The 117,832-nt window shown below is 59.7% G+C and overlaps 4 protein-coding genes across 11 annotated transcripts; 2 read left to right on the forward strand and 2 right to left on the reverse strand.

The window, feature by feature from the left end:
• The first annotated feature begins 2,762 nt into the window (after positions 1-2,762).
• SPATS2 (spermatogenesis associated serine rich 2) lies at positions 2,763-33,140 on the forward strand. Of its 3 annotated transcripts, none has more exons than XM_044995480.1 (12): positions 2,763-2,941; positions 15,822-15,901; positions 16,192-16,300; positions 17,322-17,371; positions 18,286-18,547; positions 18,857-19,069; positions 20,293-20,428; positions 27,636-27,694; positions 28,990-29,099; positions 30,278-30,380; positions 31,204-31,406; positions 31,949-33,140. In XM_044995480.1, the coding sequence occupies exons 1-12, from the start codon at positions 2,917-2,919 to the stop codon at positions 32,288-32,290; spliced, it is 1,692 nt and encodes a 563-aa protein (XP_044851415.1). In that variant the 5' UTR covers positions 2,763-2,916; the 3' UTR covers positions 32,291-33,140. The 3 variants fall into 3 exon arrangements, with proteins under 3 accessions (XP_044851415.1, XP_044851416.1, XP_044851417.1); XM_044995481.1 differs by having other exon boundaries at positions 18,860-19,069; XM_044995482.1 differs by lacking the exon at positions 2,763-2,941 and adding an exon at positions 10,165-10,304.
• Positions 33,141-48,400: 15,260 nt separating this feature from the next.
• KCNH3 (potassium voltage-gated channel subfamily H member 3) lies at positions 48,401-66,679 on the forward strand. Its single transcript, XM_044995444.1, has 14 exons — positions 48,401-49,455; positions 49,781-49,912; positions 50,710-50,840; positions 51,297-51,546; positions 56,231-56,388; positions 56,547-56,754; positions 57,676-57,957; positions 59,004-59,203; positions 59,810-60,059; positions 60,971-61,182; positions 64,109-64,398; positions 64,749-64,855; positions 65,447-65,523; positions 65,751-66,679. Exons 1-14 carry the CDS (start codon positions 48,726-48,728, stop codon positions 66,306-66,308), a joined length of 3,585 nt encoding a protein of 1,194 aa, XP_044851379.1. The 5' UTR covers positions 48,401-48,725; the 3' UTR covers positions 66,309-66,679.
• A 173-nt stretch (positions 66,680-66,852) lies between these two features.
• On the reverse strand, positions 66,853-76,518 carry MCRS1 (microspherule protein 1). 2 transcript variants are annotated; one of them, XM_044995503.1, is made up of 14 exons: positions 76,389-76,518; positions 75,107-75,236; positions 74,581-74,719; positions 73,624-73,782; positions 73,151-73,260; positions 71,760-71,868; positions 70,288-70,426; positions 70,096-70,171; positions 69,755-69,783; positions 69,028-69,120; positions 68,321-68,403; positions 67,986-68,073; positions 67,296-67,423; positions 66,853-67,091 (listed from the first exon to the last, which is right to left on the reverse strand). In XM_044995503.1, exons 2-14 carry the CDS (start codon positions 75,214-75,216, stop codon positions 67,005-67,007), a joined length of 1,350 nt encoding a protein of 449 aa, XP_044851438.1. In that variant the 5' UTR covers positions 75,217-75,236; positions 76,389-76,518; the 3' UTR covers positions 66,853-67,004. The 2 variants fall into 2 exon arrangements, with proteins under 2 accessions (XP_044851438.1, XP_044851439.1); XM_044995504.1 differs by having other exon boundaries at positions 76,362-76,502.
• On the reverse strand, positions 73,314-106,441 carry ITGA7 (integrin subunit alpha 7). Of its 5 annotated transcripts, XR_006574590.1 has the most exons (27): positions 106,133-106,436; positions 96,448-96,575; positions 96,020-96,099; positions 95,383-95,638; positions 92,705-92,836; positions 92,366-92,485; positions 89,819-90,026; positions 89,527-89,720; positions 89,119-89,207; positions 88,851-88,978; positions 88,500-88,595; positions 87,677-87,738; positions 86,917-87,086; positions 86,694-86,843; positions 85,972-86,084; positions 85,437-85,641; positions 85,286-85,366; positions 84,557-84,636; positions 84,329-84,406; positions 83,793-83,895; positions 83,293-83,469; positions 82,897-83,004; positions 82,582-82,695; positions 82,336-82,434; positions 82,129-82,254; positions 79,598-80,190; positions 73,314-73,327 (listed from the first exon to the last, which is right to left on the reverse strand). XR_006574590.1 is itself a non-coding variant. In XM_044995445.1 (26 exons), exons 1-26 carry the CDS (start codon positions 106,300-106,302, stop codon positions 80,011-80,013), a joined length of 3,447 nt encoding a protein of 1,148 aa, XP_044851380.1. In that variant the 5' UTR covers positions 106,303-106,436; the 3' UTR covers positions 79,556-80,010. The 5 variants fall into 5 exon arrangements, 1 of the variants encoding a protein (XP_044851380.1); XR_006574591.1 differs by lacking the exon at positions 82,582-82,695 and having other exon boundaries at positions 106,133-106,441; XR_006574593.1 differs by lacking the exon at positions 92,705-92,836 and having other exon boundaries at positions 106,133-106,435.
• Between the last annotated feature and the right edge of the window lie 11,391 nt (positions 106,442-117,832).

Here is a 117,832-nt window from a genome sequence, read left to right on the forward strand (position 1 = left end):
AGGCATCTCTCTAGCTATTTACTGTCCAGGAATTTGCATTTATAGAAAATCCACAGTCAAAAATACTGTTTAAAAAAAAATAATCAAGATTAAGACAATCCCATAAAGCAAGGAGATTCACTTAAAGGGACCGTCAGGTGCAGTGGCGGATTAAATACTGAGCCAATAGGGCGTGGGCCCCTGGAAAAATGGGTGCCCATGCGCCCATACGCACTCCGCCTGCCCAGCGGAGCGCTGCGGAGCCGGATCAGAGTGTGGGAGCTCCTATTTGCTTTGGCTCAGGGCCCCACAAACCCCTAATTCGCCTCTGGTCAAGCGTTATAGATAAAATGTTGCTTCTGTATTTAAAATTGCCTGGGTATTTTCACAGACTACTCTGAATTTCAGAAGCTGTTTTTTCTGAAAGTAAATGTTGCATTAGACCTTACATTATCGCTATGTTCCTGAAAGATCCTACACAAATTCTGGGTACTAGTTCTGTGATCACAAGTGTGTATATATACCACATTTCTTCGCCTGAACAGGAATTATCTTGAAATCCACAGCAATTCAGTTCTAGCATTTCCAACAGCAGGTTCCTTGTATCATTTACAGTGTACTGCCTGCTCACAGCCAGAAAGCAGGCAGGAGGGTGGGGAAATGAAACTTACACGTACTGGTATGATCCAGAGCACAGCTGTTTGAGCCTTGAGAGTGTTTCTGCAAGCAATGATTTTTCTGAAGCTCCTGGCAGTAGGAAAAAGTTCAGCTGGTTCTCTTGTTCTATCCAAATATTGAAGATTTAGTCCTTCACTAAATTTCCTGGCTTTTGTGAGGATCTCATTTTATTTCCTGAATTTCATTTGACACACTCCAAATTTAATGGATGGGGTGTGCCTCAAGGCACCAGAACCTAACCAATTGCATTATTTAATTCCAAGAGCTGAAGGCAGCAAGACAGGAGTTTGTATTCCTTCCTTTCTTCCTTCCAAGAGCTTTGCTGACAGGTAAAAGGGCTCTCTTATGCATGCAGCTTTCAAAATACACTGAGCCTTGATTGTATTCTAGCAGCTTCCTCTGTATCTTAGAGCGTATGTCTCATGATTGTAAAGAGTGTGTTTGAATTCTGTGACTAGAAGTAAAAAGTGTTTTGAGCACTTATATAGTTTAGCTTGGAAAGTTTTAGTTATAGCAAATACTTCATTTATAAATCAAATACATTTGTGTAAGCACCTGTGTAGTAGGAATCTGCTAATGTTCAGTTGGCCAGTGTTACTAGTTTCTTGTATTATGTAGTGTTGCTGCGTTCCCTAGATGTGGTGACAGGTTTCAGTGGTAGCCATGTTAGTCTGTATCAGCAAAAAAACCTAGGAGTCCTTGTGGCACCTTAGAGACTAACACATTTATTTGGGCATAAGCTTTCTTGGGCTTTGATGAAGTGGGTTCTAGCCCACAAAAGCTTATGCCAAATACATTTTTTAGTCTCTAAGGTGCCACAAGGACTCCTAATTTTTTTTCCGTAGATGTGTAAACCATATCCCAGGAATGTCTTTAGCACACATGCCTAAGCAGGGGTTTACTATCTGCTCTTCACTGAGTTTTTACATTTCCTTCTGAATGTGGCTGTAAGGTTTTAACGGGCCAGCTGGCTCCGCAGAGCTGTGCCAATTTACAGTAGCAGAGAACTCCTTATTAGTCTCTTTTGGGGGGGGGGGGCAGGGGGAGAGGGAGTACCTTGTTGTTCTTTGTTTCGCCTGTCACGCCTGACTGTGGTGACTGCTATCAAGGCTCCTGCACTAATTAATGGGAGCAAGAACAGTAACATAACTGACCCCTTCAGTTCTTCAAATTAAAAACAATGCAATGCGGAGTGAGAACTATTCCTGCTTAGTCAATTGCTGTCATGTTCTTTGCTGAAAGAAAGTAACAGAAACTATGGGTGTGGTTAGAGAAAAATCAGAGCAAAGTAATGCTGTGCCCTGCTCAAACTGAACATGCTAACACTACTTAATATGAAGAGAGATTCCTGAATGAAAGTTCTGCTAAATTTTATTGTCTAATATAGGAATTCGGGCTCTTAGTCCCTTGCATAATGAACCCTGCATACAGAAATGTAATCTCCGTGCTACTATCAGTTTAGACAGCTGTTTTTATAATGGGTCATAAATTGGCCGTAATGCTTTTGTGCTTCAATAAAATTGTCTTGTAAAAGCTACACTGACTCTGAATTCCAGAAGTGCAAGATTGCTGAAAGGCAGGGCAAAGTCTTTAGAGACCTTGCTGCTTTGTGTTTAGATTTTCTTTTTTTTACCGGTAGTTTTACAGTGCCCTTTAAGCAACATAAATCTTATTTTTAAAAAGCATTACCCAGAAGAGCCCAGTAGCCTATGAGAGTTGCTCTACAGACATGGCTAATACAGCGGGAGTTTTCTAACTTAATTCCTTTCTTGTTTTTTTGTTTTTTTTTTTTACTTCTAGAATCTGTGAAAAGGACAATGTGAGCTACTACCTTCAGGCATCCTGAGAAGTTGGTGTTGGGAGGAAGGAGCCTAGACTGCTTGGGGTTCAGCTGACCGCCATATTTGGGGTCGGGAAGGAATTTTCCTCCAGGGCAGATTGGCAGTGTCCCTGGAGGTTTTTCGCCTTCCTCCGAAGCATGGGGCAGGGGTCGCTTGCTAAAAGAGTGGGTAGATCGGCTAATGTGGCCTGCATCTTGCAGGAGGTCAGACTAGATGATCATAATGGTCCCTTCTGATCTTGAATTCTATGATTCTATGAGACTGCTTTGCTGTTCAGTCAGCAGAATTTCTGATGACTCTAGCTCCCATTTGCCGTCCATACCAGATATTTGCCATTTCCTTTTTGATACAAGACCAAGGGAGAGGACTATTTTTTCCCCTCAAATAATTAATTGCCCATAAAAACAAATACGCAGGGATGTCTAAGAAACAAAATCAGAAAGGTAAGATTACTTGTGAATGAAGCGTTCTTGTCTGGATCATGCATCAGTTAATATGGTTATTGGTTCTGAAGCGATCAGTTTGTAAAAACTTTGACAACTTTGGAGGATAATTGCTCTCCCTGTCCCTTCCAAATCTGATAACAGAACTTGTCAGCTTGTCCCCATTACTTTAGTGGATTCCATATAATTCATGTTTTTGTCTTGCTTCTATTAACACTTCAGTTGTTCATGCAGATAGCATCTGATTTCAGGCAATTCCACTGCAGTGTGAATATTGCACCGTATTTGCAATCAGCCTGTATGGAAATAAGATCAGAGAATTGGGTTGATAGTTGTGATCTACCGGAACCAAAATAATCTCCTGTGGGGATACTGTTTTGCTGTTGCATGTGTGAGTTTGAATAGGTTTCAGAGTAGCAGCCATGTTAGTCTGTATCCGCAAAAAGAACAAGAGTACTTGTGGCACCTCAGAGACTAACAAATGTATTTCAGCATAAGCTTTCGTGGGCTACAGCTCACTTGGCTGTAGCCCACGAAAGCTTATGCTGAAATAAATTTGTTAGTCTCTGAGGTGCCACAAGTACTCTTGTTCTTTTTGAGTTTGAATAGATGTCCATAGCACACATTGGACTTGATGAAGCTATGGGCATTCTCTGGTCATTAGCATTTTGTATGATCATTCTTTCACTCCAGAAGTGATGACCAAGTTTGCTTCCTTTCAGAAGTGGCATGACAGTGTCTTTGTCACATGCTCTGTGTGCCATTAAAATTGTGAAGAATGACTATATATGCATAATAACATCTCAGAGTTAAAGGGATACTGTCAAGTTGGAATCTAGTGCTTTTAAAAAAATATTAAAATTCATCTCAGGTACCACACCTGCCTCCAAGCCATCCTGACAGTTTTTGTCTTTAAAATTGCTGCCCTGTTTTTTGAAATGTTTCTCTTCTTGCTCTGTGAAAGACAACAGGGAAACGGTGGGACTGACTAGCTACAGCATGCTGTCAAATGCACAAAGTAAACAAGCTGAAATCCTAGAGGAACATAACTTTGTCTCTAATCTGTTTGTCGTAACAATTTTAGGCCCTGATCCTGCAGTGGGATGCACACAGGCAAACCTCTGTGTCTGCATAAAGGAAATGGAGTTCCGTGCAATTGCAGGGTCCATCTGCACACGAAGCATTGCAAGAACAGGGTCTTAGGGTTACAAGTAAAGATGTTTGGACAGAGGTCTGATACATATATATATATTTAAGTTGAATGACCCTTCCAGTATTTCTGCTATTTTTTCCAGCTTCTTGTATAAGTGTTTAGACCAAATTCTAGACAAAAGTTTTTGTCCATGTTAGAGCTAATGAAAGGTTCTGGGTTGACGACAGGATAAACTGATGTCCTCTCTCCAAAGAAATGGCAATGACCATGCAAGTTTCCTCATACTGCCTTTGTAAGACACACTTCCCCCTTGGCCTAGGGATCACTTCTGGGAGTGGGAAAGCAGTTTGGTTTCCATGCCAAAGTTCAGGGACTAGGCTAGATGTCCTAAGTGTGTGGGGTTTTTCATGAGCCTACTATTTATAATTCTACATGGATTCGGTCATCCACTGGAACTTTTAAACAAGGGCACCAGTTGTGATTGTGGCTGTGGGCACCTACCCACTAGGAATCAGTTTGAAACCACTTAGCTGTTTTATAGACATTGAACAGATGCCAGATGGTGTGTGAGGCCGCCTTGTGGTCACCACTTCCCTGATCTGGATTCAAACCAGAGACCATTTAAATATGATGTCTTTGACATGGGATCCAAAAGTACAGTAAACATGGACAATTCACCACTGTTGAGTAGCCAACTGTACTTGAAAGACTTGCTCCCTGGCTGTGGCCCTCAAAGGTTATGGTTTGGTCTTTGAGATTCTGGCTTACATACCAAGGTTTATCCTACAGCAGTTTCCCCCATCCTGGCTGGCTCTCCCTGTTGCCAGCTCTTAGAGTGCAATGACAGATGTGGTCCACCCTACGAAAAAATCTGACAACTTCTGATTTAGGTCTAAATGTTATTTCTAGAGTACATGATTTTTTCCAGGGTGTTTTAAATGCTAATACTGCATTAATTATGGTCGCATTAGTAGGCTCCGCTGTAATGTCTGGAAATAGATAACACAACTGCGTGGTTTATACTAGTGAGTGACATCTCATTTGCAATGATTACCCCACTTGCCATTCTGCGACGGTATAGTTTTGTATTTCTGTAACAGGATTTGTTTGTATCCCAGAGAACAAAGGTCAGTGGAGAAATAGATGACTAACAGGCGCATGGTAAAGTCAGCATTAATTTATGAAGATATTAAAATCAGTTGGTGATGAGCTGGTGTATTTTGTTTTTATATTTTAATGGATTTTTATACCATTTCCATAATTTATGGAAGAGTGAACTCCTGCTGTTCTTCATTGGAGTGTCTTATTGCAAAGTAATAGTGCCAAATAATTTTTACTCAGGGAAATGAAGCTTTTATTCTGTCTCTGAAATTTATATAAACCTACCTGGTTTTCCTATTAATTTGGCAGTTCAGGCAAAACAGTAATCTTAAACAAACAAAAAAAATTGCAAAATTGAATACCTAATTTATCCCGGACAAAGAAAATAATTACTAGTTTTATCATGGTGGTTGAAACTGATATTTGTTTTTTAAATAAAGCCCTGATCCTACAAACACTTATGCAGGTACTTAATTTTGATCTCATTGGGACTACTGTTACCTGTTAAACCTTTTTTTATGAAAATCTTTTTTTATGTACGTTATGGGTTTTGTTTGCTCTTCGTATCTCAAATGAATATTTATGAACAATATCATACTGTGACCCCCACCACCATCCTGCTTCCTTACCAAGTCCAGATAAAAGACTTTCTAGTGTGTTGGGCAACCTTCTTTGGGCACAACAGACACATAATACTTAATCTAGCATCTAACTATACCTAGATTTGCCATGAACTGAATGAAATAGCTTTACATTCTACACATGCACATTTTGACCTGCCAGTTGTATCTGCCTCTGCAAATGACACTAAAATAGGTTTTTGTTGCCTACATTTAATATGGCTTTTGCATAACGTAGCATCTATAATAGCCACAAAAGGTACACAAGTGCATTTCTTTCACAGACCACGGAAATATGCAAATAGCCATCTGGTTTAGTTTCACACCCAGCTGTCCACACTTGATATTCTCACATCCTGTGTTCCAAAGTATAACAGTTACCTCTAGCAAACTGCTATTGCCTTGGGCACTGCTGGAGCTATTTGGCGTGGAGAGATATTCCTATATACATATAGGGTCATTTAGAATAATAGGTATGTTGTTAGGTCCATTTCTTCTTTTGAATTAGCCGTTGTCTTTTTGCTTACATACTTTGACTCCTCATTGTAATGATTTAAGTAGCTTTATTCCAGATAATAACTGTTCCTGGTGGAAATAAACTTCCTCCTTTATTCCTTTTCTCTCTAGACCTTGCTTTCCTTGTTCTTGTATCTATCTTATGCCTGTCCTCTTTATTGTAGAAGATACACTGCCGAGGTAATTGTTAATTATTATTCAGACTTTTGGTGGATGGATTGGTAGCAGTTTTATAGTTAAGGCTGTAATAAGATTTCGATTGTAAGCCTTGTGGATACTCTTCAGACTTTCTTTAAAATAAATCCTTGTGATTTGAATCTTAGTTCATTTTCTGAACAGTTGAAGGAAATTGGTCAAGGAATTTTGGGTTTACTGCTAATATTTCCCAATCCTTTTGCAAACTACTGTTTTGGAGAGAGGATTGTTATAACTCAAATTACTTGAACAATAGAACTTCAAAATATTGTTATGTAAATGTTTAAGAACTTTGGGTAACGCTTTAAAAAATGCTTAATGCTCATCTTTAAAAGTGATTTTTGGCACTGAAGAGCCAAAGTGACTTAGGCAGTGAAGAGACAAAGTGCCAGTAACTTTCAGTGCGATTTAGGCTCAAGTGCCTTAGTCGCTTTTGAAAATCAGATGTAGGCTCCTTAAGGCACTTACGCCCTTTTGACAAATTTACCTCTTTGAAACATCCTGTCAATTTTCTAAGTATTTATTTTGAACTGACTTGTCTGCTGCCGTAGAATCATTTTATCAATGAACATTTTAATGTGACTGGATTTCACAATGAAAGCTTTTTACCTGAAGAAAGGAGTTCTTGTTCTCCAAGGATTTTCATGTGAGCTTCTACATTGAAATGGTCTTCTGCCGGAAGGATCTGGTCCTTAAGTCAGGATTTATCTATAGAAGGACTCTGAGAGAGGTTAGCGTTCTTGGGGAAGATTACTGCATAGGATAATCTTGGATAACTTTAAAATGCTGTATCAAAATGATAGACAGTCAGGGGCTGAAATACTGTGTCATGAATGATTTGATTACTAAATTTCACCGCTAGCAACAACGCTGCACAATTAAACTGATGAACAAACTTGAAGAGAAAAATTAATCTGGAGATAGCAGAGGGGAATTAACCTAGCTAGATAGGGAGTATTGGAACGGGGCAGGGAAAGCAGTTATCTGTGAGAAACTTTAATTGTGGGGACCTGCAGGTCCCTTACTGAATATGGGAAGCCTGCTTCAGTTGCCTACATGAGGAGCCCCGGCTGGGTTTGTAGCAGGTGGTCATGTGGAGAGCCTACAGAAGAGTATTGGGGACACACGAAGTGCCTACAGAGGAGTAAAGGAATGAGGAACATACATGTGGCCAGCAAGCAGGGCTACAGGGTCAGAGTCAATAGAGATGTTTGAACTTGGACTGAATTTTCAATCAGATCTTTAATTGTTTTATTTTATAGCCTTAACTTAGTCAACAGCGATTTTAACTACTTTGTTTAAAAATAAAAAAACCTGGCTAGTGAGGGAGTATTTTTATTCTCGGGTATTTTGATGCATCTTTTCCCTCAAAAAAGCCACCTCTGCTTTATAACAAAACCTCAGCGAAAACTATTGAAAGATTTGTAAGAGGAGCTGTAACTATTTTTAATAACGCAGCAGTTTTGAAACCAAATCATGGGTCCATCTGTTTCTCCTCATTGAAGCACCAGAGAGTAGAATTTTCCTCTGAACTATTCGGAAGGATATTTTTAAAATCTTTTGAAAGTTAGCATGCAAAGTATTGGCATATATTCACTTTGTATCTTTTGCATAATGCTGTATTAATTATAACTTTTTACTGAAAGATATCTACTGCAAAGCAACCACTGCACCCCAATGCAGTCCTAGCATCTCCGTTTGCAATGTAGTTTCTTGTGTCCAGATGTAGGACTGTATCTGGGTTATACCGTATGTTTCATTTCAACTTGTGACTAACTTATTCCCTATGGAACTGCTTAGAGATTCAAAGGAAAGGCACTCTTGGTGCTAACTGTCTGAGTAAATATGTTGGGTAGTTTGGTGGTTCTGCTGATTCATTGCTGCCTGAAATAATAGCATCATTATTTGTATTGCCAAGCTCTTTCCTTCACCTTCATTTTCCAGCCGGCCCCCACTAATGCACATCACCTCGGTGGTTCCCGTCGGGTTGGGAGTAGAGCGAAACAGAGGCTCTTGCTTGGTATGAGAGCCAAAGGCAGACGTGTCAATAAAGCTGCAGCACTCTGGAAAGAGTTCAAAGTTTATGCAGGAACGTGACAATCAAATTATGGGGGACTCCTATTAATTTTCTCTTGGTGACCTTCATTAGCAATATTTTTCAATTTATAAATCAAGACCACTTTTTAAACTGCCCATTCTGTGAATTTGAACTTGTGATCAGAATAATTCAGCAGAGTTCTTTCTGCCCCTGACATAGGCAGTAGATTCTGCAGCTCAGAACTTTACTGGTAGCTTTGTTGATAATGCACAAGGGATAAAAGTTTCCAACGTGCTCCTCTGTCATTGACAGGAGTAAAACTTGGCTTGTAAGTAAAGTCAACAGATTTGACATGAAGAGATGCTGCACAGAGGGGAACGGTGGAGTAAGAAGTTGCTGGATATTTTTATACTATAACACTCTGTGTACTGGAGTATTAACAGCATTGTCTTTAGAAAAGTAGCTGGAAATGTGCTGTTGTAATTTAATTTGCTGTCGTTTTCCAACTGCAGATGGGAACTACATGGGGTGAAGTGAAAATTCTGCTGGTTAAATTACGGTTTATTTCTTAGGTTTCAGCCTGCTGAAGACAGCAAGGTTTTCCCTCTTCTCTTGCTGCATTACTTGCTAATTCAAAACGATGTGCAGGGCTTGGGTTAAAATTGCCAGCTGTGACTTACTGTCACTTGTGAGTTGTAGAGAGCCAGTGACTGCTAAATTGAATCAGTAGGTAATAACTGGATGAGTAATTAGAGATGTTTTGGAATGGTTTCTACCTGTCTCCTGGAAAGGAAGCACTGTGCTCTTAAGGGCACTGTATTCATACCATCAACTTTCCCTACGTCTTATGGGAGTTTTACCTTGGGACTAAACTGTCAGGTTTGAAACATCTGGCTTTAGAATCGAAATGCCATCTTCACATATTTGGGTAGGTCTCGGCTGTCTGCAATGGCTAACATTGTAGGCACTCTAGCAGCACGAATTAGTGTACAGAGATTCTCTATCCTGTTTCCTTGTAGCTAGATTATTGGGGAGAACATGAAACCTTTTAAAATATTAATTTTTTTAGTGCTGTTCTGTTCCAACCCTCCGCCTCCACATGAATGTGTGTCCATACACTGGAAATGCAGCCTGCTGCCAAATTAAAAGCTCAGTGTATTCCTCAAGAAGAGGATTCAATTCTCATCTCACAGGTATCAAACTCAAGGATCCTATAGCTGGCAGGTTTAATCTGCTCACCTGTGAAAGGAAGTCTTTGAATCACAACACACAGAGTTTCACGGTGGTAGACAGTATAAGACTGTCAATGAGAGTTTTTAATTAAAATTTGATGAGCTGACAACCTTCAAATATAATGTTTCTTATTTCTGACTTTATAGAGGCCGTATCCTACTTGGAGATGTATTTAAAATGTTGTTTGAGGAAAGTAAGTGATATTTTTGTCTAGACAGCCTCCTTGTGTGCAACTGCCACTTTTTTCCCCTGGCTGACAATACAATGAGATCACAACAGGGCCCTTGTGCTGTTAAAAATAACTTCCATAGAAACAGATTGAGGTCTCAAGCCTGGATTTCTTTATCTGAGCAGGCTGTACACAAGTGATTTGGGGCGGGAGGAGGAGTTTAAGATACAGGTTTATTAACCAACCTGTCTTTTAAAATCCTATCTTAGTGTTTTCATTTGTGTGTGAATAGATGTGTGCATGAAAAAGACGTTCTTCACCAGGAACCACGAAGAAAGGTACAAGTTGCCGTTTCAGAGCGAAAACCATGCAGGAGACTGTAACTTGTCTTCTCCACGGCCTGAAATGCTGTGGTTAAGCTACACTTTGTAACCCTGATGTATACTCAGTCTTGGTAAAGTGTGAATGTTTATAATGTTGCTCTGTACTTTTATTCTGGTGCTGTATGATTGGTGATGGAGGGGAAACGCAGTGCCCTCTCTCCTGGTTAGAGCAGCAATGGACAGTTAGGGGATCTGGGTTCTAGTCCCAACTTTGCCTTTGACTTGCTGTGTAACTTTGTGGAAGGCACTTCACATCTGTGGCTCCAATCTCTTACAGGAGCAATACTTCTACAAAGGTTGGAAGAACAGCAAGATACTCTGCTAAAATCACAAACAGCTATAAATGTGGAATACAACATATATCTACTTTTTTTTAAAATAGACTTGTTGCATTGTGCATTCTTAAAGCATGATGCCTTGAGTCCTGGTGCCAGTGAAGCTATGACAACTTTTGGTATTTAAGGCTTAGAGAATAGTTTTATGTAGCATTTTTTTTTTGCAAGGAATTTTGAGAAGTTAATTTCTGCATAGATCGTCCGTGTCTTTCAGTGACTCCCGGCCGTGGTAGAAGATCAATGGTAAAGTAATACTATTTTTTTTTTATCAGCCTAATCCCATTGAGACAAATTCACCTTGTCCTAGGAAGTTAATGCTCAACAATAATTCAGGTTTGGCCGTCTCTGCAATATCCACCATTGACTTTTAATGATCGCTGTGATCCAGGAACAGCTGAAGAGAACTTGTAATTAGAGCAAATTCAAGCTGCTCTTAGCCTGCAGTAAAATTCCATTTTTTAAATAGCTTTTTATTTCATATTAGCAAAGGTCTTATGTGTTATCCCAGAGAGAGTAAGAGCAGTTACCACTGACCTGAAAAGCCATTGTGACTATAAATGTTTCACAGTTTAGCTGAAGTTTTATTGGGTGGGATTTCAGGCATCTATGCTACATAATTCCCCATAGTCAGCCAGTTGCTAGAGTCTTTACTAGGACAGGCAGAAGAATCTGCCATTTGTTTGGAACATGATTTTAGTCGTTAGGCAGGGAACAGAAACCAAGGGGAGCTTTGTCCTCTTGCCTGCCTAACTGAAAAATTTATGCTACTTCTAACTGGGCTTTCAATGAACTCTCGTAAGAATGGAACATAGGCAGTCTTGATGCCGGTGTTGAAGTGTGCCACACAAGGCAGTAGGTAATGGCACATGATCATCTACCACAGGGCAAGGTGGTAACTAGACAAGCCATGTGAAGGAAGATTTTGACTAGTACATTCACCACTCTACCTTGTAGACAAGCCAGGTCTCCATTTTCAGAAGGCGTTTGATGTAATCTAATGTAGCATCTATTAGCTATCAAGTAAAATGATCTGGCTACTACGTAGTCACAGTCCAGCAGTGCAAGTACTTCAGTTCCCAGAATTCCAGAAGTACTTTTCTGTGAGGAAAATCTTTTCATTGACTGTATCATGGTCTTGTAACTTCTGTCTTGACCAGACAGGCTGTTTTAAGGAAAGTGTCATTTTTGTCCCATGTGTTTTTGTGAGGATAGAAAGGCTAGAATTGTGTGACAAGCTAAAGAAATATCTGAATTTGTTCATAGCCTCTTCCAAGGATTCTGGAAATTAAGAGAATTCTTTTTTCAGTCTTATGTTGTTGATGCTGGATCATTCTACACGCTAAAATTATGCTAGAAACTAGCATTTTTCTCACAATGGACATCCTTTAAAGTGAATTATAGTCAGTAAAGGGATTGTAAAAATGTTAGATTTCGTTTTTATTCTCTTTCAGTGAATCCAGGGCTAATGATCTTAGCCTACAAGTTAAAAGATTATTTTTCTAGCTGCTGGTGCCACAAACTCTGTGGAATCTAAAAATCTACCTGTGTTCTGATTTGTCACTGAAGACATTACACTTGTGAATTTGACTTCTAGTGATGTTGCACAAGACAGACTAGAACCCAGCTCAATCTCCTAGAGCTGTATTGTCTCTGCAGGGCTAGTGGGAAATAAGAACAGGTGAGCAGCTATGGCTTCAATACGCACTAGGAGCAGATATGTTGAGTAAGGCGTTTAAAACTGGCCAATACAGGTCTGTTTGCCAATAAGGAATTGGAAATTGTATGCGTCTCCATCACTAACTTTTCTGACCCTATAAGAAGGCATTATTTATTGTTGATTATAACCCTTTGAATGCCTAGCACTAAATATTTAGTGTGCTGCAGAGGATACTTCCCGTCAGGAATAACAGGAGTTGGAGCATCAAACAACTAAAACACAGCATAAGATGTAAACTATACATCCCCCATGTCTTTTACTAGTCTAGAAACTCCTGCCTAGGCTGCTTGTTTAGTTCACTGTAGTTCATATTTCACTGTTGCCCAGGCAAGACACACTGCCTGGTCTTTGCGGGATAAGATACTTTAAGCACAGCAGTGCAGTCAGGGTGAGGCAGTGCAGGAGGGGGAGGAAACGGGGTTACTTACCAAGTCACTCTCTATGCTTTGTCCTTGCAGAACTGTAGAAGTCATGTGGTTGGCCACAAACCTTTTTGAAACAGTATTTGAATGTTACAGGGCGCGCCCAGATCCCTCAAGTCCTGCATTTTGCTGGTCAGGGTATATGTACCCTTCCCCTTGCTGTGCAGAGGCAACGTCACGAAGACAGACAAATCTGTGTTACATAAACAGTGGTTTCATTACCTTGTGAGTCTTTAATGGACTATAGCTCCAAGCACAGTGCTATGGTCAACTTTGTTAATGTGGCGTTAGATGAAGATATTAGAGCTCCACATATGTAGAGAGTGTGAAGATTCTGTTTATCTCCACCAGTGCTAACTGAAAGAGTCTGACTTGCTATCAGGTCGTTGCTTTAATTGTTGGCACTTTGATTTCTTTTCTATGTCATCTTTCGAAAGCTTGCACACTGAGACACTACTGTTGTAGATAATATGCCTTCTGTTTTTCCACTGGAGAGACCTGTTTAATTTGAAAGGGTCTATCAGTTGCATAAATATCATAGTGTTTATCTAACATTTCAGGTCACGTAAGCAATGATATTGAATAGATATTTGAGAGCATTAGAAGGAGTGTTGAGTAGTATGAGAAATCCTTACAGAATGTCACCAAACGTGGCAATGTCTTTTGTGCTGTGACTGATCATAGTCTCAGGAATGTGGTTTGAAATGAATGAGGATTACTGCACAGCTTTTATAGCTCCTGGTGTGTGTACAGAGAGAACGTTGGACAAGAAACAACTGTGTTTGAATTCAAAATGGAAAGATACATATCTACTGCTGCAGCAGCTCATCCGCTAACCTTCTTGTTGAATGCGGTTGGCTTTTCGTCTATATCAGCTCTGATGTATGTGCTATGAAAAATGGCAGGTTTTGCAGATTCATGTGACCCTTACTGGCTAGTGGGAACCAAATCTAGTGGCGATGACTGTGCTTTAATGGCAATAAAGTCAAGCTGGAGTCAACAGCTGCAGACTTGTTTTTAGGTCTGCACTTTGAAGTGTCGGCGCTAGGGTAGAAGACATGAGAGTCCTGATGACAAGTTTGTTTCCAGCACAGGGTGGAGAAGTGGAAATGTTTTCAGGATAGTTGATTGATGGAGGGCAGAAAATAAGCGTTTAATTGGAAGTTATAGTAGCACTTAACAGAAGCTATTGGATGTTTATCGAAGTGTCTGCAGTTAGTATTTCCAGGTAGGTGAAATTGCTAAATGTAGAGCAAAGGCCAAGGTGCTTGGGTTACTGGTTGTTCCTTATTATTGAGCCCAATAAAAGCACATTGTCCTAAGATTAGTACAGAGATACAAAAGATGCATTGGGCTGCTTGGATTAACTTAACTTAGTGTGTCAGACCAACCCTGTTGGTGGTTAAAGTTGCTGGCTTGCTGCTGTGATCTACAGTGCTTTTTTCTTTATTTCAGTTGGCCCGGAGCTGAAGAATGAATCAGAATTTCAGTGACTTGTTAAGGCTGTAATACAAACTGTAATTCACTATACATTTAGTTAAAGATGTTGCCAACTGAAATAGTTTGCTTTTTTAACATGTTAGATCATTTTTATTTTATCTGGGGCAAGGCAGGGAGCAATCTTTGGCTTGACACTTTGGACATTGAAAAAGGTTTATTTAGCAAAATTCATTTTATAAAAATGTTACCAAAGAACAACAGGTACCAACTTATCTGATGTTGGAAGTCCATGTTCTTTGTTGCATGAAGAAAATGTTCATGATAGCCAGTCCACAGGCAATTCTTCATTTGGCTGAGTGTTCCAGATGTTAGAGCTGTTCTTATTGGCGGCAGGATGGAGGTCCCTTCAGCACTGCTCCGTTCGCAAGCTACATGAGGAGGTTAAAATGGGCCTATCTGGGTTTGTGAGGACACAACTAACCAGCCAAGTCTCTCTTCCCACTGACCTTATCGCTTTGGTTCCCCTGCCAGGCTTTTCATTCCAGACAGGATCATTTGGAGGCCCTTAGACTTGTCCCACTGACTCTTGGGTTGCAAGGTAGGGTCTAGTGTGCCAGATCGATCTGCTATTGCCTCACGGTCTGAGGTCAGGCTATAATGTCTGAGTCCGTGCTGCTATTCATCCTCATTGATTGCATGATAGAATTAGCCAGTTAATATTGTGTTTTTGCAGGTGATAAAGTAAGAGTGATCATACTGGGTCAGACTAATGGTCCATCCAGCCCAGTATCTTGACCGTGGCCAGTACCAGAGCTTTAAGGGAGTGTACAGAACAGGGCAGTTGGAGCGATCCACCCCCTTTTCCTCTCCAGGCTTCATTTTGGCTAACAGCCACTGATGGACCAGCCCTTACTCAGTTCTCTTTTAAACCCAGTTATATTTTTGGCCTTTACAACATCCCTGTGCAACACGTTCCACTGGTTAATAGTGCGTTGTATGAAAAAAGGTTGGTATGAAACCTGCTGCCTCTTAATTTAATCAGGTGACTCCAGGCTTTTGTATTGTGGAAAAGGGTAAATAACCCTTCCCTATTCACTTTTTCCACACCATTCATGATTTTACAGACCTCTGTGGTATCCCACCTTAGTCGTCTCTTTTCTTATGTGACCAGCCCTAATCTTTTTAGTCTCTCCTCACACAGAGGCCATTCCATACCCTTGATCATCTCTGCCCTCTTCTGAACCTCTTCCAGCTCCGCTATATCCTTTTTGAGAAGGGGTGACCAGAAGTGGACGCGGTATTCCAGGTGTGGGCATATCATGGATTTATATAGTGGCCTTGCGATATCTTCTGTCTTATTTTCTATCCCTTTGCTAGTAGTCCCTAACATTATGTTCGCCTTTTTCTTCACTGCTGCACATTCAGCAGAAGCTTCAGAAAACTGTCTCCTGCTTTCCGCTGCAAGGCAAGCATCTGAGCCAACCTGTTGCCTTAGGTTATTCTGAATGTGTCTTCCTGATGTCCACCATTCACAGCACAGCCTTTCGTGTCTTTACAGAGCCAACAGGGTTCATTTTTGATGTGCAGTCCAACACCGTGATGGCCCAAGGAGGAACCTTTGAAAACATGAAGGAGAAGGTAAGTGTTACTATGGGGAATTCTGTAGCTTTTCTTTGGCAGTGGAAGTGCTAGTGAAAGTGCATCTCGTAGCTATTACTTGAGACATGGGGAAAACGTGCACTGACTAAAGTTTTTTGTTTTGATAGTTTTGCTCTCCAAGATGCATTGTCCTGGCCTATTAAAACCGTATCCGTGATCCCATGTTCCATACTGTATGATACCCTTTGATGCAAGCTTAGCAGTTACAGTGATGGTACAAAGAAGGTAAGCAAGTGGCAAAGATGTGACTCCTCGTTCCTCTCTTCCAGATCAGTGCAGTGCGTGCAGTGGTCCCCAACAGGAGCAACAATGAAATCATCCTGGTGCTACAGCACTTTGATAACTGTGTGGATAGAACAGTGCAGGCCTTTATGGAAGGTAACGATCTCTAGTTTCGTCATCTGGGTAACTGGGCTTTAGCGACAATGTTTATTGCGGGTTTCGTTTAGAAATAGCATGTCTTTTCAGCAGGCACTGTACAGCTTTCAGCAAAGGGCCGTGTGCTTCTTTTTATACAGTATGTATACTTTGACTGGGGACTCTCTCAGATCTTCTCTGCAAAGCATCCAAGTACGGACTCTTCCCAGATTGGCTTTCCTGGAAGACAATCCAAAGATGTTCCTCTCGGCCTTACCATAATTTTATTCAGAATCCGCCCCATTAGGTTTTAAGAGGAAAAAAAGACAGTTACTTTGTACCAAAAGATACCGAATCCAGGAGATACCAAGTATTTAACCATTGTATTTCCTGCTCATGTGCACAAGAAACAGAATATCTGCATCAACCTTGGGGTAGTTCTCTCCTCCCTTTTGAAACGTGGATCACAGCTCATGTATCGGGAGCCGGTGGCATATTGCACCTGGTCAAGTTCCTACCTTGTAGGACAGGAGGTGTTCACCAATGAAACTGTCTTTTTGCACTTCTTGTCTGTTTCTTGTACTAACCCTCACTCACAGCATGGTGCTTTACCTCTGGCTAAGAGTACATATGGGTTGTGCAGCTACTCCTAATGCCTGGAACAACTTCATAGAATTGTCCTTGGAGGGGAGAGAGCCGTATAAACCCTCTGACCTGGACTGAATCCCTGTTTAGTCCAAGTTCCAACACAGCTAAAGTCTTTAGCATGGCAGTGCCGGTAGGGGGGTTGTTACCTGGAAGCAGCCAGCACAGAACGTTATATCGGAGGAGTCATTCTGATCAGTGGAATGTTCCCAAAGCAAAAATGAAACTGATCCTTTCATTTAATCAGCTAAGAGAATTGAAACTTAACTTCTTTACGTCATTTGCTGCAGGACACATTCCAGCTGGCTCTAGATATGGAGATTCCCTGGTTTTTGTATGGCACAGGTGTAAGAAAGTGTGAAGCATTCTCCATTGCTTATCTTAAGTTTCATTTCAGGCAATGCCAGCGAAGTATTGAAAGAATGGACAATAACAGGCAAGAAAAAGGTAACCTTTAAAATGTGCTTTAACTTACTTTGCTAGGATCTATATCACCCTGGCATTTTCCTCTTTATCGGCTCCAGGGCATGCTAGAGACCCAGCATCCTTTATAATTCCATGCTAAATCATGAAGAACCACAGGGAAAATATAGCTCTATAGATATATTGCTGTGGGCAGAACTGCCTCACATGAGGTAGTCACCAGTCTGGCTAGTCTAACTCCCAGCTGAGGTGAAATGCTTTATCTGATGGCTTCAAAAGCAGGTTTGAACCCCTCCCCTCCCAAAACACCATAATGCACTTAGCTCAGTTCTACGGTGTAATATTATGACACTGCCTTGCAGAATCACCATGAAAATTTACTGCCTTGGCCACAAATTGACCTCCCCTGCTACGTGCTGGTCTTCCTCCCTCCCATCCCACCCCCACCCCCACGCTGTGGGAGAAGCTGTCATTCACTTTGCATGTGTTCAGCCTATTCTGTGTGTCCCGTCATGAACCCTTGGAGCTGAGCAGCCTCCATTTCCTGCAGCCTCTGCTTTGGTGCCCTTCTTTGCAACGCATGTTTTGCTCATTGACAGTTTTGCCTGCTAGTCTGCTCAGAGCCCTACACAAACAGTTAACTTGGGGGGGTTCACTTATTTTTTCAGGTAGTGTGGAATGTCACTGCTGTGTAACTGATACGAAAGGCAGGGTTCATCTGGTAACGGGGGCACGGCCGCTGCAGGGGATGGTGCACTCACACCTCATTATCTCTTCTCATTGTTGAATAAATCCCTCCTGCGTTTATAGGACAAACATCCGGGCTTGGCTGAAAAAGCATTTAATTCAGCGATCCCTGGGCAGTAAGCACAAAATGAATTTTCCCTTCAGGAATTAAGCTTAACCTATTTTTTGTGGGATGGGAATTTAATCCTTAGAACAAAAAGAAGAAAACGAAACCCAAACCTCCAGTTGAAGCAAGCCTGGGCCTCCCAGATCCTGGTAAACTGACAGCCACCGAAGGGGAACAGTCTGCAGCTTCCTCTGAGAAGGGCGGGATTAATGGTTACCATGTCAATGGCTCGGCCAATGATACGGAGTCCGTGGACTCGCTCAGTGAAGGCTTGGATACGCTTTCAATAGATGCCAGAGAGTTAGAGGATTGTGAATCTGCCACACCTGACATGCCCGATGGAACAGGTTAGACTTTCTAAAGTATTGTAGGAATTGAACAGCTCAGTAATTTTTCAAACAGCTATTTTCTCCCTTCTGTTACTGCTGCCTTTCTCTGTGCCAGTTCTGAATACGGAGGTTTTTTTAAATGGCATTAACTCTTTGGCTGTGTAAATACTCTGTTTGCTTTCCACTCTGTGGCAGTTGTCACGGAAAGAAGGGCTGCTCATCCTGCTGATTTAAGTTTTGGTGGGAAGGGGGCTGTTGAGCCTGGAATACTTTCTATGCTCCCTGTTTTGTTTGTTTGTTTCCCTGAACTCACTTGCTTTTCTACAGCAGTGTCTGAGCTAGACAGTGGAATAGTGGATTTTGAGCCAAAGTCACCCGTAATGCACTCTTCCCAGAACCCTCTGTCTGTCAGGCCGCAGCCAGAGCAGAGGAATGCCAGCAAGTCTCTGTCTAGGTCCACGGCAAGCAATCAGACGTCTACTTCCTTGTCTCCAGCGATGCTGGAAGATGTTCCGGTTTCTTCTTCAAACAAGAAGTTAGGTAAGGCCTCAAGGACTTACGTGTGCTTGAGTTATAAAGCTGGTTAGCTCCAGCAGGGTTCTGTGACCACCTCTCTGGTTGTACTGTCCAAATTTAGCTGGTTGCTGGTGGATGGAGAGTCACACTGGCCTTTGTTTGTAATGCAAACTAGCATCCTTTTTATGATCTGGTAACTGGTAGTACACGCTCCTCTCTGTGCACAGCTGGAGTTTTGACAGCAGTTTAGCTTTAATGCCTGTAGCTCCAAACCCATCTCTACGACAGGGGTAATAGATAAGCAGTCACTCACGCTGCGTGTGCTTAGCCTGTTTCTCTGTGTGCCCCATCATAGAGCCTTGAGCCTGTGTGCTCTTTCTCCTCCTCCGTGAGAGTTTATCTAGGAGCCAAAGCTTCCCAGAGACCAAGTTACAAGAAACAACGGCCTCTGGTTATTTTTCCTTCCTTCTGTTTTCTCCACCTCTGTTCTTTTTTGTCTCGTCAGCAGGAAGGACCTCTGAGACCCCAATTTTAAACACCATCGTTATCCTCTGCTTTAGTGAGATGAGAATATCCGGCCCCTAGTGCTGGTAGTTCACCTTCTTGCTGTAATGAGGACCATAATGAGCCATTGCTAATTTAGCTTGTCAGGGGGTGATGGCAGTCAAGGAGCTGCAGAGACACACATAGGCATGGTGATCTGCTCTGTTGGAGATCTGAAGTGTAGAGACAAACTTTTGTAACAAATAGCCAAGCCTTTCATCTCTTTTTTCTTTCAGAGGAAATAGCTCTCTGCATGGATTTGATTTAGCTTCTAAAAGATTTTCCTTCCCCTGTAAACTTTATTCACAACTGGACAATTTTTCCATATGATTCAATGCTTCTGCTTGTTATTCCTTGATGTGGGCTTCCATTCAGTAGTCCCCAATCTGTAGCAAAGGAGCGACACACAAGAGATGCATTAGATTTCTCCTGTGTATGAAAATCCAGTGACACATCTGTGTTTTCAGCTGTAAGGAGGAGATTTCATAAGCCCAGAAAAACTTCCTCATGTGGAAAACTCCGCAGCTGTCCAGACTAAATCCAATGTTTTTGTAACAGGAAAAGGCAGAGGGGAGTTTAAAGCCAAGCAGTCTGTGGTTTTGAAATGAACTGAAAGACGCCTTTATGATTTATCACAATCTGGAAGATTTTATAATCTAACGTGCTTGGCTTTTTTGTTGTTTTTTATTATTTTCTGTCGATAGGTTCAAATATTGAAAAATCCGTGAAGGACCTCCAGCGTTGCACAGTCTCCTTGGCACGGTATCGGGTTGTGGTTAAAGAGGAGATGGATGCCTCCATTAAGAAAATGAAGCAGGCCTTTGCTGAACTGCAGAGTTGGTAAGTAGAATAGGAAGAGATCCAACCATTAGGAATCGGGATCAACAAACTGAGTAAATAGGAGACCTAATGTTTTACCTCATGGATTGCTCCTTTCTTTTCCCCTTGCCCCGAACACTGCACATCAACATTGTTAAGGAATAAATACGAATTCTAGGTGCTGGCATCAGCAACACCTGTATCAGCCTAGGGCCTGCTGTGCCTTAGCACACCTGCCCTCCCAGGCTACAGCCTTCATACGGCCCACGTTGGAGCCACTGTGCCATGTGTGCCTTATTCCCACCCCAGCCATGACTCTGGTGCTGGAATTGATGATAGCAGCACCCTGTCAGCACTGCCCCGACATCCAGGCCAACACACACACACTCTTCTAGACACTGATAATCTGAGGAAATTCACAGGCACAATATTTAAGGTATTTATCATCTTAATCCTACCAATTATTGCAGGGAAACGCGGTAAGAGAATGCTGTAGTTTTCTTCAAAAATATAAATGTTGGGGCTTGGTGGTAATTCCATGTTAAGGGTAGCGTGATGGGTGTGGAGGGAAGAAACCCAGTGGAAGGGAAGAAACGCACATGAGAGATCATCCCACACAACCTTAACTTTGCCCCCTCCCAGGCCAGCCTTCCACACTATGGAACTGCTGCACCTTGCATGTGTCATAGCTATGTTATTGAAGGACTTATTTTAAGATGATGCCCTTTTAAGCTGATAGTACTTATTACACTAGCTGTCTGTGCTGAGTCTGTCATAAGTTTTTGAGGAATTCCCCTACCTGATGGTTCCAAATAGGGTCAGTTTTGGTGAAGAAATGTTAAAAACTCACTGGAGTGAGTAACGTTGTTTGACAGGCAGTTAAATATAACTCTTGTGATAAGGGATGAGAGTAGATTTCTGTGGCAGGCTTGCAGATGTGTTAAAACCTGTCTGGTGACTGAGCTGGCCATAAATAAGGAGTGAGGGTTTTGCTGTAGTGATGTAACTCAGTTCAAACGCTGTAGTGGTGTGTGATCACCATGTCTTCAATCCTGTAAACACGCACATGCTTAACTTTGCTACTGTGAGACAGTCCGTTGATTTCAATGGAACTACTCCCAGGAGCAAAATTAAGCATGTTTTGTAAATGATTGCAGGGATCGGGCCTGTATCAGCAAATGTGTAGATTCCATAAACTGGTGTCATCTGTAGTGTTTGAAGCAGATCTGTGAGGCATCCTTAATTTGCGCCCAGCTGTGGGGCAGGGTTAAGGCTGTTTGGGTGACGTTACCTTTGTTGCCAGGCTTTCTAATTGTTTGGGATGTCTTGGTGTAACCTTAACTTGGAATTTCTGGTCTTTCCAATAGTCTCAAGAGATTTTTCCCTATAAATAACTGAGATATTTACAATCTTAACTCAAGTGAATGTTTTTATGGATGGGAATTAATACTATTTATTATTTATGATCTGTTTCCGTAGATTTTGTCTGCGGCAGGAGTTGAACTAATATTAATTATTATTACTATGACCTTTTTCTGTCAGCAGCTTTATCCTCTGCCTCTCTGTATGGACAGTCTCTGAAAAACCTCCCATTGGAATGGAAAGCTTTTAGTGTCTGGTTCTGTATCAGTAATTCCTTGCCCTTTGGATTATAGTCCATGAAACACTCGTGTCTTTTTTCCAGGAAGGGTAAAGATTCAAGTCCCGTTTAGCAGCATTGCTCCGATAAGCTCTGACTGCTGAGAGACAGAACCAGCACGAACCAGGAAACAGTTCCGGGAGGCAGAGATGTTGAGTACATGTCTGGAATGCAGCCAGTGGGAACCTCCTTCAGTAAATGCCAAATTAAGTGCCTCCCTGCTGGGAGGTTGTGTATACAGGATTGATAAGCCATGGCTCTGCAGCCGGGTCAGTTTAACTTTAGAGAGAAGATGACCTGCCCTTTCCCGAAAGTGACGCACTTGCCACTCAGTTGGGAAGTAGGTTTGTGCCTTTGAGTATCTTTCAACGCCCTTTGTGCTCCATGCTTCAAAGAACAATCAGTGTGTTTGTTAACTCCTGTTGGCACAAACCAAGATCTTGGCACTAATGGTGCTCACTGAGCCATCTCTCCCACTGGCTTTCGGCTGAAGAGTACTTGCCCCAGTGCTAGATTCAAAAGCTGTCTGTTCTTTGGGGGCCCGGCATTGACTGAAAGGCAAAGTTTGGACTCTCTAGAGGCCGTGCAGGTGGGCTGCAGAACAGCTGCTGGTGCTGTAGCCATCAAAGCTGTACTCAGTTGACTGCCATTTGATTGGCTGGTTCGTGCCCTCTTACACATTTGTCACAGACCTGATGCTTACACCAAACATGAGGCGCTGACCTGTGCTTGTAACTGGACTTGCTCCAGTCCGTGAGGACTGACACTCTCCCCAGAGTGTCAGGCGGGTCTCCATGTGGAAATAGCCAAAGGCATCCTTAAGCCCTCAGAAGTTCTCTTCAGCCTGTGACGTTTCCACTGTTCAGCAGAGCGTTCTCCAACCTGGGCTCTGCTGAGGCGCTTATAAAGCAGTGAAGTGGGCATTGCAGTTGGCTAGTCAGTCGGGGGCACTGCGTGGTGCTGTGCTGAAGGACTGCAGTCTCCTCTGCTTCTCAGATCCCTCCCTCTGCTCTTCCTGTTTTTGGGTTGGCGTTCAGGCTGGTAGTATTGACCGGGGAACATGTATATTGACGAGAATGCTTCGCTCCACGGTATGGGGAGAGTGGCTTTGCGCACAAGGTGTTGAGCTTTGTGGGATATGTGGTTCTAGTACTTTGGACATGCTGTGCATTGGGCGCTGGATCCGGGAGTTCCACCTCCGCTTATGCATGTCACATGCTGTAGGTTGCCTTCATTGTCTTGTGGAGGAGCTGCCAGGCAACCTCCAGTCTTTCAGAGACTGTTGTATTTAAGCCTGAAATAAACCTGGCCCAAAACCCTTTGTGTGCATGTGCAAAGGCAAACATCTGTTTTACTTCACCAACAGGCAACATCTTGCAGGCGCTGTTACCAGAGTTTGGGTGCAGCTGAAGTCAGCCCCTCTAACGCTGGGTGAGATCACAATGGTGTGGTCAGCATTATTTCACCTTCCTCGTTTTCCCCTGGATTTCAGCAGCTACCAGCAGGCTGGGTTTTTTCCTCTCCTAAACCTGCTATCTCAGGAGCTGCACTTCAGATCTCTGCTGTGAACTGGTCTCCCCTCCCCCCACATAGATTTGCCCCTGAGGCAGAGCCGTCAAAAAATGAATACTTGTTTCTGAAAGGATCTGGCACAAGGAGCTTGTTTCTTTAACTAAAAGCCATGCAGTCTGGATTTTTCAGCAACAGACCATTGGGTTTGGATCTGAGTCGCTCACTCAGTGTATGAACCTCAGGCAAAGCCACTTGACCTTTGTCCCTTAGTGAGCCCAGCTGTAAAATTGCATAAAAGGCTCCAGCTGAGCTTTGCTGGGTAAACTAAATTACAAACCAAAGCAAGCTTGAGTTTGCACAGGCTACCCAGCCTGCTTTTGGGTTTGCCCATCAGCCTATACAGACTCCTGGAGTGCTAGGCCGGGAATGTCTGATAGAAACAGGCGGCTGCTTTAGCACTGGTAAGAGGGTGTGTGTGTGTGTGTGTGTGTGTGTATAAGTAGGGTGCAGCATGCGGCTAGCTCTGGGGTGGTCGCACGATGCACAGCAAGGTTACTTCTAACCCTGGAGATAGGCAAGGGTCATTCAGGCCCTGCACCCGTGGCTGGATAGTCATTGGTATGCTCTGTCGGGGAATCTTTCCTGGAACACAGTGTGGGATAGCGTTAGCAGAGTGCAGTCATGGGGTACAGGCCCTTCCTGTCCCCTCACACTCTGTACCACACAGTGTGTCTGAACTGATTCTGGTGTGGTTGGGAATTGTCAACCAGGCAAGGTTAAGTCGCTTCTGGATCTTTTTAATTTTGTGCTCGTTCATTACTAGTAAATTTTGTGTTTGTATTCTGGTAGTGCCTAGAGCACCCCAGCCAGGGACAGACAGGGTCCTGTTGTACTGGGCATGGACACACTGTCTGTTCTGAATAGCTCACAGTCCTAGAAATGGAGAGCAGAAGAGGTCATCTAGGACGTCCCTCCTGCACTGAGACAGGGCCAAGTAACCTTAGGCCAGCCCTGACAGGTGTCTAACTTGTTGTTAAACACAGCCAGGGATGGGGATTCCACACCTCCCTTGGAAGCCAATTCCAGTACCTAACTCTCCTAATGTCTGACCTAAATCTCCCTTGTTACAGATTAAGCCCATTACCTCTTGTCCTACCTTCAGTGGACATGGAGAACAACTGATCACTGTCCTCTTTCTAACAGCCCTGAACATAGCTGAAGACTTCTCAGGTCTCACCCACCCTCAGTTTCCTTTACTCAAGACTAAACATACCTAGTTTTTTTTAACCATTTCTCCTAGGTCAGGTTTTCGGAATCTTTTATCACAGTTGAGCTCTCCTCTGGACTCTCTCCAGTGTGTCGTCAACACCAGGGCAAGTAGCGTGGGACAGTTCTCTCCCGTGTCTTACATCCGACGCTCCTGTGAACACAGCTCAGAACGTCCACTCTCACCACAGATCCCTTTGTGCAGGACTAACCTGCAGCCAGTTCCTCCCCCTCATTTTGTATTTGTGCATTTGGTTTTTTCCCTCCTAAGTGCAAAGTACTTCACTTGTCACTGTTGAATTTCATCCAAGTAGGCAATACAGACACAGTGATAAGTAAACAGAGAAGCCCAAGGTGTGGCTCCAACAGAATTCTTAATAGAACTTGCCTCCCTCCCCTCTGAGACCCGGGAGAGCACGAACATTTCAGATGCACTGTGCTCTGGGCCCACTTCCACATGGGCAGCAGAGTAAAGCCCCTCCCCGTTCGATGCGAGTAAATCATTCTCCATGAGGAGCACCAAGTTCTCATCCTCTGGGTACTATAACTGCAGAGATGCCCGGGTAGCCTGCTGTGATGTCACACCTAGAATGCAGCGAGCAGCCACCCTTTCGTACTGAGAAAATATCAGAAACGTTAATGAACTGGCTGGTAAATGTCTTCGTAACAGGCTGGCTGCCACGCTCGGTAACTTGGTGTGTCACAGGGTACGGACCCTGCCACCAGGGCCGGCTCCAGACCCCAGCGCAGCATTTTCCCTGGAGGGCGGCAAGTGGGTCTGGCAGACCTTCCGCAGTCATGCCTGCGGGAGGTCCATCGGAGCCGTGGGACAGTGGACCTCCCGCAAGCGTGACTGCGGAGGGTGCGCTGGTCCCGCGGCTCGGGTGGACCTCCCGCAGGCATGCCTGCGGATACTCTACCGGAGCCGCCGGACCAGCGAACCCTCCGCAGCTGCGGGAGGTCCACTGGAGCCGCGGGACCAGCGGATCCTCCGCAGTCATGCCTGCGGGAGGTCCGCTGGTCCCCCGGCTCCGGTGCACCTCCCGCACGCGTGACTGCTTGGGGCGGCCAATTGCTAGAGCCGCCCCTGCATGCCACTATGGACAGTGAGGGAGCAGAATGGAGACCTGAGCCCCTCCCCATCTGTATCTGAATCCAGACTCTGGGCATTGGCCTTTCCTCCTTTGCCTCCACAAAGTCTGAGTAACACAGGTTTCTCCACATGGCCTGGTCCTTTGCGCAGCAGCTACAGGAAGTGCCTCCTTGTCTGCTCTTCAGTGTTTGAGCTGAGCAACCAAAGGAGCGAATGAAGAGCACTTACGAGTCTGAACCGGCTCCTCACCTGAAGTTCTAGGGAGAGCTGCCAGTGCAGGCTGCCAGCTGAAGGTCTCGGGGAATTTTTAGTCTCCTAGCAACAGATACGCAGCCAAGTCACAGTACAACTTACAGGCAAATGAGGGAGGGAGCTTCATTGTGATCCTCTTGGTTTTGCCTTTGCTGGCAAGTTGTTAGTCACAGAGGGCTTTGGGGGGTCATGCCGTGTACTTTGACATCTGTGGGCTGCTTTCTGTGTGTGGTGACAACTGGAGGCCAGAGTGGTGTCTTAGCTGTTAAAATCTTGAATGTCACACGTACATGTGTGTGAGAGAGAAATCCTGAGCTTGTCAATTCATTCGTAAGGTGTGTTCAGCTGTTAAAATGCCTCTGTGATATGAGCTTCTGCGTCAGCATTCAGCCTTTGTGATTAGAGGAGAAAATCTCTCCCCCCTCCCGTGCCTGCTGCTTTGCCATAGCGAAGGCTGGAGAGTTGGTTTGAAGTGCTGTTAGCTTTGGGGCTTTGCTGGGATTTCTTAAGTCGTCTTTCTGTTGCTGCACAAAAGCCACGTTCGTACCGTCTCAGCAGCCTCTCAAAGGTCTTCCCTCAAGCCTGCCATGTGGCTAGCCAGAACAAAGGGAGTTTGCTTTTTAGCGTTGTGTTTCATAACAAGCCCAGTGAACTTTGCCTGTGTCTGCCCCTGTCCCGGTGAGAGCGTGAACACAAATCCCCTCTCTAACGAGGCTGGTTACCAACACCGTCCACACAGCATGAGATGGGGCAACGAGAGACTAAAAGTGTGTCCCTGCTCTGTCCTAGAGCTCAGCTCCTACTGAAAAATGGTTCTGGAGGGAGTGTTACCTAGTGGTAAGGTCGGGGCCTTGGCCATCAAGACTTCTGGGTTCTGCTCCTGTGCTTCCCCGGACTCAGCCTGTGACTTGGGCAAGTCGCTGAACCTCTGTGGCCTAGTTTCCTCATCTGTGAAAAGTGGGTTTTGCTGCTGCAGGTCTCCAGAGCACAGCTTCGTGCAGCAGCGTTACCATTCTCCCCTCCCATGTCATACGGGGATTCCACCGGCGCCCAGGCTGCGCTGGCAACCAGCACAGTAGTTTGTGAGCCAAAGTGGAATTGGGTTTTGTAATGCTAAAAAAATTCACACAGAGCTCTCAAACTTCCAGACCAAACAGTAACTGAGAGCGTTGAGGTGCATGCTCGACTTCCAGTGTCTGCTCCAGGCCGGGACAGGTTGTGGTCATTGGAACCCTGGCTTTCTGCTGCCATCTGCTGGCCTGTTCTCTGCCGATTCTGACCAACATCTAACTGAACAGCTTCCTGCTTCTGTACTGTATGCAGCTGGCCCCGTAAAGGGAGGGGAGCTTTTACTGTCTGCTTTCCCCAGAAAGTCCTTTGGTAACTGGCTTTGAATTCTGGGTTATTTGTTTGTGAACTCAGGCTCTTGATCAGACCTTTTGATTCCTGTCACCTTCTCTTCTTAGCCTCATGGATCGAGAGGTAGCGCTGCTGGCCGAAATGGACAAAGTGAAAGCAGAAGCAAGTAAGACATGTTTTATTTTTTAAAAGTGGCTCATCTTAATTGTTGGTGCTGTTCCACTCTAACAGCAAAGTTAAACAGACACTGCTCCAGTGAGAGCAGTGTGGGTAGTACATCTTCCAACTTCCGTCGTTCCCAGGTAAACTAACCCCCTCCCCTCCACACACACACTTTTTAAAGTTTCTCTCTAAGGTTAGAATGACATTTAGCTGTTAAAGGGGCACAAATCAAAGTTGGTCACAAGCTACATTTGTTTTGCTAAGTTTGGGCTTCAGTGCTGTAAAAATTCTAATTCCAATGGAAAGTTTCTTTTAAACAAACATCCCTTTGTAGTGGTTGCAATCTGACCATTGTGTAAGAGCATTACAAGAATAAAGTGAAATTCACTAGCCTATTTTTATGTTCTAATGAGAGAAATGAGTGACACAAATGGTGAACAGTCAAGTAAATATAAGAGCCTTTCAATTTTAATAATCTGGGGGGTTACAAAGCTAAGGAAATATTTTTAACCAGGTGAAGACCCTTTAAATACTTATACCTTCCTTTATATAACCACTGTTTTTTGTACTTGGTCTTAATGTACCAGGTTTGTTTTTAATCTGGCTGAAACTTGCAGTGCCACCAAGACTTTACCTTATCTGGTAACAGAAAGTTTTGGTTAACTATTTTAACAAAAGGCAGAATATCTGGCGTGTGGTTGGGTATTAAACAATTTCTCCAGATCGTTGCTTTCTCTGCGGTGCACCAGTTCCAAAGGCTGTTTTGTGCTAGGAAGCAGGATCCCTGGCTGCACAGAAAGTGTAGGCTGAAGCTGAGGGCATAAATTCCTCTCGGATGTCCTCGATCTCAGTTTCTGGTATTGTATTGCAAATCAGCTCGGCAGCTGCCCATCAGTGCAGGCGGTCTGGGGTGATCAGGAAGGAAATGGAATTGGAAGAGAGACAGGCTCTGTTTTCGTGTGCGTGCCAGTGAAGATGTTGGTGCTGTTGACCCTCAGAAGTGCTTGGGATTTAATAGAAACAAAACCCAGATCTGTTCTTAAACTCACTTTCCAATGGCTTCCCTAGCAAGACGCTCTTGTGGTCAGAAACAGGTCAAATCTGGGCAGTGTAGTTAGCTTGTGGATTACAAAATGGTATTTGAATGTTCCATCTCTCAACCCAGCACCCCACTGTGCTGAGCTGCCCGTTTGGGTGCTTGGTTAAACCTTCCGGTTACCAGTGAGATGCTTGGCAGACTGGCTCTTCCTTCAGCATTAATTCTACATAAGCTTTGGTCTCCCTTTCGTTATATTTCAGTGGAAATCCTGGTCAGCCGACAAAAGAAAGCTGGGGCGCTAAAGAAGATGACTGATGTTGCCGTGCGCATGTCAGAGGAGCAGTTGGTAGAGCTTAGAGCTGACATAAAGGTGAATTTTTCTCCTCCTCCGTCCTATTACAACAGGCACTGACATGAGAGCTCTGACTCCGGCGCATCCCCAATGAATGCCCTTTTGCATATGCTGTAACGAAATGTTAGTTATGCTCAGCGAGTCAGGTAAGTGCCAGCTTCCTCTTACTGACACAGAAGTGAAGTGACCATTGAAGGACACACAGATTTCAAATGGAGCCAAGGTGAATCGTTGGGAGTTCTAAGCTCCAGTCCAGTGGATACATCAAATCACACTCCCTGTCTTCTGGAGAAGTACATTCAGGGTAGCACCTGTGTCTGTAAAGCTTCCATTTCTTTTCAGCGAGAAATAGTTGTTCCCAAAATAGATTCACTCCCAGCGGTGCGTGTGCACATTGTCCAGGACAGTGTAGTAAGCTTCAGCGCACTTTGTCCTGCATTTTTTCTTACAGCATTTGGTTGGCAAAATACCGACTTCAGCAAAAAAAGGGCCTTTTGGTCCTTAACACCCCTTCACTTAGTGCAGCTTTTAACTGTTTTGAATTGGCCCGGAACAGGGCTTCTGGCACGGCGGGTTTGCCTGGCAGGCTCCTGCCAGGGCTCGCACCACAGGATGTGCCGACGGTTTGGGTTGGTGTCCCTTCCACCAGCATCAGCAGGCACCTGACCGCTGAGTACCATTGTATTCAGATACATGCACTTATTTCTACCACCAGAGGTCAGTAAAATGTTCTCTACAGGCTGAATTAAAACCCAGTCTGAAAGTCAGATCACCGGGTCCGCTGTGTTCTCCCAGCAACAGTCCGTCCTAGACCAGCTTTCTTGGACTATTGCTGCCGATAGCATCCAAAGCAGATTTGTGAGCCACCCTGATTTCCGTAGGGTGGAGAGCAGCAGACTGAGCTGCTGAGATTGAGTTACCTGGAAATGTTAACTTCTGGTGGGAGGCTGCAGACACTTGTTTGGTTGCACATGTGTAGGTGGAACTGATGCAGCAGAGCCCATGCTACTCCAGGGTGACTCGTGGCGTTAACTAACCTTTCTTGGCAAGGCTGTCGGAGCCGTGCCTGACCTGAGGCACTGTTAGCAGGCGAGGGAGAAGGCTCTGATCTCAACTTCCCCTCTTACGCGCCAGCTTGTCACCAGGCATTAGCATAAAGATTGTGTTAACTTGCAAGCGTTTTCTTTCCCATTAAGCACTTTGTCAGTGAACGCAAATATGATGAAGACCTGGGCAGAGTGGCACGATTCACCTGTGACCTGGACGCAGTAAAGAAGAGCATCAGCTCATTTGGGCAAGGTGAGCTGGCCTGAGGCGGCAGGTGAGAAGGTGCCTGGCGCAGAGCGGGCAGGGATGGACAGGGACAGGTGCTGTTGCAGAGGGGCCCCTGGATTTAAACGAGGGGCCAGTAGTAGAGCGCTGTCTGGGTGGGGGGCTCTCTGCTCTGGAAGAAGCTTCCCCTCTGTTCAGAATAGCCGGAGTCTGTTGACCTTCCGCATGCCGCAGAGCCGCTGTATCTTCACCCCGTGCGGTGGGCGGTGAGCTTTGGGGCAAGCCCGGATTGGTGGTGGGGATGGGCAGGGTAGCAGTCTGCCGGCCGTTCAGTGTTTGTGTTTCATTTATGGTGCGCGAGCAGGGACCCCGTGTAGCCATATGTATAAATGTGAATACATGGCTGGCATTGACAATGGGGTGTATTACCAGAGTCTGTCCAGACCCTATTTAAACCCCACAGACGCTCTGGGAAGGCTGGTCAGCTCTCTCAGGCCCTTAAGGCATGCAGGAGCGAAGTGGTCTCCATCAGGAATTTGCTTAGTTTGGGGAAGGAGGGACACGTCTAGTGATGAAAACGGGCCATGATCCTGTCGGCTTTCGCTGGCATGTGCGGTGCTTTCCGGGCCCAGGGCGTTGTAATGCCGAGGTGCTGACCCTGGCCAGCCGAGCTTTGGCACAGATCGTAGGCTGGTCAGTAGTGTAACTACCCCGGAACATCGTTCTTCCCTTCGCGTCATGGAGTGAACAGCACTGTCGCCCACAGTAGGTGAGATTCAGGGGGCCTGTGTGTGCGTGTGGAGGCGCGTGCAGTTCCTTTACGCCAGCCTTCATCGTGGTTCCATTGCAGTGTCCCATCCAAAGAACAGTTACTCAACCAGATCACGGTGCAGCTCCGTCACGTCCGTGTCCTTGAGCCCGGGCGATCCCTCCACCCTGGCGTGTGCCTCTGCTCCCAGCCTTCCCTCAGCAAGCAGGAAGCCCCTATCCTTGGCAGAAACACCTGCAGCTGGAGCCGGCGCCGGCAGCCATCCATGCCAGCCTCCCCGAGAGGTAAGTGACGACTTCACAAGAGAAGCCTTTAAATACGGCATGGAGCTCAACCCCAGCTCAGGGCCGTTTCCTCTATATTTAATGGGTCCCTCCTGCCAAGTGCCTTGTCTGAGGGCATTCGTCTTGCCTGGTGCAGACTGGGCAGTGGCAGTGTGCCCTGCTCACAAGACAAGAGGGCCTGATAAAAGTCCAGGGCATCACAGCGTGACTGGAGGAACCTTGGCTTTTCTCAGAGAGCAGCACCCCCTACTTCTGCAATGGCAGCTGTCGGTAGGAAGTCAGCCACAGCTGCAACATCTCCTGGGGAGGAGCGCGTCTAACCCAGCACCACACCCGCCTGTCTTCTGAGACAGTCCCCTGAGGTGCCACTGGGCTAGGGGGCTTCCAGGGTGGCTGGAAAGGCGGTGGCTGGAGAGGGGATCATCCAGGGCCTTGGCACGAGTGGGTCCTAGATCTCTGCTGCATGTAGCTCGCTCTTTGCAGCTGCTGGCTCTGCTAGTCTCCTCTCTCCAGTCCCTTGCCAGCCCTTCTTTCTGTTTCAGGTCTTCCAGGGTAACAGGAGACAAGGCCAGGGCTACCGGCCCCAAGGCCAGCGCCATAACGGCCCCTGCAATCCAGGAAGACACGACAGTACGAACCGGTACAGAAATGGGCCTTGGTATCAGTCCGGTTCCAGGTCTCAGAATTCCCAGTTCCGACCTCCAGGGATTGCAACTGACCATGGCCAGACTCATTCCACGGGAACCAGTGGAACTGGTGCCGCCTCCCTGGCGAGCCCGCCCGTCCCCTCAGCACAGGTGCATCCAGGCGCACCCAGCACAGACACCAAGGGGCTCCCACAGCGCAAGCCAAGGTCAAGCCAGCCTGAAGAGGCAGATTCCTGAGAGGCTCCAGATCTCCATTCCCTCCAGAGATTCGGCTTGGTACCTGGACTGTAGGACACTCCTAGCTAGACCTATTAACAAAGGAACGTTTACACTCCTCTCTTGTGCCACGTTTTTCTCTCCTCCCTTGTGCGTTTCCTTCGTTTTCTTCTGTTTGTGGAAGCTACTTAATGCGTCTCCATACGCGCTACTGCCATGTGACGGGTTCATGCTTTACCGGGAGCGCACTTTGCTGCTGCCAGAGCTGCGGCTTCCCCTGGGAACTCCAAGGATCTCGATGGCTCCTTTTCCTTCAGAGTTATCCACGGAACCCCCGGCAGAATCCGAGCCAAAAATACCCTCCCAGTTGTGGGCCTTGGTGAGGCAACCTGTGGGCGGAGCCCCAGCCCCCAGCCAGCTCTCGCTGGTAACAGCACACGGTTCATGCTGGCAATGAAGAGGGTCGCTGTGAAATGTGAGTGCTGGGGCTTTAACTAGGGTCGTTGTCAGATTGGAGGGAGCCATACGGAATCTGTCTCATTTTCCTTGGAGCTAATCTGAATCCCAGCAGTAGCTCAGGCTGAAACTGGTCACCCGAGTCCCAAACCCTTGTTATCGGGACCCTTCAGTGGAGCCACGCAGCAGTAAAGGCCCACGCATATTTCCTGTACACATTTAGATGTTCCCTATTTTTAATGTTTCAGGGGGGAGGTCTCTTTATTTTATTCCCCCCTGCCCATCCCTACCCCATCTTGTCCCTAAACTAAATTGCTAACCATAACAATTAGCAGTGCTAACCCTGGGTAACACCAGTCAGATTGCTCACAGCATTCTTGGTAGTTGTACAAATAAAGACGATGCTGACGATGGACATGTTGAACTGGTGTCTGTGCTTTCCTGCAGCGGGGACTGTTCAGTCGCTCCCGAGCTCGGAAAGGGTGGGATAAGGAGCTTTCACCTCGGGCGTGAGCGGTGGGGACTGAAAGCAGGTCTCTGACCACGTGCTCTCAGGCTTAGGCAAAATGAGTTGGAGAAACTGATGTGGCTGAAATTCCACATGGGTGATTCTGTAGCGGCCTGTTTGTAGGGACAGTAAACCCCCCCTCCCCCCAGGCTTTGCAGTCAGTGACTGCAGCATAATCCCACAGCGGGGGCATGTCTGCTAGGGATGGCACCATCCCAGCGCTAGTTGGGGTCATTAGCAGGCCTGAGGTCAAGTGCCTAGAACTTAATGAAGACTGAAAATGCCTCATCCCTCACCTGTTTGTGACAAAATCTGAGCTGTGACATTGCAGATTAGACAATGAATGGGAACTCCCGGCTTCCTCCCTTCCAGCTGGAGATCGCCGCTGGGTTGGAGGAGGCTGGGCATTGTGGAAAGAGGAATAGTTTGAATCTTGAAATGGGGACCTCATGTGGAGTCCACATCAGGGTTCTGTGAAAGCCCCTCCCAAAAGGGAAATGCTGATAGCAAAGTCTCTGTGCATATTGGTGCGTGAACTACAGCATTGTGGTTGTGATTGCACCAGAGGAAGTGATTTTCTTCCAAGTGCTTATTTCTGGGTGTCTAGAACATCCTCAAACATTCCTGTGGTGGTGGAATTTCTTATGCCTGGCAATTAAGTCCTTTCAGGGTTTTGAGTCTGGTGAATAGTTTTATTAAATAACCCCCAACTTCTGAGCTTTAACTGTTCCAGCGGCATTTGAGATGGGATAACGTGGATGGCTTCCGGCTATTCAGTGCACAGTCACCTGGTGACGTTTGAAAGCGTGTCGCTAAAAAACCCAGGTAAATGTCTGTAAATGTAACCTAGGTGCGGCCCTTTGGCATGCTACAAGCTGCTCAGAGGAGAGCCGAGATTTTACCCACACGTGTTTAAAAATGGGCCTTCTTTCCTGGCACATGGCCTCTTGGCTTGACCTCTGCAGCCTTCTCCACCCAAAGGCACAGGGTATGTTACTTACCGCCTGGTTCGTGCTGCTGGTTCTGTGTGCAGCCATTACACACTGATTCTCTCCTGCTCTGTCGAATGCAAGCCAGCGGGAGAAACCAGGGAGGGGTTCGGTGACAGAAGGCAGCATCTTTTGGGGTCAGCTGTGTAGTGTCTGGGTTTCCGGTGCTAGTCAGCCAAGTATTTGAATGGAGACTTCCCCATTCCCAAATATATAACGGGGACGGGGTCCCCTTAGCACCAGTAAGCTTGAGATGCGCTGATGAAAAGCTCTGCAAATGGAATCCCATTTGCCTTCTGCCCCCTTTCCTTTCTCCAAGGCCTGATCCCTCCCTGAATCCGTTTCCCTCTCCCTTGCCACCGGGAGCTTTCATCAATCAAATCACAGGAACACAAACCCATTCTTCGCGCTCTCCTGGGTTAACGCTGCTTTTCGCTTGCGGCGGCTTTACTGGCATTTGGGAGCAAATCAACGTGACAGCCACACCCTCCCCTTCTCTCCCATCCCTGAGTCACTGCCAGGGGGAGGGAGCGGCTGGAAAGGGATTTCGAAGGGACCTATTTGAGAGGCAGGGTCGGATCTAGTTCTGCCTCGGCTCCGGGGTTCGATTCCCTGCTTCCCTACCAGTTAAAATGGGGACAGGCTACCTGCTTTTGGACCGCACTCCTCCCTTGTCCTCTCCAGGCAACGCGGGGGCCGGAATGAGTAGCGCCCGCCCCAGTTTGTCCTGTGCGACCGTGGAATTGTCAACAGCTGAAGGCCCTGACGTTCTTCAGAGGGAACCTCTTACGTGCAAAATCAGTACGTAAAAAACCCAGTCCCCAGTGTTACGGGTTTTCCCCGCCCTGGTTTCTAATACAGATTGGTCTTTCTGGTCATAAATAAAAGCCATTAAACCAGCCCTGGGGCCTGCACAGGTGGCACTGGCACTGGCACAAGCTGCAGCTACGTGCACTTCGCTGCAATAGGAAAATTGGCTTGAGGGGAGTCCTGAGAAATTGGAAGTAAACGTACGTCTCTTAATCAAGACCCTGTGGGCTCGCCAGTGCCCAGGAACACGAGGATGAGAGCGCTGCTAAATACAGACAGCTTGAGCGCCGCTAGGGGAATCAAGCTCTCACCAAGGGCACTGCTAAATAAGTTGTTTTTAAGTGCAGATGTTTTTTGCAATTATTTTTCACTCTTCTGTCTCATCACAAAAATAATCGTAGGTGCATCAGGCTTTCCCAGCCTGAGCATGAAGCCCCTCCCAGCACTTAAAAGCCCCCAAATACTCTGAGGGTTTCTGCAGCATGTTAGGTTTTTAATGTTTTAAATCTGTGATTTGTGTGTGTTGTGAAGGGAGGAGAGAGAGAGAGAAACCCCATTTCATAGCTGTACTCTAGGCTGGTCATCCGCTGGTCTCAAAGCACTTCACGGAGGGCAGTGTCGTTATTCCCATTTCAAGGATGGGAAAACTGAGTCCAATGACTTGCCCACGAGTCAGAGGCAGAGCCTGGAATAGCCCCGAGCACTCCCGAGTCCCAGGTGAACGCCCCATTCTCTTATTAAGGGAGTTTAAACTGGCCTTTCTTGTAACTAATCCCACCTTCGGCTACTGGAACTGCAAGGTCTGTACAAAATCTCACTTTTCGTCACTGCGTCGCTTTGGGGTTTGCCCTCACGGCACCAGCTGCAGCCAGTGAGACTGGGCCGCTCAGTGTCTCTTCCTGGCTTTCATGTGTTCCGCGTTTCCAAAGAAATTCCACATCTCTGCTCTTAGCCCCCAGAAAAGGGTGGGGCCCAGCGCTGGGTGTGCAAACGGCCAATGGCCTCAACCCACCTTGGTGCCTAGTCTGCCGGGGGCTGCACAGACAGTCCCTGCCCTGAGGGTTTCATGGTATAGACCCGGGGCAGGAGGGGAACAGCAGCTGGGGAGGTTCACCTGGCCTGTGAGACGGGGCCCCACACTCAAAAAGTGAACCCCGCCCGCGGGGGACATGGAGCTGTGAGCTCTCAGGCTGCGGCTGCATCTCCCTGGGGCCGCACAGGACCCTGGGTGCCGCCAGAGGGCCTGCTGGGGTCTGCGTTGGAGGGCTGTGATCCCCCCTCGGCTGCCAGGTGAGGCCGTCAGCACCTGAGGGGAGGGACTGAGGCCTCTTGACCCCAGCCCTGCTGTGCTGCCTCGTTCCAGGAGCTCCCTGAGCTGCCTTTTCTTCTCTCCCGTTTCACGGCCTAGCTGGCTCGCCCACGGTCCAGCCCACGCAGCGCGCTGGGGATTGGCTCCTGCGCTGGCTGACAAAGGTTGGGTGCCACCCACGCCAGCGGGGGCTCGGGGAGCAGGAGGCAGGGCGACCCCTCTGTCCTGGCACCATGACCGCTCCGAGCTGGCTTGGCTCAGTCCCGTGGGGCTGGGGAGAAGCTGCCGCCCGCAGCATCGAGTACAAACTCTATGGGGCTCATCCTGGTTACTGCTAAAGCTGTTGGCCCTGGAAGCCAGAAGGGGCCGTTGGGTGCTTGTCTGTTCTGAGCTGTGGCCAGAAAACCACTCAGCAGTTCCTGCTCTGTGCGGCCGCTCTCCCCTGGGAGCTTTGATGGCCACCGGTCCCAGGCACTGGGTTTTCTCCTGCCTTGGTCGGACTCCTGTGTTAGAGCCCTTGGCTTCTAGCCACCTGCAAGGCCCTGAACCTGCAAACGGATCCGGCCCGAGTCGCCCTACCCTGGGGTCAGGGCCGGTGGGTGTCCAAGGGAACGCTGGGGAGAGCGGGCGGGGGGCAGGTTTGAAGGAGAAGAGAACGGGGGGTCGCAGGGTAACAGTGGTGAGGGTCCCTAATCTGCCACCTTTACAATTCCAGGGATAGCAACAGTGGCGGCTGCACTTTGGCCTGGAGACAGATCTTCGCTAAGGCAGGAATTGCCAGGCAGCTCCCAGCCAGGCCCATCGAGCCCGGGGTCCCCCAGCTCAGCTGCTCCAGAGGAGGTGCAAGAGCCCCTGCAGGGGGGAGCCCTGGGCTGACCTGCCCCGGGGCAGTTCTCCCCCCACCCCCCAGGAGTGACGGGGGAGGGGATAGACGCTTGGCCAGTTCCCTCCTGCCTGCTGTCCCCGTGGATGTTCTCGCTCCACTGAGCTCCCAGCCTCCCTGCTACTGCGGGGGGAGCTCTGAGGTGGTGCAGGGCGGGGGCAGCCCCTGGGGGGATTAGAAGCCCTGGCCTGGGGCTCCGTGTGCAGCGTCCCTGGAGCCCCAGGGGCGGGGAGCTCCCCGGGGCACAGAGCTTGGCGCTGAGCCCAGTTCGGGCAGGAGGCTCCTCTCTCCCCGGGATCACCTGGGTAACTTGTTGCCAGGAAACCGCCTTGGGCTTGATTCTGAGCTTCTCTAGGGGAAGCTGCCTGTAGGGTGGGGCTGGCCCCCAGGTGGGTTAGAGCAGCCCTGGGCCTGCCCCCCCTCCCCCCCGGGCCCAGGTAGCGCCATGGTGTAATGCCTTCCCGCCAGGCCCCTACACCAGCTCCCTGCACCACGGGGCTCCCCCAAGCCCCTTTCACCACCCGGGCCCAAGGGCTCCCAGCACAAAACCCCAGGAGGCAACTTCCCCCTGCAGCCTTGGCAGAGCCGGACCCTGCGCGGGGGACCCTCAGCCTGGGCAAACCCCCCAGTGCCCAGCCCGGGCAGTGCCCAGCCAGGGGGGTGCATTCTGCTGGCAGCCCACAAGCAGGGTCCTGCCCGCGGGCGTTCGGTCGGCCTGAACCCCAGCCCCAGCTGCGAGGAGGGCCTGGCCCCAGCGCGCCCCCTGCCCGCCCCAGGCGTTTGCAGTGTCAGGAAAGCAGAGCCCCAGGCTGGCGGGAAGGAAGACGTGTGTTGGGGGGGGGGGCGCTCCCCAGGCTCAGTGCTGGGTTTCCCAGCCCCTGGCTGCCTGGCCCTGGGGTACCGTGGCTGGGCATTGCCCGTTCCGCCCCCCCCAACGCGCTCAGTGCTCTGGGCAGGGGCTGCCGCTCGCTCTGGGCAGCATCCGGCACCACTGGGCCCTGCTGTCAGCTGGGGTCTGTGCCCTGATCCCACCTGCACCCACCTCCTGAGCCTGGGGCTGGGCCGGGGGCCCCGGATCTCTGGTGTTTGGTGTTTATGTAATTCCCGGCCAAGTTGCAATGGGACCAGAGGAGACACCCCAGCCCCCCCCCTTTGCAATAAGCGCTGGCTGGGGGTGGGGGCTCTGCACTAGGGGCCAAGGCCCTGATGCTCCCCGGCTGGGGGGGGGGCTGGCTCTGCTCAGGGAGGGGACCGAGCCTGGCCCCTCCTGCATCCTGCCGCCGGGGGGCCCGGGGCAAAGAGGGGTCCCCTGGGGTCACCCCCCCCCCACCCCGTCTGTGGCAAAGCCAGGGGAAGAACCCAGGAGTCCTGACTCCAGCCCCCGAGCCGGGACTGGAACCCGGGAGCCCTTGGCCGGGCGCAGGTAACCACTGAGCGGGGGGCGGCTCCGCCCCTCCCCGGCCGGGCTCCCGGGGGCGCCACGCGGAGCAGCTTGGGCGGCGCGCCCCGCCCGGGAGCGTTTCCACGCGGCTCCGGAGCCAGGGCGGCGCGGGGCAGCTGCCGGGGAGCCGGGAGGGGGCGCGGGGCGGGCTCGGCAGCGCGGCGGGGGCGGGCTGCGCTGCGCTGCGCCCTGGCCGGGGGCTCGGGAGAAGCTCGCTGGGGCCGGGGCTGCGAGCCCGGGATTCTCCGCTCGCCCTGCCCGGGGCACTGGACGGCGCGGCCGGCGGCTCTGCTCCGGGGCGCTGGGGGCAGCCCGGGGCTCGGGCTCCGCCGCTTGGCCGAGGGGGGGTCGGGTTAGCTGCAGATTTAATCCGACCCCCCCCGGGGGGGCGGCTCCGCGGCAGGATGGAGGGAGCCTCCCCCGCGTCCTGACATGCCGGCGGCCATGCGGGGGCTGCTGGCGCCCCAGAACACCTTCCTGGACACCATCGCCACCCGCTTCGACGGGACACGTGAGTGAGCCCTGCGCCCATCACCCGCGCCTCCGGGCGGCGCCCTGAATGGCCCGCGGGCCGGGAACCGAGCTCCGGGCTGGGCGGGGGCGGCACTGGTCCCGGGCGAGGAATCGCCACCGACCCGGGGCTGATCTTCCGTCCACAGCCCCTCGGTCGTGCTGGGGGAGCCGCCGGCCCCTGGAACACGGGGCTCGTTGGGTTGAACTGGGGGGTTGTTTTCAGTGGGACCCTCCGACCCCCAAACTCCCAAATGCTCCCGCTGTCCCGGCTGGGTCGGGAGGGGGGTTGTGCGTGGGAGGCATTTGAGGCCAGATCCAAAGTCTGGTGAAATCCACCGGAGTCATCTGGTTATTTGGAGCGTCTCCTCTTCACACCCCGTGTGCCGTAACTTACATCGACCCAGCGAGCGCCCAGTGTGGACAGCCGGGGCTCCCTGCAGGACACAGGCTGGGAGCTGGCCCCACGCCGGGGGTTTCTCTTGCAGGGCGGTGGGGGGAGAACCCAGGTCCCAGTGGCTGGCGCCAGGGGAACTTTCAAGCCAATTTCATTTGCTCTGTGGGATCTAAAACCGCCTTGGCCTGATGGCCACTTCTGCTGGCCAGGGTCAGTCCTGAGGCCCGGCCCCTCAGGGAGCCCAGTGGCGACTGGTTTCCTGGCTTCTTTGAGAGCTCCAGCCACAGTCTCGGGTCTGTCCCCCAAGTGTTTGGAGTAGCCAAGTCCGGGGGGGGGGACCCAGAGGAGCGATTTAATTCACCCCCTGGCTGAGTGGAGTGACAATGTCTTTAGATCCTGTGTCTTTTAAGGGGCTTTTAAACTAGAGACACAAAAAACCCACCCGCAATAATCTATAAATACATGGTCCTCTTGTGTAATACTTAGTAACATCACAGCAGCAGGGCTGGTCGGTAATTCGAGCATTATCCCAGCCAACCCAGGCAGATCTCTCGCCCATATACACACATATATATATATACACACACACAGAGGGACACAGCAACACACACAGAGGGACACAGCAACACACACAGTGACGCACACAGCAACACACACACAGAGTGACACACACATAGACACACATGCACACACACACAGCAACACAGTGACGCACACACACAGTGATACACACACACAGAGTGACACACACACACACAGCAACACAGTGACACACACACACAGAGTGACACACACAGACACACGCACACATACAGTGACACACACACAGAGTGACACACACACACAGTGACACACACAGACACACACAGAGCGACACAGTGACACACACACTGACACACGCACACATACAGTGACACACACACAGAGTGACACACACACAGTAACACACACACAGAGTGACACACACATAGACACACATGCACACACACACACAGCAACACAGTGACGCACACACACAGTGACGCACACACACAGAGTGACACACACAGACACACGCACACATACAGTGACACACACACACAGAGTGACACACACAGACACACACAGAGCGACACAGTGACACACACTGACACACGCACACACACAGAGTGACACACACACACAGCGACACACACAGCGAGCTGCAATACTGGGTGTGATTCAAGATGCAGCAGGGACCTTGCAATGTGAGTTACAAACTCCTGTGAAGGGGTTTGGCCCCCGCCTGCTGCGGCCGTCAGGGAAATCCCCAGATGTGGAGTTCACACCCAAAGCAGCTGCTGTTTTCTAGTCTTGTTTGGAAAAGTGAGACCCAGGCGGCAAAGAAGCGGCTCTCGGAAAGGGGACGTCACAGTCCCGCCCCGGGCGGCTCCGAAAGGCCAATCTCTGCTGGATGCCCAGAGACCGCAGGTGTCACCCGTGTGGGAGCCGCGCTGGCGAGTGGAACTGCACAAACACGTTTGCTCCTCTTCTCTGGGAAGAAATGAGCGAGTCTCTCGTGTCATGTCGGAGAGAAAACAGACCCCAGATCTGCAGCCCCAAGGGTCCGGGGGATTCTCCAGTCCGGGGCTGTTAGATCACGACTGGCTGGTTTGTAGATCTGCTCTGGGAATGACTTTGGGGCAGGTCTCCGGCCTGTGCCCTGCAGGAGCACAGACCAGACCACAATGGTTCCTTGAATTCGAAACGCGAGGAGCTGTAGTAACAGAACACGCACACACATGCACAAACGCACACACACACATGCACAAACACACACACACACACATGCACAAACACACACACATGCTCAAAGACGCACAAACACGCAGACACATGCACGCAGACACACATGCACAAACACGCATACACACACACACATGCACAAACACACGCAGGCACAAACATGCACACACGGTGCTGTGCAACTACACACCAACCAACTCCCCAGTGCTGCCGCTGTCCGTGTCTGTGTGTAGAGTTCCCACTCGCCTGTGGCAGCATCACTCTTGGGTGTGCACAGACAGCCTATGGCTGGGGGGGTGCACAATATGTGATATTCACACTCATGAATAATTCGACAGCTCTGCTGTTGTGCACATGTGCGAATATGGACCATCCCGTACCTAGCAGAGTGCTGCTGTATTATAGCTACGGGAGTGAGTGTGTCTGTGTATCCTCACACTCAATGCAGCACCACTCCTGTGATCGGCAGATACACACTTAGGGACACTCGTGCATGTAGGTTCTGTTTCTGCCGTCGGGTTCTGTGTCGAGTGTGCAGTGTTCACCAGGAGAGGTGTAAATAGTTAGGTATCTCCACACACAAATGTATGGACAGTCGGATTCCTACTCCGGGCATACTGGAGTGCCTGGGTGGTGTATAGAGAGTGTGTGTGTACACAGATATACACAGGATTGATGTGTATATTGGCGTGCTGGACGGCCTGTTCCTGGGGCCACTGCGCAGTGCATGGGGCTGTCTGTAAGGTCCCTGGCTCTTGAGCCGGAAGAGCTGCCGTGAGTGAAGCCAGGGTCTCAGGGTTAAGGCAGCCGAATGCTGCCCTGGAGAGCTGGATTCTATCCCAGCCTCTGCCACCGAGTCCCTGCATGGTGCCGGGCATGTCACTGACAGCAAAAATGGTGGTTGGTGCCCCCCCCCCCCCCCCCCCGCAGACGTCTCAGGTTCTGGGTGTCCAGTCTAAGCCAGCTGGAGCCTAAGTTGCAGCGGTGCCGAGTGTTGGCCTGGCCTGGCGGAGTGAGCACCGGGTTCGGAGTCAGGCGGTCCTGAGGGCAAATCTGCTTCTGCCCCGATTCACTTTGTGGCCTGGGGCAAGTCTCTGTTTCCCTGGCTCTCCCGGGGGGACCACGGTGCTGTCAGGGTCGGGGCTGTTGGTGGGGCAGGAGGGCACCCGAGAAAACCCCGTTTCTGTTCCTTGCAACAATGGCAGGAGCTGCTGACTGAGCAGGATACAAATACTGACCGGTTGCCTCCTTCTCTGGGCCCTGCCCATGGCCTGGCCCACCGGGGCCGTGTGCTGGGCAGGGGGCTTGGCAGGAGAGAGCCCAGCTAGGGTCTCCCCCCTCTCCGCAGAAGATGTCTGTTTCCCAGGCCTTTCCTGTGCAGTGTGCTGCTGCTTCGGCCAGGACGCGGGCCCTGCGCAGGGGAATGTTCACGTTCAATGAGGATTTTGCCCTGCTGGCGACACAGGCTGGGGCTTAAAAAGTTGCTATCTCAGCCAAACCTGGCTGGAATTTCATGGGCCAAAGAAAAGGTACTTCCCTGGCCCCAGGGCTCTCTTCCTGCTGCACTTCACCAGCCTGCTGCAAACCCTGGAGGTGTTTTTTTAATGGAGGGGGTCAGGCAAACTGAATATGGGGTCACGTCCAGCTCCCTCACAGTGTGGGGGGGTGAGCGAGGTCACACCAGCCCGGCTGCTGGGCTCTGTGTGCGTGTGCACAGACGGGCCAGGGTCACTGCTGGAGGGGTCTGGTGCCTGAGGATGTATAATCCCACAGCTGGGTTAGACAATCCCGTGGGATGTCCATTTCTCCAGTATCCTTGCTGCAGGTTGGGGTGGGTGGCTGGTCGGGTTGGGGGGAACGTTTTAGGCCCGTTTTACAGCAGTGAGTGGGTCCCTGTTCTGTTCATCCCCTCTGGGGCCCCTGGCACTGGCCGCTGTCGGCAGCCAGGACACTGGGCTGGATGGACCCTTGGTCTGACCCAGTCTGGCCATTCTTGTGTTCTTAGCTTCTCTGTGGGGCTTGGAGCCCGCCGGACGCGGGTCTGGCTTGGCGTTCCTGGGGCCAGCAAACACCCACCGCCGGGAGGGCTGGGCTCACGGTTCAGACTTTGAATCGGCCCCTGGGTTTGGTTCCCAGCTCTGCCACGGAGGCGTCATCTCTCTGTACCTCAGTTTCCCCTCTCTAGGTCTCTTCCTCTGTGCCCAGTGGGGCTTCGAGGTGCTACCATAACCCGTCGAACAATCTCCCTGAAACCAAAGTGGGAGTGAGTGTCCTCCAGAGCGGGGGCCCCTGCCTCCCCCAGCGAGCAGAGGCAGCCTGTGGCTGTGGGCAGCAAAGCAGATGCCCCATGGCGTGTAGGCAGCAGTGAGAGGTCAGGGGTGCGGTGCCAGGCTCGGTCAATGGACTTATCCCTGGGGAAACTGAGGCAAAGGGAGGGGCTGAGACAGGCCCAAGGTGGCGCTGGGCTCCCCAGCTGCCAACCTAGCTCGTCTCACTGGGGCACAGTCCTGAATGTCCAGCTGCAGAAACCTCCAACACCGTCTCTGCTCATTGCCCTGGGCTGGGCAGCAGCCAGATACCGGCCCGGCGTACGGGCCTCCCATCTGGCTGCACAGCAGGTGGCCGGCTCCCCGGCCCTCCTGCTCCGCCCACTCCCCACAGCTCCCCGCTGTCCCGCCAGCAGCGCCGCAGCTGCAGCAGGTGGTGCATGGACAGGGAGTGAGGATCCCCCTGGGCCCCAGCCCCACAGCTGGCCTGGCCTGAGGCTGCCTCCTCCTGCTTTGCCACCCCTCCCTCTCCGGGCTGAATCCTGCAGAGGCGTCCGGCCTGCGGCTGCACTGGCTGCCCCTTGTGCCACGAGCGCGTCGGGCCTCAAAGCGACGCCAGGTTCAGCCCAGTCGCTCTGTGGCTGGGAGACGTCTAAGCAAACCCCCAAGGCCCCCAGGGAGCAGGGTGGGACTCACTAGGGGGCACTCGACCCTCCGTCAGTGTGGCAGTAGGGGGCGCTGTGCTGCAGGGCAGGGGGTCAGCAGGGGGCGCTCTCCCCTGGTCTCCGGGCTGGGCGCTAGAGGGCGCTGTGCTGCAGGGGGCAGGGTGTCAGCAGGGGCTGCTCTCCCCTGGCTCTCAGGGCTGGGCGCCAGGGGGCGCTGTGCTGCAGGGGGCAGGGTGTCAGCAGGGGGCGCTGTGCTGCAGGGGGCAGGGTGTCAGCAGGGGCTGCTCTCCCCTGGCTCTCAGGGCTGGGCGCCAGGGGGCGCTGTGCTGCAGGGGGCAGGGTGTCAGCAGGGGGCGCTGTGCTGCAGGGCAGGGGGTCAGCAGGGGGCGCTCTCCCCTGGCTCTCCAGCCTGGGCGCTAGGGGGCGTTGTGCTGCAGGGCAGGGGGTCAGCAGGGGGCGCTCTCCCCGGCTCTCCGGCCTGGGCGCTAGGGGGCGTTGTGCTGCAGGGCGGGGGGTCAGCAGGGGGCGCTCTCCCCGGCTCTCCGGCCTGGGCGCTAGGGGGCGCTGTGCTGCAGGGCGGGGGGTCAGCAGGGGGCGCTCTCCCCGGCTCTCCGGCCTGGGCGCTAGGGGGCGTTGTGCTGCAGGGCGGGGGGTCAGCAGGGGGCGCTCTCCCCTGGTCTCCGGGCTGGGCGCTAGAGGGCGCTGTGCTGCAGGGGGCAGGGTGTCAGCAGGGGGCGCTCTCCCCTGGCTCTCCGGGCTGGGCACTAGGGGGCGCTGTGCTGCAGGGCAGGGGGTCAGCAGGGGGCGCTCTCCCCTGGCTCTCCGGCCTGGGCGCTAGGGGGCGTTGTGCTGCAGGGCGGGGGGTCAGCAGGGGGCGCTCTCCCCTGGCTCTCAGGGCTGGGCGCCAGGGGGCGCTGTGCTGCAGGGAGCAGGCGAGCGCTCAGCAGGGGGCGCTCTCCTCTGGCAGTGCGGCGCTAGAGGGCGTTGTGCTGCAGGGCGGGGGGTCAGCAGGGGGCGCTCTCCTCTGGCAGTGCGGCGCTAGAGGGCGCTGTGCTGCAGGGCAGGGGGTCAGCAGGGGGCGCTGTGCTGCAGGGCGGGGGGTCAGCAGGGGGCGCTGTGCTGCAGGGCGGGGGGTCAGCAGGGGGCGCTCTCCCCGGCTCTCCGGCCTGGGCGCTAGGGGGCGCTGTGCTGCAGGGCGGGGGGTCAGCAGGGGGTGCTCTCCTCTGGCAGTGCGGCGCTAGGGGTCCTGTGCTGCAGGAGGGGGGCTCAGGAGGGGGCTGACCCCACCCGCCCCCAGCGCTAGAGGTGCCAACTCGCAGATGAACCGCGTTTCACGGAGGTGCAGGCTCCCAGCCCGAGCTCTGGTGGTTCCTGGTGCCCAGGCAGAGCTGTTTCCCCAGCCTGGGGCAGATGGGTCGTCCCCCCCCCCCCCCCCCCAGCACCCGCTCTCCGCTGCAGGACGCCTGGCCGAGGGGAGACCAGCCGGCCCCAGCCTGAGCGAGCGCTCGCCCCGAGTTTGCTCTACAGACAGACTACTTTCCCTGAGTAGGCGGAAGGATACGGTTATAGACAGCAGCACGTGGTGTCCCTGGGTATAAATAGCCTTTGCTGAGAACAGAACAATGGCTCTGCCACCTGTGCTGGGGCCGGGCCCTGGGGAAGCAGGAGCTGGGGGGTGGGGGCAGCTGCGTGACTGTCCCCCCGCCCTGCGCCCCCTGCACACGCCAGCTGTCACGCACACGCGTGGGATCACATGCCACGGGCCAGATCCTAACCCAGGGCCTCTCCCGGAGGGCTGAGTGGGTTAATCTGAGCCTGGCTGGGAGCAGCCCGAGCCGGTGGCCTGGGGGAGGCCTGGCCTCTGCTGGGGGTGGGATGTAGGGGAGACAGGTGGGAAATGGGCCTGGGGGAAGGGGTGATGCCCAGACGCCTGCCCCAGTCTGCGGATTTTGAAGCTCTGCTTGGGGGGGCTGTTCAGAGCCCTTGGCGCTGGAGATGTGGGGTCCCCTCCCAGCTCTAGCACTGACCCACTGGGTGACTTTGGACAGTTCCCAGCTCCTCTCTGCCTCGGTTTCCCTGTGCTCCGGACACTGCTTCTCACGCGCCCTGCCCGGCTGGCTGGGGAACGGAGGATCCTTGCTCCAGGAGCTGATTGCTATAAATACCCGAGCCCCCTTCCCCCTCCCCAGCTTGCAGTGAGTAACATCAGCAGGCAAATTACAGAGCAGGGCCTGGGTGCCTGCGGCACACGCAGCGCTGTCAGCCTGGGGGAGCAGGGGTGTAGCGAGGAGCCGGCATTGCCAGGGGGTGCAGGGCGACAAGCCCCGAGACGAGCCTTGGTGGCGATGCGGGGGGCCCTCGGGCAGGGGTCCGATCCCCAGAGGCAGGTTCCTCGGGGAGGCCCAGGGGCCTGGCTGTAAACAGCAGAGACTGGACATGTGGCTCCGGGGCTGACGGGGTTCGCACAGGCGGCCCTGGCGCGGTGCGGCGGGAGGGGCCCGCTGGGTGTGATGCTTTTCCCTGCGTCCTTCTCAGCCCCCAGCCTGGGTGCAAAGGGGGCACTCGGCACATGGCAACGCCGCCCAGGGATTGCTCAGCGCTGAAATGCAGCTGCCTCTGGGGTGGGATGCAGCAGCTGTTGAGCAGCATGTAACCATGCTGCCCAGGGGCCTGCGGTTCAGGCTGGGGGTGAGGGTGGTTTATGCCTCATCTGAAATCTCCCGGCTTGGGCACCTGCTCTCTCTGCAGCGCCTGGGTCAGAGCCACGCTGGCGGGGGGCATGTTAGGGCCTAGAAAGGAACAAGTTTCCTATTCAGCAGCCCTGAGCCCCAGCTGGGTGTTGGGCCAGGCCGGAGCCTCGGGCTGGGTTATCCCCTCGGTGCCTGGCCGCTGGCTTGGAGCTGGGGGAGCCGGTTCCCCATGTGTGTTTGGCCCTGAGGGGATCACATCATCTCTGTGCTCCCAGGTCTGAGTACGGACCAGGCCCAGCCCGACGCCGGGGTCTGAGCGCGGACCAGGCCCAGCCCGGCGCCGGGGTCTGAGCGCGGTCGAGGCCCAGCCGGGGTCTGAGTACGGACCAGGCCCAGCCCGGCGCCGGGGTCTGAGCGCGGACCAGGCCCAGCCCGGCGCCGGGGTCTGAGCACGGCCGAGGCCCAGCCGGGGTCTGAGTACGGACCAGGCCCAGCCCGACGCCGGGGTCTGAGAGCGGCCGAGGCCCAGCCCAGGTCTGATCGCGGCCGAGGCCCAGCCTGGCGCCGGGGTCTGAGTGTGGCCGAGGCCCAGCCCGGCGCCAGGGTCTGATCGCGGCCGAGGCCCAGCCGGGGTCTGAGTACGGACCAGGCCCAGCCCGGCGCCGGGGTCTGAGCGCGGACCAGGCCCAGCCCGGCGCCGGGGTCTGAGCGCGGACCAGGCCCAGCCCGACGCCGGGGTCTGAGCGCGGCCGAGGCCCAGCCGGGGTCTGAGCGCGGCCGAGGCCCAGCCCGGCGCCGGGGTCTGAGCGCGGACCAGGCCCAGCCCGGCGCCGGGGTCTGAGCGCGGCCGAGGCCCAGCCCGGCGCCGGGGTCTGAGCGCGGCCGAGGCCCAGCCCGGCGCCGGGGTCTGAGTGTGGCCGAGGCCCAGCCCGGCGCCGGGGTCTGAGCGCGGACCAGGCCCAGCTGGTGTCGCGGGCTGGGGCAGGAGGCCAGGCCAGGGGCTCTGAGCTGTGTTGTTGTTCCAGCACCGGGCCCATGTGGGACCCCCCTGGGGGGGCACTTTACGGCTGAGCCAGGCTGGGTGCAGCGACGCTGCCTCTCGGGGGAGCCGCTCCTGCAGCTGAGCCCAATTAGCTGGTGGAGCCGCCCCCAGGGGGGCCGTTACCTGGGCTGATTTACAGCCGCAGCCCAGGAGCTGAGCGCTGGGGGGGGCTGGGCGCTGGGCGGGAGCTGGTCTGACCAGACCGGGGGGGTGCCCCCTCCCCCCCAATCCTCTTTAGTTTTGGGAACCCGTGTTACATTCCACAGCGGGACAGAGCCCCCCCCCAGCCTGGCCCCCACATGGAGCAAGGTCCCCAGGGCGGGTGTTGGGGCGGGGGGGCCTCCAGGTTTGAAAACTCCCCTGGGGGGGTCAGGCTGGGAGCAGCCGTTCTCTCCCTTCCCCCACCCCGCTTGTGTCCCCCCCTTGCTGCTGTTCAAATGCAAATGTATGCAAATGAGGCAGGGCTGGGAGTGGGCTCCGGCTCTCAGCTGGTGCGAACGAGGCAGGTTCTGTCCAAATGGCGCAGAGATGAGTAACCGCGCCAGGAGCCGCGGGGTAAAAATAGCCCGAGTGGGGCCTGCGGGTGCAGACGCCCCCGGGCACCTGGAAGATGGGGGCTGGGCCCCTGGGTTGCCCCTCCCCCCATCCCAGCCTTCCAGTCCCGCCTGCACCCCCCAGGACCACAGCAAGACCCACCGGCCTGGCGCTCCCCACACCCTGTCCCGATGCCTTTCTCTGTGCCCTGCTCTGTGCCCGTCCCCCTCTGCCCCGGGCCGGGAGCCCGTCCCCACGCCCTGCCCCGGTGCTGGCCGCTCTGCCCGGGGCCGGGAGCCCGTCCCCACGCCCTGCCCCGGTGCTGGCCGCTCTGCCCGGGGCCGGGAGCCCGTCCCCACGCCCTGCCCCGGTGCTGGCCGCCCTGCCCGGGGCCGGGAGCCCGTCCCCACGCCCTGCCCCGGTGCTGGCCGCTCGGCCCGGGGCCGGGAGCCCGTCCCCACGCCCTGCCCCGGTGCTGGCCGCTCGGCCCGGGGCCGGGAGCCCGTCCCCACGCCCTGCCCCGGTGCTGGCCGCCCTGCCCGGGGCCGGGAGCCCGTCCCCACGCCCTGCCCCGGTGCTGGCCGCTCGGCCCGGGGCCGGGAGCCCGTCCCCACGCCCTGCCCCGGTGCTGGCCGCTCGGCCCGGGGCCGGGAGCCCGTCCCCACGCTGGCGCCTCATGTCTTGCAGACAGTAACTTTGTGCTGGGCAACGCGCAGGTGCGCAGCAGCTTCCCGGTGGTTTACTGCTCCGACGGCTTCTGCGAGCTGACGGGCTTCTCGCGGGCCGAGGTCATGCAGCGCTGCTGCGCCTGCACCTTCCTCTACGGGCCCGACACCAGCGAGCTCGTCCGCCAGCAGATCCGCAGGGCGCTGGACGAGCGCCAGGAGTTCAAGGCTGAGCTGATCCTCTACAGGAAGAGCGGTGAGTGAACATGGCGGGGACTCGGCCCCCACCAGGGGCTGCAGCTGGGAGCCAGGACTCCTGGGTTCTCTCCCCAGCTCTGCGAGGGGGGGGTCTATTACTTAGAGCAGGGGGGACGGGGCTGGGAGCCAGGACTCCTGGGGTCTCTCCCCAGCTCTGCCCTGCTGCACACGCTCAGAGGCAAGTCCCTCGCTTGCTCTGTGCCTCAGTTTCCCCTTCACTTCTGGTGGGAGGGGAGTGGGGGGCTAATCCCCTTGGCACCCTGGGGGGCAAGGGGGGTGAGCACAGCGCTCCAGGCCGTTAGCAGCTCCCCGCTCTCCCCCAGGTACCCCCTTCTGGTGCCTCCTGGACGTGGTGCCCATTAAGAACGAGAAGGGCGAGGTGGCGCTTTTCCTGGTCTCCCACAAGGACATCACCGACAGCAAGAGCCGGCCGGGTGCCGAGAGCTGGAAGGAAGGTGCGTGGGGGTGGGGGTCTGGGGGGCATTGCAGGGGGGGTCTGCTGGCAATCTCCATGGCAACTGGGCCTTAGAGACAGCCCCAGACACTCCCGCTCACTGGCCAAGCAAATCGTGGGCCCGTGAGAGGCTGGGTAACAGCCTGCTACTGCTGCCATCTGGTGGAGCGACTCCTCTCGCTCAAGTTGCAGGGGCCCGGTCCATGAGTGGAGAATGGCCCAGGTTGGATGCGGGGGTTGCATGTTACACAGATGCACACGACACGCGTGTGGAATGGATTTCGTTACGTGCACCAATATGGAGGTGATAAAATTCATGTGGAGGGGGTGGGGCCGAGGGGTTTGGAGTGTGGGAGGGGGCTCGGGGTGGGGGTGGGGCGAGCTCTGGGGTGGGGCCAGGGATGAGGGGTTTGGGGTGTGGGAGGGGGCTCGGGGTGGGGGGGATGGGCTCTGGAGTGGGGCCGGGGATGAGGGGTTTGGGGTGTGGGAGGGGGCTCGGGGCGGGGGGATGGGCTGGGGGCGGGGGAGGGGATGAGGGGTTTGGGGTGTGGGAGGGGGCTGGGGGCAGGGGGGATGAGGGGTTTGGGGTGTGGGAGGGGGCTGGGGGCGGGGGAGGGGATGAGGGGTTTGGGGTGCAGGCTGCCCTGGGGCTGCACCAGGGAGAGAGGACTCCCGCCCCCCAGCTCTCCCCACAGCAGCCCCTGGACTGGGGGGGCGGTTGCGCAGCTTAGAGGGACCGTCGATGCGGACGCCCCCGGGGGCCCCTAACGTCTGGCTGCTCCCCCCTCTCTCGGGCAGGTGGGAGGCGCCGGTTCAGCCGGGCCGGCGCCAGAGGGTTCAATGCCAACCGGCGCCGGAGCCGGGCTGTGCTGTATCACCTCTCCGGGCACCTGCAGAAACAGGGCAGGAGCAAACACAAGCTCAACAAGGTGCATGGGGGGGGGGACGAGACCCTGAGTTGGGGTGGGCGGGGGGGGTTCCCTGGGGGGGGCGGAGGGCTGCCTGGGTCGGAGGGGTTTGGGGCAGGCTGGGGGAGGGTTCCTGGGGGGGGCGGAGGGCTGCCTGGGTCGGAGGGGTTCGGGGCAGGCTGGGGGGGGGTACACTGAGGGGGGTGGGGGGCTGCCTGGGTCGGAGGGGTTTGGGGCAGGCTGGGGAGGGTTCCTGGGGGGGGCGGAGGGCTGCCTGGGTCGGAGGGGTTTGGGGCAGGCTGGGGGGGGTTCCCTGAGGGGGGTGGGGGGCTGCCTGGGTCGGAGGGGTTTGGGGCAGGCTGGGGGGGGTCCCTGGAGAGGGCGGGGGGCTGCCGGGGTCGGAGGGGTTTGGGGCAGGCTGGGGGGGTTCCCTGAGGGAGGGGCTGACCCCGGCGCTGACCCCAGCCCCTCGCCCAGGGCGTGTTCGGGGACAAGCCCTCGCTCCCCGAGTACAAGGTGGCCGCGATCCGGAAGTCGCCCTTCATCCTGCTGCATTACGGCGCCTTCAAGGCCGGCTGGGACGGGCTCATCCTGCTGGCCACTCTCTACGTGGCCGTGACGGTGCCCTACAGCGTCTGTGTCGGCGCCGGCTCCGACGAGGGGCTCACGGCCAGCCGCGGCCCCCCCAGCGTCTGCGACCTGTGCGTGGAGATCCTCTTCATCCTGGGTGAGGAGCCGGCTCTGCCGGTGCCCCTCACTCCCGACCCGCAGCCCCCTGCCCGGCTACCCCGCTGCCGGCGCCCCTCACTCCCGACCCGCAGCCCCCTGCCCGGCTACCCCGCTGCCGGCGCCCCTCACTCCCGACCCGCAGCCCCCTGCCCGGCTACCCCGCTGCCGGCGCCCCTCACTCCCGACCCGCAGCCCCCTGCCCGGCTACCCCGCTGCCGGCGCCCCTCACTCCCGACCCGCAGCCCCCTGCCTGGCTACCCCATTGCCGGCGCCCCTCACTCCCGACCCACAGCCCCCTGCCCGGCTACCCCGCTGCCGGCTCTGCCCATGCCCCTCACTCCCGACCCGCAGCCCCCTGCCCGGCTACCCCGCTGCCGGTGCCCCTCACTCCCGACCCGCAGCCCCCTGCCCAGCTACCCCGCTGCCGGCGCCCCTCACTCCCGACCCGCAGCCCCCTGCCCGGCTACCCCGCTGCCGGCGCCCCTCACTCCCGACCCGCAGCCCCCTGCCCAGCTACCCCGCTGCCGGCGCCCCTCACTCCCGACCCGCAGCCCCCTGCCCGGCTACCCCGCTGCCGGTGCCCCTCACTCCCAACCCGCAGCCCCCTGCCTGGCTACCCTGCTGCCAGCGCCCCTCACTCCCGACCCACAGCTCCCTGCCTGGCTACCCCATTGGCGGCGCCCCTCACTCCCGACCCGCAGCCCCTGCCCGGCTACCCCATTGCCGGCGCCCCTCACTCCCGACCCACAGCCCCCTGCCCGGCTACCCCGCTGCCGGCTCTGCCCATGCCCCTCACTCCCGACCCGCAGCCCCCTGCCCGGCTACCCCGCTGCCGGCGCCCCTCACTCCCAACCCGCAGCCCCCTGCCTGGCTACCCCGCTGCCAGCGCCCCTCACTTCTGACCCACAGCCCCCTGCCTGGCTACCCCGCTGCCAGCGCCCCTCACTCCCGACCCGCAGCCCCCTGCCTGGCTACCCCATTGCCGGCGCCCCTCACTCCCGACCCGCAGCCCCTGCCCAGCTACCCCGTTGCCGGCTCTGCCCATGCCCCTCACTCCCGACCCACAGCCCCCTGCCCGGCTACCCCGCTGCCAGCTCTGCCCATGCCCCTCACTCCCGACCCGCAGCCCTCTGCCCGGCTACCCCGCTGCTGGCTCTGCCAGTGCCCCTGTCACGGAGTCCCCGGGCGCTGCTCTGGAACTGCTCCCCACAAAGCCAGGCAGGACTCCGGGGAGCCTCTTCTCCCTCGGAGCAGCCTGTCTGCAGGGCAAGAAGCTCCCGCGGCTTCACCTCCTGGGTCTCTCCTTGGAGCATTCAGGATCCTCTGCCCCTCCGTGCGCTTCCCCCAGCGAGTCCGACCAGGCGGGGTCCTGGGGCGGCCACGGGGTCCTGCCCCCCCACTTCGCAGTCAGATGTGACTCTCAGCCAGCCAGTGACACAGAGGTTTATTTGATGACAGGAACAGGGTCTAAAACAGAGCTTGTAGGTACAGGGAACCGGACCCCTCGGCCGGGTCCATTCTGGGGGGCAGTGAGCCAGACCCCCACATCTGCACTTCACTCCGCGTCCCCAGCCAGCTCCAGACTGACACCCCCTCCACCCCCTCTTCTCTGGCCTTTGTCTCTTTCCTGGGCCAGGAGGTCATCTGATCTTTGTTCACCTTTAGCGTCCCCTTGCAGGGGGGAAGGGCCCCGGCCATTTGTTGCCAGGAGACAGAGTGTCAGTGACTTATGCACACTGGCCTGTATCCCTGTAACACTGCAGTTCTGGTGGGACCCAACTGAGGTGCCAATTCAGGACAAGTTGCTTAGAACAGGGCAGTTGCAGCCCCAGGCTGGGGTTTCTCCACCTCTAAGGCACCAAAGCAGCCAGACAAAGAGGACTTGGGTCTCACCCCACTGGCTAACCACACGTCACACAAGCAATTCCCTCCGACACTCCAGTCTCCCAGTATCACCAGCAGCGCCACTCGTCCTGGAGACGAATGGTTACGAAAACCAACCCCCCGATAAAGGAACAAGGTTCTCTCGATCCCAAAGGTCCAAGCCCCAGACCCAGGTCAATCTACACATCAGATCTTACCCACAAATCACGCTGGTGCCGATCCTTTAGCATCTAAAATCTAAAGGTTTATTCAGAAAAGGAAAAAGGTAGAGCTGAGAGCTAGAATTGGTTAAATGGAATCAATTCCACACAGTGATGGCAACGTTCTTGGTTCAGGCTTGTAGCAGGGATGGAATAAACTGCAGGTTCAAATCAAGTCTCTGGAACATCCCCCGCTGGGATGGGTCATTCAGTCCTTTGTTCAGAGCTTCAGTTTGTAGCAAAATCCCTCCAGAGGTAGAAGCAGGATTGAAGACAAGATGGAGATGAGGCATCGGCCTTTTATAGGCTTTTCCAGGTGTAAGACCCTCTTTGGCCTTACTGTGGAAAATTACAGCAAAATGGAGTCTGGAGTCACACGGACAAATCCCTCACTTTGCTGAGTACAAGGCGGATCTGCCTCCTGTCAATGAGTCAATTGTGTAGCTGATGGGCCTTAATGGGCCATCAAGCAGCCAGGCAGAGCTAACACCAACTTGTCTGGGGTGTCACCCAGAAGCACAGCACAAGTTTGAAATACAGACAGGACAGAGCCAATTCTCATAACTTCAGCTACAAAAATGATACAGACACACAGACAGCAGCATCATAACCAGCAAACCAGAACCTAAATAAATAAAAATATAAAAGTTAATGGAGACATACCTGTCTCCTAGAACTGGAAGGGACCCTGAAGGGTCACTGAGTCCAGCCCCCTGCCTTCACTAGCAGAACCAAGTACTGATTTTGCCCCAGATCCCTAAATGGTCCCCTCAAGGATTGAACTCACAACCCTGGGTTTAGCAGGCCAATGCTCAAACCACTGTGCTCTTCCTCCACCCCCTTTATGTGAGCTTTGGTGCCACTACAGGACTTTGGTTGCAACCATGTTCTATAGGGTCCCAGATTATGTCAATAACGTCACAATCCCACCACCTAGAGACTTAAGAAATGCATTGGGGAAACTGAGGCAGCCACACAGTATTCAGAGGAAACATTAAGAACAGTCCCACTTCCTCACATCCCGTCACTCCCGACCCACAGCCCCCTGCCCGGCTACCCCACTGCCAGCTCTGCCGGTGCCCCTCACTCCCGACCCGCAGCCCCCTGCCCGGCTACCCCACTGCCAGCTCTACTGGTGCCCCTCACTCCTGACCCGCAGCCCCTGGCCTGGCTACCCCACTGCCAGCTCTGCCGGTGCCCCTCACTCCCGACCCGCAGTCCCCTGCCTGGCTACCCCCCTGCCAGCTCTGCCGGTGCCCCTCACTCCTGACCCGCAGCCCCCTGCCTGCCTACCCCACTGCCAGCTCTGCTGGTGCCCCTCACTCCTGACCACAGCCCCCTCCCCGGCTACCCCACTGCCAGCTCTACTGGTGCCCCTCACTCCCGACCCGCAGCCCCTGGCCTGGCTACCCCGCTGCCACCTCTGCTGGTGCCCCTCACTCCCGACCCACAGCCCCCTCCCCGGCTACCCCACTGCCAGCTCTGCTGGTGCCCCTCACTCCTGACCCGCAGCCCCTGGCCTGGCTACCCCACTGCCAGCTCTACTGGTGCCCCTCACTCCTGACCCGCAGCCCCCTGCCTGGCTACCCCACTGCCAGCTCTGCTGGTGCCCCTCACTCCCGACCCGCAGCCCCTGGCCTGGCTACCCCACTGCCAGCTCTGCCGGTGCCCCTCCTGACCCGCAGTCCCCTGCCTGGCTACCCCCCTGCCAGCTCTGCCGGTGCCCCTCACTCCCGACCCGCAGTCCCCTGGCCTGGCTACCCCCCTGCCAGCTCTGCCGGTGCCCCTCACTCCCGACCCGCAGTCCCCTGCCTGGCTACCCCCCTGCCAGCTCTGCCGGTGCCCCTCACTCCTGACCCGCAGCCCCCTGCCTGCCTACCCCACTGCCAGCTCTGCTGGTGCCCCTCACTCCCGACCCGCAGCCCCTGGCCTGGCTACCCCGCTGCCACCTCTGCTGGTGCCCCTCACTCCCGACCCACAGCCCCCTCCCCGGCTACCCCACTGCCAGCTCTGCTGGTGCCCCTCACTCCTGACCCGCAGCCCCTGGCCTGGCTACCCCACTGCCAGCTCTACTGGTGCCCCTCACTCCTGACCCGCAGCCCCTGGCCTGGCTACCCCACTGCCAGCTCTGCCGGTGCCCCTCCTGACCCGCAGTCCCCTGCCTGGCTACCCCCCTGCCAGCTCTGCCGGTGCCCCTCACTCCCGACCCGCAGTCCCCTGCCCGGCTACCCCACTGCCAGCTCTACTGGTGCCCCTCACTCCTGACCCGCAGCCCCCTGCCTGGCTACCCCACTGCCAGCTCTGCTGGTGCCCCTCACTCCCGACCCGCAGCCCCTGGCCTGGCTACCCCACTGCCAGCTCTGCCGGTGCCCCTCACTCCTGATCCGCAGTCCCCTGCCCGTCTACCCCACTGCCAGCTCTGCCGGTGCCCCTCACTCCCGACCCGCAGCCCCTGCCGTCCCAGCCGTGGCTCTTTGCTTGGCGCTGCTCGCAGGGCAGGACCCCTCCTCCCCCCGGGGGCTGCGCTGAAGCCCTTGAGCTCAGTTCACTGGTGACTCCCCCGCCACGTTAACCCCGCGGGCGCTGTGCTCCCCGCAGACATCGTGCTCAATTTCCGCACCACCTTCGTCAGCAAGTCGGGCCAGGTGGTGTTCGACCCGCACTCCATCTTCCTGCACTACCTCACCAGCTGGTTCCTGCTGGACCTGCTCGCCGCCCTGCCCTTCGACCTGCTCTATGCCTTCAAGGTCAACGTGGTGAGTCGGCCCCGGGGGGCGCGGAGGGGAGGGACCGAGCCAGCCCCCAGCCTTGGGCCTCAGCAGCTCCAGCCCCGTAGCGGCCTCTGCCAGGCTCAGCCCCCCTGCTGGGGGAGCCCCGCAGGGCCCTTCCCCACCCCCGCGCTCTCTCCCCGCAGTATTTCGGGGCTCACCTGCTGAAGACGGTGCGGCTGCTGCGGCTGCTGCGGCTGCTGCCGAACCTGGACCGGTACTCGCAGTACAGCGCCGTGGTGCTGACGCTGCTCATGATCGTCTTCGCTCTGCTGGCCCACTGGGTCGCCTGCGTCTGGTTCTTCATCGGCCAGCTGGAGATCGAGAGCAGCCGCTCGGAGCTGCCGGAGATCGGTATGTGGGGCACACGCGTGTGCACGGGGCACCCCTGCCGTGCCGCACCACACACGTGCGATTGCACGCCCAGTCACAATAGGTGCACCCGCCGCTCCGCACCACATGTGTGTGATTGCACAGCCAATCACAACAGGCAGACACCTGCCACTCCGCACCACACACGTGCGATTGCACACCCAGTCACAATAGGTGCACCCGCCGCGCTGCACCACACACGTGTGATTGCACGCCCAGTCACAACAGGTGCACCCGCCGCCTTGCACCACATGTGTGTGATTGCACAGCCAATCACAACAGGCAGACACCCACCACTCCGCACCACACACGTGCGATTGCACACCCAGTCACAATAGGTGCACCCGCCGCGCTGCACCACACACGTGCGATTGCACGCCCAGTCACAACAGGTGCACCCGCCGCTCTGCACCACGTGTGTGATTTCACAGCCAATCACAACAGGCGTGCACCCACTGCTCTGCACCACTTGTGATCGATTGCACACCTAGTCACAACAGGCATACACCTGCACCACGTGTGTGTGCACAGGGCACACCCCAACAGGTTCACCTGCCACTCTGCACCACACAGGTGCAATCGCATGCTCAGTCACAATAGGCGTACACCTGCTGCTCTGCTCGACACGTGTGTGATCGCACATCCGCTCACAACTCGTGTGCACCTGCCTCTGTGAACCATGTGCACACGCGGGGGGAGCATGCATAGCTCCAGACATACATGTGTGCACATACATCCCCCCCCAGCACACAGGCTGAGGTGCCCCTACTAAGCCCATCCCCCGCCAGCCAGCCTGCCCCTGCCCTGGGCTTGCTCCCGCCAGGGGTCAGGCCCTCCCTCTGGGCCCCTGCCCCAGCTCGTGCTCCGCCCCAGGGGGGCTTTGACCCGTCTCTCCCCCCCCAGGTTGGCTCCAGGAGCTGGCGCGGCGTCTCGAGAGCCCCTACTACCTGGCGAGGAAGAGCTGCAGATCCCCGGCCAACGGGACGGGCCCGGGGGTGCCCCCCGAGGCCAACTGCAGCCTCAACGGGAGCAGCTGGGAGCTGCTGGGGGGCCCGTCTCTGCGTAGCTCCTACCTCACCTCCCTCTACTTCGCCCTCAGCAGCCTGACCAGCGTCGGCTTCGGCAACGTCTCGGCCAACACCGACACCGAGAAAATCTTCTCCATCTGCACCATGCTCATCGGGGGTGAGGGGCGGGGGCAGGGCACCAGGGGAGCAGAGCCCTCGGGGGGAGGCAGACACAGGGCCGGGCCCTGAGGCCAGGGTGAGGGGCACCAGGAGGCCGGGGGGGCTGACAGAGGCGTGAGTGGGCAGAGGGCGGCCTGGGGGGAGGGGAACCAGGGCATGGAAGGTGCCCCGGGGAGTTAGGTGCTGGGTGAGGCGGGGGAGATACTGGGGGTGACCAGCGGGGGGGGATCAGGCTGCTCCCCCATCTCTGTACCAGGACCCCAGTGACCTCGTCTCCTGGGCACTTTGCATCCTGGCCTCCTGCCAAGGGATGGGCTGGGGGAGCCCTGGGGGGACCCTGGGGGGGAAGTAGCAGTGCCCCCCCAACCGCCTGTGCCCACCCCATCCCCACAGTCTCACCCGGGCTCTGGATACGGCAACGGGCAGTTGCCATGGAGACGGGTGAGCGCCTGTCGTGTGAGTGGGCGGGCGGGCGGGGGCTTCACCCACAGATGCTGCCAAGGGGGATCACTAGCTGCAGAAGGTGGCCCCCTCCCCCACCCAGCACCCAGGCACCCCCTGCTCTGCCACCCATGGGTGGCAAATGCCCCTCACGCCCGACCCGCAGCCCCTGCTAGCCCAGCCCTGGGCTCCCCCCCAGCTCTGCTGGTGCCCCTCACTCCCGACCCGCAGCCCCTGTTAGCCCAGCGGCAGGCTACCCCCTTCCCTGGCTCTGCTGGTGCCCCTCACTCCCGACCCGCAGCCCCCTGCCAGCCCGGCCCTGGGCTCACCCCCACCCAGCTCTGCCGGTGCCCCTCACTCCCGACCCGCAGCCCCTGCTAGCCCAGCCCTGGGCTCCCCCCTTCCCTGGCTCTGCCGGTGCCCCTCACTCCCGACCCGCAGCCCCCCCGAGTGGGTCTCTACCAAGCGCTTGGGTGGGAGCGATCGGTTCAGTCTGGCTCTGCTCTGAGCCTTCCTGGGCCCTGTCCTTCCAAAGCGAACCCAGGGGTCCGGGCTCCCCGCCCCCGCCCGGCCAGGCCCGACCCCGTCCCGCTCTCCCCGCAGCGCTGATGCACGCCGTGGTGTTCGGGAACGTGACGGCCATTATCCAGCGCATGTACGCCCGGCGCTTCCTCTACCACAGCCGCACCCGCGACCTGCGGGACTTCATCCGCATCCACCGCATCCCCAAGGCGCTCAAGCAGCGCATGCTGGAGTTCTTCCAGACCAGCTGGGCCCTGCACAACGGCATCGACACCCACGAGGTGAGCCCGCTGCCCCGCCCCTCCCCCGCTGCCCTGCCCCTCCCCCGCCGGCCCCACTGCCCCTCCCCCACTGGCCTGCCCCTCCCCCGCTGGCCTGCCCCTCCCCCGCTGGCCCCACCGCCCCTCCCCCGCTGCCCTGCCCCTCCCCCGCCGGCCCCGCCGCCCCTCCCCCGCCACCCTGCCCCTCCCCCGCTGCCCTGTCCCTCCCCCGCCCGCCCCTTTGGCCATCTCACCTCCCCCCACCAGGGTGGTGGGCAGGGCCCATGCATCACTCTCTGCCGGAACGGAGCGAGTTGGCGGGGGCTCATAGACTGGGGTGGGGGCCTTGGTGCATTGAAAACTGTGTTCAAATGACCAGCTCTCACTCTAAGAGCGGGGTGGGGGGTTTCCGGGGCCTGCTAGCAGGCTGGGGGCTCCATAGGGGGCTGGCCTACAGCCAGGGGGGAACTCGGGCCCCCAGGGAGCAGCCTGTTTTGTCTCTACTGGGGTTGGGTTCGTGTGTGCCGTCTCTGGGCAGGGGGCGGGGCTGGCGTGGGGGGGAGGGGCTAGGCTGCCCGAGCAGGAGCTGGGTTCGTTAATTCTGCTCCCCCCCCGGCCCCCGCCCAGCTGCTGCGGAGCCTGCCGGACGAGCTGCGGGCCGACATCGCCATGCACCTGAACAAGGAGCTGCTGCAGCTGCCGGTGTTCGAGGCGGCGAGCCGGGGCTGCCTCCGCGCCCTCTCGCTCAGCATCAAGCCGGCGTTCTGCACCCCGGGCGAGTTCCTCATCCGCCGCGGCGATGCCCTGCAGGCCCTCTACTTCGTGGGCTCGGGCTCCATGGAGGTGCTGAGGGACGACACCGTCCTGGCCATCCTAGGTCTGAGGCATGCCGGGGCAGGGGGGAATCAGGCAGGGACGGGGCCACTCCCCCCCCCCCCCCCCACACACACACTCTCTCTCTCTCTCTGCTTGGTCACGGTGCCGGCTAAGCCAGCGGCTTCACTGAGGATGTGCCCCTCACTCCCGACCTGCAGCCCCTGCTAGCCCAGCCCTGGTCTCCCACCGCCCCAGCTCTGCTGGTGCCCCTCACTCCCGACCCGCAGCCCCCTGCTGGGCCAGCCCTGGGCTCCCCCCTTCCCCAGCTCTGCCGGTGCCCCTCACTCCCGACCCGCAGCCCCCTGCTAGCCCAGCCCTGGGTCCCCCCAGCCCTGCCGGTGCCCCTCACTCCCGACCCGCAGCCCCGGCTAGCCCAGCCCTGGGCTCCCCCCGCCCCAGCTCTGCCGGTGCCCCTCACTCCCGACCCGCAGCCCCTGCTAGCCCAGCCCTGGGCTCCCCCCGCCCCAGCTCTGCCGGTGCCCCTCACTCCCGACCCGCAGCCCCCTGCTAGCCCAGCCTTGGGCTCCCCCCGCCCCAGCTCTGCCGGTGCCCCTCACTCCCAACCCGCAGCCCCTGCTCGCCCAGCCCGGGACTCCCCCCGCCCCAGCTCTGCCGGTGCCCCTCACTCCCGACCCGCAGCCCCTGCTAGCCCAGCCCTGGGCTCCCCCCTTCCCCAGCTCTGCTGGTGCCCCTCACTCCCGACCTGCAGCCCCCTGCTAGCCCAGCCCTGGGGGTCTCTGCTGGTTTTGTGATATAGGGATGGGGATGAGTCCCCCCCCACACCTCAGCGGGCGCAGCGGCCGAGGCTGTTCCCCCCAGGGCCCCAGATGGGCTGTAACGCCTGGTCGGGGGGGGGGGCGGCACTGGGCCTGCTGCACCCCAGGGCGTCAGCGACCCGCCGTTTGCTCCTAGGGAAGGGCGACCTGCTGGGCTGCGACCTCTCGGGCCAGGAGCGCGTGATCAAGGCCAACGCGGACGTCAAGGGCCTGACCTACTGCGACCTGCAGTGCCTGAGCCTGCGGGGGCTGGGTGAGAGCCTGGGGCTGTACCCCGAGTTCGCCCGCAAGTTCCGCCAGGAGATCCGCGCCGAGCTCAGCTACAACCTGGGCAGCGCCGGGGCCCAGGTGAGGGGCGGGGCCGGGGGCGGGGCCTAGTGCTTGGCTGGGGGGGCTCACCGGGGCGAGCTGCTCCAGCCCCAGTGCCGCGGGGGCGGGGGGGCTCGCCCTGACCAGTCGTGCAGGCTGGTTGTGAGGGTGCTGCCCGGGGGAGCCAGCCGAGGTCACTCAGTCAGGGTGAACGGCAGCCAGACAAACCCCAACCGCTGGTGGATCTGCCAGTCCTTAGATTTCCCAGCCAGCGTCGGGGTCTCTCACTGGTTACATAGGTCAGGGCACCTGGGAGGTAATTAACTCTTTCTGGCCCTGTGTCACCTTCCAGTGAGATATTATCTCACACTCAGAGCGTCACCCTGGTCTCACCCCGCTCCAGGTGCCTCCCTGCCCCCCCCCCCGCCCTCCTGAGCCCATGGGGGGCCCCTCCCTTCCTGTCCCAACCATCACTTAACATTCCTGAAACTTAGTCCAATACCCCCACAGTAAAAACGAATCAACCCCCAAGGAAGGGGCTGCAGGAGTGACCCGGGGACCAGGCAGAATCCAGCAGCAGCGCGAGGGCTACCGAGTTTATTGCACCCAATGCAGCAGGTCTGGTTACCTGCCCTGTGGGCGGGTGGCGTCCGTGTGCGTTCGGGGCAAGAGGCCACAGAGCCCGAGGACGGGCTTTGGAGCCCAGGGTGGCGGAGCTGGAGAAGAGGGGGACAGACAGGTACATAGAGGAGACTTTCTGGGACACAGGAGAATGTCCCACCCCTGGTCTGACGGCCTGTGTGCTGGTGGGGCGGATGAAAGTCCCAGGGAAGGAGAACACCCAACTGGAGCAGAGGGGAACAGTCCCATAGTTGGGACCCTCCTTCCAGGTGATGTCGTGGGCTCCTCTCGCACTGAGGACACCTCTCCGGGGGAGGGAACTCCAGTTGTTAGGAAGAGACACTGAGACAGGTATTAGTTATGGGGGAGTCAATCATTGGAAACATAGAGAGCTGGGTTTGCGATGACGGGGAGAACCACTTGGTGACTTGCCTGCCTGGTGCGAAGGTTCTGGATCTCTCGAGACATCTAGACAGACTTATGTGCAGTGCTGGGGATGAGCCGGTGGTCATGGTTCATGTAGGTACCAGTGACATAGGGAAGGGTAGGAGAGACGTCCTGGAGGCCAAATTCAGGCTGCTAGGTGAGAGATTGAAGTCCGGGACTCCATGGTGGCCTTCTCTGAGCTGCTTCCAGTTCCACGCGCAGGGCCAGGTAGACAGGCAGAACTGCAGGGTCTCAATGCGTGGCTGAGACGATGGTGTAGGGAGGAGGGGTTTAGATTTATTAGGAATGGGGCAAACGTAAGGGCTGGGGAAAGCCGAGAGGTGCAGAGGAGCACGTGGTTCAAACAGAGACATCCCTTAGGGGAGGATCTCTTGTCTATGGCCTAGTAAGGAGGTGAGGATGGAGGATGGTAAAATACAGGTAGGAGCTGATGAGAAACAGTCAAATGAAAAAAAGGCCCATTCAGTTACATCATGTAATGGCAGACAGCTGAAAAGTGACAAGTGTTTAGAGTGCTGATATCCCAGTGCTGGGAGGCTGAATACTGAGCTGGGTGCACGCGAGGGCCTCGTATAACACGAGGAGACTGATAGAACGGGCACCACGGACGCTTGGTGGAATGAGGCTAATCAATGGGACGCAGTAATACCAGGGTACAAAAATCCATCGGCCGGACAGAGCCGGGCGTGCTGGCGAGGGCGCTAGATGTGAAAGAAACCGTCCGATCAAATGAAGTAAAAATAGTCAATGACTCAAACTGCACCATAGACGCTCTCTGGACAGTGATTCCAGGCTCTGCTAATAAGAACACAGCGGCAGGGATACCGCACCGAGCACCTGAGCAGGATGGGGCCAGTGGCTGTGAAATGCTCAGGGCGATCAGAGAGGCTGTTAAACTAGTAATGGGGGCTTTCAGCTCTCCCCCCATTGAGTGGGTCCATGTCACCTCGGGATGGGCTGCAGAGATAGTTTCTTGACACCTTAAATGGCTGCTTCGTGGAGCAGCGAGGCCTGGAACCCACAAGCGAGGAGGCAATTCTTGATTTAGTCCTACGTGGAGCACAGGAGCTGGGCCAAGAGCTGAATGTAGCGGCACCGCTTGGCAATAGTGACGGTCATAGAATTACATTTCCCAGCCCTGTGGCGGGGAAACCAGCCCAGCAGCCCAGCGCGGCAGCTTTTCGTTTCAGGCAGGGGAACGACACACAAATGAGGAAGTTCGTTAAACAGCTGGATAATAAGACAGAAACTATCATGTTGCCTCTATATAAATCCATGGGCCGCCCACCCCTTGAATGCTGGTCTATAAAACCCTGCCCGGTGAGGCGACAGTGACTAAGGACGTGTTCTTGACTCCTCGTTACACCAGACCGAGGGGTCACCCAATGAAATTAAAAGGCAGCAGGTTTAAGACAAACACAAGGACGTTCTGCTTCACACACCGCAGGCACCGGTGGGACTCCTCGCCAAGGGCTGTTGTGATGCCAAGACTCTAACAGGGTTCAGAAAAGAACTAGGGACGTTCCTGGAGGCCAGGGGTCCATCAGTGGCTACTAGCCAGGCTGGGCAGGGAGGGGTCCCTGGCCTTTGCCAGAAGCTGGGAAGGGGCGACAGGGGATGGGTCACTGGCTGAGTCCCCGTTAGGGTCACTCCCTCGGGGGCCCCCGGCGCTGGCTGCTGTCGGCCGACAGGACGCTGGGCGGGCTGGACCCTTGGTCTGACCCGGTCTGACTGTTCTTCCGTCAGCGAGAAAAGGCCGCTCGGGCTGGGCGCAGGCATCACGCGAGAATCCCTGGGGAGGGGGTGGTGACCTGGCACCGGGCGTGTGGGGCAGATGCAGGGCCAGGGAGCCCCTCCCCCACACCGACCCCCTCCTGTTCCCCCCCCCCCCCTGCAGGCCGACACCAGCTCGCTGAACGGTGACAATACCCTGCTGGAGGACAAGGCGGCCGAGGCCGCGCAGGACTCCCCGGTGCCCCCGCCCCGCTCGCCAGCTGGCCCAGCCCTGGGGCCCTCGGCCAGCCCCCCACCGCCCCCTGGCTGCCCCCCCGCGGCCGTAGGAGCCAAGCTGCTGTCGCCCAGGAGGGGCGTCCTGCCCCGGCCGCGGCGCCTGCCCCCCGCTGCCGGCCCCCAGGCCCTGCAGCTCCACGACCTGCCCTGGATGGGGCCCCCCGACCTCAGCCCCAGGTAAGGTGGTGATGGGGGGGGGGTCGCGGTGTTTCCTGCTGGTTACCCTGGGGGCTGGGCACGCGGCTCAGCTCCGCCCATGCGGCTTTAGGGAACGACCCCCCCCGGGGCGGTTTGGGGGCAAGGCCTGAGCCCTTTGGGGACACCCAGCTGGGTAGCCCTGGGCTAATGGGGGGGGTGGATGGAGCCCCCCCCCCCTGCTCGGTAGCTCTGGGGTCCCATGGCTGATGCGGGGGGGGGGGGGAGGTTCCCAGCCTGCCCCCCCTGCCCTGTGCTGGGCGGCCCTGGGGCTGATGGCCCGGGGGGGGGGGGCTCTGTACCCGCTGTGACGGTGCCGCTCTGCACTGCAGGGTGGTGGACGGCATCGAGGAAGACGCCTGCGGCTCGGATACGTCCATGTTCAGCTTCCAGGTCGGCCCCTCGGGCCCCGAGTGCAGCAGCCCCTCCACCGGGCCAGGTACTGTCAGCGCCCCGGCAGGGTCTGGGCACTAGGACTCCTGGGTTCTCTCCCTGGGAGGGGGTGGGGGGGCGGTGGTCCTCCCAGGTTCTCGCCCCTGCTCCAGGAGGGCTGGGAGCTAGGACTCCTGGGTTCTCTCCCCTGCTCTGGGTGGGGCTGGGGGGCCAGGACTCCTGGGTTCTCTCCCCTGCTCTGGGTGGGGCTGGGGTCAGGACGCCTGGGTTCGCTCCGCTGCGCTGGGTGGGGCTGGGGGCCAGGACTCCTGGGTTCTCTCCCCTGCTCTGGGTGGGCCTGGGGTCAGGACTCCTGGGTTCTCTCCCCTGCTCTGGGTGGGGCTGGGGGCCAGGACTCCTGGGTTCTCTCCGCTGCTCTGGGTGGGGCTGGGGCCAGGACTCCTGGGTTCTCTCCCCTGCTCCGGGTGGGGCTGGGGCCAGGACTCCTGGGTTCTCTCCCCTGCTCTGGGTGGGGCTGGGGGCCAGGACTCCTGGGTTCTCTCCCCTGCTCTGGGTGGGGCTGGGGGCCAGGACTCCTGGGTTCTCTCCCCTGCTCCAGGAGGGCTGGGTGCTAAGCTGCCGTCTCCCCTTGCCCCAGAGAGCGGGTTGCTCGCCATCCCCCTGGGCCCGGCGGAGCTGACGGGCGCTGATGCCATCGAGAAGCTGCAGCAGGCGGTAAGTGCGTGGGGGGCTCAGCAGGTGGGCAGCCAGCACCCCTGGCCTCGGGCCCGGGGGGTGGGGCAGAGCATTGGTACTGGGTAACCGTGCACTGGGTTCAGGGAGCCCCAGGCCAGGGGAGCGGGCAGAGGGCCCTGCCTGGGCATGGTTCTCCCACCTGGCCCAGGGTGCTGCCCCCACGCTGAGGTCTGCCCCTGGCACTCACCCCCTCTCGCTGCCCCCAGGTGGCCGAGCTGTCGGGGCAGGTCCTGCAGATGCGCGAGGGGCTGCAGTCGCTGCGCCAGGCCCTGCAGCTCTTCCTGCTGTCCCAGCCGCCGGCGCCGCTCGCCCGCCCCGAGGGCCCCTTCCCCAGCGCCACCCTGCTGCAGCCGCTGCGCGTGGAGACGGGCATCCCGGCCTTCTTCCTGCACAGCTCCGCGCCCGGCCCGTGCCTCAACGCAGCCTGCCCCCACGCCCGGCCTGCGCCCCCGTGGGCCTGGGGCCCCCCCTGGACCTCGGCAGGGGGGACGGACGCGGCGCTCACGGCTAACGCGGCCCCTGCCCCGGCGGAGCTTGGCAGCACGTGGCCAGCGGCCGGCCCCACGGCAGCACCGGCTGGACACCACGGGGCCACGCACCCGCCACCGGCTCCGCCAGCCGCTGAGACGGACCCCAAGGGAGCTCCAGCTACGGCCACGTTGCCTCTGCCCTGGGACCCACCCGGGCTGGAGATGGTGCTGCTGGGCTGCCACGGTGCCGTGGGCGCCCCCTGCTGGCCCCGGGAGGAGGGCACAGGCATGTGAAGGCTGCACCCCCCCACACACACCGGGATTTTTCTGCCCCCCTGGAGAGCCAGGGGGCCTGGCCTGGCCTGGCCGCACAGCCCCTGGTGGGAGCCCCCGCCGGCCACGGGGCTCGGGCCTCGTTCCCAAGCCAGCAGCGCTGCGGGGGGAGAGACCCGAGCTGGCCCCCAGGGCACAGGGGCAGGGCCCCGCCTGGCCTGTGGAGCTGGGGGAGGCAGTAGGGGGCAGCAGGGCTTCCAGTCCATCGGGCTTCCCCTCCCCCTCCCTGTTTACAGTAAAACAGCTGCCTTTGGATCTCTGGTCTTGTGTCTATTCAGGGCTCTGCCCTGGCGACGTGTGGCAGAGCAGCCGTGGTGGGCCCAGCCCCAGGCCCCCTTCGGCAAGGCAGGGCGGGCCCCAGGCACGGAGGGGGCAGCGGCTGCCCTGTTAACCGGGGGAACTCACTGCAGCAGGACAGAGCCTGGTGCCCTCTCTCTGTGCCGGGGCAAAGGGCTGGACTGGCTGCCAGCCACTCCCTGACGCCAGCAGCCCCCGGACACCAGCAGCAGGTTGGACACATTTATTTGGAAGGGAACGTTGTGCGGTCGGCCCAGGCCCTGCGCCCAGCCAGAGGGGAGCGGGCGGCCCCAGGGAAAGGAGGGGGCTGGAAGCCTGCAGCGGGTGAAGCCAGCGGACACCGGACGGCAGCAGGGCCCCTCACTGCTGGGGGATCTTGGCAGCTTCGGCCTTGATGAGGGCGATCAGGTCCTGGTTGATGAGGAAGACGAAGCGCAGGCTGGCGATCTGCAGGGGAGAGGGAGGTCAGCGCGGGCAGGGCCCAGGCGTGGCCCAGCTGAGCTCGGGGGGGCCCCCGCAGCGCCACCACCAGGGCTCCCTGGAGCACCTAGTCAGGGGCGTCCGACCCCGGGGCCGCAGGGTCTGTCCCCCCCCAGCGAGCGGCTGGAAGGCCAATCCCCCCCCCCCACACGCAGCGGGCCAGGCGCTCACCTCCACCACCGAGTTGTTGTTGAGCTTGCACTTGCTGGCGCCCAGCACGGGGCGCCCGTCCACGTAGATGGGGCGCCGGCCCTCGTTCGCGATGAAGAAATCCCCGTTGTTCTTCAGCTTGATGACGCCTGCAAGGCGCAGCGGGGGGGCGGTGAGGGGGGCACGGCCCAGCTACCAGGCAGGGGGTCGCCCGTATCCCACCGGCGGAGCCCCACACCCAGCAGTGCCATCCTGGAGCCCACAGCCTGCGGCCATGGGGGTTAGCCCCGCCCCTGGTGTTCACGGCCCCGCCCCTCCATGGACAGACCTCTCAGCCCCGCCCCTGGTGTTCACGGCCCCGCCCCTCCATGGACAGACCTCTCAGCCCCGCCCCTGGTGTTCACGGCCCCGCCCCTCCGTGGACAGACCTCTCAGCCCCGCCCCCGATGAGTGTGTCAGCCCCGACCCAATGGGTGTGTTGGCCCCGCCCCTTCGTGGACAGATCTATCAGCCCCACCCCTGATGGGCATGTCGGCCCCACCCCTCCATGGACATCCATCAGCCCCGCCCCCAATGGGTGTGTCAGTCCCGCCCCTCCATGCACAGCTCTATCAGCCCCACCCCTGACAGGCATGTCAGCCCCGCCCCTCCATGGACAGAGCTGTCGGCCCCGCCCCCGATGGGCGTGTCGGCCCCGCCCCACCCCTGTACCTTGCTTGCGGGAGATTTTCCAAGCGGGTCCCTCCAGCGCCAAGTCCACGTCGATCTGATTGTCCTTCGTGGCTCTGCCCAGTGTGATCTGCGGGGAGGGCAGGCGGGCTGTTAGCGAGGTGCCCCCCACCCCCCGCGTGCTCCCCCAGGGCGGCTCTAAGCACCAGCCAGTCCAGCCCCCAGTGAGTCCCTGCTGCTCCGCCCACAAGCGCAGCCCCCCACCCATGTGCACGAGCAGGCTCGGAGCCTGCACCACGGCCCCCCCGGGGGCCCGCATCTTGGGGCGTCTAGCCAGGAACCCCCTGCCCCGGCCGAGCCGGGCGACCAGGACTCACCTCCCGGGAGCGCATGAGGTAACGCACCATCCTCCCCCGCAGCACAGCCAGCGTCTGGTTGTCAAAGTCCGGGGAGCTCATTCCTGGGCGAGGGAGGGGAGAGATCAGACACTCACCCCCCCCAGGTCACACTGAGAACCACCCCCACCTCCCCCTCCCAGGGTCACAGGGAGAACCCCCCCACCTCCCCCCCGGGTCACACCGAGAACCCCCCATCCCCCCCTGGGTCCCATGGAGAACTCCCCCACCTCCCCCCAAGGTCCCAAGAACCCCACCACCTCCCCCCCGAGTCACAGGGAGAACCCCCCATCTTCCCCCCTGGGTCGCACGGAGAACCACCCCCACCTCCCCCTACGGGCCCTGGCTGGAGAGACCCCTCCCATCCCCCCCACTGGGTCCCATGGAGAACCCCCCCACCTCCCCCCCAGGTCACAAGAACCCCACCACCTCCCCCCCGAGTCACAGGGAGAACCCCCCATCTTCCCCCCTGGGTCGCACGGAGAACCACCCCCACCTCCCCCTACGGGCCCTGGCTGGAGAGAGCCCTCCCATCCTCCCCAGCATCAGGAGTCCCAGGGAACCCTGCAGCCTGGATGTCAGCTCACGGCCCTAGGGGACGCTGGGACTTTGTCCCACACCCTGAGCTCAGCAATGGCTCAGCCCCCCCCCCCCCCCCCCAGCCAGCAAAGCCCCCCCGCGGCTCTCACCCGTGATGCTGTCCACCAGCACCTGCCACTTGTGGAGCTCCTGCTCCAGCTGACGGATCTCCCGCTTCTGGCGCCTGTCGGCCACGGTCAGTTCTGCGAGGAGGGAAGTGCAGGGGGCAGCTTGGGCCAGCCCAGGCACCTGGCACAGGCCCTACGAGGGGGACGGGGCCCTGGAGAGAAAGGGCTGGCTCGGAGAAGGTGATATGCAGCCTCTCTCCTCCAGGGGGCGCTGGCTCCCACCTGGCCTGAGGGCAGGGATTCGGGGGGCGGGGAATGGGGCCTGTCCCCTCCAGGGGGCACCGGCTCTGATCCGGCCCCAGGGCGGGGGACTGGCTGGCTCGGGGGGGGGGGGGAATGGGGCTGGGGCCTGTCCCCTCCAGGGGGCACCGGCTCTGATCCGGCCCCAGGGCGGGGGACTGGCTGGCTTGGGGGGGGGGGGGGGAATGGGGCTGGGGCCTGTCCCCTCCAGGGGGCACCGGCTCTGATCCGGCCCCAGGGCGGGGGACTGGCTGGCTCGGGGGGGGGAATGGGGCTGGGGCCTGTCCCCTCCAGGGGGCGCTGACCCAGGGTCAGGGCAGAAGGGCTGGATGGGGCTGTAGCGACGGGTCCGAGGCACAGCCCTAACCAAACCTGCCAGGGGCCGGGTATCCCCCCCCGCACGAGCCCCTCGGCTCCCCTACCCAGCGCCCTGGGGCAGGGAGCGGAGCGAAGGCCCCGCCAGACTCACCATGCTCCAGCACCTCGTCCCGCACGTCCCTGCGGGGAAGGGACAGGGGAGGGGTCAGGTAACTGCCCTCGTACCCACACCCACGGGATGCCGCACAGGCCGGATCCCCAACACGCCAGCCCCTGGACCCAGCCCCAGCACGGGCCCTCTGCGGCCACCTGCTGCCATGTCTGCCCCGCAGGGCCCCAGGGGCAGCCGGGCCTGCTTGGCACCGGGCCGCGGGCCGAGCTGCAGCCAGCCAGGAAGCACCAGGCAGCGGCTGGTGCGGGTCGGCCTGGGTGGCACCAGGCTGCCCAGGGGGTCTGGCCCTGGCGGGAAGGAGCCCCCCCGCGGACACTCACTTCAGCTTGCTGTCGTCGATCATGTCCTCCGCGTCCGAGAAGTTCAGCACCTGGTCCCCCTTGGGGAGCGGCTGCACTGAACGGGAGCAGAGGGCGGGGGGGGGTTAGTACAGTCGTGGCAGCCCCCTGCTCTGGGGCCGGGCGGGGCAGCCGCAGGGAGGGGGGCAGGCGGGGGGCCGGGCCGGGCCCTACCTGTCTGGTCGTCCAGGAGGTAGTACTGCTTCAGGAGCTGCCAGTAGAGCTGCAGGGCCTTGGCCGTGCGCGCCGGGTAGAACGCCTCGGGGTGCTTCTGCAGCAGGCCCTGGAAGGTGTCCAGCGTGGGCTGGCTGGTCTGCGGGAGACGGGGCAGGGCAGCTCCCATTAACCACGGCTGGACCCCAAGCCGGCAGGGGGAGCCTGGGGGTTCGAGGCCAAGGCCCGGGGACATGCCAGGGCTCGGCCCGGGGTACCGCTCGGGGGGCTCCGCTGGGCAGGGCCATGGGGGCGGGGCCGGGGGCATGGCCTGGCGACTCTCCCAACGCTTTCCTATGGCATCGACCCCTTGGGATTTCTGTGCGGGCAGCACCCAGAGCTGGGGCGCGAGCGCTGGGCAATCGGGGTGTCTGTGCTGCGGGCGAGGAGCCAGGAACCACCCAGGCCAGGCCAGTGCAGCTCCCACACGATGGGGCTCCCTGGGGGGCACTGGAACCGTTTGGCTGCAGGGCGCTTTGGCAAAGGACACCCGGCAGGATGCTCTGCAGAGACGACCCTTCCTCCCCCGGGCAGAGGGAGCCGAGCGCCTCCCGGGTCCCGACTCTCGCCCCCAGCTGGCAGGGAGGGGACTCCGGGGTCCCTTGTTAATTCCCTTTTGCCAGGAGCATGAGTCCGGGTGTCACCGCGCCCTGCGCACAGGGAGAGCCGAGCGGGTACCGGCTGCTCGGGCTGTTCCGATCCCACCTGGCCCAGCGTCCGGGTGTCACCGCGCCCTGCGCACAGGGAGAGCCGAGCGGGTACCGGCTGCCCGGGCTGTTCCGATCCTAGCTGGCCCAGCGTCCGGGTGTCACCGCGCCCTGCGCACAGGGAGGGCCGAGCGGGTACCGGCTGCCCGGGCTGTTCCGATCCCACCTGGCCCAGCGTCCGGGTGTCAACACGCCCTGCGCACAGGGAGGGCCGAGCAAGTACCGGCTGCCCGGGCTGTTCCGATCCCACCTGGCCCAGCATCCGGGTGTCACCACGCCCTGCGCACAGGGAGGGCCGAGCGGGTACTGGCTGCCCGGGCTGTTCTGAACCCACCTGGCCCAGCGTCCGGGTGTCACCGCGCCCTGTGCACAGGGAGGGCCGAGCGGGTACTGGCTGCCCGGGCTGTTCCGATCCCACCTGGCCCAGTGTCCGGGTGTCACCGCGCCCTGTGCACAGGGAGGGCCGAGCGGGTACTGGCTGCCCGGGCTGTTCTGAACCCAGCTGGCCCAGCGTCCGGGTGTCACCGCGGCCTGCGCACAGGGAGGGCCGAGCGGGTACCGGCTGCCCGGGCTGTTCCGATCCCACCTGGCCCAGCGTCCGGGTGTCACCACGCCCTTCGCACAGGGAGGGCCCAGCGGGTACCGGCTGCCCGGGCTGTTCTGAACCCACCTGGCCCAGCGTCCGGGTGTCACCGCGCCCTGCGCACGGGGAAGGCTGAGCCTTACCGATCCCACCTTGCTCAGCAGTTGCTCCTCGGCTTTGCTGAACAGCACCTTGCTCTGGATGGCTGTGATGGCTTCGGGGTGCAGCTGTCGCATGGCCTGACAGGCCAGCCTGGGGAGGGGACGGGACCACGTCAGCTACCGACTCAGATTTCATGTCTCTGATGCCAAGCAAAGGGAGGGGCTCTTCCCCTCGGACTCACTGCTCCCCAGAGCCGCAGCGGGGGGGGCTGTGACGTTAGGAGTGTGATATAATAGCTCATTGACAGGGGCCAGGGCCAGAGTTAATTAACTCACACACCCACCTGACCCATGGCCAAAAGCTAGGAAGGTATGGAAGTGAGCAGAGCTTTGAAATGCAGCCGGCGTTGTTAGAGGTAGAAGGGGAGGTGTCTGCTCAGGGCTTGGGATGTCAGCAAACAAGCCTTGTCTATTGCTACAGCTCTGATTCGAAGATCAACAAAGGAATATTGACATGTAGGAAGACACTTGAGTGAAATCGTATCATTGTCTCTGTGTCTCTGTGAAGGTTGTGGTAACCTGGGTCTGAACTGTTAATGGGTAAATTCCCCTTGGCTAATTGCCAGGATGTTTGGGAGAAGGAGTGAAGCCGATTGTTTTCTCAGGCCAAGAGGCTGCTGGAAATGTATAAAAACCCTGGGACACGATCCTGCTTCATCTCAGATCCGCTTTGGGTTTCAAGAGGGGGAAACCTTAAGCCACAAGGACTGAGATCCCCAGTCACTGACTGGAGTCACCCTGAATATGGACATTGGACTATAACCTATTGTCTATTTCTAAAAGGACTTTTGGCAACTACAAGCTCATCTCTGCTGTGTACCTGAACCTCAGGAATTGAATTCAAGTCTGTCTGTAGACTGATCTTTTAACCAACTCTCGCTCTCTTTTCTTTTTTAATAAATTTCAGTTTAGTTAACAAGACTTGACCATAGCGTGTATTTTGGGTAAGATCTAGGTTATAATTGGACCTGGGTATGTGGCTGATCCTTTGGGACTGGAAGACCCTTTTCTTTTATATGATGAGATAAGATTTTCAGTAATCATCATCCTATCTGACATGTGTGTCTGGACAGAGGCCTGAGGCTGGGCACTTTAAGGGAACTGCATTGATTGGACTTCTGAGTAACCAGTGAGGTACCCCAGAAGCTGGTTGGGAAATCTAAGGACTGGCAGCTCCACCAGCGTTTGGGGTTTGTCTGCCCCGGTCTGTTTGCAGTTCACCCTGATTGAGTGACCTCGGCTGGCTCCCACAGGCAGCACCGTCACAGAGGGGTGGGGGACTCCTCACACCACTCCCCAGCCACCCCTGTGGGCGAGTGACCAGCCGTGCCTGGAGCAGCAGGGCCCAGCCCCCCCCGTGGCCTGGCACTCACTTGGAGATGACCGGGTCGTAGAGCAGCGCGTACCACCTCTCCTGGATCTCCCGCAGGGTGAAGCGGCAGCTGAACTTCACGCCCAGGTGGACCGAGGTCAGGTCGTTGGTCTGCAGGGGCCCAAGAGAGGCCAGACTCAGGGCTGTCCCTCCCACCCATAGCGCAGCCAGAGGGGCCCTGACGGCCATGGTCACGGAAACAGCCACCACGGGCAACACTTCCCAGCCTCAGGCACCAGAGCGAGGGCTGAGCTGAGGGGTCTGGGAGGCAGCCAGGGCTGGGCTTTAGGACACTGGGCCTAGCACCCCAGGTCTTGGTACAAGGTGCTGGGCAGGTGGCCAGACCTTGACAGAACAGCCCCCCAGCACCACGGGCCCCACACCAGGAGCTCTGCTGACCTCCCACTCCCTGCTGGGACCTGTCCCACGCACGCCAGCCTGGCCGGGCCCTGCTGAGCAGGATGGCAGCGTTACCTGCAGCACGGCATTGATGAGCAGCAGGTCATCCGCAGGCTTCCAGCGGCCCAAGTCCTTCGTCACCTGCAGGGGCTGTTTGCTTTTCTTCATCCGCTTGGGGAGGCTGGGGTTCGGGACCGGGCTCGGGGTGACGGGTGCAGAGACGGATTTGGAGACCTGCACGAGCCGGGAATGGAGCTCAAAGTGCCCTTGTGTCTGGCCAGCGGGGCCCACTGCTGGAGGCCACGATGGGCGGACGGGGGCTGCACATCACACCTAGCCAGCCCTCACCCCGGGGGCAGCACGTGGCCCCGGCTCCTGAGCAGGACATGCCCAGGGAACGCAGGTGTTTGAGCGCCGACGACACTTAACGCTTCCCCGCCCAAAGCCCAGCCAGGGCCGGAGCCAGGACGCGAACTGGCTGCAGGCAGCGAATGAAACTAACTGGCTCTGGCTCCACCGCCCCCCAGCAGAGGAACCAGGCCCCACAGGGGAGAACAGGAGCTACCGGAGGCTCTGCCCGGCAAGTCACGGCATGGCAGGAAAGGCTGCTGACTGCCATGGTGATGGTGTCCCTTTGGCATGGTCGCTGAGGGGCTCTGTGGCTCCCAAGTTCTGTCCCAAGCTGGCTGCAGGAGCCTCCCACCCTGTGCCCTTTCAAGTCCTGCCAGGGGGAGGTGTCTCTGCTGAGCCAGGCGTGTCTGTTCTTCCCCCCAGGGAGCTGCAGGATCTAGTGGCTGATGGCTCTCTCTGTTCCCCCCCCCAGGGATAAAGCCACCCAAGCTCTCCATGCTCAGGCTTCAGGGCTGGTCTCCCGCCAGAGGTCAGGAAGAACCCCCCTCCCCGCAGCATAGTGTCTCCTCCCCGACACACCCAGCCTTAGGCGCTGTCAGAGAAGAGGGACTAGGGCCCTGCTCCGGATCGGACAGGGCACCAGGCCCCGCAGGGCGCTGCCCACCCTCCTGCCCCCCTCACCTTCTTCTTCTCGCTGGAGGAGGGTTCGCTGCCCGAGCAGCGGCCGGGCTCCACCCCACTGGGCCCCTTGGCCCGGCTGGACGACTTGGCGAGGCTGCTCTCTACCAGCTCATCATCGAACTTCTTCCTCTTGATGAACCTAGTGGGACAATCGCAGGCCCCAGGTGAGGCCCCTCCGCCCACGTGCGGGTGCCGGACCCCCTGCACACCTGGCTACCTGGAGCCAGCTTCCCACCCCCAAACAGCTGCAAGCTGGGTGTGGGGCGCCCTCTGGTGGCTCCGAGTCCAACCATCACTGCAGCCGAGGCGTTTCCCTGGTTGCAGCCGGTGAGCCGGGCTCCAGGCCTGATGCTGCTTTACAGGAATGGTGTTGAGTTAGCAGCACCTGGTTCATCACAGGACATCAGGGAGCCCCAAGTCCCACCTTCCCATCCCCCTCTCTGGGACGGCACTGGACTAATCCATCCTTACCGCCAGAGGGGGGCCCTGCACCCCCTCCTCATTGCCCTTGGCCCTCCCTGGGTACCTGGAGGAGCTCCGCCGTTTGGGGATGGTGCCCGAGACCTGTGACGAGCTCCTTTTCTGTCCCGCCAGCGACTCCTCGTCTTCAGAGCGGCTCGCCGTGCCTGACGCCATCAGTCCGGAGTCCAGCACGTCTGCACGGGGACAGAGGGGACAGAGCCTCACCCCCTCACATCAAAGGAATCAGACGCCGGGCATCACACTGCACTCGGCCACAGAGAACCTGCGCTCCCCTGCGCCAGCCTGCCCAATGCCAGGGAGCAGGTGGCTGTGGGCAAACCTTACGTTCTATGGCAGAACGCCCTAGAGACCCCAGAATGCAAACCTCCCCACAGCTCCAGAGAGGGAGACCCCCACATCAGGACTGCAGCGCGTGGAGCTGATATAGAGATCACGTGACATTCCACTCAAATGCAGCCAACTCTGCAGAGGAACGTGGTGCTGGATAACAGCTCACAGCAACACTGCACAGCGATTTATCACCCAAAGACTCCAGTCAGGGCCCCGCCGGACTGGGCCCTGGACACACAGACCCTGCCCGGCAGATCTCGCGATCCAGGCCAGGAAGCGACAGAGGCGCCCAGACCCCAGTGGAACTGCAGGAGACGTTGTCGGCAAAGCAGAAGTAACTCACAGACTGGAGCTGGGCCAGGACGCCAGGGGAACTTGGGTTCACGGCTCCTCTGAATGACAACGCAGCACCTCCACCCCCGCCTGACCTGAGCGCCGTGAGGAGACCCCCGGCCCTGAGGGGGGAAGGGGCTCCCCAGGGTGGGCCCAGGCGGGCACGTAGGAGTCAAGGGGCTGCGGTACCCTGAGCCCTGCCACACGCTGCGCCGGGGCCGCTGCGGACGCCGAGCAGGTGGGGGCGGATTTCGCCAGCCGCCCCCACGGAGCCCGCAGGGCGCAGAGACCCCCAGCACGGGGCCGGCTCTGCAGCGCCAGGCTGGGTTGCTATGGAGACCCCCCAAGGGATAGACCCCTCCCCCCAGTCCCAGTCACGGGTAGGGAAACTGAGGCACGATGAGACGAGTCGCTCGCCCCCCTCCCCCGATCGCGCATGGAGTCAGCAGCTGCGGGGGAACCCAGGCGTCCTGGCTGGGCCTGGGGGGAGGGGTCTCTCCCTGGGGGGGTGTCTCCATAGCAACCCCATCCCCTCCCTGACACGGATCAGGCGCATGCGCGCTGGGACATTGAGCCTGACTCCCCGCTCCAGGCCGCGCATGCGCAATCACCCCGCCGGCCAGACGCCCTCTCACCGGGACGCGGTGGCCCCGCGGCCTCACCATTCCCCGGTGCGGCGGCTCCGTCTGCTCCGCGGTGGCGTCCGTCTGGCAGGAGCCTCCATCCACAGAGGAGGCGCACTTCCGGAAGAGTTCGCTAACTTCCGGGGGCCTGAGCGGAAGAGAGCGACTGCTTCCGGTTCAAACTGCGTGACCCTGCCTGTGGGCGCCGCCATCGCGCTTCTGGCGGCTGAATGGGCGGCGCCATCTTGGTGAAGGGGGCGACCATGGCCTGTCCTGCGCCCACTCTTTGGCTACCAGGGAATGGGGCCACCCCCACCCCTGGCACCAGCTCAGCGGACAGGCCGCAACATAGGGCACCCTGTTGCCATGGCAGCGCACACCCCACCCACATGGCAACAGGGGCTGTGCCCCGGCGACGGGCGCTGAAGCTCATCGCCATAGCAATGGGGCACCCAATCCCATCAGCCTCGCTCCCGTTGCCATGGCAGGCTCAGCATCCCCCTGCCCACCCCAGCGCAGCAGCCGTCAGCAGGCGCTGCCCCGAGCCCCCGCCCACCCCGCAGGGCGCTTGGACATCACCCATCAGTCAACAGGCACGAGCCCCTGCTGTGCTACCCGGCCCGGCGTGTCACAGACGTGCCCACGGCCAGCCGGGAGCCGCTGCCCAGACAGACGGACGGACAGGCCCTTCCCTGGCCTTACTGTGACCCCCCCACAATCACACGCGCCCCAGGGCACCAGAGAACCCAGGAGTCCTGACGTCCAGCCTCCTCTCTGCTGCAGCATGCTGCCTCTTCCAGCCGGGAGCTGCTGCACAGACAGACGGACGGACAGGCCCTTCCCTGGCCTTACTGTGACCCCCCCACAATCACACGCGCCCCAGGTCACCAGAGAACCCAGGAGTCCTGACGTCCAGCATCCTCTCTGCTGCAGCATGCTGCCTCTTCCAGCCGGGAGCCGCTGCACAGACAGACGGACGGACAGGCCCTTCCCTGGCCTTACTGTGACCCCCCACAATCACACGGGCCCCAGGTCACCAGAGAACCCAGGAGTCCTGAGCCCCAGCCTCCTCTCTGCTGCAGCATGCTGCCTCTTCCAGCCGGGAGCCGCTGCACAGACGGACAGGCCCTTCCCTGGCCTTACTGTGACCCCCCACAATCACACGCGCCCCAGGTCACCAGAGAACCCAGGAGTCCTGACGTCCAGCCTCCTCTCTGCTGCAGCATGCTGCCTCTTCCAGCCGGGAGCCGCTGCACAGACGGACAGGCCCTTCCCTGGCCTTACTGTGACCCCCCACAATCACACGCGCCCCAGGTCACCAGAGAACCCAGGAGTCCTGACGTCCAGCCTCCTCTCTGCTGCAGCATGCTGCCTCTTCCAGCCGGGAGCCGCTGCACAGACAGACGGACGGACAGGCCCTTCCCTGGCCTTACTGTGACCCCCCACAATCACACGTGCCCCAGGTCACCAGAGAACCCAGGAGTCCTGAGCCCCAGCCTTCTCTCTGCTGCAGCATGCTGCCTCTTCCAGGCCTGACCTCAATTCCCACCCCTCCAGCCACACTCCTGGGACACCTTAACCCCCATGGGGGCTTCCCAGGGGCCTTTGGCTGCTAGCCAGGTTACGGTGATCTAGGGGGATGGGCTAGAACCTCTTGGGGACCTGCCTGGCCCTACACTTCTGTGATCCGACCTCCCCGCCGCTCTCCCTGATTAGGATGACAAGCCTCCCACCTCTTTCCTGCCCCAGGACACCCCGATCCTGTTTCCTCAGGGTGCAGCGCGAGCTGAAACCTGGGCCTGAGCCAGCCCCTCTCCCAGCCGCTGATGGCTCAGCAGTGGCCAGGGCTCCATTAGAATCAGTTAAGAACTTTTTAACTTCTGGGCGGATGCTGAATAATTGAGGCGAGGCCCCAGCAGCGGCACGGCCAGTTGTTAGTGTGCAGGGAGATGGTGGAGCAGCCGCGATCCCTCCTCCGCAGTGTCTCGGACATGCCGATGGAGCCGAGCTGCGGAGCACAGGCAGCTCCGAGAGTCTCTACGCAGCGCTCCTGCCGCCTGTTGGACATGGCTGCCGCCTCCGCCAAGGGTAGGTGGTGTGCCAGGCTTGTGAGTGGGGCTGGGGAGCCGTGTCCACCTCCCTGGGTGACTCAAGCGATAGGGACAGAACCTGGGAGCTGCATGGAACCAAGGGCTTTGTGCATCCCATAATATGCCCCCCCTTTCACTGCAAAGAACCCTATACGCCTGGTCCCACCGAAATGCAGCCACCTCTGGGGAGGAGGGAGCATGCTGGAGAGACAGGCAGGGGCAGGCAGGATCCCCAGGGGGCTGGAGCAGATGGGAGCTGGGCTGGGTCATTGGGGACCAAGGGCCCCTGGGTGAGACAAGCGTAGTGGGTCTTGGAGAGGGGGATGGACGTCCGTGTCCCCCAAAGCACCAGCTGTGAACCGGAGCCCTGGGCTGGCAGCCCCAGCTGAGTGCCAGGGAGACCACCCCAGCCCGGGCCCCCAGGGCAGGGCAAAGGACAGAGGGGAGCTTCCACTGCAATCCCACCCCCACCGTGTAAGGACCCCGCTGGCGCCTGCGGCTATCATGGTGGAGGGGCTGGCGGCGGGGGAAGGGGCCATGGGACAAGCAGCATCAGGGTGAGCTCCCCCCCCCGGGCCATAAAGGGTTAATAATGCCCGTGGGGGGGTGGGGCGTGGGGCAGGTCACTGAGAGCGACCTGGGGGCACCGGGCTGGGGGGCAGTGCTCTAGGGCAGCCAAGGGCCTGGCAGTGCTCCACACCTACTCTGGCTGTTCAGCCAGGTGAGCGCCAGCCACGCCGAGGGGCACCCGGCCTGGCACAGGTGCCAACGGGGCAGGGAGGGGAGGGGGGAGTGGCTGGGGGCAGCTGATGGAGCTGCCTGGCAGGGCCCCTGGGCTGAGACTGGCCCGCTGGGGAAGTGGGCCCCATTCCTTGCCCCCCAAGCCAGCACCCCCTTGAGGGGAAAGACCCGGGGCCCATAAACTCCCTCTCCCGGGGCTGCAGGAGATCCGCGACCCCGAGACCCTGGAGCGGCTCTTCAGGGACCTGGACCCCAAGGGCGACCTCTGGCTCCACTTCCAGGAATGCGCCACGCTGGTCGCCATGGTGACCGCCTGTTGGGGGGGGGGCCCTTGTGGGGCAAAGCGCGGTGGAGGGGGGGCAGGCACGGGCGATACGCCATTGTTCTCCCAACAGTGTCCCTTTAATAACAATAAACAGAGCCCCTCAGCCGGACCATGGAGGGGCCTGCTGGGAGAAAAGCAGGGTCACTGCACAAGGGGGCGAATACACTGCACAAAGGGGCGGAGTCACTGCGCAAGGGGGCGGAGTCAGCCCCCTGTACTTTGCTTTACCACCTGAACCAGGCTGGGGCTCCGTGGGGCTGGGATCCCCCGGAGCAGCGGGGTTGGACAGACTTGAGCAGCTCCGGCCCCAGCCTGTCCTGGGGGCAGGTCCCACATCTCCAGTCCGGAGTCCGGCAGCCGCCTCTCCTGCCGCAGCCGCCTGGCAGAGCAGCCCCCGGCCACCGCGCCGGAGTCACCCCGACTCTGCGTGCTCCCCAGAGACCCCCCCCACCCCGAGGTCTGAGCCAGCGCCGGCCAGTGGGATCCCGTGTGGGTCGGCGGGCGCCTAGCCCAAGATGGGCACGTGGCTGTCGCTGCCCTCGCTCCAGTTCGTCACCCACTCCTTCTTCTGGATGGTGCCCGTCTTCTCCTCGCGGCAGAGCTGGCGCTCCTCCCGCGGGATCCTGATGGCGTGGTACTGCGGCACCGCGGCCTGCTGGTGCCGGGGGCGCTCGAAGAAGCCCACCTGGAAAGAGGCCAGAGAAACGGAGTCAGCGCCCGGCCCCTGGCAGAGCCCAGATGCCGCCGCCCCACGGGGGCCCCCCTGGCAGACGGAGGCTGCATTTGGCTGGAGCAGGGGCGCCCCCAAGTGGCTGGCGCGTGCATCAAAGGCGGCGATGGGAAGCCAAGGCCAGAGACAGCGTCACCTCCCCTGCAGGTCTGCGCCAGGCTGATCCCCACGCGTCAGGGACGGGCCCAGCTCATTCTACGCCCTTGGCAACGCCCCTGCCCGACGGCCGCGGGTCGGGGCACATGGCACACTCACCAGTGGCACCTGCCCCGGCCCACCCAGGCGCTGGCCTGGCACCCGCAGGCACACTCACCTGGCACCCGCAGGCACACTCACCAGCGGCACCCGCCCCGGCACACCCAGGCACTGGCCTGGCACCCGCAGGCACACTCACCAGCGGCAACCGCCCCGGCACACCCAGGCGCTGGCCTGGCACCCGCAGGCACACTCACCAGCGGCACCCGCCCCGGCACACCCAGGCGCTGGCCTGGCACCCGCAGGCACACTCACCAGCGGCAACCGCCCCGGCACACCCAGGCGCTGGCCTGGCACCCGCAGGCACACTCACCAGCGGCACCCGCCCCGGCACACGCAGGCGCTGGCCTGGCACCCGCAGGCACACTCACCAGCGGCACCCGCCCCGGCACACGCAGGCGCTGGCCTGGCACCCGCAGGCACACTCACCAGCGGCACCCGCCCCGGCACACGCAGGCGCTGGCCTGGCACCCGCAGGCACACTCACCAGCAACACCCGCCCCGGCACACCCAGGCGCTGGCCTGGCACCCGCAGGCACACTCACCAGCGGCACCCGCCCCGGCACACCCAGGGGCTGGCCTGGCACCCGCAGGCACAGTCACCAGCGGCACCCGCCCCGGCACACCCAGGGGCTGGCCTGGCACCCGCAGGCACACTCACCAGCGGCACCCGCCCCGGCACACCCAGGCGCTGGCCTGGCACCCGCAGGCACACTCACCAGCGGCACCCGCCCCGGCACACCCAGGCGCTGGCCTGGCACCCGCAGGCACACTCACCAGCGGCACCCGCCCCGGCACACCCAGGCGCTGGCCTGGCACCCGCAGGCACACTCCCAGCGGCACCCGCCCCGGCACACCCAGGCGCTGGCCTGGCACCCGCAGGCACACTCACCAGCGGCACCCGCCCCGGCACACCCAGGCGCTGGCCTGGCACCCGCCCCGGCACACCCAGGCGCTGGCCTGGCACCCGCCCCGGCACACTCATCAGCGGCACCCGCCCCGGCACACCCAGGCGCTGGCCTGGCACCCGCAGGCACACTCACCAGCGGCACCCGCCCCGGCACACCCAGGCGCTGTCCTGGCAGACACCCTGCTCCCCCAACGGGCCTGGCACACCCGCACACTCATGCACTGTTGCTGCAGATGCTCTTGCACACCCGTGCATGCCCCTTGCCCTCCATAAACGAGGGGCGGGGCTGGCTGTTACCGCTAGGCCTCCCCGGCTTGTTTCTCCACCTCGGAGGGCTGCACGGCCAGCCGGGCCCGGTAATAGTTGGTGGCGTACGGGGCCGCTCGGCTGCTCCGCTGGAAGAAGCCGCACTGGGGAGGAAGTGAGGCCGAGGCGAGAGCATCAGGCCTGGGCCAGAGAGCCGGACCCAGGGGACGCCGGGTTACGCATGGGGCAGGAATTCCCGGGGGAGGGGGGGGCAGGGCTAGGTGCCGGGGGGGGGGCAGGGGAGCTGGAGGAGGCTGGGGAAGGGGAGTCCCTGCTTGGGGCTCACTCCCCCAGGGGGTGCATGGGGAGGGGGTGTTGCTGGAGCGGGAGGGGCACAATCCCTGGGGGCACATCTGCCCTGGAGCAGAGACCCCCCCTTCCAGGACCAGGGTAGCCGGGTCCCCCCTCCCCCCGGCTCTCACCTTCCACAGGACGGAGACCAGCAGCCCCAGCACCAGCACCCCGGCCAGCACCGCGATCAGGATGATCCACCAGGGGACGCCCCGGGCCACCACCGCGCTCGGGTCCAGGTAGACGGTGACGGGGATCTGGGGGGGGAAGGGATCAGCAGGATCAGGACCAGGAGGCGGGGCAGGGGGCGGGGCTGGGGGGAGCGGCCAATCCGGTACCTGCGTGGCAGCATCCTTCAGCACCAGGTTCTGGATGGTGGATTTGACGGTGATGTTGGCGCGGACCAGCAGTTCCACGGAGGTCACGGCCGGGTACTCCTGGGGGCAGGGAGATGGCTCAGCCTGGTGCCCACGCCCGGCCCCCCGCCCCGCCCCCAGCTGTCCCAGGCGGGGGCAGGATACTGCACCACTTCCTGTCCTAAGGCGCAGCCCAGCCCAGAGCTGGCTGCCCCGGCGCCGGCTCACCTCCAGGAAGGTGCTGTTCCACAGGCGCCCCCAGGCCGTGAGCACGGCCGAGCGCTCGAAGCTGTGGAGCGGGCACCGGAAGACGAGGCAGCGGGCGGTGCCCCGGGCGCAGTCCTGGAGGGGGAGAGAGCGGGTCAGCGGGCTCCAGGCAGGGAGGGGGGCGGGGGGGCGAGCCATGGGGCTCCAGGCTGCAGAGTGCTTCATGGTGTGCGGGGAGGAGAGATTCCCACCCCCCCAAACCCTCACCCCAGCCAGGGTCACCCCAGGGCCCCCCCACAGCCCCAGCCAGGATCTCCACCCCCCGGAGCCACTCACCAATGTGACGTTCCTCCTCTCAGCATGGGCACGGGGCCACCAGAGCCCCGTGCTGGGCACCTCCGGGCGCTCGGCCTCCCTCCTGCTCCTGTCCTGCCCGTGGCTCTCCTGGGGGCGGCAGGAGAGGGGTTAGGGCGGCTCCCTCCGTGTGCTGGGCCCCCCCAGCCCCTCTGTGATGCTGCAGCACGAGCTGTGCCCCCGGATGCCCCTTCCCCCCATGCCAGGCCCCTGTGGGGGCAAACAGCTGGGCACAGCTTAGGGCAGGGTCCCAATCCCCATAGCTCGATCCCTGCAGCGGGGGCTCCAGCCCCTCGTCCCCCCCGCCCCGAGACCTGAGAGCCAGAGACCCCCGAGCTGAGCAGCAGCCCCCAGCTCCCCGCCCCCCACGCCCCGTACCAGTGCCAGCCGCAGGGGGTTGGCTGCCGGGCTGCAGGCCACGCGCTGCCCGGGCCGGGCCGCCAGCTCCAGCCGCAGCGGGTAGAGCAGCCACTTGCCGTTGGCGAGCTCGTGGGGCCACAGGAGGTTGAGGAAGGCCGAGCCCAGGGTGTTGAGCGACTGGCCCCGGTTGGAGACCTGCGGGGGGGGAGACGCTCACCAGCCTGAGTCTGTGGGGCAGGGTCAAATTCCACCCCCCCCCCTCACCCAGATGGGGAAACCGAGGCACCAAAGGGGGAAGAGACGTCCTGACTTCCAGCCCCCCCTACTCTAACCACTAGACCCAGCTGGGAATGGTCCCCGGCGTCCTGAACTCAGCCCCCGCCCCCCCATGATCCCCAACCCTCCCGCAGCCATGCGCAGGGTGGTCGCAGGGGAGGCTCGGGGTGACGTCTGGCCGGGGGGCGGGGGGGAGGGTTACTGGCCCGGGCGCTGCCCCCTCCCCCGTGCGGGATACTCACCGTCACCTCGTAGCGCACGGCGCTGCCCACCTGGCCCTCAGTGCGAATGGCGCTCTCGCCCCGTACCTGGCCGCCAAAAAACAGCCGCCGCGGGACGGCCACGCTGGGGGGGGGGGGGGGAACGGAGTCAGGGAGGGCGGCTGGGAGCCCTGCAGAGCCCCGCCCCCAGACGGCTCGCCCCACCCCCAGCCCCACCCCTGGCCCCCAGACGGCTCGCCCCACCCCCAGCCCCACCCCTGGCCCCCAGACGGCTCGCCCCACCCCCAGCCCCACCCCTGGCCCCCAGACGGCTCGCCCCACCCCCAGCCCCACCCCTGGCCCCCAGACGGCTCGCCCCACCCCCAGCCCCACCCCTGGCCCCCAGACGACTCGCCCCACCCCCAGCCCCGCCCCTGGCCCCCAGACGATTTGCCCCAGCCTCTGCCCCTGCCCCACCCCCGAGACGTCTCAGCCTGCCGCTGGCCCCCCGCTGGCCCCCCGACGTCTCCCCTTGCCCCTGCCGCGCCCCCCCGCAGCCGCCCCATTGGGGCACTCACCCCGTGATGGACAGGGGCAGCTCAATGACCACACGTGCTCGCGCCATCACAGGCCGCAGCCCCGGCTGCTCACTGATCCTGGGAGAGAGAGACGGGGGGGCATCATGGGGGTCCCCCCACTGCAACCCCCCAGTGGCCAGCTGCAGTTCCTCCGACCCCCTCCACAGCCAACCCCCCACGCCCCTGAACATCACCCAGCCCCTGCCCGGCCCTCCAGGGGGTGCTCACGTGCTCAGCTCCAGCTCCAGCTCCAGCTCCTGGGTCTCGATGGTGATGCCCGAGGTGCTGACGATGAGATAAAACCGCACCTGGCGGGGGGGAGAGAGATAAGGGCCATGGGAGGGCAGAGGCCAAGGGGAGCAAGAGGGAGGTGGTGACGTCTGGGCGCAAGTGGGGGGCACTGGAGGGGCAGTGAGGTCTGGGTGCAGTGAGGGGCAGTGAGCTCTGGGCGCAGTTCGGTTGGCACAGGAGGGGCAGTGAGCTCTGGGCACAGTGCGGGGGGCACTGGGGGGGCAGCGAGGTCTGGGCGCAGTGCGGGGGGCACTGGGGGGGCAGCGAGGTCTGGGCGCAGTGCGGGGGGCGCAGTGCGGGGGGCACTGGGGGGGCAGCGAGGTCTGGGCGCAGTGCGGGGGGCAGTGAGGTCTGGGCGCAGTTCGGTTGGCACAGGAGGGGCAGCGAGGTCTGGCACAGTGCGGGGAGCAGTGAGCTCTGGGCGCAGTGCGGGGGGCACTGGGGGGCAGTGAGGTCTGGGCGCAGTGCGGGGGGCACTGGGGGGGCAGCGAGGTCTGGGCGCAGTGCGGGGGGCACTGGGGGGCAGTGAGGTCTGGGTGCAGTGAGGGGCAGTGAGCTCTGGGCGCAGTGCGGGGGGCACTGGGGGGCAGTGAGGTCTGGGTGCAGTGAGGGGCAGCGAGGTCTGGGCGCAGTGCGGGGGCAGGAATTTGGGGGGCTGATCCCCACCTGAGCTCCGCGCTTCATGGGGTTCCCCAGCTCACACTGCACTTGCGAGCCGTTCAGGTTGGGCAGGCAGGGCTGCTTCTCCTGGAAAGGACGAGAAGTCAGAGACCGGGGCCTACAGCGCGTCCCCCTCCCCCCGCCCCCGGCCCCGTACCAGGCCGGGCCCGGCCCACGCGTCATGGGCCCGGACCCCGGAGTAGGGCAGGGCCTCGGGGAAGGTGGCCGTGAGCAGGGCCTCGTGGGCGTCGTCCCCGTCCCGCTGCGGCGCCGCTGGGTCCGAGGGCAGGTTGGTGACCTGGATCTCCAAGGCCACGTCCTTCTGGTCGCTCATGGCGAAGACGGCCGTGCCATCGGCGCCCCTGCGGCGGAGACAGGCAGGCCCGGCGCCACGGTGAGGGGCCCCTGCGGGCATCAGCACAGAGACCCCCCAGAGGGGGCAGACCCCCGGCTACCCAGGCCCCACCTCATCCTGGACACAGCAGGGGGGCACCATGCAGGGAGCCGCTGCCCCAGAGGGTGGGATCTGCCCCCAGACCCGCCCCTTGGATAGATCCCAGCCCCCCGCCAGGAGTGACCGGCCCCACCTGGCCAGCTGGGGCGGGAGAGCAGGTCTGAGTGGGGCCAGTGTGTGTCTATTACCCCTCCCCCCATCCTGGGCCCCCCAGGGCTCAGCCCCAGCCCCCCCTCACCTGGGCAGGGGCAGGAAGTCGGCGTCGCCCACGCGGGAGCAGAACTGGTAGCGCAGCTGGAGGTTGCTCTGGCAGATCTTGTCGTCCCCGCAGCCCTGCTTCAAAAAATTCACCTGGGGACAAACGCCCCCGGGGGGAGGGGGTCAGCTGGGACGGCCCCCAGGCAGCGCTCCTCCACCTCCGCGGCTGCCCCCTCTGCCCCGCGCCCTGCCCCCCAGCTAGGGCTCTGCAGGGCTCACCCGCCAGCTCAGAGCCGTCCCCCAGAATATTCCCGCGGACTCTGCATGTGCTGCAGGAGCCCAGCTGCGCCCACAGCACCGACGTGCAGCCCCCTCTGGGGCGGGGCCCGGCCCGGCCGCCGGCGACACCGCACGGGGCTCAGTCACCCAGCGCCGACGTGCAGCCCCCTCTGGGGCGGGGCCCGGCCGCTGCTCAGCAGGACGCAGCAACCCCCCGAAAGGCTGACACCGGTGCTGGGCGCTGGCCAGGGCACCCTGACGGAAGGTGCCAGGGGATCGGCACCGCCAGGAGCTCTGATCCCACAGGACGAGCTGCTGGCAGGGCAAGGGGCCGGGCGCCGGCGGTGGCGCTGGTGGAGGGGGCAGAGAGCCTCCTGCTGGAGCCTGTTCCTGGCGGGGCTCCCGCCCATGTGCTGAGCAGGCCTGACCCTGCTGAGCGGGAGCCCACGTCCCCAGGGGCCGTCACCCAGGAACCCGCCTCACCTCTGCCCTCTGGCTGCTGGGCAGCTGGGCGTTCAGCACCGGCATCAGCGGGGGCAGGGCGGCAGCCTGGGCCTGGCGCTTGCTCCGGGCGTGCTCGATGCTGTACGTCAGCACCACGACGATGGGGCGGAGCTTGTCCCGGATGCTGTCCTGCAATGAGGGAGCAGGGGCTGAGCCCGCGGCAGGCCGGGGGGCGGGGCAGGGCTGGGGCGGCAGGACCCACCTGCAGCTGGAAGGTGGCAGTGACGCAGGCGGGGGCGCGCTGGTGGGGCAGCTCCACCACGTCCGAGAACTGGTGTTCGGGGTCCGTGGGCTTCCGGTCCAGGAAGGCGACTCTGGGGGCCTGGCCCAGCTTCTGCCGGTCCACGTCAGCGTCCAAGGTGTACGCGAGTGCTGGGGGAGGAGGGCGGGCGGGCATGGGCTCTGCTGCGCCTTCCCTGCCTGGGGGGATTGCTCCCCCATCAGCGAAATGCAGCCACCTCTGGGGTGGGCACGGCAGCTGTTTATACGAGGATCTGTCACCCATCAGCGAAATGCAGCCACCTCTGGGGTGGGCACGGCAGCTGTTTATACGGGGATCTGTCACCCATCAGCGAAATGCAGCCACCTCTGGGGTGGGCACGGCAGCTGTTTATACGGGGATCTGTCACCCATCAGCGAATGCAGCCACCTCTGGGGTGGGCACGGCAGCTGTTTATACGGGGATCTGTCACCCAGTGCTGAGATGCAGCCACCTCTGGGGTAGGGATCCCCAGTAGCTTAGAGCACCCTCAGGGTTGCTCTGGGTTGTGTCCTGCTTCCCTTAGCATCCTCTGGGCTCTGAGACCCAGAGAACGGCCGTGGGGCAGCGTGCTCTGGGCGTCTCCCTGTGCCGGGTGCGGGAGCAGGACTGACGCGGGGGGGGGTATTGTCAGGTGGTATCCCCCCCCCAGCGCGGCACGTCCAGGCCTGGGGGAGTGCGGGCCCGGCCCAGCAGTACTCACTGACGCGGGGGCTGTAGCTGGCAGGACTGGCCGTGTAGCTGAAGCAGGCTCGTACTTCCACGCTGCACAGGGAAACCACAGAAAGGCTCGGCCTGAGACAAGGCCGACGTCAAACCAGCCGCCCCCCGGCTAGGGGGGCTCAGCACCCCACCCTCCGGGGAGGAGGAGTAAGAGCAGGGCCAGCTGGTTCCCTGCATAACCCAGCTCTGAGCAGGCGCTGGGAACAGGCATTTGCCCCTTTCGTCGGGGTCAGAGTGCGCCGCTGCCCTAGAGATGGGCAGCGCTAACCCGGTTGTACCCCTGGGGAAACTGAGGCAGGGATTGGCCCAAGGCCCAACAGGTCAGTAGCAGAGCTGGGGACAGAACCCAGGAGTCCTGGCTCCTTCCCCGCCGGCTCCAACCCACCAGCCCCACTCCCCTCCCAGAGCCGGGGAGAGAACCCAGGAGTCCTGGTTCGCAGCCCCCCTGCTCTAACCACCAGCCCCACTCCCCTCCCAGAGCTGGGGAGAGAACCCAGGAGTCCTGGCTCCTTCCCCGCCGGCTCCAACCCACCAGCCCCACTCCCCTCCCAGAGCCAGGGAGAGAACCCAGGAGTCCTGGTCCCCAGCTCCCTGCTCCAACTCACCAGCCCCCACTCCCCTCCCAGAGCCGGGGAGAGAACCCAGGAGTCCTGGCTCCCAGCCCCATGCCCTACCGGCTCTAACCACTAGACCTCCCTCTCTCCCTGGGTGTGGAAAGTGTGCTTGGCTGGCGGGGGTCGGGGGGTTTCTAGGCACAGCTCTGGATCCCAGGGAGCCTGGGGGTGGGGCGAGGCCGCTCTCACCAGATGCCCAGGTGGCGGGGGCAGTTCCTGCTCTCCAGGTCGATGTTCTGGGGGGAGAGGGAGACGTTCTTGGAGACGTGGATGACGGGCCGGGCTCTGCAAAGCAAGAGGGGAAACCGCTGGCAAAGGCACCCGGCTGGCCCACGCCCCGGCTGCACCAGGCCTCCCGCCCCGCAGTGCCCCAGGCGGCCCAGGCCTTCCCACACGCCGGGAGCCGCCGGCTGCGCCGGTGTCACCCAGGTGGCTGATCCAGCCGGACGCAGTGCAATGCCCAGGGCTGGAGGGGCCAGAGTCCCTGCCCGGCTCCCTCCCTCAGGCCTGGGGGCGGGCGGCAGGGCGGGCAGCGCCCACCTGTACAGCACCACGCTGTCCGAGAGCGTCCCAACGAGCAGGTCCGGGTAGAGGTTCCCGTCCACGTCCAGGCCCCCGGACAGGGCGTAGCCGAAGGTCCTCAGCCCGACGCCTTCCCCGTCCAGGACCTGCAGGGGGACAGACGGACGGAGAGCGGAGCCGCCAGCGTTTAGGACAGGAAGTGAAGGGGGCGGCGGGGGAGGGGCTTAGGACCCCACAGTTCAGTGACCCTCTCCCCCGCCCCGGTGCCCTGCTCGCGCCCTCTCACCTGGGCCGGTTTGGTGACGATGCCCAGGCTGCTGCCGTGGTAGATAAAGACCTTGCCGGCTCCATCAAACGGGGCTCCCACGGCGATGTCTGCGGGGGGGGGGGGGGGGTTATGGCTGGAGCAGGCTGGAAGGGGGTTGTGCCCCCCCGGGGCACTAGGGCCAGGGCCGTTCCCCTGCCCAGAGCTGGATACTTGCCACGGGGGGGAGGGGTCCCTCCCTCCTGCAGGGGCAGCTCCGTTCCCCAGACCCCGTAACCCAGCTGAGCAACCAGCCCCATCGCCTGCCCCCAGCCCACACCCGCGGGGGGAGCCCCCCAAGGGACGGCGCCGACTCCCCAGACCCGGGACCCCAGGTCAGACCCAGCCAGGCTCCCCCGATCCCCCTCCCCTGGCCGCCCGGCCCCTCACCCTGGAAGCCGTCCTGGTTGAGGTCGCCGAGGGCGGCGAGGCCGATGCCGAACATGGAGTGGGAGGTGCCGTTGAGGCGGACGGGGCGGGGGTCCGCCCAGCGCCCCGCCTGGTTGATGTACACGTAGGCTGCCCCGCCGAGCTCCTCCTGCCGGTCGAAGAAGTGGGGCGCCCCCACCACCAGGTCCATCCAGCTGGGCGGGGGCAGAGGGCACCAGAGTCAGGCCCTGCCCCTGCCAGCTCCCGGGGCCGCCCAGCGCCCAGCCCGCCCCGGCGCCCCGGCCCGGCTCACCCGTCGCTGTTCAGATCCAGCACGGCCACGGCGTAGCCGAAGGAGGAGCTGAGCTGCTCCCCGGGCAGGATGGCCTCGGGCACCAGGCGGTTGACGTTGTCCCGTCGCAGGATCACCACGGCCCCGGTGTGGTTGGCCCGCGGTGCCCCTGTGACGAAGCTGAGCTGGCCCTGCCGAGTCAGGCCCTTCCCCGAGTCGACGGAGAAGCCTGGAGCGGGGGGCAGAGCGACAGGCAGGGTTGGTACTGCTGGGGGGGGGTCCCCCAGGGCTCCTCAGGAGCAGGGGGGCAGGGACTGCCCTGGCCCTACTCTCAGCTCAGGTGGGGAGAGCCCCCCCCGGCCACTCACTGAGCCCCCTGCTGCTAGATCCCGGGGGGGGGGGGGGGAATAGACGGGTTCTGTCCAACACCGCACCCTCGGCCAGCGCAGCCCAGGGGTACGTGGGCCCCACCCCAGCCAGAGACACCGAGACCACTGCCCCCTGCTGGATGCAATCAGCACGGCTCCTGCGTGTGGCAGAGGCTCCGTACTGCGCAGAGCTAGTGGGGATTCCCGTGGAGCTGCCGCAGCGTGGGCTAGGCTGGAAGGACCTGGCACCTAACCCGCCCCACGCTGAGCCACACCTGGGGCTGGATGGAGTCTCTTCCAGCCACGGACCCTCCCCACCCGCTGGGGAGAGGAGAGGTTTGGCTAACACACACCAAGCCCACACACAGGCTCCCGGGGGCTGGACAGAGCTGGGGTGGGGGTCTGGGAGGCACCAGATGTGAACTCCACCCACTCATCCTCAACCCCACAGGGTGGCCTAAAGCCAGGCCCCCGCCCCCTGCCCCCTATCTGGGGGGCCCAGAGCAGCGATCCCCAGCGCCCGGCCCCTCTGCTGCTCCGTGTGTCTGTCCATCTCTCTCTGCTCAGCCCCCCAGACACTGGGCCCGAGGACCCCGCCAGCCGGGATACAGCCCCGGGGGCGGGAGGATGCGGGGGCCCAGGGGAGCAACCAGGAAGCTGGACACGCCTCATATTTCAGATACCAGGCAAGGCCCAGCTAGCAAACACCCGGCAGGGCGGGGTGACCGTGCTGCAAAGGGGGGGTCCCCTGCAGTGCTCAATGGGCGAGGGGAGGATTGCACAAAAAGAGCAGCTGGATGAGCCCCACACACACACACACTAACATGTCTCTGCTCTGCCCGGGCCTCCGGCTGCCCCTCACCGTGCCTCAGTTTCCCTGCGGTGCTCTCTAATAGCACACTGGACCACCCAGGACTCTCCAGGAGAGTAGGGGGTGTCTGGTAGTTAGAACTGAAGGAGGTGGGGTGGGAGTCAGGACTCCTGGGTTCTATTCCGGCAGCTGCAGGGATGCTGCCAAGCCAGCACACCCTGCCCCCCCGGATGATGCCTAGCAGGATGTGCCCGTGCGATGGCCAAATCACCCAGGTGCTGCTCTGCGGCATCCGTCTCTGGGGCCTAGGCCGGCAGCGGGTCAGTGCGTGGGGGCTCCCTGCAGGCAGGAGTGGGGACGATGGGGGGGCAGCAGCCGGGGCTCAGCGAGGGGGGCACGTCCTGCTGGCAAGCGCTGGGGAGAGCCATGCACCCCGAACCGAGCGACACCCCCTCACATCCCACAGGACACACCGCATGCAACACAGCCCAGGCAGCACCTCGGGGACCCTTCCAGGCTCCGTGTCCCTCTCCCAGCAGGGATCCCCAGCCCCCACATGTGCTGACCCCCCTCCTGTCTGCAGCCCCCCCAACACCCCCCGCCCAGGACACCCCTGCGCTGCAGCCAGCCCGGATCCCCGGAGCCTGGAACGTTCCCTGACAGCACGGGCACAAGACGCTCCCGCCCGGCAGCAGAGCGGGTCTCCCCGGCGCTGGGCTGCCCCTGCTCACGGCCTCCCCCCCGGCACCCAGGGGGCAAGGGACGGTGCTAGCGCCTGGAGATGTGAGGGGCAGGGGCTGCCCTGAGCAGGTGTCCCCACAGATCCTGCCCCCTGCTCGGGGCCTTGGGTCAGTGGGATGCCCTCTGAGCGGGGAAGGGTTCACGCCCCCTCCCTGGTGCCATGGCCAGCAGAATCCGTGTTCCCCGGGCAATGAGCACCAGGACGTGTAAATCCCTGGGCACTAGCATCCAGCCTGGCACGCGCAGCCGCAGAGCGGGGGTGGGGGGGCTGCAGGGGGAGAACCGCGCAGAGACGGCTCTGAAGTGGGGAGAGGGAAGGTGGGGAGGGTGGGGGGTGCAGGGTTTGTGCTCGCACATGGGGACGTGCCTAGGGAGGGGCAGGGGTAAGTGTGAACGGGTGTGTGGGGCTGTGTTCAGGGAGGGGCAGCAGTCACCCCTCCCCCCCATACCCTACACCCCCCCACACGCTATGGGGCAGGACCTGGGCGTGGCGCCCCCCCCGGCCCAGGAGCAGAACGGCGTTTTCACTTCCCCTCAGCTCCAAAGGCCGAGAGGAGAAGGAGCTCGGGGTGGGGGCGCAGAGCCGGGGTCCCGGCCGGCCGGCCGCTCGCTGACAGGCGGGCGCCACACGCCGCCGCGGTTACACACCTAGGTTGCTATTCTGGGCCACGTCGCCGACGGTGCCGGGCAGCCGCTCGCCGGGCTCGGCCGTTTTATACACCAGCTGGTCGGGGTCTGCGCTATGAACATTGGTCATAAACAACAGACCTGCGGGGCCGCGCCAGGCCGGGGGGGGGGAGAGAGAGAGAGAGAGTTAAAGGATGGAGACCCCTCCCCAGCCAGGCACCGAGGGGGCGGCCCCCCGGGCAGCAGAGGCTCCCTCGCTGGTTCCTTCCCCGCGGGCCCTGGGGGCGAAAGACTCGACCGGCCGCTGCCAACGGCCGGGGGCGGTTTGGCCCGGGTGCCCGGCCTGCCCGCGCTCCCTACCGAAGTAGCTGTTGGCGGGCACGGGGATGAGGGAGGGGTCCTGGTCCTTCTCCCCCCCGGCTTCGTAGGGCCCGTCGTCGTAGGTAACCGGCTCCAGGGAGCTCTGGCTAACGAGCTCCACGCGCAGGTCCCCTGCCAAACCAGAGAGGGGTTAGCGGGGGCGGGGGGGGCACGGGGGCAAGGACAGTCCTGGCTCCTCCTCTGCCCGGCACAGAGCTCGGAGCTTCCAGCGTTGGCTCTGAACTGAAGGTGGCCGCACGCCCTAGGGAGAGAAACGATTCTCCCCTTCCCCCGCCTGCCCCCCCCGCCTGCCCCTCCCAGCCACCGGCCCCTTCCCCCGCCTGCCCCCCCCCCAGCCACCGGCCCCTTCCCCCACCTCCCCCCCCCAGCCACCGGCCCCTTCCCCCATCCTGCCCCCCCAGCCACCGGCCCCTTCCCCCGCCTGCCCCCCCCCAGCCACCGGCCCCTTCCCCCATCCTGCCCCCCCAGCCACTGGCCCCTTCCCCCGCCTGCCCCCCCGTCCTGCCCCCCCCAGCCACCGGGCCCGTGCCCCTTACTGCCCCCCCCAGCCACCGGCCCCTTCCCCCGCCTGCCCCCCCCCAGCCACGGGCCCCTTCCCCCATCCTGCACCCCCCAGCCATGCACTGTTCCCCACCCCCCATGAGTTACCACCAGTCCCAGGATAGCTGGGCCCATGCTCTGATCTGGGGGGTGCCCAGTCCCCAGCGTCTGTGGGCATTGGGGGAGAGAAGGGAACGCCCCCGTTCCCCCGCCCCCCACCCCCTACGCCATCCCCACCCCCATTGCCCTGCCCCCACACGCCATCCCTGCCCCACATGGGCGCCAACTTATATGGGCTCCTGGGGCTTTAGCCCCAAGAATATTCACAGACAGGGGCTCTGCTCCAGCAATATTTGGAGCTAGGTTTCTCCCCTGCTCTGCACTGCCGGCAGCCCAGAGCCCTTTAAATCCCAGCCGAGGCTGGAAGTCAGAGGGCTCTGGGCTGCCTGCAACCGCGGGCAGCCCAGAGCCCTCTGATTCCCGGCCGCGGCCGGGATTTAAAAGGCTCTGGGCTCCCCTTGGTTGCAGGCAGCCCAGAGCCCTCTGATTCCTGGCCGCGGCTGGGATTTAAAGGGCTCTGGGATCCCCGCGGCTGCCAGCAGCCCAGAGCCCTTTGAATCCCAGCCCCTGGCCGCTGATTGCCCCCTCCCCAGACCCCTGCCCCAACTGCCCCCCAGGACCTCCACCCCCTATCTAAGCACCACTGGTCCTTGTCCCCCGATTACCCCCTCCCGAGACCCCTGCCCCTAACTGCCCCTTGGGACCTCAACCCCTATCTAAGCCTCCCTTCTCCTTGTCCCCAACTGCCCCCTCCTGAGACCCCACCCAACTTCCCCCCCAGGACCCCACCCTCTACCTATCCCCTGATAAGCCCCCTGGACTCCCGTGCCTATCCAATTGCTGCCTGTCCCCTGACTGCCCCTTCGAACCTCTGCCCCATCCAACCCCCCCTGCTCCTTGTCCCTTGACTGCCCCCCGGAACCTCCTACCCCTTCTCCAACCCCCAAACCGCTTACTGTGCCACTCAGACCAGCGTGTCTGGCTCCGTGCAGCTCCAGACAGTTGCTGCCAAGCTCCCCCATGGAGCCCACAGCCCTCTCCCACCCCCAGCACCTGCCTTCCAGATTTGAACACCTCAAAATTCAGGAGTGCTCAAGCTCGGTTTGGGCAGCTTTTACTTCATTTCTCCCAAATCAGTTTCCCCTGCAAGGTGCCAACTGAAGGTGTTGGAGAACAGAGAGATCAGGTGGCCTCCTAATGCCTGGAAAAGAGACAAAGGCCGGAGGAGGGAGTGTCAGTGCCTGTGTGGACTTCTGGGAAGTGCACGGTGTGGAAGGGGATGCTGGGATGCTTTGGAACAACTCCATACAAAGCCAGTCAGGACTCTGGGGGAGCCTCCTCTCTTGGAGCATACTGTCTCCAGGGCAAGAAGCTTACACCTTCCTGGGTCTGACCTCGGCGCATTCAGCCCTTCCACACCGTGCACTTTCCACAGCGAGTCTGCCCAGGCGGGTCCTGGGGCAACCAGAGGTCGCTGCACCCCAACTCCGCAGTCAGATGTGACTCTCAGCCAGACAGTAAAACAGAAGGTTTCTTAGATGACGGGAACACAGTTTAAACAGAGCTTGTTGGTACAGAAAACAGAACCCCTCGGTCAGGTCCATCTTGGGGGGTGGGGAGCCCAGAACTCTCTCCCCATTTCCCCAGCCAGCTCCAAACTGACACTCCCTCCTCTGGCCTCTGTCTCTCTTCCGGACAAGGAGGCCACCTGATCTCTTCGTCCCCAACACCTTCAGTTGGCATCTTGCAGGGGAAACTGAGGCACCCACACAGTATTCAGAGAAAATATTAAGAACATTCCCATTTCATCACAACAGGTGCAACAAAATATAATACTGGACATTGAAGCAGGCAAGTGCTGCTTCTGACTTTCCACTTGTAATTGACCCTTGTAATCTTGTGGCGCTGACGCGTTGTAGCTTCATTTTATATCGGCTTACAGGGCGGGAGCGGGGGGGCACCACCATTTTGGGCACCACCAAAAATTATACAAACCTGCCGCCTATGCTGCCCCTGTTCCCCTGCCCCCCCCGCCCCCAGGCCCCCCGCCGGCTCACCCTTCCAGTTGTAGGTGCCGGGTGCCCCGAAGAGGATGTAGTGGTTGTCTGCGGTGAAGCCGGCCGACACCCCCTGCTGGCAGAAGCCGAAGCGGTCGTGGCCCTGGGGACGCCCCTCGCAGAACTTCCACTCGCCCCCGTCCAGCTCCTCGCTCGCCGTCAGGTCCTGGCTCAGCACGTAGCAGCGCCCGATGACGTCCCGCGTCTCCAGCGGCTGGTTCACCCGGTTCCGCGACTCGTAGAGGTGGGCGCAGGTCTGGGGTCCAGCCGGGGGATGACAAGTGGGGTGGGTTAGAGAGGGTCCCGCCCCCTCCCCTCCGTGCCCGATGCCTCTCCCAGGCTCCCCCCCATCGCCCGTGAAACACGAGGGCCCCGCTGCTCGGCGAGGCAGGACACCGGGTCCCGGCTTCTCGGCTGCTGGCTCTGGGGAGCGACTCGCCTCAGGCCACACAGCGAGTCAGCAGCAGAGCTGGGAATGGAACCCAGGTGTCCTGGCCCAGCCCCCCCTCCCTTCAAGCCAGGGAGCGAACCCAGGTGTCCTGCCCCAGCCCCAGCCTGCCCCCCTCCCGGCTCTAACCCACTAGAGCCCCCCAGAGGGCGGAGCAGAGGGCGTCTCCCCCCCGGCAATGCCACTCACCACGATCTTGCCGCCGGCACCTTGGCTCTTCACGGTGACGCCCAGCCACTGGTTCTCCTTGCTCTCCTTGCGCAGGTCCACTGGGGGGAGGCGCAATCAGCCGCCATGCAGTCAGCCCCCCCCCCCGAGACCCACTGCCAGCCCCCCCCAGCAGATCCTTGGCCCAGGATTCCCACCCACTCCCCCATGGGCAGCGCCGGGCACCAGCCCAGAGTCAGCTCGGCCAAGGGCCACGCGCAAGGAAACGGGGCCAGATCCTGCTTCCGGCTGCGGCGGTGTAAATCAGGAGTAACCCCCCACCCATTTCAATGGAGCCACCCTGGATTTACCCCGGCCTCGCTGAGGGCAGGGTCACCCCCGCTCCCACTCTGGATTTCTGCTGATGCCACCAAGGGCAGGTCCCGGCTCCCGCCCCCCAGTGCCCGTACCTCCCTCGTCGATGGGCACGCGCCAGCAGTCGTCCGGCTCGCGTGTCAGGGGGCAGGCGTAGAGGCCGCCGGTCCGGTTTGCCTTCTGGCCTGGGAGGGCCGGCGCCTGCGGGGCACCCACCAGCATCCTGGGGGGGACGGGCGAGCGTCAGTGGAAGGGGGGAGATGGGATCAGCCACAGTCAGACGCCCCTCGGGACGGGCTCCCAGCCTGGGGGGTGAGGGGTACAGCTGACACCCCCCTGCCCGCTGCATGGCCGAAAGGAGCTGCCAGCCCCGGGACAGCAGCGCTGCAGTGACCCCCAGGCGTGGGGCAGTGACAGGGGCGCCCCGTGCTCCCCGCGGTGCCGGAGCCCTGCCCCAGAGAGGGGCCCAGCGGCTCTGGGGGGGATTTGGGGGAGACCGTTGGGCACCGGGCTGAGACCCAGCACCGTCAATCCAGGAGCTGGTGCCCAGTCGGCAGATGGGAGCGACCTGGGGTCACTCGTGCCCCACGGCGGGGTCCAAGCTGGCAGCCCGTAGAGGGGAGCAACCCCGCGACCCATTCCCTGCCCCCTGCCCCCCAGCCATTCCCGCCTGCCAAACTCAAACAACTACAGAATCCAACGCCTGGCTGGAGGAGCCAGGGGGGAGGGGTTTGGACAGCCCCCCCCATCGCTGACCCCTCGGATGCTCGTCCCCCAACCATGACATCTGGACGGGGATTTTCCCCTTGTGGCGGGCGGGGCTGGGGCTGGGGCTGGGAACGGCGCCGCCGGCGGCTCTCCCGGGGGGCGCGGGAGGAGCCAGGCTGGTACCAGTGCTCTGGGAGGGAGGGAGGAGTGGGCGCAATGGGGTGGGGTGGGGCCTGGCACTGGCTGTGCCCCGCTGAGCAGTGGGAGGGGACCCATGGCTCAGGACGGGGGGGCTCCCGGGGGCAGGGGGCTCCGCCCCGCGCCCATCAGCCGTGTCCAACAGCTGCAGCCTCGGAGGGGGCCGCGCTCCCGCCTGAGTCACCGAGGGAGCCAGCCCCGGTGCCAGCTGTTCTCAGCCGCCCTGGCCACTCGCTGGGAGGGGGCAAACCCCAGCTGGATCCCCCCGCCCCAGACGTTAGCCTGCCTCACGCCCCCGGCACCAGCTGGGGTCCCAGCCAGAGCCAGAGCCAGAGAGACGGGGCGAGGCCGGGCTGGTGCCAGCCCAGTGGGGCCGAGAGCCGGGAATAGCGGGACCCCAAGACTGCAGGTGATGGGCGGAGCCTAGGCGATGATGGGCGTGTGCACAACACACAGCCCCGCGCAACCACCCACTGAGAGAGAGAGACACACCCACACCCAGAGCCCCACGCAACACCCTGCACAACCACCCACTGAGAGAGACACACCCAGAGCCCCACGCAACACCCTGCACAACCACCCACTGAGAGAGACACACCCAGAGCCCCACGCAACACCCTGCACAACCACCCACCGAGACACACACGCAAACACGGCTCCACGCAACACCCTGCACAACCACCCACTGAGAGAGACACACCCAGAGCCCCACGCAACACCCTGCACAACCACCCACTGAGAGAGACACACCCAGAGCCCCACGCAACACCCTGCACAACCACCCACCGAGACACACACGCAAACACGGCTCCACGCAACACCCTGCACAACCACCCACTGAGAGAGACACACCCAGAGCCCCACGCAACACCCTGCACAACCACCCACTGAGAGAGACACACCCAGAGCCCCACGCAACACCCTGCACAACCACCCACCGAGACACACACACAAAACCACCCACCAGCCCGCGCGCGCGCACACACACACACACACACACACACACACACACACGTGTCCTTAGCCACAGGCAGAACAGGCAGCCGCCTAGGGCACCACTAGGTCTGGGGGCACCGCTCTGCTGGGAGCCCGGACAGCCGGGAAGCAGTGGAGCATGTCAGAGCCGGCTGCTGGGTCCTAGAGAGAGCCGGATGCAGCACAGGCTGAGGGAGCGGATGGGCTGCTGGGGTCTCTGGGAAGGAACTCACCTGTAGGGTGACCAGATGTCCCGATTTTATAGGCACAGTCCCAATTTTTGGGTCTTTTTCTTATATAGGCTCCTATTCCCCCCCACCCCCGGCCCGATTTTTCACATTTGCTGTCTGGTCACCCTAGCTGGGGGTAATTGGTGCCTATATAAGACAAAGCCCCAAATATTGGGACTGGCCCTATAAAATCAGGACATCTGGATCTGGACACCCTAGCTGGGGAGCGCGTCTCTCCCCCGGGCTGGCAGTGATCCACCTCATCCGGGGGGAGCTGCGCAGGGCAGGATGAGCTGCTGTGGCTCCATGGGTGACCTGTCCCTGAGATCAGAGGCTGTGCTAACTTCACCATGGTCGTTGGGCTGGCGGTGGTGCCCATTGGCGTGTGATCGGAGATGAGGGTTTGCTGCTGCTGTTGCCACTCTGCACCCCAAGAGGTGGATTTTGGGGTCCTGCAGTTTTCCACCTATCTCCTCTACTGCAGCTGTTGGACCAGCAGGCTGGGGGGTGAGCCAAACATGAAAGCAGTGCTGCGTTGCCATTTAGATTGTCATTTAACAACTTTGTTTGCCAAAAGAGCTTGCTAACAATCCTGAATTCAATGTCAATATTTAAAAAAAAAATCAATCTCTCAGCCAAAAACAGAAAATTATTTGTCACAAGTTTGGTATGGGGAAGGGAGTGGGCCAATTTTCATCAGAGAAACAAAAAACATTGACTGACTTTCCTCTAGCCTGTTACTGCTAAATAGAGCCCTCCAACAACTGTAATATGCTCATCTCCTTACTAGTGTATGGAGCAGGGGTCAGCAACCTACTGCATACGGGCCAAAGGTGGCCCGCGAGCTGATTTTTGATGGCACGCGGCAGCGGACTGAGCGGCTCAGCCTGCCGCTGCTCTGGGGTTCCAGCTGCTGCCCCACTGTCACCCGGGGTCCCGGCCGCCGGCCCCACTCAGCACCCGCTGCTGGCCTGGGGACCCCCAAGGAACCCCAGGCTTGTAGCGGGCTGAGCAGACCGGCGGCTGATACCCTGGCTGAGCCACTCAACCCGCTGTCGGCCTGGGGTTCCATTCACTCAGCTGGTAGCGGGCTGAGCAGGACTAAATTCAACGAAATAGGAAAACAAGAGCAATTAATGACAAAGTGCAAGAGCCTAGAGCAGTGGTCGCCAGACGAAGGACCGTGACAGTGGACGAGCATCCGCCGAAATTCGGTGGCATTTCAGCGGCGACGCCTCGGGATGACGCTGCTTATCGGCGGCAAGCAGCATCATCCAGAGGCGTCGCCGCCGAAATGCTGCCGAATTTTGGCGGCATTTCGGCAAATGCTCGTCCACCAGCCAGTACGCAGGGGCACTGAGAGGCCCCTGCGGGCGCCATGGCACCCACAGGCACCACGTTGGGGACCCCTGACCTTGAGAGCCTCCTGAAGCACGGTGACCGTTTTGATTTAAATGGACTTGAACTGTATGAAGAATTGAGTTGTTGCCACATGCAAAATCAATGATGGACGTTGTACAGTTTACTCATACCAGCAAACTTGTTGACATATATCCTAATGTGTACATTGCCACTCGTATTCTCCTGACAATTCCTGTAACAGCAGCATCATGAGAATGGAGTTTCTCAAAACTAAAGCTCATTAAAAACTATCTCCGCTCTACAAGGAGTCAGGAACACTTGACTGGTCTTGCTGTTCTTGCAATCAAACAAGCCATCACTTTGTCTTTGTCATACAATGACACTATTACCGATTTTGCAGCCAAAAAAGCCAGAAAGATGCTTTTAATTCAAAACTAATCCTTGTTTCAATACCTCTGCATAGAAATTTCCAATAAAATGTTGACAAATTTAAAACATTATATTATTTGCATCATTCTGTCAAATCAGAATTTTTTCTATAGTGCTACTTCTTTAGTGCTAGTCCATCAGCACTACAGTGCGGTTAACTATGTTAAACTGGTTTTAATAACATGCATGTGGCAAGTCTTCCAATAGTGTAAGCTTATGTTTGTGTTGCTAAGAGCAAGACAGGCACAGGGGCACCAGTTTAATAATCCTGCCTAGGGCACCATAAATCCTAAGGACGGCCCTGCACACACACAGCTCCATGCAACACCCTGCACAACCATCCACCGAGACACACACACACCCAGAGCCCCATGCAACACTCTGCACAACCACACACACAGCCCCACGCAACACCCTGCACAACCACCCACCAAGACACACACACACACACACACACACACACACACAGAGCCCCACGCAACACTCTGCACAACCATACACACAGCCCCACGCAACACCCTGCACAACCACCCACTGAGAGAGAGACACAAAACCACCCACCAGCCACGCGCGCACACAGCCCCCCCATCCCCCTCCCCGGAGAGCGAACCACTGAGTTTGCCCTTGACCGAGGCGAAGCCCAAGCTGTGATCTAACACCTGGGGGGCGGGAAGAGGCCTGGGTGGCCCCAACCCCCATTCCAGGCCCAGCAGCTGCCCCCAGCCTCAGCCCCACCAGTCCCCATGGGAAGCTCCTTGGACCCAGCCTGGCCCGATGCCAGCAAGGCCCCTGGAGCGCAGCGCCGCCCCTCTGCTCCCCTCCCCCCCCCGGAACCCAGGCGATGGGGGGGGAGGGGGGAGTACGGCCAGGGCCGGGAGAAGAGGGGACCCTCACACCCACAGAGCTGGCGGGGGGGGGAGCTGTGACCCCCCACCCCCACCCCAGGCTGCACCCAGAGCAGGGACACAGACAAGGTGAAACTGACCACAGAAATGGGCAAGGCCACCCCGCCTCTGCAGACTGGGATGGGGGGGAAGGGATGAGGGGGCTGGATCCGGGGGGGGGGGGGCAGATTCTGATGGGAACAGCCTGGAGCGGCGCCAGGAGCCAATCACCACATACGATAAATAACCGGGACCAGAAGCTGCTGCTTAGTCACCGGGTAATTAATACCCGGGCGAGCGCCAGGGGCAGAGGCGGGATTGGGGGAGGGGGCGACGGAGCGGGGGGGGGTCACTGCTCCTGGCTGGAATCAGGACTCAGCCGCGGGGGTCACACCCCAGTCTCAGGGCTGCCACACTGGACTGACCCGGAGCCAGGGCCGGGGATCGGGCCCCTCGCCAACAGGCACCCGCCCAGCACCGGGGGAGGAGCCCCCAGCCCCCCATGGGAAGGGTTTGCCCAAGCCTGGGGCGACAGCAGCATTGGATCCTGGGCACACAGAGGCTGGTGCCTGAATGTGCCACGTGCACACTGCTCCCTCGTGCACATGCACGGCAGCCTGCCCCTCTCCTGCAGAGGCCTGTGGCCATCCCGTGCACACTGCTCCCCCACAGCGCCCCCTGCTGGGAGCCCCCGGCCAGCGCTCCCACCCCGCCCCCACAGCGCCCCCTGCTGGGAGCACCCAGCCAGCGCTCCCGCCCCGCCCCCCACAGCGCCCCCTGCTGGGAGCACCCAGCCAGCACTCCCGCCCCGCCCCCCACAGCGCCCCCTGCTGGGAGCCCCCGGCCAGCGCTCCCGCCTGCTCCCACAGGGAAAGAGACGCCAAAGAGGCAGGACAGCTCCCGAGAGGAGACAGAGACGGAGCCGGTAAAAATAAACTGGAATTCACTCCAAATAACTCGGCAGCAACATGCCCAAAAAAGGACAGGGCCAGAGAGATCCCATGAGCATCTGTGCTGGCCCAGGGCACCAGGGAAGCCACCTTGCGGGTCCCAGGGGCTGGGCACAGAGCCACCCTGCACCTTCCCTATGCCCCCCCCGCCCCCAGCACGCACCCCCTCACCCCCCACTGGGAACGCACCCATGCTGCCTCGGTTTCCCCAGCGCCCCACCCTGCTCCCAAGCTAAGCCCCCCAAGGGATCCCATTGTCCAGACAGGCTGCCCCTGCCTGGCAATCCCGTTGGGGAAGGGAAGGGAAGGGAGAGTCTCCCTCCCTGCACCATCGATCCACAGCCCAGGGCAGCCGGAACCGGGCCCCCTGCGTCTCATGGAGATTTCGTTTCCGTTGGCATCACTGCTGATCCCAAACCGAGGCAACCAGGCGCATCCCCCTGGGCTGGTGCCACAGGCCGGCTCTGCGCTGGCATCACCCCAGAGTCACACCCGGCTAACGCCCTCAGGCAGCAGAGTCGGGGCCCAGGACTGGGCAGGATCTTTCCTTCTCCCTCTGGCCTGGGCAGCAGGACACCTGGGTTCTATTCCCCGTTCTGCCACTGACCCGCTGAGTGACCTTGGATGAGTCCCAGCCCCTCTGTGTGACTCAGTTTCCCCTCCTGCCTTTTGGCTGCCTTATCTAGTTAGACCGTGAGCTCCTCAGAGCACAGACGGTCTCCAACTCTGCTGGTGCAGCGCCTGGCACGACGGGGCCCCGATCTCAGGTGGGGCCCCTGGGCCCTGCGGCCATACAATCTCTACCCGTGTCTGCACCCTGCTCCCAGACCAGTGCGCAGCAGTTCGTGCTCCCTTTGCGCTGTGGAAGTGACTGTGCAAGGCGCAGGGCTCGGGGAATCGGCCGGACACAGAGCTGACACTGAGCCAGGTGGAGCCCAGAAACACTCCAGTGCCAGGGATGGGACAGTCCAAAGCCCTCGCTGCCGAGCCTCCCCCCTCGGCAGCGTGCGACGGCCCGGCCAGGATTTGCACTAATCCTGCGCTTTGTCCGTGGCGTCTCAATGCAAACTCCCGGGGGCTCCGAGCAGCGAGAGCAAATCCCCCCGCGGGGAGGAATTCCAGGAACGTTTGACGGGCTTCAGCCTGGAGAACAGGGAACATGAGCAAAGCTCCCCCCGGCCCCAATAAACAGACAGACGCACGTAGGAACCTTTCCTGCGCCAGCCAGGGCGTGAGACCCAGCACCTGTTCATCCCCCAGACTGGCCGGCCTGCGACCCGCCCGGCTGGGAGAGGGGCTGGCATTTCACCAGCTCAGCCCACGGGGATTTGGTTTTACGCGAGTTTTTATCTTCTCCGGGCAGCGACCTCCCCTCCAGAGACCCCCAGGGACAGATCGGATCTAAGTGCTTGGTGCCAGCGAGGGCACTGCTCTGAGGATGCTCACAGCAGCCAGGCACTGCTGGGGCTCACGCTGCCAGGGGCCCAGCCCCGGGAGCTGCCCCACGAGCTCACGCTGCCAGAGCCCATCGGCAGCTCTGCAGAGAAGGCAGCTGCTGCCCCCGAATCCAAATCAGAGTTGGCAGAAACTGTGACAGGCTGGAGCCAACAAAGATGGCGCTGGGGGCGTGATAAGGGACAGCACATTCCCCTGGCTGCCGCTGTGCCCACGCCAGCCCTGCGTCACCACCAGCAGGGGGCACTAGCACCACCAGCCATGACTCACCCGGCTTCAAGCAGCTGCCAGGAGCCCCCAGTCGTCATCCCCCCCCCATGTCTCAAGGGGGGGCGTTATAAGACGACAAGCCTCACCCTCATGTCTCGCCCCCCGTTTTGCTGTTGCTCTGTGCACTCGATGCGCCCCACCCCAGAGGTGGCACCATCCCAGGGAGTCTGCAAAGAGGCTAGAGAAGCACCATGGAGCAGATGTGGGGCCGCTGGGGCAGGCCCAGGGGGATTCTCAGCCTCCCACCCCCACGGATCCAGCAGGCCCGGGGCCAGCGCTATCGAGTTCCCCTCCCGGCTCAGGCTCCAATCCCTGCTGAATAATTTACCAGGGAGGGGGGAACCCAGGGCAGCTGGCAGGGTCTGGGCCCCTCACCTAAATGGCCCATTAATGATTCTGAGCAGGGCCCACAGCTCCATTCATATTCATGAGGGCTTCGTTTAACCCTTCGCAGGCTCCCTCACTGGCCCAGCTGGGAGCTGCCCGCGTCCCTTGCCCCAGGGAGCCCTGGCCCTGCACCCAGTGAGAGCCCAGCCCCGCGGGGCCGGGCAGAGAGGGACAGAGCGGGACACCGCCAGGCTGAGGATCGCAAAGCGCTGACATGGCCACGTCCATCGCTCCTGCATCACCAGCAGCACCATGGCCCTGGCGCCCCACACGCTGCCAGCCCCGGTGCACGGCCGTCGACCCGTACAGACTTCAGAGGGGTAGTGGACAGAGCACAGCACTGGGACCAGGGAGCCCTGCTCCCATCTCTGCCACAGGGTGACCTTGGCCAAGTCCTTTCCCACCCTGTGCCTCAGTTTCCCCATCCGCACAACAGGGATAATGATGCTGTAACGTGCAGGGGGGATTATTACACAGCTCAGCTCTGCCCCCCCCCCGACACATTCTCCCACCAGCAGGTCCGCGCTCCCAATGGGCGGGGGGGGGGGGGAAGAGGAAGGAACTGCTGTGGTACAAGCTCCCCAGACCATGCCCCCTCCCACAGCCCCTGGGGATCTGGGCATCTGCGCCTCCATGGGGGGCACCCGGGTTGCTCCAGACAGCGCCCCTCCTCTGCCCCCCCCCCGGGGCACCAGCAGGGCAGGATGCCTGGCAAGGAGCATCCCCAGCCCAGGATGGGCAGATCTGCACCCTGGCCGGCCCCATGGGGTCTGTGTGCTAGTCAGAGACACCTCCAGGCGAGCCCCCCAGCCCCCTGGCGGGGACAGAGCTGCCCCCTTTAGGGTCACAGAGGCGGGAAGGGCACCTGACCTGACAGGTGCAGCCCAAGGTCACCCAGGGAGTCAGGAAAAGAACCCAGGAGTCCGGGCTCCCACTCACCAACACCACTTAGCTCTTAGGGGTGACTCCGGACTGACCCTGGGGGAGCTGGGAGCTGAATCCGGCCCCATTCCATTGCCGGGGGGGGGTGACTCCGGACTGACCCTGGGGGAGCTGGGAGCCGAATCCGGCCCCATTCCATTGCCGGGGGGGGTGACTCCGGACTGACCCTGGGGGAGCTGGGAGCCGAACCCGGCCCCATTCCATTGCCGGGGGGGGGGGGGGGTGACTCCGGATTGACCCTGGGGGAGCTGGGAGCCGAATCCGGCCCCATTCCATTGCCGGGGGGGGGTGACTCCGGACTGACCCTGGGGGAGCTGGGAGCCGAATCCGGCCCCATTCCATTGCCGGGGGGGGGGTGACTCCGGATTGACCCTGGGGGAGCTGGGAGCCGAATCCGGCCCCATTCCATTGCCGTGGGGGGGGGGTGACTCCGGACACCCCTGAAGCCCGGGGCCAGCCTGGGTTCCCCACTGGAGGCTGGATCTGGCCCGGGGACCCCACGAGCGGATCGCAAAGAATCCAGGGAGCAGGAGGGAGCGACCCCCCCCCCCAGCGGGTCGGTGAAGGTCCGGGGGGGCAGGGCCAGGCGGCCTCCTGGGGTAACAGACGTTACCGTGCGACATCCCCCCCCCCGGCGGGGAAGTTACTATTTAGAGCCAAGGGACGGGGGGTCTGGGCTCCCCCCCCGAAACTTGCTAGGATCGGCGCGGGGGAGGGGGTTTACAAATCCCCCCCGGGCTCATGCAGAGCGCCCGGGGACCCCCCCTCCGCCCCCACGGGAAGGCTCCGGAGGGGGGAATAAGGGGACCCCCCCGGCCCCACGGGAAGGGGGAATAAGGGGACCCTCCCCCGCCCCCACGGGAAGGCTCCGGGGGGGATAAGGGGACCCCCCGCCCCCACGGGAAGGCTCCGGGGGGGGAATAAGGGGACCCTCCCCCGCCCCCACGGGAAGGCTCCGGGGGGGGAATAAGGGGACCCCCCCGCACTCACCAGCTGGCGGGCTCGGGCCGGAGCTGCCGGTGCAGGGCCACGGAGAAGCCGAACAAGCTGCCGCCGGCCCCGTCCTTCAGCAGCGGGTCGGTCCCGTCCAGGTTGAAGGCGGCGCCCGCCAGGAGCTGGAGGCCGAGGCAGCAGAGCCAGGCGCCCGGCGCCCCCCGCATGCTGCCGGCCCCGCTCCCCGGCCCCGAACCCGGGCCCGGGACAGGTGCGTGGGACCCTGGCAGCGGCTGAGCGGCGCCCCCCGGGCCGGGCCGGGGCTTCGGGGCCGGGCAGCTGCCGAGGGCGCCGCCCCCGCTACGAGCATGTGCTTGGCAGGGGGAAAGCGCCGCAGCCCGCGCTGAAATGCAGCCACCTCTGGGGGGAGCCCGGAGCGCGGCCGGGGCGGGGCAGCGGAGGAGGAGCCGGATCGCCGGGGCTGCGCCTGGGAAGGGCCCGGCGCGTTTCACACCCTTGGGCTCACTGGGCTGCAGGGTGATGGGCTCGGAACAAGGAACCGAGTCACCCACTGACTCTGTGCCTGGCCCAGTTCCCGCCCTGAGCAGCCCCCCGACACCCCAGCTGCGCAGCACCGGGCGGGGACGTGCCAGTGCCCTGCGTTCTTCGCTGCGAACCAGCTGCATGTTCCACCCCAGAGGCGGCTGCATGGCAGCAGGGAGGGAAGTGCCTGGTCGCAGGCGTCAATCTGTAAAGCACCTTGGGGTGCTGCCGCTGGAGCAGCTGGGAAGCCCCTGCCAGCGAGCTCCCTGCCACCCAGGTCCCAGCAGCCACAGCTCCCCCCACCATCCGCAATAGCGCCCCTGCTGGGAGCGTGACCTCCTGCCCCACTGCTTCCAGCGCCCCCTGCTGGGAGAGGCTGGGGCTGTGTGACCTCCTGCCCCACTGCTTCCAGCGCCCCCTGCTGGGAGAGGCTGGGGCTGGGGCAGTGTGACCTCCTGCCCCACTGCTTCCAGCGCCCCCTGCTGGGAGAGGCTGGGGCTGGGGCAGTGTGACCTCCTGCCCCTCTGCTTCCAGCGCCCCCTGCTGGGAGAGGCTGGGGCTGTGTGACCTCCTGCCCCACTGCTTCCAGCGCCCCCTGCTGGGAGAGGCTGGGGCTGGGGCAGTGTGACCTCCTGCCCCACTGCTTCCAGCGCCCCCTGCTGGGAGAGGCTGGGGCTGTGTGACCTCCTGCCCCACTGCTTCCAGCGCCCCCTGCTGGGAGAGGCTGGGGCTGTGTGACCTCCTGCCCCACTGCTTCCAGCGCCCCCTGCTGGGAGAGGCTGGGGCTGGGGCTGTGTGACCTCCTGCCCCACTGCTTCCAGCGCCCCCTGCTGGGAGAGGCTGGGAAAAGGGGACTAGACCCCCCCCCAGCAGCAAGCCCCAGCCGCGGGCAGGCCTACACGCTGCCCTGTGCTTCCTTACACAATGTGGGCTGGCGGGAGTTTGCAGAAGTGGGTAAGAGTGAACCCCCGGGGCGCTCCCTTCCCGGGAGGAAGGACGTGCAGTGCCGCTCCCACTGCAGGACGGCTGCGAACGAGAGGGAACGGCCGGGCCCTGGAGCACAGGCCTGACCCCAAACGGGAGCACGGTGGGCGTCACATTTTTCCAGCCCATTTCCAGCTATTTTTAACCGCTCCCGCTCCCCACGGGCTTGACAAGATATTTGGGAGTTGGCAGAGCCGCTGCGTCCGCGTGAGTCGGCTCCAGCTCGGCCGCTGGATGCAGCAGCCCAAGAATCAGGCGACCTTTGACCTTCCTCCCCCAGTTGCTTCACTTCTGCTCTCCAGGCCGAGGCAGCGCTGGGACAGATGGGGGGACCCCGCCCCTTTGCAGAGCCCCGTCTCTGGGACCAGCTGCCTCATGGCAGATGAGCCCCAGGAGCTTTTCCTTCGCAGTGGAACCTGGGAATGGGCCCGATTCAAGCCACCGTCCCAAGGGAGCATGTGGCTTTAGCCTCTGTTAACTCCCTCCCCCTGCACATCCCCTCCCCACACCCGAGACCTGAGATCAGACCCCCCCTCTCGGCAGCATCTTTGCACGGCCCATCCGGCGGGAGAAGGCTGGTGTCGCTCAGGTCCGGCTTCCGTGGCAGTTGTGGGTGGGAAACGAGGAACAGCCGGTGGAAATGAAACCGAGCCTGGGGTCGTCCCTGCAGCCCTCGGCACAGAGGGGGCACTCAGCCATCTGTCTGCTCCAAACGCGGCCCCAAGGCCACACCCTGCAGCCAGGTCCTGGAGCCTGCTTAGCGAAGCAAGACACCCTCCGCGTCTCTCGCTCCTGCTGCTCTTCTGTAGGGCAGGGGGTCGGGACCCCGCAGGGGGTCACACGGTTATTACGTGGGGGGTCAGGAGCTGTCAGCCTCCACCCCAAACCCCGCTTTGCCTCCAGCGTTTATAATGGTGTTAAATAGATACAAACCTGTTTTTCATTTATATGGGGGGGGGGTCGCACGCAGAGGCTGCTGTGTGCAAGGGGTCACCAGAACAAAAGGCTGAGAACCCCTGCGGAGGGTTTGTAAAGCTGCCCTGCACCCGCTACCTTCAGCCCCCTGCCAACCCCAGGCTTCCACCGTCCGCGTCGAGCACCCCCACATCCGGAGGTTAGTTTAAAAACCACGAGATTCTTTAAAGCAATGATCTGGGGCTCTCCACCTTTGGATCCCACTCGGGCCAGGCTGTGGCCTCCACCCTGCTGGACACACACAGAGGGAGCCGCTCCCCAGACCCCTCCGGTTCTTGAGAGCGGCAGCACCAAGGCTGCTCTCTGAACTCCGGCCCAGGGCCGAGTCCTTCAGCCCCGCCCGGGACCATCCTCCAGCACGGAGGGGAAGAAGCTAGAGAGTAGAGGGAGGAGGGCGGACGGCGAGGACAGGGCAGCTGGTCCGTGCCCATATACCTGCCTGGCACCTCTCTGCAGGGGCCGGCTCGGCGACAGAATCTCAGCGTTCATGCCTAGCCATGCGAGGGGCGAAGAAAACCTGACCCGTGAGTAACCCAGGCAGCTACGTCTGCCAGAGTCTGCACAGAGCCTGGGCCAATAGCTCAGCGAAGTGTGAACCGTCCCCTTCATCGCAGGGAGGGGTGGACTCAGATTCCCAGGGCCGAGCATGGCTAACGCCTCCACCCCTCATGGAGAGGGGGGCAGGGGGCGGTTGGGAGATGCCACTGCTGATTTGCACCACCACCCCCACCGCCGAAGGGCCCCGCAGAGCTTAGAGATGAACCGTGGCCCGGCCCCACGGGGTGTCAGGAGGTCAGCGCTCATCTGCGGGTGGCACTAGGCAGAACAGCCCCCCCCCCCCCCCATTTCCCAGTCTGACCCCGCTGAGTGGCTACAGTGCAGGGCTCCTGGCTCCGTTCCCAGTGCTGCCACCAGCTGTGGGCAACTCCAAACCCTCAGAACTGAGCCCAACTTGAGCCACCTCGGGCCTGGCTCTCCGAAGGTGCCGAGTGCCTGGCCGGGCGCTCTGCCTCCGACAGCGTTCGGCTGTTCGCTCTGCCACCAACACAGGCAACAATTCGATCCCCTGGATGGGCTCCCGCGGGGCCGGCGCCTGGGAGAACGTGGTTGTGTCGCCGGAGGCAGCCGATCTGTCGCCAGGTGCGCGGGGCAGGGAGTCAGCCAGGGCTATTTTTACACCGTCCCTGTGCTAACTTTGGGCCAAGCGACGCTGGTAGCTCCCGTCAGAGCGTCTCCTGCTCCGAGCAGCTAAACTCAGCCCTGGAGCCGCGGTAGCAGGGCCCGAGTGAGGAGTGGTCGGCACAGCTGAGGAGGAGCCGCTGTTCTGAGGAGGGCCCAGCTGTGGACTATGCGGCTAGAGGTGCCATCTTACAGTTCAGCCACAGACACGGACACGGACGTCCACATGCCTCACGGGCAACGAAGATCCCAGGGGCCTGGTTCTTCTTCCACTCCTGGCCCAGACCGTGGCATAGGGTTGCTGCGTGCTGTTAAACAGCTGCAACCTTCCACCCCAGAAACAGCTGCATGGCAGCCGTGAGTGAACGATCCCTGCAAACCCCGTCTTTAAAGTGCTCAGGGATCCTGCTAAAGAAACAATATTCAGTATCGAGGTGTCACAGAGCCACAGGCCCGGTGCTCTCCGACAGCTCTGGAACAGTCCCTGGGGGATCCCTTCAGCCCGTCAGCCCCCTCAGGGTCACACGCTCACGGGGGTCAGCCCTCAGCTTCACCGTCTGAGCCGTCAGACCCCGGTGTTGTGCCGGGAGCTCCCTGCAGCGAGTCCACCTGGACTGAGCACCCGAGGGAGACTTGCACCCCCGGCTCCTGGACTCTGCAGTGACTCTCGGCCGGCGGGGTAACAGCAGGAGGGTTTATTACCCGTCTGGACACAGCGCAGAACGTCCTTAGTTCACACAGAGAACGAAGTTCAGCAAAGTCCGGCTGGCGCAGCCCAGAGCCCTGAGCCCTGAGGTGTCTCTGGTCCCAGCCCAGGAGCCTGTCCCCTGCCTCTGACAGCCCACACTTAACCCCACGGGCCCCTCCTCAATGCTCTGTTCTCCACCTGCCCGGCCTCCCTGGCCCCTCCTTCTCCACAGCCCGCTGGCCTCCGCGGAGGGGGAACCATGCATGGTCCTTAGTCGCTAGGATCCATGTCTGGGCAAGCGAAGGGGCCATTGTCCCCTAGGACTGTCCATGGGCCTGAGGCCCTAGGCCCGGCCTCAGTCAGACCTGGATCTCCCTGGACCCCCGCCACCTTTTACCCGCCACCTCCTTAACCACGCACCACAGGGGAAACCGAGGCACGCACAGTATTCCCTCCAAATGGCTAACCCCCACCCCGTCACACACGGTCACCGCAGGGCACCCCAGACTCCAGCCCTGGGGTTCCACATCACGTCTTTCTCCTCCTGGCGCTGGGCTGAATAACCAGAGCAGGAGGCCGTCAGCCCCCTGGAGGGACAGAGGGACTAGGGCAGATTGGGGGCTCGACCGAGTCGTGTGTCCCAGCCTTCAGTCTCTCCTCCCCTGGGCTCCCCAACGCCCCCAATCCCGTGTCCAAGGGCCCCCCCAACCGTCCCGGACCAGCCCCTCAGAGCTGGGGTATTGAGATCCCCAGGCTCTGCTCCAACAGATGCCGCCTTACGCCAGCTCTAAATGCAGCTCTGACGCCAGCCGAAGGCGGTGAGCTCAGCCCCCACGTGCTCGTTTGCCGACTCACCCTTCGGGAGCTGGGGCTGCGTCTGGAGTCCACTGCAGGCTAATTCCATCTCCGGAGTGTTCCTGGCTCTCGAGCACCAAGGCTCAGGTTCCCCCGTCTTTGGAGCCCAGCCAGCTCCTTCCCAGGCTGCTGCTATTTCACGTACCTGCCGCCTCCCCCACCCATCGTGCCCTGAGATGGAGCCGAGCAGCCAGGCAGCCGTCCATGCCACCTACACAACCCCCCCCAGACAGCACAGATCGAGAGGGGCCCAGGCGCAGCGCTGATGGGCCCAGATGATATGATCTGTGGCTAGGAGCCCCAGGCAGGGCCCGTGATCCCCACGGCACTAGGCTCTCTGCCAAGGCAGACAGACAAACGCCTCCCCAAAGCACTGGCACTCCCAAGGGTCTGATTCTCCTGCCGCTGACACCGGTGCAAAGCAGAGTAGCTCCAGCCAAGTCAGCAGCGCGAAGCCCTCTTGGCGAGGAGAATGGGCCGCAGCGTCCTGCCACTTGGCCCGAATGGCTGTGGAACTGGTGGGGCGTCTGGTCCAGGCCACGCCGTGAGTGCAGCCCCCGAGCTGGGATCAAAGCTGGACGCAGCGAAGAAGGGGGAAGGAGCGAGAGAGAAGTCAAGGCCCCGCTGCCCATCCCCGGGTGCAGAAGAGGCTCATCCTGGCAAGGGAAATGTGCAGCCGACTGTATTAAAACCGAGACAAGCCTGCAAAATTCCAGAGTGGTGGGGGCCCTCCATGTCTCCCCCCAAGAGGTAGCTGCACCCTTGGGGCTCGCCCTCCTCCAGAAGATCCAAGGGGATGGTCAGGTCATTCCCAGAGTTTACATTATGGTGGGGCCGAGGAGGAAGTACTGGCTCCAGAGAGATGAAGGGACTGGCCCAAGTCCTCCCAGGCAGCCGGTGGCAGAGCTAGGAACTGACTCCAGATCTCCATAGCCCCAGTTCAGTGCCTTAATCTTGCTCTTTTTTGTCTTGACCTAATTCCAACCCGGCTAATTCCATTCTGCCTTCCTAACATCCTCCTGAAGTGTCAATCAGATCTAGGATTCTCCTCCACTTCCTGTCCTAAACTTGCCGTGTGCTGTTAAACAGCCGATGCATCCTGCCCCAGAGGTGGCGGCATTTCACTGCTGCTGCTTGGATACAGCCACAAGGCCACCTGGCTCATTCGGACAGGATCTAACCGACAACAGAAACCAGAGTTAGTATTTCACTTGTCTCTTTTGTCTGGGATCTATTTTCCTTACACTTATTCGGGGTCCTTTCCCTGTGGTGTGTAACTAACGCTAATCACAAGCTGGTCCCGGCTCACTAACTCAGCTCCCACCAGCAGCCCCGGCGGTCACACGACAGTAACGTTTCAGCGCAGAGTGAGGACGCTGCATCCACACATTGTCCTGCCGACTCAAATCACAACGCGCCATGACGAAGCAGCACCAGACTGTGTCAGAACTTCACCACCATCCCACGGCACGGCAAAGCCGCCCGGGAAAGCAGCGCCACCGAGCCTGGGGATGTTCAAAAGGCGGCTCCGGCATCGTCACTGCTCCGGGGGCTGCGTGGGAAAGACACGTCACCGCGTCCCATCACAATGCGTTAGTGGGGGTGTCAAAAACATCCCTGCTCTGGCAACAGGGTCTCGCATGGCGCCGTGTGTGATGTGCCTTGGCAACACCACCTCCAAACATGTCACTGTATTGCCTCAAAACGCCCGGCACTGTGCCAGCCCCAGGCCCAACCGCCACTCTGCTGGGTCAGTCCCCTACTGCAGGGCACAGCGGAGGCAGGGCATATCCCCCCCGGCCAAACGCCCCTGGAACCACCGGCCTCTGGCAGGACACTACTGAGGGTATCAATTCAGGACAAATTCCTTAGAGCAGGGCAGCCACAGCCGCTTTGCAAACCGAACCAGCCAGCCAGAGAGGACTTCGCTCTCACCCCACTGGCTAACCACACGTCACACAAGCAATTCCCTCCGACACTCCAGTCTCCCAGTATCCCCACCAGCGCCACTCGTCCTGGGGACGAATGGTTACGAAAACCAACCCCCAGTAACAGAAGAAAGGTTCTCACGATCCCAAAGGACCAAGCCCCAGCCCCAGCTCAATATACCCAGTTAGATCTTACCCACAAATCACATGGGTGCCAATCCCTTACAATCTACAGGTTTATTCATAAAACGAACAAAATAGAGCTGAGAGCTAGAATTGGTTCAATGGAATCAAATTCATCCAGTAATAGCAAAGGTCTTGGTTCAGGCTTGTAGCAGGGATGGAATAAACTGCAGGTTCAAATCAAGTCTCTGGAACATCCCCTGCTGGGATGGGTCATTCAGTCCTTTGCTCAGAGCTTCAGTGTAGCAAAGTCCCTCCAGAGGTCAGAAGCAGGACTGAAGACACAATGGAGCTGATGCAGCTGCCTTTTATAGTCTCTTGCCATGTGGCCTCTGCGTCCTTTGACCCAAAGACAGGTCGCCCAGCACATGGCACCATAGAAAAACCTTCGATTCTCTCCATGGGCCTGTCCCTGCCTTCCTGAGTCACAAGGTGTATCTGCTTCTCTCAATGGATCAGTTGTAGCTGATGGGCCTTAATGGGCCATCAAGCAGCCAGGCAGAGCTGATGCCACATTGTCTGGGGTGTCACCCAGAAGCACAGCACAAGTGTGAAATGCAGACAGTCTAGAGCCAACTCTTATAACTTTAAATACATGAATGATCCATGCACCCAGAGAGCATCATCATAACCAGCAAATCGTAACCTTTTCATAGACTCTCACTTGACCGCCTTTGTAAAAGATCTGGTGCAACTATAGGACCTTGGCTGCAACAATGATCTATACAGTCACAGTTCATGTCAATGACGCCACATCCCCAACCACAGGCGACGACTTCCCCTCTTCCTGGTGGGTGCTCAACACCCCACACCCCCCGCCGTGCTCTGTGCTAACAGCTATTAGCAAGTTTTTCTTCTCTCTGTCAGCCAGGTAATGTGCATCAGCACAGACACTAGCTTGTTCACCAGTTTTCACATCCTTAATTGCTACCAATTCCAAGGCTGGACTCTGCTTTACAGAGATACCACTGTGAGGAAGTGGGGGGTTTCTTGGTTTTTTTTGTGTTTTCCAGGGGGTTGCATGCAGAGGGAGGAGGACTCAGTGTCCCCCGGTGTTACTGGTTTAATGAGCTATGGGGAGAGGGAGTTTGTTGGTACAGAGCGGAGGACCAGAGAGGGAACTTGGGATCCTGGCCCCCAGCGATCGGTGACCTGGTGACCCAGAGACCCAGCTCAGGAGTCGCAGCCGGTTCTGGCCAGTGGGGGACAATGGGCTGCGGGGAGAGGACCCCGGTGACCTGACCAGCCAGTTCCAGCCACAGGGGCCAGAGTGGGGCTAAGAGGAGGGGAGACCCAGGCCTGCCTGTTTACGACCCTGTTTCCCTGGAGAGAAGCCAATGGACAGAGGGGGCTTGGGGCCGGGGGTATCGGAGGCCCAGCTGGGAAGCAGGGGGGCTCAGGGCTGGAGTGGGGGAGCAGGCAGAGCCCACCTGGGTGCAGGGGAACTGGGATGTGCTGTGCTGAGGGAGGCCAGGCCTGAGGCCCTGAGAGTTTCCTGTGCTGGGTTCAACGCTCAATAAACCTCCTGTGTTACGCTGGGGGAGAGTCGCTCTGGGCTAGAGAACAGGGGGCATGAACCCCTTCGGGGGTGAGGAGGCCTGGGGGGTCCAGAGCGAGGGGACTCCCTGAGGGAGCCCACGGCGAGAGACAGACGTGCTAAGGCTCAGAGAGCTGCAGCTCCAGGAGGTGGAGGGGCCTGACCCTGAGAGTGGACCCCCATGAAGGGCTGTTGCACTGAAAGGGGCACCCCCCATGGACTGCACGGGGCCACGAGTGAGCACGATCTGTGAGTCCGTGACAACCACACAAATCCGAAGAGTCTGAGGGTGAGAGTTTGCTGGCTCTCCCCTGCATCCTCAAGCATTCGGCCATAAAACTGTTCTGCTTTGAAACACCAGTAACCAAATCTGTCCTCAGACCTTGAAGCACAGATGCTCACTCCCAGAATCAGCATGGAGACAGTCCTGTTCCAACACTGTCAGAAACAGATAGTTAAGGGTTAATGCCTCTTTTACCTGTAAAGGGTTAAGGAGTTCACCTAGCCTAGCTGACACCTGACCAGAAGAACCAATGGGGGAACAAGATGTTTCAAAAGGAAGGAGGGAATTTTTCTTTGTTTAGAGTTTCAGTTTCAGCCGGAGTGAAAAAGATCAAGGAACCAGCCTCTTATCAGAGTAGTACCTTTAGAAAGGGATAGTATCAGAGGGGGAGCCGTGTTAGTCTGGTTCTGTAGAAGCAGCAAAGAATCCTGTGGCACCTTATAAACTAACAGACGTTTTGCAGCATGAGCTTTCGTGCGTGAATACCCACTTCTTCGGATGCAAGTGGTGGAAATTTCCAGGGGCAGGTTTATATATGCAAGCAAGAAGCAAGCTAGAGATAACGAGGTTAGATCAATCAGGGAGGATGAGGCCCTGTTCCAGCAGCTGAGGTGTGAAAACCAAGGGAGGAGAAACTGGTTCTGTAAATTACAGAACCAGTTTCTCCTCCCTTGATTTTCACACCTCAGCTGCTGAGGTGGGACCTGCATGGACACTTCTAAGCTTAATTACCAGCTTAGATCTGATATTGCTGCCACCATCCAGAATTTCTGAGTATCTGGATCACTCAGATCCCCACAAAAAACCTCCTCCAAGGGAGGAGAAACTGGTTCTGTAAATTACAGAACCAGTTTCTCCTCCCTTGATTTTCACACCTCAGCTGCTGGAACAGGGCCTCATCCTCCCTGATTGATCTAACCTCGTTATCTCTAGCTTGCTTCTTGCTTGCTTATATATACACACCTGCCCCTGGAAATTTCCACTGCTTGCATCCGAAGAAGTGGGTATTCACCCACGAAAGCTCATGCTGCAAAACATCTGTTAGTCTATAAGGTGCCACAGGATTCTTTGCTGCTTCTTAGAAAGGGATAAATAGGTTTATGTTTATTTTCTTTGTAACTTGTCTTGGTATCATTAAGGGAATTATCATTTGGGGTATTGTTTGTGTAACTAAATTTGTGCCCAGGGGAACAACCTCTGTGTTTTGAATCTGTTGTCTGTGAGAGTAGCTGGTTTGCTAATCTCCCCCAGAGGGTTTTCTTTTACCTTTCTTTTTCTTAATACCTGATTGATTTTTCCTTATTTTTAGATCCAAGGGGGTTGGATCTGGATCCACCAGGAGTTGGTGGCGGGGGAAAGGAGGGAGGGTGGTTAAATTCTCCTTGTTTTAAGATCCAAGGGATTTGGATCAGTGTCCACCAGGGAATTGGTGGAGGAGTCTCTCAAGGCTACCCAGGGAGGGGAAGGTTTTTTGTGGGGAAGGGAGTGATCCAGATACTCAGAAATTCTGGATGGTGGCAGCAATATCAGATCTAAGATGGTAATTAAGCTTAGAAGTGTCCATGCAGGTCCCACATCTGTACCCTAAAGTTCAGAGTGGGGAAGGAACCTTGACAAACACCATTGTCTCTCCAACAACCTGGCCAAACCCAGCCACTTGGTTATAGGGTTGTTCCTCTTCCTTTATAGCTTTTACTCCGTCTGAGACTTTCTCAAAGTGATCCACACTGGATCTTGCAAAAGGAAAGTCAGTGGATCCATTCACAACAGAAAATTTCTGGCTGTTAGGAACTAAACTTCCTTGATTAAATCACTTCCACAGCCTTCAGTTGCAGCAAACTGAAAATTCACATTACCCTGAACATTTTCCATCACCGGTTAACATAAGGCCATTGGCTTGTTCCTCCACGATGCAGAGTACCTGTCCAAGAGAGATGAACACCGAGATTGACAGGAGCTCCTTTCGCCCTCTGACTGAGCAGAGTACAGCACAGACGACCCTACTCCTACATATGTAAAGACACAAGAACACAAACCTTCTCTCCCCACAAGTCTTTCCAGGATTATTTATTTTGCAGGATGTTTAACCCTTTCTAGCCAGGCGTCACACCCCCAGCGTGAGACTGGTGTGGAAGGGCGAAATCAGAGCCCCTGGACACACTTTAAGGGCATTCCAAGGTGGATATGAGCTGTGTTTACACTGAATTCTTGTGAGGCCAAATGAGTGAGGGGCGCTTTGGCCCCAGCCAGAAACTCCGTCCAGACTCTGTGAAACACTTCAGTGACGCCGGGGTCTGGTCTATGTGTCGACTTAACACAGCCACTGATGTTCTTCAGCGAGCGCTTACTCTGGCCACATCGCGCCCCCCGCTGTGTGTCCCCCCCAGTGCCAACCACCCCCCAGCTTGTCTCCCCCCGCCCGCCTCACACCCCTGTGCCAACCCCCCCATGTCCCCCCGCCACACGCCCCCCCACTGCATCACACCCTGTGCCAACCCCCCCGCATCACACCCTGTGCCAACCCCCCCATGTCCCCCTGCCACACGCCCCCCCACTGCATCACCCCCCTGTGCCAACCCCCCCGCATCACACCCTGTGCCAA

The sequence above is a fragment of the Mauremys mutica genome, chromosome 20 (genome assembly GCF_020497125.1).
Source record: "Mauremys mutica isolate MM-2020 ecotype Southern chromosome 20, ASM2049712v1, whole genome shotgun sequence".
In the NCBI taxonomy this organism is placed as follows: Eukaryota; Metazoa; Chordata; order Testudines; family Geoemydidae; genus Mauremys; species Mauremys mutica.

Excerpts from the sequence above, each read along its gene's own strand:
- MCRS1 (XM_044995503.1), bottom strand. The coding sequence starts at position 75,216 with ATGGCGTCAGGCACGGCGAGCCGCTCTGAAGACGAGGAGTCGCTGGCG. Across the intron at positions 71,869-73,150 it reads TACGACCCGGTCATCTCCAA|GCTGGCCTGTCAGGCCATGC; the intron begins GTGAGTGCCAGG and ends TCCCCTCCCCAG. Across the intron at positions 69,121-69,754 it reads GGACGAGGTGCTGGAGCATG|AACTGACCGTGGCCGACAGG; the intron begins GTGAGTCTGGCG and ends CCCTCCTCGCAG.
- SPATS2 (XM_044995480.1), top strand. The coding sequence starts at position 2,917 with ATGTCTAAGAAACAAAATCAGAAAG. Across the intron at positions 2,942-15,821 it reads TAAGAAACAAAATCAGAAAG|AGCCAACAGGGTTCATTTTT; the intron begins GTAAGATTACTT and ends GTGTCTTTACAG. Across the intron at positions 30,381-31,203 it reads CATCAGCTCATTTGGGCAAG|TGTCCCATCCAAAGAACAGT; the intron begins GTGAGCTGGCCT and ends GTTCCATTGCAG.
- ITGA7 (XM_044995445.1), bottom strand. The coding sequence starts at position 106,302 with ATGCGGGGGGCGCCGGGCGCCTGGCTCTGCTGCCTCGGCCTCCAGCTC. Across the intron at positions 86,085-86,693 it reads CCAGCAGCCAGAGGGCAGAG|GTGAATTTTTTGAAGCAGGG; the intron begins GTGAGGCGGGTT and ends GTTTGTCCCCAG. Across the intron at positions 83,470-83,792 it reads CCGTGCGCTACGAGGTGACG|GTCTCCAACCGGGGCCAGTC; the intron begins GTGAGTATCCCG and ends CCCCCCCCGCAG.
- KCNH3 (XM_044995444.1), top strand. The coding sequence starts at position 48,726 with ATGCCTTTCTCTGTGCCCTGCTCTGTGCCCGTCCCCCTCTGCCCCGGG. Across the intron at positions 49,456-49,780 it reads GATCCTCTACAGGAAGAGCG|GTACCCCCTTCTGGTGCCTC; the intron begins GTGAGTGAACAT and ends GCTCTCCCCCAG. Across the intron at positions 50,841-51,296 it reads GCAAACACAAGCTCAACAAG|GGCGTGTTCGGGGACAAGCC; the intron begins GTGCATGGGGGG and ends CCCCTCGCCCAG.